This window comes from Lathyrus oleraceus, chromosome 5, assembly GCF_024323335.1.
Source record: "Lathyrus oleraceus cultivar Zhongwan6 chromosome 5, CAAS_Psat_ZW6_1.0, whole genome shotgun sequence".
Taxonomy (NCBI): domain Eukaryota; kingdom Viridiplantae; phylum Streptophyta; class Magnoliopsida; order Fabales; family Fabaceae; genus Lathyrus; species Lathyrus oleraceus.
In genome coordinates this window covers 13,034,896-13,179,074 of record NC_066583.1, presented here as the reverse complement: position 1 = coordinate 13,179,074, position 144,179 = coordinate 13,034,896, and the positions used below count along the sequence as shown (strand labels likewise).

Genomic DNA, 144,179 nt, shown 5'->3' with positions numbered 1-144,179 from the left:
GTCGTCAGCAGTGTTTCCCTAATGGAATTGTCTGATCAGAACCCGTTTGTGGTTTCCTCCCGAGCAGAGTGGTTGATGAAGATGTTTATCCTTCCTTCCTCAGCGGAGTAGTGTCCCTTCCTCCTCGGCAGATGTGATTTCTTCAGTAGTGCAAGGAATGCGGGGACTTTGGAACCTTCTGATTTGTGGTTGTTCCCCACAGAGTTCCATCTCCCCCTTCGATAATTTCCCCAATAGAGTTACTTCTACAGCGGATTTTATCCGTGTGTGGCTCCTGTCCCTAGTTGGAGTGATTGATTTCCCTGCAGAGATATTTGCTTTCTGGTATTGGTTGCCCCTATCAGATTGGATGTTCTCCAGTGGGCCTGGCTTTCTCTCTTGAGATGTAGTAACGGATGTTTGTTCGTCGATTCTTAGACCTGGTTGTGTTAGATATGTCTGTTTTGTCAACATCCATCATACATTAACCATGCATATATATGCATAATTTTGACATCTAGATATTCATGTTGCATTTTTGCCATATATATCCTTGTTTGTTGTCTCCTGCTATTTGGTGATACATATTTCCCCAAGCAGATGTTGGTGTCTGATCTCCCCATATAGAGTCAGCCCCATAGGCAGAAAGTGTCTATCCTTTCTTTCATATTCCCCACTGAGTTATGTCCTCATGGATGATTGTTGTTTCTGTTTCCTCCCAACACATATATCGGGATGGAATCACTCCCCTGAGTTATATCCTCATTGGGTTGAGTCTTGTTTCTTGGTGTCTCTCTACCTTGTTTCTAGATTGACTACTCTTGTTTTATTCCCTCGCAGAGTTAACCTTATTTTGTTCATCCTAACCGATGACGGTTACTCTTCCGTGGTTTTCTACTTAGTTTTGGTAGATGTAATCCCCTCTTGGACGGTTATCTTTATCCAATATTCGGTATTGATATTCCTTCACCCTTTTGAGTATATCTCCCAGTAACCGGTGATATATCTCCCGGATTATTGCCTTTGTCAATGTATCCCCATCGAGTCATCTTTCATTTACCCTTGGTGGGTAATGATTGTGTCTCCCTTTGATTGGTCATCATTATATATCTAGAATTCAGTATCCCGATGTCCTTTCTTTTTGGTCGATTTATCCTTTATTAACCCAGTAACCGGTTGTGGATAATCTTCCATGCGAGTATGTTATCTGCGTTCTGACGGTAATAGATAATATATCTCATGCGCTCTTTGGTCGAAGTCTTTTGTTCTTCCCCAGTCGAGTAAGATTTGTATCCTCTTTGTGGAATCGAATGCCCATCCTGTAATCGAGTTTGCTTTTTCAGCCCTCCTTTCGGATGATGAGTGTCTTGGAAATATTCCCCAATTCACGCTTGGTTGGTCACCTATTATATGCCCAGTAACCGGTATCCCTGGTGTTCCTTCCCTTCTGCTCCCTATTATGACTTTTTTGTCCCTGACGGAGTCAGATTTCATGAGTTGAAGTATACCTTTTTAGGTTTTCCTCAGATGTTTTTGGGATGTTTGATATCTCTCACCCTTATACCGGACTTAGATATTCATTCTCCCCGAGCATGTTGTTCTCTCACCCTTATACCGGTGTTCTGATCACATGTCTCCTTGAGCTTATTACCCAGTAGCCGGTAATACCTCATCCTGTTGTTTCCTCATATGAGTCCTGTTTGGACATTCCCCAGTGAATTCCCTTAGTGGATGTTCCCCATCTGAGTCCGGATTTTCATCCGAAGTATCCTTTGTGGATAGCTTTGCTGTATTGGCATATTCCCTAATACATGCATCTTTGAGTCAGCTTGAGTCCTTCCATTGTGTCATACCCCAAAATTTGCCCGTTAATCTTGCAAGACATTTTTCAAGGCACTCCAAGACATTGTTCAAGACATTAATCTTAAAGGAACAAAGACCCGACACACAGGTGGCCAAATCCAGAAAATGACTTAAACTGGCTTGCTCGCTAGGCGAGCCAAATCCTTCGCCGAGCGAACTCTTCGCTGCACCACTCGCCTAGCGAAGCTTGCGAATACCAGAAATTTTGGGCTTCATTCTGAGCCCATCAGGTCACAAAAAAAAACTATTATAAATACCAAGACCTCATTCAGAAACGGGAACAGAGGAGGGGACGGACAGAAACCCTAGCAAGGAAACACAAACATAGACAGCAAACCCTGGAGGCTAACCAAGAGAATTCAGAGCAACCCTAAAGGAAACCCTGAAGGAAATTCATCTGCACAGAGGTTACCTCCGCCCAACTCAACCCGACACCAACCCTAAGAGTGATCTGCCAATTCAACGTTGTTATTCAATTGCAAACAGGTTTGCACTACCACTACCGTTTCATGCTCCCAATTTACATATGATATTATGGTTGAATTTATAAATATATCTTAGGTTTTGCATGTCGATTTAAGTATGCATGGATGTCTTGAATGTTTAACCATGTAATTTCTGTAAGGGATGCCATAGGGTTTGGAGCTTGCTGAAGTCGTACTGTTATTAGACTCAAAACCCGCAGCCATTCGCTAGCACATCGCTAAGCGAACATGTAGCGAGCGTTCGCCAAGCCTTCGCTAGGCGAGGCAGTAGCGAACATGACAGTCGCTGTTTTTTTTTTGTTCTGTTCTATTATGTGCTTATCTGACATGTTCTATCATAGCTGTGTATTATTTGCCTGACATTATTGCTGCTGCGATTCCTTTGTTCGGTGCAACTATTGACCGCACCCCATTTGGTATTCTGACCTGTTTGCTGAATTTTGTGAGGGCTCACATACTCCCGGAGAAGGTAGCTTGCTAGGTATTCCACTTTATTTGTGGGATACCCTTGTGGAGATTCATCCTAATTACCTAACTGATTATAAATTGTTGCCTTTGAATATATGATCTTGGCCCTCTCTTTGTCGCCTTACGGTATTACGGTCAGGTCCCGCGAATATGGGGATACACTTAGCAAAGACCCTTCGATTAAATCATCATGTCCCTATAAGATAAATCATAATCCCTCGAATGTTACCTGTGAATATATGGTTTTGTCCCTCGATTGCCCGTTGTTGTAGCCTACGGTTAAATGATGATCGTCCCTTCGAATGCAAAGGTATCCTTACAAATGTTGCCTTCAATGACCAATCGATGACCCTACGATGTCCCTTTACATCCAAAGGACAAGACTACTTACTTCTCAATAGTAAGGACAGTTTTACCTTCATAAGGATAGGAAATACCCATAAAGACCTTGGGTAGATACAACTCTTAAATGCTGACTCACAACTTAAAATACTTTTCACACCTCACACTTTGCAAAACATCTACTAGAAAATCACCACTTGGTATACATTCGTACTAGAATCATTGCCAAGTTATATTTTTCTAAACAGCTTTCAAAATTAAACGAGATAAATACTTTGTATACATTTGTACAAGAATCATTACAAAGTTAAACTCTCTTTTCAAAACATTTCCGAAACAGTTCTCAAACACTTTTTCAGACAAGAAAAACATAAGTGATCAAGCAATTAAGAGCCCATGGATAACCATGGATACAAAGGGTGCTAACACCTTCCCATTGTATAATGTACATCCCGAACCCAAAATCTAATAAAGGTCTTTCCTGTTCTTTTCCGCCTTTCCTTATTGGATAAAAGAAAAGTCGGTGGCGACTCTTGCTATCCGCGACATTTGCTTTCCAAAGCATAACACAAAAGTCAGTTCACCGTATGACAGAACTGGAGACTTTGCTGGGGACTTTAAAAAAGAGAGGTTACCTTAAAAAAAAAAAAAAAAAAAAAAAAAAAAGAAAACCAAGATCACTTATTTGAATTGTCTGATTTACTTTTAAGGGATTGCTTGGGTATTTTATGCTTGAGTGAAAGATCCTACACCCGGATCTAGTGTACCTTAGGTAAGTTGCACGAGATCATCGCGACTATCCGACGTATACTGGAATGGTTAAAATGATGGCTACGGTTAATGTGAGACTTTGGATGTCCTGATGTTCCTCATGTTTACTTGAGGAAAAATTCGGCGTCTGCGTGGTGTCACCAAAGCATTAACCAGACCTTTAGAACCCTAATTGACTCATCCTAGCCATTAGAAAGTAGTGAGATAACTGACTTCGGTTCCGACTGGGGTTGGTTGAGACTCGATACTACACTCTTTGAGATTGGACTTTAGGGAAGCTTTGGTCAACCGCTTGGTGTTGCACTGAAGTGGACTTAAAGAAAAGTCGATGATTTGAGATCCTTCTAGAACCCGGTTACTATTCTAGGACAGGTGGAACCAACCAAACTTCAGTGGGGAGGGTACTTACCTATGGAACTCATGCAAGCCTTAAAACTTAGGAATGATTGTTGTGTGACTTGCTTGTGCTTGTTATTTTCTTAACATCATAACATCATGACATTGTACTAACCATTTCAAGGACTTAGGGATTTAACTTTGCTCTGTTAAACAGGCTATGGCTTCCAGGAAGACCATCCGGATCAATCTTGTGGCGATCTCTCCTCAACTCAAGGATTTAGTGTTAGAACTTCCCGATCATGCTCAGTTCATCAAGAAACATGGTTCTCTCCTCAATTTAGTTACCACCGGTTTCAAAGAAGATATGATGAGAGTTCTATTCCAGTTTTTCGATCCTAAACATCATTGCTTCACCTTCCCAGATTATCAGTTGGTACCCACATTAGAAGAATTCTACAGAATGCTTGGGATACCTATCCTTGATCAAACACCTTTCAGTGGTTTAGAAAAGATTCTGAAGTCTGAAGAAGTTGCCGCGGCTTTACACATGACAAAGTCCGACATTGAAACTAATTGGGTAACAAGAAGTGGAGTTAAGGGTTTACTTGCCAAATTTCTGATAAATAAGGCCCGAGAATTCCTAAAAGTTATGAATGTCCATGCTTTCGAAGATGTTCTAGCCCTACTAATCTATGGTTTGGTGCTATTTCCTAATCCGGATCAATTCATAGACATGAATGCTATAAAGATATTTCTCACTCATAACCCTGTGCCCACCTTGTTTGGAGACATTTTGCATTCCCTTCACACTCGTACTATCAAAAGGCAAGGGACTCTCATGTGCTGCGTACCTTTATTATCTAGGTGGTTTATTTCGCACCTTCCTCAATCAGTCTTGAAGAAGGAGCAAAATTTGAAATGGTCTCAAAGGATAATTTCGCTCTCCCATTCAGACATCCATTGGTGTCCTCAACCCAAAGAAAATGTTATCATCATTGACCGTTGTGGAGAATTCTCTAACGTACCACTCCTGGGGATAAGAGGAGGTATTACTTATAACCCAGCTTTAGCCCTACGCCAGTTTGGTTATGCTCGAAGAAATGGTCCACATGAAATAATTATTCAAGGCACGGTGTTTGACTATGACAACGACTCTCAAGGTCTCCGTCAAAGGTTTGTACGAGCTTGGGGCATGGTGAAAAGAAGTACTTTAGGACAGAAAAACTCTATGCCTATGGAACCTTATCTCAGATGGGTGCGCGCCAGAGCTCGCGAGCTTACCATGTCATATCTTGCAATCGGACCTCTGACTGTCGAGCCAAAAGTTGAAGGAGGTACCCCTCAGATCATTCCTTATCCAGATATGCCTACCAATGTTGAAGAATTGAAGAAATCCTGGATCTAGTTGAGAGAGGAAAGGGATACTTTTGAAACTCAGTTCGGTGCAGAAAGGAAGAAAGTATTAGAGCTCACCAGCCAGCTTAATGAGGAACGAAGACTCAACGTATATCTCCGCCCAAAAAGAAGTCGTCCCTGGGAGACTTGATCTTTCATTGTATTTTTATTATTTATTTTTTGTAATAAACATTGATTAAAGAAATTATTAATAAAAGTTTCCCTCTTTTGGTGGTTTACGCAAAGTTAAATTCCCAAAAGTCCTTGAAAACATTTCATACATTGCATAACATAACATAACATCGCATAACAGGTATTCTAAAGGATCAATGTTCTCACGGTCTTCCTTCTAAATAGAACAGATGGCTCTCGAACAAACTGTCAAAGATCTCCAGGCTCAGAATGCTCAATTCCAGGAGATGATCTTGAACTTATTCAAGGGGCAGGATGAGCTGAAGGCTCTCTTGCTCGAGAAGAAGAAAGACAAGAAAGCTGTGAGTTACATCAACCCGAGAAGAAGGCTTAAAGGATAGGCCACAGGAGTCAAGATTAGAATTCCGAAAGATCAAGAAGAGGAGACAGAAAATGATTCGGAAGAGGAGAATGGTGACCCCTTCAACCCTGAGGACGACGACGAAGATTATGAAAATGAACAGTACTCCCCAAAAGATGATAAGTATAAGTTGCTGGAAGAACGCATGCTAGCTATGGAGGGTTAGAAGGCGCCCGATCTGGATTTCGAAGGCTTAGGTCTGGTCTCTGATGTGGTCATTCCCCGCAAATTCAAGGTCCCCGCTTTCAATAAGTATGATGGTGCGTCTTGTCCTCAAATGCATCTGAGAGCTTATGTGAGAAAGATTCAGCCGTATACCACTGATAGGAAGCTATGGATCCATTTCTTCCAAGAAAGTATCTCTGGCACACAGTTAGAGTGGTATTATCAGCTCGAGAGCTCTAACATCCGCACCTGGACTGATTTAGCGATAGCTTTCTACAAGCACTACCAGTATAATTCTGAATTGGCGCCTACTCGGCTACAATTGCAGAATATGACTATGGGCTCTAAAGAAAGCTTCAAAGAATATGCTCAAAAATGGAGAGACTTGGCTGGCAGAGTCAAACCCCCTATGACTGATCGAGAATTAGTGGACATGTTCATGGGTACACTGACTGGCCCATTCTACAGCCATCTATTGGGAAGTTCCTCATCGGGTTTCACTGAACTTATATTAACAGGTGAACGTGTTGAAAGTGGCATTCGAAGTGGAAAGATACAGGTGGCTACCTCTGCAATCACCAAAAAGTCCTATCAGGGGAGGAACGAATCAAATGTTGTGTACGGTCAAAGGGGTCATAACAAGAAAAATCGTGACCATACTGTTGGAGCAGTTACGATTGCAGCACCGCCATCTCAAAACTTCCAACACAGACAAGACAGGCCCAGAAGACAGCTTACGAAGATCAATATGACTTTAGCACAGGCACTGCAAGGTATGCTAAAGGCAAGTTTAATCACCCTTAGAGATCCTCCTGCAAATCCCAACACTACTTCTCCTCGTTATAATCCCAATGCCAGGTGTGCATATCACTCCGATAGCCCCGGGAATGATACAAACGATTGTTGGTTGTTGAAGAATAAGATTCAGGATATGATCGACGCTGGGGAAATTGAATTGGATCCTCCGGAGACTCCTAATGTCATCACGGCTCCTATGCCTAACCATGACAAGACTGTTAACGCTGTGGATGACAATTCTCACATTTCTAATGTAACTGACTTAGCATCTCCTCTCCTGATCATCAAGAAGGATTTATTACAAGCTGGTTTGTTTCCAGGTTGTGCTGAAAATTGCGATCTCTGTATACTCCGACCCAATGATTGCTTGAAGTTGAGGAAGGGTATTCAACGACTGATGGATGATCGTACAATTCTCTTAGAAAAGATTCCTAAGGTGGAGAACCCCATTGAAGAAATATTTGTGATCGCTAGGTCCAGAGTGCCTGTGAAGATTACCGTTACTAGAGTGCCTGTGAAGATTACTGCTGAGCCCAAGGTAGCTCCCCTAATTATTACTGCACCTGGCCCAGTACCATATTCCTCAAGCAAAGCCATTCCGTGGAATTATGGAGGGGATGTTTACATCCACGACATAAAGCAAGATGATAATTCTGTTAATCCTAATGACGTTGACATTGTTGGGACTAGCAAAATTACTCGAAGCGGAAGGATCTTTTGTCCAGAAATCTCACCTCCCGTCCCTGAAACTCGAGGAAAGGAACCAGTAATCAATCCTTCTCAGTTAAGGACACCAGTCGAAGTTAATACCGAAGATGTTGCCAAACAGGAAATGGAAGAAATGCTGAAAATCATCCGCAAGAGTGATTTTGATGTGGTAGAACAGTTGGGGCATACTCCGTCTAAAATTTCGATGTTATCCTTGTTGTTATCTTCTGAATCTCAGGCCAATGCATTGATAAAATTCTTGAAGACCGCTCATGTACCTTAGGAGACATCTGTCGATCAGTTCGAAAATTATGTTGCTAACTTGGCTGTTGACAATGGCCTAGGCTTTTCCGATGCTGACCTGACACCGGCAGGAAAGAATCACAATAAAGCTCTACACATCTCCATTGAGTGTAAGGGGATCACCTTGTCTCATGTGTTGATAGATAATGGCTCTTCTTTGAATGTGCTACCAAAAGTTGTGCTCGATAAACTTGACTGTAAAAGCATTGAACTGAAATCTAGTAACATTGTGGTGCGTGCTTACGATGGTGCAAAGAGCGTTGTCCATAGTGAGGTGGTTCTCCCTATCAAGATAGGACCTCAAGTCTTCAACACTACCTTTCACGTAATGAATATTCGTCCTGCCTATTCCTGCTTGCTGGGACGCCCTTGGATTCATGGGGCAAGTGTTGTAGCTTCGTCTCTCCATCAAAAGCTGAGGTATCCAATAGAGGGTAAGATTGTCACTGTGTGTGGAGAAGAAGAGTATATTGTCAGTAGTGTGCATACCTTCAGATACGTCGAGATGGATGGCGAATTCTTTGAGACTCCTTCTCAGTCATTCGAAGTAGTTCCTCCGACCAGTCCTGTCCTTAAGCCAACTTCCCGTGTGCCCAAGGTTATTCGTGCTCCTCCTGCTATGACTTCTCTGAAAGATGCTCAAGCCGTGGTCGAAGATGGTGGTTGTACTGGCTGGGGTCAACTGATCGATGTATCGTACAAGTCTGATAGATTTGGCCTGGGATTTCGCTCTGAAAAGATGGTCAACGATCGGATTAATGTTGTAGAAAATGCTGATAGCGATTGCGACTTGGATAACTGGATCTTCCCAACAATTGGTGACGGACTCAAAAATTGGAAGGCTGAAGACACTATCTCGATTTCCTTTAGTCAGGAGTAATTGTTATTGCCTATTTTAGTGTTGCAAATTTTTAATTTTTACGATTGAACTTCTTAAAGCATTGTGTCTATGCCCGGGGCACAATAGCTAATTTGTTAAGGGTTTTGTCATTTTCATAAGCATATCCACATTCAATAAATCAATGGACTTTTTGCATTCAAATATTGCGCTCTTTATCTTTCTTGTCATCTTTTAAACAAGCTATGCTTTCTTACACACACTCACGTAACAAATTGCAGATCCATATCCACTCTGGATCCTGTTGATAATAATTCTGCTACTATTCATTATGACTTTGAAAATCCGATCTGCCAAGCCGAGGATGGAAGTGAGGAAGATTGTGAAGTACCTGGAGAGCTTGCCAGACTGTTACTGCAAGAGGAAAAGACTATACAGCCGCATGAGGAATCAATTGAAACTGTAAATCTGGGTACTGAAGTAGACAAGAAAGAAGTCAAAATAGGAGCAGGCTTGGAAAACAGTGTCAAAGAAAGATTGATTCAGATGTTACATGACTATATAGAGATTTTTGCTTGGTCTTATGAAGACATGCCAGGACTGGATATTGATATAGTAGTGCATCGTTTGCCAATGAAGGAAGATTATCATCCTGTTAAGCAAAAGGTTCGTCGCATGCGTCCTGAAATGTCTGAGAAAATCAAAGTCGAGGTTATGAAACAATTTTAAGCGGGTTTTCTGGCTGTTACTTCTTATCCTCAATGGGTTGCTAATGTGGTACCAGTGCCATAGAAGGATGGTAAGGTGCGAATGTGTGTAGATTACAGGGATTTGAATAAAGCGAGTCCCAAAGATGACTTTCCACTTTCGCACATTGATGTTCTGGTAGATAACACCGCTCAACACAAGGTATTCTCATTCATGGATGGATTCTCAGGTTATAACCAGATTAAGATGGCACCTGAAGACATGGAGAAAACTACGTTTGTGACGCAATGGGGCACTTTCTGTTACAAAGTAATGCCATTCGGTTTAAAGAATGCAAGGGCAACATACCAGCGTGCTATGGTGGTTTTGTTCCATGATATGATCCATCATGAAATAGAGGTATATGTGGATGACATGATAGCCAGATCTCATGCTGAAGAAGAACATCTCGATCATTTATACAAACTGTTTGAGAGGTTGAAGAAATACAAGTTGAGATTGAACCCGAACAAATGCACCTTTGGAGTAAGATCCGGTAAACTCTTGGGCTTTATTATCAGTGGCAAAGGAATTAAGGTTGACCCGGCTAAGGTGAGAGCTATTCAAGAAATGTCAGTTCCCCATACAGATAAAGAAGTCAGAGGTTTCTTGGGACGCTTGAATTACATTGCCCGATTTATCTCCCATTTGACTGCTACCTGCAAACCCATCTTCAAATTACTGAGAAAAAATCAAGAGATGGTATGGAATGATGAATGTCAAGAAGCTTTTGACAGAATCAATAAGTATCTCCAAGAACCTCCAATTCTGATGCCACCAGTTGGAGGAAGACCTCTAATCATGTATTTGACCGTGTTAGAAAATTCAATGGGGTGTGTGTTGGGGCAACATGACGAGTATGGTCGAAAAGAGCATGCCATATACTACCTTAGCAAAAAGTTTACCGACTGTGAAACAAGATACTCATTGCTCGAGAAAACTTGTTGTGCTTTGGCTTGGGCTGCTCGCCGACTAAGACAGTATATGTTGAATCATACCACTTTATTGATTTCTAAGATGGATCCTATCAAATATATATTTGAGAAACCTGCCCTCTCCGGAAGAATAGCAAGATGGCAGATGATTTTAACAGAGTATGATATCCAATATACTACTCATAAAGCAATCAAAGGAAGCGTGTTAGCTGATCATTTGGCTCATCAAGCAGTGGATGATTACCAATCTATGAATTTTGAGTTCCCAGATGAGGATGTCATGCTTGTTACTGATTATGAAGAACCTGGACCGGATGAAGGACCCGAACTGGGATCCCGATGGACTATGGTTTTTGATGGATCTTCTAATGCATTGGGCAATGGTGTTGGTGTTGTAATCATTTCCCCCAAGGGTTGCCTTACGCCTTTCACTGCTAGACTATGTTTTGACTGTACCAACAATATGGCTGAGTATCAAGCATGTATTTTGGGACTCAGAGCCGCTATAGACCTGCGAATCAAGTTTTTGAGTGTGTACGGAGACTCAGCCTTAGTAATCAGTCAGATCAAAGGAGAATGGGACACTAAACATCTGAATCTCATCCCTTATCGAGAGCGGGTGTTAACGTTAATCCCATACTTTTAAGAGATTACATTCGAACATATCCCACGAGAAAAGAATCAGTTGGCAGGCGCATTAGCTACCATGTCATCTATGTTCAGAGTCAGATGGGATAATGAAGCTCCCATGATCACCATTGAACGATTAGATGAACCAGCATATTATTATGAACTGAATACTGATGAAGTAGAAGAGAAACCTTGGTTCCACGAAGTAAAAAGATATTTAGAAACTCAGGAATACCCTGAAGGGGCATCCATCAATGACAGAAAATTTCTGAGGAAGTTCTCCGCTAAATTCTTTTTGAGTAATAGAGTATTATACAAACGGAATCATGATTCGACTTTGCTTCGCTGTGTGGATAAAAAGAAAGCAGAAAAGATTATGGAAGACATACATGACGGTATTTTTGGGACTCATTCTAGTGGACATATGATGGCCAAGAAGATTCCGAGATCAGGGTATTATTGGTCTACCATGGAAGCTGATTGCCACCATCACTCCAGAACTTGTCACAAGTGCCAGATCTATGCGGACAAAGTACACGTACCTCCCGCTCCATTGAACGTATTGACAGCACCTTGGCCCTTTGCAATGTGGGGCATCGATATGATTGGAGAGATTAAACCTACTGCTTCTAATGGACATCGTTTCATTCTTGTTGCTATTGATTATTTTACAAAGTGGATAGAGGCAGCCTCATTTGCTTCTGTCACCAAAAATGTGGTGGCACGGTTCATCAAGAATAATCTCATTTGTCGATATGGCATCCCTGAAAGAGTGATCACTGATAATGGTACTAATTTGAACAACAAGATGATTACTGAACTTTGCACGCAGTTAAAAATAAAACACCATAACTCTTTTCCGTACCGGCCAAAGATGAATGGCGCCGTAGAAGCTTCTAATAAGAATATTAAGAAGATCATACAAAAGATGATAGTAACATATAAAGACTGGCATGAGATGTTACCCTTTGCTCTTCATGGTTATCGCACTTCAGTGCGCACTTCGACAGGGGCAACTCCTTTCTCTTTAGTCTACGGAATGGAAGCCATTTTACCAGTGGAAGTTCAGATTCCCTCTTTAAGAATTATGAAAGATGCAGGCTTAGATGAAGATGAATGGATTCAGACTCGACTCGATCATATAAATTTGATTGATGAAAAGAGACTCGCGGCTGTTTGTCATGGACAGATATATCAGAAGCGCATGACCCAGGCATTTAATAAAAAAGTCAAGAGACAGGTATATCAAATTGGCGACTTGGTGATAAAGCGTATCATTCTACCACAAGGGGATTCTAGAGGCAAATGGACTCCTACATACGAAGGGCCATTTGTGGTTAAGAAGGTATTCTCTGGTGGAGCCATGATGCTTGCTACAATGGATGGCGAAGACTTCCCACATCCCGTGAACGCGGACATAGTTAAAAAATATTACGCATAAAAGAGACCCGCTAGGTCGACGTATCTAGGCAAAAGTAAGGGCATCCCGGCGAACCAAAAGGAGTCGGGCAAAAATTAGGGATAAATATATGAAAATGTACACCCGACAAGTCGAAAACCTGAAAAGGCGGCTTGGGCAAAAAAGGGTATCCTGGTGGACTGAAAACCTGAAAAGGCGGTCCAGGCAAAAATTAGGGATTAAAGCGTATGACTATGTCCCGTTCTCAGTCAGCTTCACCCAAGTCAAAGGGACTGAACAAGCCAATCACTTCTATCCGACAGCAGGAGATGAGAGGCTTAAAGACATAATGACAGTAGTGGAATTAAAATCAATAGGACTTTTTCTGCATAGCTTTCTCTTTGTTTTCTGGACGGTTTCCTCTTACTAGGATTTCTGTCTCCTTGTACTCAAAATTGCCTATTTATAGGCCCTCTTTCAAAATCGATACAAATTTATTTCCAAAAAGATGCTTTTGTTTTACTTTCTCTATTTTGTTTGCATAAACGTCCATTGATTTAATTCGAATTAAGATATGCATTTGAACATGATTGATGTTTACCGAAAATACATGCATAAAATAGGAATAGCAATAACTAAAAGACTTTAGGGTCGAGGAAAAAGTCTAACCATGCTTTCCGATGAATCCGGTTGCTAATCCTATTCCCCAGCAAAACCAGTTATTCCCTAGAGGAAATTGGCATTACTAGACAGACTGGTCATCTCTTTTATCCCCCAGCCAGGTCCTGTTGAATATCTCTACCATCAGACAAGAAATCAAATACCCCAGCTAAGAAAGGGTCATCAATACAAATATCTCCAACCAGAATATGGGGATTTATTTTCCCCTGGAAAAGTTTTTCTGACACATAATTCATTCATGCATCATTTCGAATCATATACATGCATGCAATGTTCACATTTATTTTCACAAGCATAAAACATCTCATGCATCATGACATGGCATGAGGCTAACCTTTTTTCAGGTTAATTATCCTCCCGATACAGTCAAAATAAACGTTCATCCAGACGGACACTCTCATCAGTCACATTCAAGATTCAGATACATTTTCAGATATAATCCATATGAATATTCATTCTGACAAGCATTCTGATATCCTCCTAATGATGGCATCTTTAAGCCCATCCCAGACATTTATTGTAAATACAAATATTATCAGATATAGCCTAACGCACGGTTCATTCTGATTCAGCCTAACGTATGGTTTCTTCAACTGTTCCAATACGGTCTAGCGTACGACCCATTTGGATGTTCATCCCCTCAGATACTACCTAGCATACGGTACATTCTGAAGTGTAGTCTAGTGTATGACTACCCCTTTTATCATCAGATACAGCCTAACGGACGGCTCATTCTGCTGCTTAGATACGATCTAGCATACGATCCATTCTGATCCTTATTCCTCAGATACTGCCTAGCGTACGGTATATTCTGAAGTGTAGTCTAACGTACGACTACCTTTTATCATCAGATACAGCCCAACGGACGGCTCATTCTGCTATTCAGATACGATCTAGCGTACAATCCATTCTGATCTTTATTTCTCCAGATACAGCCTAACAGACGGCTCATTCTGCTACTCAGATACTACCTAACGTACGGTACATTCTGAAATGTGGTCTAGCATACGACTACCCTTTCATCCTCAGATACAGCCTAATGGGCGGCTTATTCTGCAACTCAGATACGATCTAGCGTATGATCCACTCTGATCTTTCATCCCCAGTGAAGTCGTCAGCCTAATGGACGACTCATTCTGCTACTCATATACGATCTAGCGTACGATCCATTCTGATCTTTACCTCTCCAAATGCAGCCTAACGGACGGTTCATTCTGCAATTCAGATACGATCTAGCGTATGATCCTTTATCCCTAGCAGCACATGAGCCATTCTGATCCTTATCTCATCAGGTTCAGCTCGCCCTAACAACACCTAATGGATGACTCATTATACGGTCTAGTGTATGACCCGGTGTGACACCCATGTCTTCAAATTGGTCTGATGTACGACGCACTCTGAAGCTCTCATCATCAAACTTCCTGGATGGCATCTTTAAGCCCATCTCCATCAAGACTAACTTTTAATTAACAAGTGCAAATTTTTGGGGCATTCTAATGTTCAATAATCTTCCACCTCCAGACCACGAATGGCGTACATACCATTCTAACTCTCTCGGTTTAAGAATATTAAATAGGGGCAGCTGTCATACCCCAAAATTTGCCCGTTAATCTTGCAAGACACTTTTCAAGGCACTCCAAGACATTGTTCAAGACATTGATCTTAAAGGAACAAAGACCCGGCACACAGGTGGCCAAATCCAGAAAATGACTTAAACTGGCTTGCTCGCTAGGCGAACCAAATCTTTCGCCGAGCGAACTCTTCGCTGCACCACTCGCCTAGCGAAGCTTGCGAATACCAGAAATTTTGGGCTTCATTTTGAGCCCATCAGGTCACAAAAAAAATTATTATAAATACCAAGACCTCATTAAGAAACGGGAACAGAGGAGGAGACGGACAGAAACCCTAGCAAGGAAACACAAACATAGACAGCAAACCCTGGAGGCTAACTAAGAGAATTCAGAGCAACCCTAAAGGAAACCCTGAAGGAAATTCATCTGCACAGAGGTTACCTCCGCCCAACTCAACCCGACACCAACCCTAAGAGTGATCTGCCAATTCAACGTTGCAATTCAAATGCAAACAGGTTTGCACTACCACTACCGCTTCATGCTCCCAATTTACATGTGATATTATGGTTGAATTTATAAATATATCTTAGGTTTTGCATGTGGATTTAAGTATGCATGGATGTCTTGAATGTTTAACCATGTAATTTCTGTAAGGGATGCCATAGGGTTTGGAGCTTGCTGAAGTCATACTGTTATTAGACTCAAAACCCGCAGCCGTTCGCTAGCACATCGCTAAGCGAACATGTAGCGAGCGTTCGCCAAGCCTTCGCTAGGCGAGGCAGTAGCGAACATGACAGTCGCTGTTTTTTTTTTGTTCTGTTCTATTCTGTGCTTATCTGACATGTTCTATCATAGCTGTGTATTATTTGCCTGACATTATTGTTGTTGCGATTCCTTTGTTCGGTGCAACTATTGACCGCACCCCATTTGGTATTCTGACCTGTTTGCTGAATTTTGTGAGGGCTCACATACTCCCGGAGAAGGTAGCTTGCTAGGTATTCCACTTTATTTGTGGGATACCCTTGTGGAGATTCATCCTAATTACCTAACTGATTATAAATTGTTGCCTTTGAATATATGATCTTGGCCCTCTCTTTGTCGCCTTACGGTATTACGGTCAGGTCCCGCGAATATGGGGATACACTTAGAAAAGACCCTTCGATTAAATCATCATGTCCCTATAAGATAAATCATAGTCCCTCGGATGTTGCCTGTGAATATATGGTTTTGTCCCTTGATTGCCCGTCGTTGTAGCCTACGGTTAAATGATGATCGTCCCTTCGAATGCAAAGGTATCCTTACAAATGTTGCCTTCAATGACCAATCGATGACCCTACGATGTCCCTTTACATCCAAAGGACAAGACTACTTACTTCTCAATAGTAAGGACAGTTTTACCTTCATAAGGATAAGAAATACCCATAAAGACCTTGGGTAGGTACAACTCTTAAATGCTGACTCACAACTTAAAATACTTTTCACACCTCACACTCTGCAAAACATCTACTAGAAAATCACCACTTGGTATACATTCGTACTAGAATCATTGCCAAGTTATATTTTTCTAAACAGCTTTCAAAATTAAACGAGATAAATACTTTGTATACATTTGTACAAGAATCATTACAAAGTTAAACTCTCTTTTCAAAACATTTCCGAAACAGTTCTCAAACACTTTTTCAGACAAGAAAAACATAAGTGATCAAGCAATTAAGAGCCCATGGATAACCATGGATACAAAGGGTGCTAACACCTTCCCTTTGTATAATGTACCTCCCGAACCCAAAATCTAATCAAGGTCTTTCCTGTTCTTTTCCGCCTTTCCTTATTGGATAAAAGAAAAGTCGGTGGCGACTCTTGCTATCCGCGACATTTGCTTTCCAAAGCATAACACAAAAGTCAGTTCACCGTATGACACATTGATTTATTTTCATGGAATCCCTCTCGTGTCTCTCATCAAGTCTCAAGTCGTGACCTGCTCACGCATTTTATTCACTCTCCTATCCCCATAAGAGTCCCCAGATTCTTTGTCCCATTGAGTGTATTACTCATATGGATTGTCAGTTTCTCCTGATTTCTTTTCTCTTTGTGGACATATATCTCCACAGTGTACTACCTTTTGCATACATACATTTGCATCATGAGGTCTCTTAGGGACCAAAATTCGTCTCTTTATTATTATTTAAGCCCATTCTACCTCGTCGAGACGAAGATTTTAACCTTCACTTCTCCGGCTAGAATGGCCTTAAATAGGGGCATCTGTAAGACCCCAATTTTGACCCTAAGATCGCTCATGGCATCATAACATTGCATTTGCATTGCCTCAAGGATCATAAGCATTTTGGCTCCTTACCTTTGGATGGGATATTTTGAGATTTGGTTTGAGATCACCAAGCATGCTTGAATTGTATATTATTGCTTTTCTCATTTGATTTACTAACCAAAAGCACAAAAATATGTCACTAACATCTCTTGTTTGTAGCTTGAGCAGTCACAAGGTCTAAAGCTTCTAGGAGATCATATGTGCATTGATATGGTCAAGAGAAGATGAAATCAAGCATGGAAATGGTTCCCAAAAGTTCTCATCCATCAAATATGCCTCCCAAGTATCTCAATTCATCATTTTGATCAAAGAAAATCAAAGGGCTTGAGGCTTGTTTCCCAAGGAAACCCTAATTCATCTATTCATCAACTATGCCTTGCCCATGAAGCAACCTCAACCTTTGGTCAAATGCAATCAAGGGAAGTTATTTAATTCATCATTTCATGTATATTTGAACTTATTTGAGTGTCCTCAATCATCAATTCATCAAGATATGAGGTGTAGACTTGAGAAGTTGATCAGTCAATTCATCTGACTATTTTGAAATACACCGAGACCTAACTTTTAATGTGTATGGAGATGACCCAAAAAGCAAAAATGTTCTTAAGAACCATATGAACAACTTTCATGTTCATCAAAAATTGATTTGAAGCTTGGAAGGTCATCATCCATTCCAAGACATTATAGGTCATTTTGACTGAAACCCTAATTTTAGGTCAACTTACCAAGGACATAACTCATTCATTTTTCATGATTTTAGGGTGGGATCAAATGCATTGGAAAGATTAAGATGTCTACTTCTAATGTTATGTTGAGAAAAAGTTCAAAATCTTAAAAGAAATACATGTGATAATGCAAAACATTATAGGCCACTTTGGACCAAATGCATTGAAATGTGAAAAAGTCCAACTCCAAGTGCCCATAACTTCTTCATCAAAAATCCAAATGATTCAAAATTTAAGTCCAACATGATTTCCTTGAAAAGATATACAACTTTGATGTTGAAGATTTTGTCATTTGGATCTTACATCATTGAAACAGAAGGGCTTGAACTTTGGCAAATTTTGAAAATCTCACATGTACATGTTTTGCACCCCACACTTCATGACCACTTTTCATCAATTTCCAAGGCCCAAATGGAGTTTTGATCAACATAACAAATGATCCTTATGCAAAAATATTTCCAACCATTACTCATGAGGTGGTGTTTCTATTTTAGACATAGCATTTTCGAAGACTTGAACATAATGGTGCATTTTGGAAAATCATTAAAATTTGCATTGCATGAACCTTTGTTACATAAGCTGCACGTCCAATTTGCTTCCATCATGCATCAGTTGCCAAATCCAAGTGGAATTGGGCCCTCCATGCGCCTGCACAGGCCCATGCATGGAGGCCATTTCCATTCATGCAAGTTTATGATCATGCATTTTCAGCTTACCTTGCCTATAAATACAATGCATATGAGCTTCATTCAACGAACCTGAAGGCGCCCCAAATACTGCTGAACTGAAATCACAACCCACACCAAAGGAACTATCTCACTTTTCTCTCAATTTCCAGATCTGAATTTTGATTTCCTCGATTGAAATTCCAGATCTAAAAGTTCCTAAACCTCTTCACCTTGATCCATAGAGTGAACTGTAAGCATTAGCATCAAGGAATTGTGAATCCAAGCTCTGCAAATCAGAGGTTTACCTCAACTGTTATTTTCTTTAAATCAGCTTGTATAGTGCTTATTTCTTGTTGTTGTTGTGTGATCTGAAGTCCTCTGCATAGAGGCAACACAATTGAGCTTTCAATTTTCAAAAATCATGAAGTTCATTTGAACACCACAGATCTTCCATCTCTGATTTCTCTCAATGTAGAAATCTAGAGTGGATTTGGTTGGTACAGGGGTGATGTACATCACCCCAGCTCTCGATTGATGTCTGGATCGTGTCTTTTGGTCAACATTTAATTCTCTGCAAATTTGGACTTGGCCGGAAGTTGGCCGGAGAAGACGATGGCGCTGGCCACCGTCTGGTCTCTAAATTGGATCTGAGTCGTCCATCTCAGTTTCCAGATCTAATCCCATGCGTCCATTGTTATGACTTTATTATTGGCTTGGTGCGCTTCAGTTGACTCATGCACATGGTAAGCGCGCGCTTCCTGACCTCATGATTTGCCAGCTCAATTAATGAGCTCAGATCAAACGGTCCACGCATTTTCCTTTTTCTAATTTCTGATTTTAATTTCTTTTATTTCTTGTAATTCCATTTCTTTTTAAAAATTCATATCTCTCTCATTATTGGTCCAAAAAATATGAGACCAATTTCATTTTTCTCCTTTTAATTTCTAGTTTCTAAAAATGATTTTTAATATTTTTTATTTTATCATTTGATATATTTTAGTAATTTTCTCTTTTCTGCTTATTTTTAATTCATTTAAAATAGTTTTTGATATCCAAAAAATACAAAAATATTTTTTCAACCTCTTTGAATGATGATAGATCTATGAAAAATATTCTCATCAATTTATTAATTGATTTTAGATTTATTTGAGATTTTAATTCAATTAGGTTATTTTTATGCATTTTTAATTGATTTAAAATAGTTTCTGACTTCTAAAAATGCTGAAATTTTTTGTCAAACTTTGTTTGACCTTGTTGAACTTGGGATAATTCACTTGGACTTTTCAAAGTTGATTTGAAGTGAGTTTTAAGTTTGACCTTTCTTTATTATTTTAATTCAAGTTTTATTTTAATATTGAAAAATACCAAAAATATTTTATTTGTTTCTTGACTTCTAATCTTCATTTTGCTTCTGTTTTCTATTGTTTGACCTTGATCTTCTCTATCTTTGGTAAATGCTTGTTGGTTATATTATTCCATTTCTATTAATGTACTTTAATTCTTCATCTTCTTCTTCTTCTTCTTTTTCTTTTTTGATCAATGAGTTAAAGATTGGTGGTTAGCATTGATACATGGAGGTTTAATCTTCATTTATTTAAATCTAATTCATCTTGATCATGGATCAAGTGAATGGCTTTGCATTAAGGATAGGTTGCTTCCTAATCATGCAAAGAACCTAAATCAATACAAGATCATTTCTCATCTTCTTTTTGGCATGGCAAGTTGTAGCAGTTTGATTCACTAATCAAGATCTCTAACTTGTGTTATTGCCTACATTATTATTGACCGACCTCAAATAGTTGTGACTTCTACATAAGTCCAATTACGATTTCTTAACATAGCGCTAAATTGCCTTATGGCACACTAACTCTAACACTAACCATTAACCATTAACATTTAATTCTTGCTCTTTACATTTATCCAATTTACTATTCTTGTACATATTATTCATTTGCTTTTTCCTTTTGCTCATTTGAGCACATGTTTATGTTAATGCAATTTGCCTTTTGCTCACTTGAGCATATAATTGTGTATATAATATTGTGCTTGTGTTTTGTTTTGATTGTTGCGGACCAAAATGCAAAAAAAATGGACAAATGGACTTAGTTTCTAGGACATTCCCTATGCAAATTGGAGTGAAAATGCCTAATATTGAAGATGGATTAGAAGGACCAAATCTCTAAACTCACTTTTGTCCATTCTTGATTTGCTTCATAGAACTTTTTGATGTTGTGTGCTTTTGTGCTAGGGAATCCTATTTGAGCCAAATGGAAGAACCATTGCCATGTTCATCCAAAGTGAAAGATACAAGAGCCATTGGGGATCTTCTAAGAGCTTGCTTGATTAATTTGATTGCTTGAGCTTACACTTATTTTGCTTGCATATTCCAAAGGATGGGAGCTACTTGGATCATCAATATGATCTCAAGAGAGGAACTCCATTTGTGGTCTTGTTTCTTATCCTTCATCTCTTGTATGATTAGGACTTTATCCATTCTTCTTCTTCCCTCCACTCTAACCCAAGCCAAAACTTTTTGTGCAAACATTTAACACTTCTTTTCAAACATTAGAAACCTAAGCATTATGATTTTGATTTTCAAACTTTCTTTTCATAACACTTATTTTGAATTGAATCTTTAAGTCAACTTTCACCATATTTTGTAAATACTTTTCATTGGTAAATATAACTCATTCAAATACTTATGTGGTTTCAATGGCCACTTTCTTCAATCATGTTTGCACAAATAAATTTTCACAAAATACCAACCTTACAACAAGTGTGAAAAGGGCTCCCTAGGAGTACCTAGGATGTTTTGGATGCTTAAAACCTTCCCATTGCATAACCAACTCCCTTACCCCGATCTCTGACATTTTTACTAGTTTTTGATTCGATAAAACTTTTAGGTTTTTGTTCGCTTTCTAACCATTCCTTTGGATAAATAGAAGTGCGGTGGCGACTCGACTTGTATGGTTTACCTTGGATTTAGCCAATATCTCTAAGGGTAACGAATACCCCGCTACAGGTGTGATGGAAAGTGATATCGTCAAAGTATTCTATCATCTTTACAACATGAGCACGATACGGGATCATCTTCACATCTCGAGTTTCCCATTCTCCTTTGACCTGATAGATTACCAAGGTTGAGTCTCCATACACCTCAAGGATCTTGATTCGAAGATCAATTCCGGCTTCAATACCAAGGATACAAGCTTCATACTCTGCGACATTATTCGTACAATCAAAGCACAACCTTGCTGTGAAAGGGGTAAAGCCACCATTTGAATTCATCAAAACATCTCCCACACCATGACCAGTGTAATTGGAGGCACCATCGAACGCGAGCTTCCATCGAGATCCTGGTTCTGGTCCTTCATCTTGGCCTGGAGTCTCACAATACTTTATCACCATTATATCCTCATCGGGGAAATCAAACTTCAACGGATGATAGTCTTCAATTGGTTGATAAGCAAGATACTCTGCTAAAATACTTCCCTTGATTGCTTTCTAGGTTACGTACTGGATGTCGTACTCTGACAAGAGCATCTACAAATGGGCAAGTCTTCCAGTCAAGGCAGGTTTCTCAAAGATGTACTTTATTGGATCCATCTTCGAGATCAACAAAGTAGTATGGCAAATCATGTATTGCCTCAAACGACGGGCAACCCATGCTAGCGCGCAACAAGTTTTCTCCAAAAGCGAATATCGACTTTCACAAGCGGTAAACCTTTTGCTCAGATAGTAAATAGCATGTTCTTTCCAACTAGTTTCGTCATGTTGCCCCAGCACGCATCCCATTGACTCTTCAAGCACAGTTAGATACATGATTAATGGCTTTCCAGGGACAGGTGGAATCAGAATAGGAGGCTCTTACAAGTATTGATGGATTTTCTCAAAAGCACTTTGACAATCAGAATTCCATTTGATAGCTTGATCATTTCGTAGCAATTTGAAGATAGGCTCACACGTGGCCGTCATGTGTGAGATAAACCTTGAGATGTAATTCAAACATCCAAGGAAGCTTCTAACCTCTCACTCGGTGCGTGGAGCATGCATTTCTTGTATAGTTCGGACCTTATCAGGGTCTACCTCAATACCTCGTTGACTAACGATGAAACCGAGCAACTTCCCCAAACGGACCCCAAATGTGCATTTTGCAGGGTTTAATCGTAGTCTAAACTTCCTGAGGCGTTCAAACAGCTTCTACAGATGGTTCATATGATCTTCTTCATTCTGAGATTTAGCGATCATGTCATCGACATAGACCTCTATCTCCTTGTGCATCATATCATGGAAAAGAGTGACCATAGCTATTTGGTAAGTTGCCCCGGCATTTTTGAGACCGAAAGGCATCACCTTGTAGCAAAACGTGCCCCAAGGGGTAATAAAAATGGTCTTCTCCATGTCATCTAGAGCCATCTTGATTTGATTGTATCCAGAAAATCCATCCATAAATGAGAATACAACAAAACTCGCAGTGTTGTCTACCAGAGTGTCAATGTGTGGTAGAGGGAAATCGTCCTTTGGACTAGCTTTGTTTAGATCCCTATAGTCAACACACATTCTCACCTTGTCGTCCTTTTTAGGCACAAGTACAATGTTAGTTACCCATTGCGGGTACTTTGCCACTGCAAGGAAACCAGCGTCAAATTGTCGTTTGACTTCTTCACGAATCTTCAGAGCCATATCTGGTCTTGTTCTTCGGAGTTTCTGTTTCACTGGCGGGCAGTCTGGCTGAAGCGGCAGCTTGTGTTCAACGATGTCGGTGTCCCAGCCCGACATATCCTGGTATGACCATGCGAATACATCCACATATTCTTGTAGTAGCTCGAACAATCTCTCTTTGACGCTTGCTTCAAGTGTGGTCCCAACTTTGACTTCTTTCTTCTCTTCCTCTGTGCCAAGGTTGATTGTTTCCACCGGTTCTTCATGTGGCTGAAGCGCTTTGGACTCGTGCTCGAGCAGCCTTGCCAATTTGTCGGGGATGTAACAATCTTCCTCACCCTCTTCTTCCGCTTGGTAAATAGGGGAGTCAAAGTTAATAGAGAGAGTAGAGTCATTGGATTCAACGAGGTTATCATTTATTCTGCATGTTTGAATGATTGATTTCTTTTAGAAAAGTAAAAACAAAAGATGCATAAATGAAAAGTTTTTTTTGTTTGAAAAGATTGCCATTTTCTTAAGAGAAAGCAAAATAAATAAATAATAAGAATTTAACAAAATGCCTTTCATTCACTAATAATGATTATTTGAAAATGAAAAGGGGCCCTACAACATGATCCATTAGCCTTGGGCAGAGCTAAGGATTTGAAAAGAAAAACAAACATTATTACTTTGACAAAGGAAAAATTTCAGGGATCTCAACCGCCTTCCAATTGTTCAAAGTTGTCTCACACCGGTAAACCAAACATGCCTCATTTTCATCTTTGGTGTTATCTCCTATTGTGTTGACCTGATCTCCATGGATGAATCTTGTGCTGAGGAATACTTCCTGGATGCTTCGGGTGTTGTCCTTTAAAGGGACTCGGGCTCTTTTCGCAGCGGAAGGCACATATCCCAGACCAAAGCGATCATGCTTCTCACGAACATCAATAAGCTGACCCCAACCTTCAGGGTTTCCTCCTTCAGTACTACACTTGGCGCTTTTCAAAGAAGCGAAAGATGAACAAACTTTCCCAACAGGGTCCTTCATCTACACAAAAGTGGCATTGGCTATTTCAAGATATTGGAAAGAAGTTTCCAAAGCGTCCTCATCAACCTCGATATACCTGAAGGATGAAAGGTGACTGACCATAAAGTCCTCCTTTCCAGAAATGATGATCAATTGATTGTGCACCACAAACTTCATTTTCTGATTTAAAATGGAGGTAACTGCCCCTACAGCATGAATCCAAGGACGCGCTAATAAGCAGCTATACGCCGGATTAATATCCATGACTTGGAAATTAATCGGGAATATATGAGGGTCAATCAATATGGGCAGTTTTACCTCTCCAATCACGGTTCTCCGGGAACCATCAAAAGCTTTCACTATCAAGTCACTGGGCTTCATAGCTGGTCCTTGATAAGATAACTTGGCAAGTGTTCTCTTTGGCATCACATTTAAAGAAGATCTGGTATCAACCAAGGCTCTTGTAAAAGCATCATCTTTTCACTTCACTAAGATATGGAGAGCGTGATTGTGATTTTGTCCATCTTCAGGTAATTCTTCTCCACTAAAGCTTAAAGTATTGCAAGTTGTGATGTTTGCAACCACCCCATCAAATTGGTCTTCTGTTATGCTTTGTGTTACATGAGCTTGGGCAAGCACCTTCAACAAAGCCTCCATATGGGCTTGGGAGTTCAATAGCAGAGACAAAATAGAAATCTTAGATGGTGTCTAATGCAGCTGATCTACAACCTTGTAATCGCTTCTCTTGATCAACTTCAAGAATTCAACAACATCTTGAGATTGGACCGCTTCAGGTTCTTTAGCAGGAGCTACAATTGTAGATTCCTTGGTTGGCGCTTGAGGAGTCACATTGAATTCGGGCGTATAAATTCGACCACTACAAGTTATTATGCTCATTCCTGCAATATTGGTGACGTCCTCATTCCCAATTTCTGTCACTTCGCCGTCTTCACTTCCTTCAACAACCTTGTCCACAACGATAATCTCATATTTCGAAGGCACGACCTTGGTGCTCTCATATGGAAACGGCGTAGGCATACAGATCTCAACAGGTGACTGATGAATATTTTCAGGAACCACTCTACTACTGTAGTATGGGATTTCAACTGGTTCAGGTAAATTTAAACAAGGTTCGATTACCAACACATCTTCATTCCTTGTAACGCTAGAGATTTGAAGCACTCCTTTGTTCATCAAGTCTTGAATGTTATCTTACACTGTCTGACACCCCCTTGGGTGTGTGGCACACTCTTCACAGTTGTCATGACGTACATCAATTAGGCCAGCTTCCACCAATCGGGCATGGAATGCTGCCAAAGGAGTCTGAACATCATCCATCTTCTCAACCATAACACCGGCATAGGCATCTTAAATGGAATTTACTGCAGGGTCTCCATGGGGAGGAAAAGGATTATTCTTCACATTCGGTCCCATATCCCTAAAAGATAGGATCTTGTTGTCGATCAGCTCATGAACCCTATGCTTTAGAGCATAGCAACCCTTTAGGTCATGTCAGGGGGCACACTCATGAAAATGACAAAGTGCATTAGGGTTGTACCATGGAGGCAGACGATCGGGTGGAGGTACCATAGGTCTAGGAACCACCAAACCCTTTTGTAACAGAGAGGGAAAAAGCTCAGTGTACGACATTGGAATTGGATTGAAGGTCGCCCTATCCCCTTGCCTCCTATTCTGATTCAGAGCATTTTGCCTCGGAGCTTGAGCTCTCGGTTGTTGATAGACAGGAGTGATACGTCTCATGACTGTATATAGAATATAGTCTATCGGGTACTTGACTGCAAGTGCACAGTCCAGTCGTTTTAGTTTTAAAAGATATCGAACCCACAAGGATCGGTGGTCAAACTAATGCTACCGACGTTACTATGTTTAGCTAAGGGAATGATTTTTAGAAGTTTGGTTGAAGAAACTTAAATCTAAGGGAAGTTAAGTTTTAAGAAAATATTAATAGAACGATATCAGTATGCAACGCATTAATCTTTAGGGATTCGATAAGTCACTGGTGTATAATTTAAGCACCAAATATCTTTAAGTAGAAAATACTTATTTAAAAGGCTTTTATCTCACACTCTCGTGATTTTTGATTTGGACTATACCTTTAAGTCAGAATGTATGCTCTCGATGTCCCATTTGAAGTTAAAAATACTTTTTAAAAATAAATAAGTTCTAATTGCTTTTAAAGTACTCTCGCTGTTTTTAAAATCAATGCCTAGTTTTTACTATCCAATTCGACCCTCGCGCTCTCGTAATTGTCGGTTCTCACCTTAGTTAATTTCCCACTCTCGTGGCAAAATCGTATTAAATAGCTTCTCACTCTTGTGACAAAGTTAATTAAATTTAAATTAAAAACCACAGCCAAAAAGATTGTTTGAGAAAAGAAGTTTTACACCGATTATTATTAAATCCTATCTAATTAAATTGTTACATACCGATACCGGTAGTTTAGTCGGACATGTTAAATAATGCAAACAAAGACGAACATAAACAGATCAACAATAAAACAGACATGATTACAATAATAATAAAGCAATAACAATTGAATAAAAACCTAGAAATTGGATTAACAGAATATGCCGAATCTTGAAGTACTTCAGCAGTCTTCCACAGGTCGGTAGGATTCTGCTCCTTCGAAGTAATCGCTTAGACTAAATTAAATAAATTGTAGTAGGTCCCTAGTGTAGGAAACTACTATTTTGGCTAAATGCAAAGCGGAAAGGAAAAAGGGAAAATCAAAGCTCTGAACGGTAAAAGAAAATTAATGTTGCGGAAGAAAAGTAAAAGACAAAATAGAATTGCCGTGAAAAAATGCAGAGAGAAAAAGGTCTTCAAAGTTGGCTTCCAAAAGAAAAATTAAGCGTCCCCGTAGGTTTCCATCTTTTTATATCCCTCATTAGGTCTTGGCAGTTGAGAGAAACGAGGATGACTCGGTTGTGTGAGGAAATCATGGGCAAGTGGTTGAACCCCGAGAATTTAAGCCTGTTGGCTCACTTCTGTTTGATTGTTTCAAGGCGCTGATCGTGGCCGCGTGACATTCTTGATGGGCCTGTGACGGTCATCACAGGATGGGTGTGTCGGTCGTTACATGCTTTGTGACGATCGTCACATCCACAAAGTTTGTATTCTCTGTTTTTTTCTATTTTTCTGCTGCTTTCTCTTCTGTTTCTTCTTATTTTCCTTCCTTTTCTATACTTTGGTCATTTAAGCATGGGGGTTGAAATACCTGCAAAAATAACTCGAACACTTGCGGAATAATCGGAATATAAATGAAAGTGTAACGATTATTGAGTGTAAATCAAGGCAAATATACGATGTATTTTCGCGTTATCAAACTCCCCTAGACTTGAATCCTTGCTTGTCCTCGAGCAAATAAAAATTGAAGACAGTAGTTAAACGCGAATATATTTCCAATTCGTACGTGGTTGCTAGGTACTTTTTTAAGATGAAAGATACTCCAGTAAAACACTAAAGACACAGTGACGACACAAGCAATAAGCATTAACGTAGATCTCTCCTTTGTACAAGCCAGTTTGAATCATGCTATTATAGCTCAACCTAGTGTTTCTCGTTCCTATTTCACCCGGTTTCATTCTAGCGCAATCACATTAAGCCATTTGCCTTCACACACACTTAGTGAAACAGCCGGTTAGTGACTTTGATCCTTTTCTTAGCACGGGGTCTGGTACACTAGTGTGGTACCCCTTTATATATCCCATTTGAAGGTTGTGGGGGATCAAACCGTAGTTCTCCCTACCGAGTCCAGTACCAGGTACTTCTGAACCAACCAACCGGGTTTTTCTGTTCCTTCCTTTTGTATCTTGCAACCGTTTGTATGGTTCATTTTTCAATTTCTCGATAGCAAAAGTATGAAGGATCTTCTTAATTCGTAGGCATTAATAACTTATATTCATCGGCTCTTCACATGGTTTGTGCTTAAGATGGTGTTAACTGCTAGTATAAACTACTAGGGGTTAATCTAGAACGGAGACTTAAGGTATCGGTATAATGGGTATTCAAACTGATCTCACAAAAGTGAGAGATATAAGGTGTCAGGACGGTATCAATCTTGTTAGATTTTTATCAGTTTCCTAACAGAACCTATGTAAGACAACCTATATACTCGTAGGGTATGCATTTAATCTTAAAAACAAAAATTTTGTTATGTCAAATTAGATATAAATGAATGAACGATGGTAACGACTAGATAGAGACAAAAAAAATTGTTATGCCTAAAAATAGAAACAAGTAAAGGAAAGATAAGGATTTCCTCCCACATTTAAACAAAGCATTGTCCTCAATGCGACAATATAGAGAAAAAGGGAAAAAAACACGAAGATCACTACTCGTCGTCACGATGTTGGCCTCTGCGCACTCTGGCTCTTTCTCGTGCATGCTCACTTCTTCCTTGTTGGGTAGGATCCAACCCCACATGCTGAGTGTACTTCTGGATGGCATCAACGCGATGTGTTAGGGCACTCATCTCTTCAAAAAGCTCCTCCATCCCCTGGTCGTGCCAGTTTGCATAGTCGTGTTGATCCCTCTGTATCTGCTGGATTGTTTGCATCATTTCTATCTAACGCTCCTCCATCCTCTGGTTGTGTTGCAACATCTCAACGTAGAAGTCTTCCATGGTGGCGGGTCGTCGCTCATTTCTTCGTTGGGCTCGGGAAGATGTCTCTACAGCGTACTCAGGAGGTGGTTGTGGCATTTCTCGGTCAAGTTCCTCTTCGACTTCATCTACTCCATTATTAGGATCTCTTTCATTTTCCTCAGGGGAGTTCAGATCAAAAATCCAATTTGCCATATTCTACGGATCTGTACGGTTCCTGTTGGGCATGATGAGGCTTCGAACTATCTTGTTTCTAACCACAGGATGATACTTCCCATCGTCTATGGCCTTGATGAGGTGTGAAGAATGGCAATAGTCAATGTCGAGGAACTCGGCTGGCAAGGCGGGTAAGTCAGCGAGCATATCCCCTAGATTAATGCCTAGTGCTATGGAGGTGATGATTCCTCCAAAATAGAACGCGTGGCTGCCTCTCATGCATGCAGCCTGTATGTTGGCTAATAGGAATGGGGTGGCATTGAACGCGATTGGGGTGAACACACAGTGAAGAAAGAAGAGTTCCTTAGAGTTTACCTTGTGATTGTTGACTCTTCCGAAAACTGTGTGCCCTGGGACTCGGTAGAAATATCTTATAATTGGGTTGTGGATGTAAGTTACGTTGAGTGTATCCCAGCTTGTGACGTTCATGCTGGTAAGGCTATGCCACACTCTAAATGTTATTTTTGACCATCCGTCAGGGATACAGTAGTGAACTCCCTCTCCATGTCGGAAGCTAAGCATTCGTGCTATATGGGTTTGGTTCAGGGAATACTTGGTACCGAACATTCTGAATGTGGCGACTCTGGTGGTGAACTGAGTTGCACCAGGAGGGGTAATGTAGGAGAAAGAACTTGGAATTCCAAGGTCAGCGCCTCGTAAGTTGGTTGCGGGTTGGTGCAAAGTTGCGTCAAGCCGGAGTTGGTCAACATCCATTCCACGCTGTAAGACCCCAATTTTGTCCCTAAGATCCCTCATGGCATCATATCATAGCATTGCATAGCCTCAAGGATCTTTGAGCATCTTGCCTTCCTTTCCTTTGGGTTGGGATCTCTAGAGAGTGGTTTGAGATCACCAGGCATTGTTTGCATTGTATATCATTTCTTTTCTTGTTTAATCACTAACCAAAAGCACCAAAAATATGTCATCTAACATTTGTTTTGCAGTCTAAGCAGTCATCAAGTTAGGCAATTCAAGGTTTTCCTTTGTACAAGAGAGGATGGTATGTTCTTGGTATGAGGACCACATAGTATTATCTTGAGCCTATATAAGCTAGAGGTTCATTTTGGAGCAAAATTCCCAAGTGGTTGAGGCTCAAGTTCATCAGGCATTGCCAAGGTCATCTGAGGACCATACAGTCAAATGTACAGTTAATTGGAGGCTTTGAGGTGTGGGAAATGATCTGAGACATCCCATTCATGTTCAAACAAGGTTTATTCATCATGTCAAACATCTATCTTGAAGATTTTGAAGTCAAATCAAAAGTTTCCCCAAATGGAAAGTGACCTGTAATTTCAAGTTTCCAAAAATGGCAAGTTTTTGGTCCACATTCAATTTCACTTTCCAACATCGAAGAAGCTTCAAATGAATTTTTGTCCAACATAAAAGTTGAAGATCTTTCTCTCCCATTCCCAAAAAGTCCAAGATCATGAGCATCTGATGAATGGTTGAGAAGTTATGGTCCAATGATTGCCAAGTATGATTGAAACTTCAAAGTGCCATAACTTTTGATCCAAAGCTCCAAATTGAGTCCCTCTTTTTGCATTATGCTTCTTATGATCAATATTTTCCAAATCCATCATTGCATTGCATGAAATTAAATCACATGATCATTTGTACATCCAAGTGCATTTTGGAGGGAAAATGCATAATTCAAAATTGGTGCATCATACATACAAAATACCAATCCAATCTTGCTCATGAGATGATTTTGAGTGAGTTTGAGCCATGCATGTGCACTGTTCACGTGTAAAATTTTCATGCACCATACACTTGCCAAAATTGGTCATTCACCTTACATTTCATTAATCCCAATTAACCAATACAAATTTTGATTAGCAAGGTGATTAAGACATGGTATAAAAGCTTAAGCATAACAGAATTTTCAGAAGAATCACATTCTAGATCTAGATTTGAGATTTCCCTCCAAATTTTCTCTCAATTGAAACTTCAAAATTCTTCACATAACATAGCAATTTTCTTGCATATTCTGGTTTATTGAGCATTGTTGATGAAGAATCAAGGTTCGATTTGAAGATTTTGGCCAAGATTCATGCACATCAAGCATATGAACATGAACATGGAGGTTCCAAATTAAGCTAGATCCAAGCCTTCTCAAGCATCAATTCGTGTACCAGACTTCATATCAAGGTTGGAGGAGAAGATTTGGAGCTGGAGAGCACTTGGATCCACTGTTTCAGTTCACTGTTCTTCAAGAAGGTCAGAAATCGAATCTCACCATTTGCTGTTTTATTGCCATGATTGTGTAGAGTTTTTCTCACTGATAATCCTTATATAAATATAATTTGATTTGGTGAAGAATTGCTTGAGATACATGAACTTGAAGTTTGGTTGATCATTATGTTTATCTTCGATCTGCTCTTGTTAGGAGGTATTAGCGTGAATTAGACTTAGATTTAGAATGCTGGTAACGAGACCTTTCGATTGGTACCATTTTTGCAAAATTCTGGAAAAAATTTGAGGAAGGTCACTGTAGCGCCGGCGTCTCATTGAGGAAGACGGTGGAAACCACCGTCCTCCACCGTGCATGAACAATAACTTAGGGTTTCTGGTTCAGCGCTTGCGTTTCACTGTTTGGACGCTATTAACCATGGCCTCACCAGTTCGATTCCTCATGCGTGCTGTTTTATTTTTCCAATTTCATTTCCTCTTCCAACTGAAACGGCAGCGCTTTGTACAAAACGCGCCTGTAACCTCTTGGTACTTGGTTCGATTCTGGCTTCAGTCATTTCTGAATTAATTTTTGCCTAGCGCGCCTTGTACATCATAAACCTTGGTTCGATTCTGGCATGTGTACTTGGAATTTAATTGTTATTTAGCGCTTCTTATGACTGGCGTCGCCCTAGTTCGATCCTTCATGATGCATTGTTCCAATTTTCATTTCACATTTCATTTTTCCATTTGATTTTCACCTTAATTCATTTTATTTTCATCCATTGCAAAAATCATAAAAAATAGAAAATGAATCCAAATAAATCCAATTTTTTTTCTACATGATCATTTGAATGTCTATTATTTTGTGATGCTGATTTCTTGATTTTATCATTTCTGGATTTTTAATTGAGATTGTGTGTTTGAACATGTATGCAAATCTACCATGCTTCAATCAATTGATTGTGAAAATCTCATACTTAATCCAATTGCCTTGAAATTTAACATGCTCATTCATGACATGATACATGATTTTTGAGCTTTTGTCTGGCATTTTTAGCATATTCCATCTCTATTTTGGATACATGAATGTATGGTGTGACAATGTGTGTCACACATTTGGATGTTGCTCTTGTTCATTTGCATTTCTATGTCAATTGAGCTTTTCTGATTCCAATTTTTTGCATGATGCTTGTGTTTAACATGTTGCGTGCACATAAAAAATTTCATGATCATTGGACTCATTTCTGTTTTAATATGGAATTTCTATTCTTGATGTCCAATTGTGATGCATTGTAATTGCCTTTGCCTTATCTTGTCCATTAGATGGCTTTGCTTATTGATTTGGATTTGATCCTTTTTAGGACATGTTCTTGATTAAATGTGCTTCATGTTGAACATCAACTTCTGTTTTGACTGTTTGCTTTGCCTTTGACCCTAGTATTTGCACTAGTGGTTTGTACTCACCATTTGAGCTTTGTATTTCAGGTTCAAGCAATTAGCTCAATGGATGATGTGATTTCATTACTTGAGATGCAAGTTGAATTGATTAACTAACTTTGATTGTGTTGTAGGTCCTTTGGTGTTGAACTCACTTGAATTGTGACTTACTTTGTGTACATATTGGAAACCACTGTTGTTGTCTGTTGGTTGTTTGTCTGAATGTGAATATTGACTGTTTGGCTTTTGTACAGGTACATTAGTCGCTTTTAGCTCTTACTTGAGCTTTGCTTTGCTTGTGGTTGGTTTACCACTTAGGTAATCTCTCTAACTCCATGTAGTCTGGAAGCCCTGTCGTTTCTTTTGGCAGGCATTTGGCTGAAGTCCTCCTTATGAGGTAATGACTGTGATTGTTTACATTTGTGCTAAAGACCTCATTGTCGAGGCATCTTACTTAAGTCCTCCTAAGTGAAGAGGCAATTGACAGATAGAAGGGATTTGCAATCAATCCCATGTTAATCGTTGAGTCGTTCATTATGCTCGCACTACGTGCTGATGCTCTTGAACCTAACCCAAAATCTTATATAGAGTCAGTCATGTGGAATAGGGTCCCTCATTCTGGATCCCCACACCTTCTTTGATTCAAGCTCACCCAGGTCAGGGTTAAGAGCATGAGGTTTAATCCTCATTTCCCTAACTCTCAATGTTAGTGGTTAAGAGCTCAAAAACACCCCTACAGTTTTGGCTTGTTTGTCGAGGTTGATATGACCCCTTGACTAAAGCCCAACTCTTGTCTGAGCCTCTTGTTTGTGTATAGAGTGTGATACTTGATTTCTTGTTTGCTTATTTATGCATCATTCATATGTTTGCTTTTCATACATGTTTGTTTCTGTTATGGAGTCAGATGTAAGACCATTGATTGGCTACCTGTTTCCTGTTTCCTTTGTGGAGTTAGATGTAAGACCATTGATTGGCTATCTTTTTCCTATTTTGTTTTATTTTGGAGTTGGATGTAAGACCATTGATTGGCTATCTGTTTCCAGCTTGTTTTGAAGTTGGATGTAAGACCATTGATTGGCACTCCGTTTCCAGTTTTTTGTTGTTCTCTTATGAGACCTTGTTTTATTGCTTTTGCCTTGTGCTTGTTGCCTATTCCAAAGGATGGTACTTACTTGGATCATCTACATATGATCTCAAGAGAGGAACTCCTAATGAAGTTTTGCTCCTCATCACACCTTTTTGTTTCCTTACAACCTCCACTTTCATGTTAACCCAAAACTAGAAAAACTTTTGTGCAAACATTTTCGCTTGTTTTCAAAACTAGAAACCTATGCCTTATGCCTTTGATTTTCAAACTTCATTTTCACTAATACTCATTGTAACTGAGCTCTAATTCATACTTTGACTATCTTTGTGAATACTTCTAATTGGTTAACTCAACCCACTCAATTGTTTTTGTGGCCCTTGTCCACTCCTTAATCAAGTTTTCATGCATTAGCCATAGATCTGAATTATCTTAGTGGTTGATGTAAATCTCACCTTTGTCCTTAGTGATTGAACTGTAAGACTTCCATGCTTATCATAGGGCATAATCCCTCACTAGCATGTCGAAGCTTTTCTCACATGGTGGACTTGTGGTTGTTCAGGTCGAGTTTTCTCCCTTTGATAATGAAAGACTTTAAGGCTTTTGTTTAAAATCAATCCACACATTTTTTTGGAAATCTTTTAGCCGAACTACGAGGTTTTGATCCTTATCTTTCATGAAAGGTACGTAGGCAATGGGTTCATCCATTCAAACACAAAAATAACTAACTTGTACATTCTTTTCTCATCTCTTCAATCAATGTTTGCACAATAAATATTTCATAAACAATAACCTGATACAACAAGTTGTGAAAAGGGCTCCCTAGGAGTACCTAGGATGTTGTGGGTGATACAGTACCATAAGAGTGAGAAAGAAGAAGAAAGATGTAATTCTCATGTATTGATTATTAATAGAAAGGGTACAGAGGCACTTATATATAGAAACCTCAAGACTAACAAACTGTACAGCTGGCATACAGCTGTAACAGCACTACACAATAACAAACTAATAGTAAACTAATCTACTCTCTATTAGTCCCCCTTAGAAACTGAGGGTGTGTCAACTAAACTAAGTTTATTGAACACTTTCAGTTTGTCACACAGTGGTAGGAACTTGATGGCTGAGAGAGGTTTGGTCAACAAGTCTGCCCACTGATCTTGAGCAGGAACATGCTGAAGGTGAGAAAAACAAGAAAGGGGGGGTTTGAATTGTTTGGAAAATAAGCGCTTTTTCAAAAAGAAAATCACACAAGGATTTTTATACTGGTTCGCTTATAACACAAAGCTACTCCAGTCCACCCGGCCAAGGTGATTTCGCCTTCAACAAGGACTTAATCCACTAATCTTGAAAGATTGTTTACAAACAACGTCTAAGAGAAAGATCTCTTAGTCCTCTCAAGTCTACAGACTACACAGAGTCACTTGAGGAAAATAAAACAATAGATGAAAGCTTATGTAATCTAGAGTGCTTCTAAGATAAGCAAATATTACAACAATAAGAACAAAGTATTTCACGTACTAAGCAAAAGCTTCGTGAAGATTGAGAGAATAAACAGTATTTTTGTGTGTTGAAGTTTCAGTAAAAATCTTGTTGTATATGTTGTGCGCTGAATGTTGATTTGCAGTCCTTTATATAGAAGAGAAGGATCCGTTGAAAAATCATGGCAGATAATAACTCTTGAATAATAATTTATGCCATATCTTATGTTGCTTGTTGTCAAAGCAACTTTCACTTCTTGAATGACTACTTACCACAAATAGTTCCTTATCATTTGTATTTTTGGAGTTAACGTCTCTTCCTGTATTAGGAAATCCATTTCCATAACTTTATTTGAAGTTAACGTTACTCTTCCTTATTTAGCAATTCCATAATCTTAGTCTTCATGTTTCTAGAGATCTTGGAATCTGCTATCTAGCTTCTGATGTTGATCTCTTGAGTTCTGATGATTTCTTCAGATAGCGCCAAGAGCTTCTGAAGTTTGACATACCGTTGTTCAGAATCAGAACTTCTAGAGCGTACTTCTTGTTCAGATGCTTATGATATTTTGCTGTTTTGCTCAGAGTTAGACTTTCTTGAACGTGTTTCTACTTCAGATGCTTCTGGTCTTCTGATAATGTGTATCTGATATGATTATGTATCTGATCAATTCTTCCTTCTTTCCTTAGAACCCTGCACACTTAGAAACTTTTCGTTAGGGTGCCATTTTTGGTTTCATCCTTTGTTATCATCAAAATCATGGAATCTGATGTAGAACAATTTTTGTTCTTACAATCTCCCCCTTTTTGATGATGACAAAACAAACTTAATTAGCAGATGAAACATAAACAATATCAGATCAGATAGACAAGAGCTCCCCCTGAGATAGGCTAGGGAGTTCAGAAGTTCTTACCAGAGCTTCCAAGCAATGAGGTTTCTTGATACCTTCTGCAATTTCTTAAGTCTAGAGTCTAGAGTTAGATAAATTTATTTTTAAGAAAAAATATGTTGCAGAGTGCTTAAGGTATTTAGACAGTATTTTCATCAGAGCTATTAATGACTTCTCCCCCTTTTTGTCAGAATCAAAAAGACATAGCAAAAAATAAATAATTGAAGAGAAAAACATTGTATTCAGATAAAAAGCAACAGAGGCAAAAAGAACAAGTAAACATCAGAAACAGAGAAATCAGAGCAACAAGCAATAAGTCCTAAGTGCCTAGGGGTTCGGAGGCGGAGGCATTCTCTGAAGCAACATAGCCAGCATGTTCTGAATGTTGTCGTTGATAGTGTCTTGCTTATCCATTCTGGCCCGGAGTTCCTTTTGATCTATCTTCAGTTCTTCCAGAGTCTGGAGAACCATGGGAACAACAGAGGAGGACTCCCCCTGAGTCAGAGCCTGCTGTGCTTCAGCAGCGGCCATTGCTTCAGCTTCAGCAGCAGCTTGTGCTTCAGCTTCGGCAGCAGCAACAGCAGCAGCATCAGCCAGAGCTTTAGCTTCAGCTTCCTTTACCCTTAGAATTTTAGCTTCTCTTGCTCTTTCTTCCTCCAGCCTTCTAGCTTCTTCTTCAGCTTCCTTTTCCAATCTCTCTTCCTCTAGCCTTCTAGCTTCAGCTTCTCTTGCAAGTCGTTCCTGGAGTCTTGCCTCAGCATCTCTGATGTAGCCATTTCTGACTTGTTCAGAGATGTGCTTCAGTCTAAAAGCCTCAGAGGTCATCCAGCCAATGACTCTGTTCCAGTGTGTCCTTACAGAGTCAGGATCATCACTGACTTCAGAGTTAGTGGTCAGAGACTTGACCTTTTGTACTGAAGCCCCTGCGACCAGCATTATGGCTTCCTCAAGGGTAGGTACAGAAAGGTTTGGTTCAGAGGTTTGAGGTGAAGATGTTGGAGGGCTGAGATTTAATGTGAGAGGTTCAGATTCTGCTTCAGGTTGAGGTTCAAATCTTTGGGGTGAAGCATAAAGAGGGTTTAAGTCTAATGGTAAAGGTTCAGTTTCAGCTTCAGGTTCAGGTTCAGCGGAGGTGTTTGGAGGGGTGATATCAGAGGTGTGGAGGTCAGAGGGTTGAGTTTCAGAAGGTTGGTCTTCAGAAGTAATGTTGGTTGTTTGTTCTGGTGGAGGTGAGTTGCTTCAGATTGTGTTTGTGTTGGTTGTTATGAAGCAAGGTTTTGAGCCTGAATTTGGGCTAAGGTTGGGGAGTCAGGGTCAGAGTATTCTTGGTCAGAGGAGATTTCAAGGTATGGGGGTGATTCTGGGGCTGAAGATGAAGAGGAACTGGTTCGGTTCAGTTCTTCAACTTCAGATAAAGGTAGTGTTGTATGGGCAAGATTAAATTTTGGTCGAGGTTCTGAGGTTCTGGTTGTAGAAGGTGGGGTTTCAGAGGTTGTGTATATGGGTTGTGTTGGGAGAGGATTAGAAGAAGCCATAATTTGTTCAGAGGGAATAGAGGAAGCAGACATACCAGTAGTTTCTTGCAGAGGCGCTGGAGATCTGGTCCCAGAAGTTTCTCCTATCCTTGCTCTCTTTGCCTTAGAAGATTTATGCTTAGAGGGACCTCTTTTGAATCTGACAAAGTCTTCTTCTGATTCCAGACAGTCGTCCAATCTGAAGTCAGAGATATCAACTCCTTCATCCTTCAGACGCTGCATGTAGAGGAGGATTGCATCTACAGGTTCATTCTTGAAGAACCTTGCAAGACCATGGGGCAGCTTCCTCTGATCTTTCAAGGCATCCCAGGAGGTATCCATAGTGGGTCTGACTTGAATCTTCTTCAGAATTCCCATACTCTTGAGATTTCTGGCATTCAGAGGCTTTCCAGTATCTATAGCTAGATCATCCATCAGCCTGTTCTTCTCCAGATGATCTACCAATCCATTCTCAATGAAAACATCAGATATAAGACTTCCAGGAGGGATGTAGGATCTGGGCTTCATGTTGTTTCTGGTTTCCCTCACAGAGTCTCTGAGGTATCTGAAGAGAAGTGCAGGAAGGCAGAGCTTCACACCCTTGTGAATGCAATAAAGTATGCACTTCTGATCTGCATTGATGTAGTCAGAGGAGTTTGATGCTGGGCGATGATGAATGGTTCCCAGAATGATCTTGAGCCATACTCTGAGGTTCTGATGAAGCTCTTTGTTCTTTGAAGGATTTCCTTCAGTGTTATGTTTGAAGATGGTTGGATTGATCACTTCAGCAATGCGCTTTGACCTAGGGTTGATGTTGTAAATCCTTTTTCCTCCAGTTTTCTCCATGTTTAGTAAAGAAGCAATTGACTTTTCAGTAATTACTATCTTTACCCCCAATACGAAGGAGACGATGAAGTGGTCATCAGCATCAGCAAATCTCCAGAATTCTTTGATGCGATTTGGGTAAATGGGACCATAAAGCCTTTGGAAGTAGTTTTCCCACCCTTGTATACGGAGTTCTTCAGTAAGATCTACTCCATTTCTTCTCATGTTGTCGAAGTCCACCAGTGTTTCACATAACACATCCAAGCCCTCAAAGGGAGTTGCTAGGTTAATGTGAGGTAGACGATCAAGGATATGGGGTTCCTTGTACACTGGAGTAATGGAAACTCCTGTAACGGTTGGAGTTGGAATGCTTGAGCTTTGAGCAGTGGTGTTGGATTCCATTTGCTGAGAAAAGTTGAAAACTTGTTGTTGTTGAGCATCCATAGTTGATGAAGAAGAAGGTGAAGAAGAAGTGTTTGCAAAAATGCTTCAGAGAGGGTTTGAGAGTGAGTGAGAGTGATAGTGTGTGAAATGTGAGAAAAGTGTTTAAATACCCTAAATGAAAACACATGCAAAACGACACACATTTTAGCGTTAGCACAAGAATCAAGTTAGCACGCTTGGGGGGAGACATGATTAAGGCTCATTAATGAGGGTCTAATCCCAACAGTATGCACACTGCTCGAGGAGATCTCAAACATTTCCCTTTGATTTTCTTCTGGACAGCTGTCTAGAAGTTCTAGGGTTGGACGCTAAGTGCTCCACGTGTTGATGTATCTGATCTTTCAGGAATACCAAAGGATTGGTTCCTGGAGATTTCTAACTCAGATATCTTCTTAATTGGTAGAAGTATCAGAGTCAGAGGCAGAAACACATTTGTTTATGTCAGAGTCTCATTTTACATCTTCAGAGCCATACTTCATTCAGGGCAATTTTGAATGTTCAGATTTTCTATGATAAAAAGAAATCTATCTTCAGCTAGAGGCTTAGTAAAGATATCTGCCCATTGATGATCTGTATCAATGAACTTCAATGTTACTATCCCTTTCTGAACATAGTCTCTGATAAAATGATGTTTTATTTCAATGTGTTTAGCTCTGGAATGTAGAATGGGATTCTTACTTAGACAAATGGCAGCAGTATTATCACAGAAGATAGGAATGTTACTCTCAAAAATTTGCAGATCTTCTAACTGATGCTTCATCCAGAGCATCTGAGTTGTGCACAGTGATGCTGAGATATATTCTGCTTCTGCAGTTGATAGAGCGATAGTTGACTGTCTTTTGCTAGCCCAGGATATTAGATTATTTCCAAAAACCTGGCAATTTCCAGATGTGCTTTTTTGTTCTAGTCTATCTCCTGCATAATCTGCATCATAGTAACCAGAAAGTCTATACTTTGATGTTTTCTTATACATCAGGCCCAGGTTAGGAGTTCCTTTCAGATACTTAAGAATTCTCTTAACTGCTGTTAAATGAGATTCTCTAGGATCTGATTGGAATCTGGCACAGAGACAGACACTAAAGAGAATATCAGGACGAGTAGCAGTCAGATAGAGAAGAGAGCCTATCATACCTCGATAGAGCTTCTGACAAACCTTTGCGCTTACTTCTTCTTTTTCAAGAATGCATGTTGGATGCATTGGAGTTTTTGCAGAGTTGTAGTCAGCCATGTCAAATTTCTTCAGAACATCTTTAATATATTTGCTTTGATGAACATATGTAACTTCTGAAGTTTGGTTAATTTGAATTCCCAAAAAGAACTTTAGTTCTTGCATTAAGCTCATTTCAAATTCTGCCTGCATTAACTTAGAGAATTCTTGACAAACAGAGGTGTTAACTGAACCAAAAATAATGTCATCAACGTATATCTGGCATATCATGAGATCATTGTTAAGGTTCTTACAGAAAAGTGTGGAGTCAACTTTCCCTCTGATAAAATTGTGTTCCAGAAGAAAATTGCTTAAACGTTCATACCAAGCTCTGGGAGCTTGTTTAAGTCCATATAAAGATTTTTTAAGTTTAAAAACATGTTCTGGAAAGTTTGGATTTTCAAGACCTGGAGGTTGGTTGACATACACTTCTTCTGATATATAACCATTAAGGAATGCACTCTTGACATCCATTTGATATAATTTAATAGAATGGTTAATATCAAAAGATACAAGAAGACGAATAGATTCTAACCTTGCGACTGGAGCAAAAGTTTCATTATAATCAATACCTTCTTGTTGACTATAACCTTGAGCTACCAGTCGAGCTTTGTTTCTGACGACTTCTCCTTTCTCATTCAGCTCGTTTCTGAATACCCATCTGGTTCCAATAACGTGAGTGCCTCTGGGCTTTGGAACAAGATCCCAGACATCATTCTTTGTGAATTGATCTAATTCTTCTTGCATGGCTGAAACCCAGTCGTTATCTTGAAGTGCTTCATCACAGGACATAGGCTCAATCAGAGACACTAGTCCCAGAGGAGTATCTTCAGAGGTCCTGAAGGTAGATCTGGTTCTGACAGGTTCGTCCTTGTTTCCCAGAATCAAATCTTCAGATATGTTGATACGACTTTTGACTTTCTTTGGGATTTCTGGGGATTTAATTTCTTCAGAGTTCTGAGTGACAGTTGCTTCTAGAGCTTTATCAGAACCTGCAAGAGTGATTTCTAAATCTGCAAAATTTTCAACTAGCTTTGACTTTTCAGGGTCAAGCTTATCATCAAATCTGACATGAATTGATTCTTCCACAATTTTGGTTTCTGTGTTATATACTCTGTAGCCTTTAGAGCGTTCTGAGTATCCTAACATAATACCTTTCTGTGCTTTGGAATCAAACTTGTTCAGATGTTCTTTAGTGTTTAAGATAAAGCAAGAACATCCAAAAGGATGAAAATATGAAATGTTTGGTTTTCTTCCTTTACACAGTTCATAGGGAGTCTTTTCCAGAATAGGTCTTATAGAGATTCTATTCTGAATGTAACACGCTGTATTTACAGCTTCTACCCAAAAATGCTTTGCCACATTAGTTTCATTGATCATGGTTCTGGCCATCTCTTGGAGTGTCCTATTCTTCCTCTCTACAACTCCATTTTGTTGTGGAGTTCTAGGGCAGGAGAAATCATGGGATATTCCATTAGAGTCAAATAATTCTTCAAAATCTTTGTTTTCAAATTCTCCACCATGATCACTTCTGACTCTAATAATTTTAGCATCAAATTCTTTTTGCACTTTGGAGCAGAAACTAGTGAATACAGAGTGAGACTCACTCTTGTGCTTTAGGAATTTCACCCATGTCCAGCGACTGTAATGATCAACAATGACTAGTCCATACTTCTTTCCATTGACTGATGCTGTTTTCACAGGACCAAATAAGTCAATGTGGAGAAGTTCCAGAGGCTTAGAGGTAGAAACAACATTTTTCTTTTTAAAGGATGTTTTTGAAAATTTTCCTTTCTGACATGCTTCACACAGAGCATTTGAAGAAAACTTCAGTTTAGGTAGGCCTCTGACTAACTCGAGTTTATTTAGCTGAGAAAGTTTCCTCATGCTAATGTGGCCCAAGCGTCTATGCCATATCCATTGCTCTTTGTGAACAGACATCAGACATTTAACATTTTGTTCTTTTAAATCAGAAAGATTAATTTTATAAATGTTGTTTTTCCTTTTGCCTGTGAAAAGGACAGAGCCATCGTTCTGATTAATGGCTTTACATGTTTTTTGATTAAAGATTACATCATAACCGTTATCACTTAATTGACTTATGGATAACAAGTTATGCATCAATCCTTCTATGTAAAGGACATCAGATATAGAGGGAAGAGTACCATTACCAATAGTTCCGGAGCCTCTGATCTTTCCTTTCTGATCTCCTCCGAAACCTACAAATCCAGCGTCTTTAAGTTCCAGACTTTGGAACATAGACTTTCTTCCCGTCATGTGTCGCGAGCATCCAGAGTCCAGGTACCATGACTGGTGTCTGAACTTTGCTGCATAGGATATCTGCAACATACACAATATTATCTTTCGGTACCCAGAATCTCTTGGGTCCTTTCTGATTAGTTTTCCCAGAGTTTCTTATGACTTTGGGTTTTCTAGCATTTTCAAATTTTTGTTCTTGTGTGTGTGTATAGTGATATGAAAATGGAGATTTAAGTTGGTCACTAGAAGAAGTTTTAACTTCCTTAGGATCATACCCAATTCCCTTTTTATTGTTCTGACTAACTCCATAAATCATGGATGCCATAATACTCCTACCTATTCCATTTTTCAGAAATTCTTGAAAGGCTTCTTCGTATTCAAAAATAATTTTATTTGAAGTTTGTGGTGCTTGAGACAACGCTTCTTCTAATTTTAAGCTTTTTCTTTTTGCTCCATCTCTTTCTTGTGTTAAAGATTTGATTGTGTCTTCTCGCGCTAGAATTGTCATCTCAAGCTTGCCACATTCTTCAAATTTTGCTTTAAGACAGCCTTTTATGTTTTTAAGCTTTTGTTTTAATTTCTGATATGAGCTAAGAGTTTCTGACAAGCATGATTCTAGATCAGATCGAGAGAGTTCAGAGAATACCTCTTCAGATTCTTCATCTGAGCTGCTTCTGGATGTGGTAGCCATAAGTGCCACGTTGGCCTTTTCATCAAAGTCAGATTCTGATGACCCAGATTCACTATCATCCCAGGTAGCCATTAATCCTTTCTTTGTCCTGAAGGTATTTTTCTTGAAACTTTCTTTTCTAGGATTGTCTTTCTTTAGCTTGGGGCATTCATTCCTGTAGTGACCTGTTTCTTTACATTCATAACAAGTAATATCTTTGTTAGTTTTACCTTTTGAGGTTGATTCTGATCGATCCCCTCTGGGTCTTGGTCTTCTGAAGTTGTTGTTCCTCTTTTTCCAGAGTTGTTTAACTCTTCTGGTTAGGAGGGACAATTCTTCTTCATCATCAGAATCTTCTAGTTCAGAGTCATCAGTATCTTCAGTTTCTGCCTGGAGAGCTTTGGTTCTGTCAGGTTTGCGTCTTTCATATCTGGATTTTAATGTTATGGACTTGTTCCTTTTCTGAGGCTTATCTTCCTCTAGTTCTATCTCATGACTTCTGAGGGAGCTAACAAGTTCTTCAAGACTGATATTGTTCAGATCCTTTGACAGCTTCAGAGCAGTAACCATGGGTCTCCATTTCTTTGGCAGACTTCTGACTATCTTTTTGACGTGGTCTGCAGTTGTGTATCCTTTGTCTAGAACTTTGAGGCCTGCAATCAGAGTTTGGAATCTAGAGAACATTGCCTCTATGGCTTCATCATCTTCCATTTTGAAGGCTTCATATTTCTGGATAAGCGCCAGAGCCTTTGTCTCTTTGACCTGAGAGTTTCCTTCATGAGTCATCCTTAGAGAGTCAAGTATGTCTTTGGTTGTTTCTCTGTTGGTGATCTTTTCATACTCGTTATAAGATATAGCGTTGAGGAGTATGGTTCTGGCCTTGTGATGATTCTTGAAAACTCGCTTCTGATCATCTGACATCTTACTTCTGGGAACTTCAGCTCCATCCTCTGTGACAGGAGGTTTGTATCCATCTGTGACAATGTCCCAGAGATCAGCATCATAGCCTAGAAAGAAACTTTCGATTCTATCTTTCCAGTAATCGAATTTCTCTCCATCAAAGACAGGAGGCTTAGCATTGTAACTATCCTTTTCATTTGTGTGGGCCATAGTTTTTCTCGTTCTGGATCTCTCTACACTGTTAAGTGTTTGATTAGAAAATCAATAACAGAGCCGGAGCTCTGATACCAATTGAAGGTGAGAAAACCAAGAAAGGGGGGGGTTTGAATTGTTTGGAAAATAAGCGCTTTTTCAAAAAGAAAATCACACAAGGATTTTTATACTGGTTCGCTTATAACACAAAGCTACTCCAGTCCACCCGGCCAAGGTGATTTCGCCTTCAACAAGGACTTAATCCACTAATCTTGAAAGATTGTTTACAAACAACGTCTAAGAGAAAGATCTCTTAGTCCTCTCAAGTCTACAGACTACACAGAGTCACTTGAGGAAAATAAAACAATAGATGAAAGCTTATGTAATCTAGAGTGCTTCTAAGATAAGCAAATATTACAACAATAAGAACAAAGTATTTCACGTACTAAGCAAAAGCTTCGTGAAGATTGAGAGAATAAACAGTATTTTTGTGTGTTGAAGTTTCAGTAAAAATCTTGTTGTATATGTTGTGCGCTGAATGTTGATTTGCAGTCCTTTATATAGAAGAGAAGGATCCGTTGAAAAATCATGGCAGATAATAACTCTTGAATAATAATTAGTGCCATATCTTATGTTGCTTGTTGTCAAAGCAACTTTCACTTCTTGAATGACTACTTACCACAAATAGTTCCTTATCATTTGTATTTTTGGAGTTAACGTCTCTTCCTGTATTAGGAAATCCATTTCCATAACTATATTTGAAGTTAACGTTACTCTTCCTTATTTAGCAATTCCATAATCTTAGTCTTCATGTTTCTAGAGATCTTGGAATCTACTATCTAGCTTCTGATGTTGATCTCTTGAGTTCTGATGATTTCTTCAGATAGCGCCAAGAGCTTCTGAAGTTTGACATACCGTTGTTCAGAATCAGAACTTCTAGAGCGTACTTCTTGTTCAGATGCTTCTGATATTTTGCTGTTTTGCTCAGAGTTAGACTTTCTTGAACGTGTTTCTACTTCAGATGCTTCTGGTCTTCTGAGAATGTGTATCTGATATGATTATGTATCTGATCAATTCTTCCTTCTTTCCTTAGAACCCTACACACTTAGAAACTTTTCGTTAGGGTGCCATTTTTGGTTTCATCCTTTGTTATCATCAAAATCATGGAATCTGATGTAGAACAATTTTTGTTCTTACACATGCTCCACAATTAGGTTCTTAGAGATCACTTTCTCCCTTACAGAAAATATGTCCAATTCCATATGTTTTGTCCTATTGTGCAAAACAGGGTTATGTGCAAGAGTTACAGTGCTTAGGTTATCACAAAGCAGTTTAGGAGTGTGAAATCTGCAGTGAAGTTCCTGCAATAGAGACTGCACCCAGATGATTTCAGATGCTAGATGAGCCATGCTCCTGTACTCAGCTTCAGCACTTGACCTTGCCACCAACTGCTGTTTCTTGGACCACCAAGAAATAAGATTAGGACCTAGAAATAAGCAAGCTCCTGAGGTTGACCTCCTGTCATCAGGATCTGATGCCCAGTCAGCATCACAGAAACCAAGTAAAGACAGAGGTTAATGAGGCACAGCAGGCTGAATCAATAAACCATAGTGCAGAGTCCCACTAAGATATCTCAGTATCCTTTTAACTGCTTTCCAATGCTCTTCCAAAGGGTTTGACAGAAATTGGCACACTTTATTAACAGAGAACGAGATCTCAGGTCTGGTGAGTGTAGCATATTGAAGAGCACCCACCACAGACCTGAACTGTGTGGGATCAGAGACTGGTTCAGACCCAAACCTAGAAAGTTTACTAGTAGACACCATGGGAGTGGGCATGCCATTGGCATTGAGCATGTTTACTTTGGCTAGCAGATCAGTCAAGTATTTGGCTTGGGAAAGAAGCAAGGAACCATTGGGCAGATGAGTCACTTCTATGCCAAGGAAATAGTCCAAATTCCCAAGCTGTTTGAGGGAGAAATCGGAATTTAACTTAGTAATTAAGCCACTGATAAAAGCAGAAGAATTGTCAGTGATGATTATATCATCAACATACACCAAAACCATAATGCTTAGGCTGCCAGTATGAAGGAGAAAGAGGCTAGGATCACACTTGCTAGCATGTGTCGCAACCTGGAAAATACAGTGCGCAAAAAAAACAACCGGCGAAAGAAAAAGACAGAAGAGTCGCCACCGTGCGTTATTCATCCCAAAGGAGGGAAAGGAAACGCTCGAAATAAACCTGGAAAAGGAAAGGACAAGACGGGGTCTCGCAACCAAATCTTGGGTTCGGGAGTCGGTTATGCGAAGGGAAGGTATTAGCACCCCTACGCATCCATAGTACTCTACGGGATCCACTTTTGTGGTTTTCGTCTAAAGGGTGTGGGTTTACCTAATGTGTTTATTTACTAAAAAGGTTAAGAGAAATGACTCGCGCGGATGTCGCATCCACTGCATACGTATCTCATCTGAATATGAGAATCAGAGTCTTCGTAGCTCGGCTGACCTATGGGTTGGGGGATGTGTGCTCGCTAAGACATCGCGTCTTATGCCTACGTATCTCATCTGGAATGAGAATCAGAGCAAGCCGTAGTTCGGCTAACTACGGGGTTATGGATTGGGTTTTGGACGAACGACTTACTCGCCTGTAGTAGAAGGAGTAAACGTATGTTATGGAGAAGAAAAATCAATGAAGGGTTTGTTTGCATTGTAGGAACGCGCATGCAAAAGGGTAATGAGGATAAGACCTCATAACTCTTAACCCTGGACAAAGGAACCTGCATAAAGTAAACACAAAAACATTGCCTCCTATCGAGGTCTTCCAGTTAGGAAAGTAGTAAAATGCGGGAAAAATGTAAAAGTACCACGCGGATAAAGATCCGAAGTAACAGCAATTAGAGGAATGGGAAACCCTGAGATCCTTCCAAGCTAACATCATCAAAGAAAGTGGGTCAGTACAGGTAATCGGAATGAACATTCAGGGGTTATCCCACAAATAAAGTGGGAAACCACGCAAGTTAATCCTGCAAAAGTCATGCGCCTTCACAAAAACTCAACAAAAGGGTTAGTGAAACAAGATAGGGTAACGAAGAGTTACCCCCAAATCAAAATGTAACCACATGAATAATTCCATCAAAATTCACAAAAAGCTCACAAAAGGCAACCAAGGGTAGGAGGCCTAAACCTCTTGTCAAACACATGCATCAAAAGGGTATCAAATTCACCCATAATACCTCATACATTTAGAGCATTCAAATTAAAGGCATAAAGATGATGGATATAGGGCAAACCTGATTGGAGAGCTTGATTGAAATTGAGTTGCACCCGTGAGGTTTACAAAACAATCTTTAGGGTTTATGTGAGGCAGAGGTGATTCTGTGAAGTTGAGTTCCCTTCAGGGTTTGGAGGCTGCTCTAAACTCTGTTAGTTCTTCTCTCACTATCTTTTTCCTCAGAGTTTTGTTCCAAGGAAACCTCGGAGTATTTTGCTTCCCCCTTTTTCTCAAGTGAAGCCTTGGTATTTATAGACTGAATTTCATGGCTTTGTGGGCTCAAATGAGGGAGACCCAAGTCCAAAAAAATTTGTTATATTTTATTTATTTATTTAATTAATTTTATTTATTTATTTATTTTTAACTCTTTTTTTTTCTTTTTTTTTTTCGTTTTTTTTTTTTTCGTTTTTTTTTTCATTTTCATTTTTTTTTTTTTTTTTTTTTTTTTTTTTTTTTTAAGTTTCTTGGATCTAATTCTGATTGACATGATGAAATGCAATGTATCTAATGTTAAATGACCTAAAAATGAATGTATGCATGAGGTGTAAAGCGTATGCTTCCCGGAAAAATGAAGGGTAAATTTTGGGGTATTACAGCTGCCCCTATTCAATCAACTGGAGACCCGGAAAGAAGATGACAGCTGCTTTCGTACTTTCGAGGTATCAAGGGATTGAATACAATAAAAGCCCAAAAATTTGCACTGAAGTGAAGTGAAGTGACAATGCCTATCAGAATCGGCAAAGAGGTGGCCTTGAAAGAAGAATCGGTTTGGTACGGTGAGAGTCAGTCTGATTACCGAAAAAGAATGTTAACTTGGATACCAAAATAAATGGTAACACAGAAATAACCATGGCCTGAATGCCACAAGTTGCATCGACCTGAACGTCGGAAACTTCTTCGATCTGAACATCAGAAAACTGGCCTGAATGCCACAAGTTGCATCGACCTGAACGTCGGAAACTTCTTCGATCTGAACATCGGAAAATTGGCCTGAATGCCACAAGTTGCATCGACCTGAACGTCGGAAACTTCTTCGATCTGAACATCGGAATATTGGCCTGAATGCCACAAGTTGAATTGACCTGAACGTCGGAAACTTCTTCGATCTGAACATCGGAAAACTGGCCTGAATGCCACAAGTTGCATCGACCTGAACGTCGGAAACTTCTTCGATCTGAACATCGGAAAATTGACCTGAATGCCACAAGTTGCATCGACCTGAACGTCGGAAACTTCTTCGATCTGAACATCGGAACACTGGCCTGAATGCCACTTCGGTCTGGATACCGGAAAACTGGCCTGAATGCCACTTCGGTCTGGATATCGGAAAACTTCATGCCTGTCAGCATCGGCAGAAATAGGGAAAGATAATAGAGGCGGCGCATGGGCCAATGAAACTTGCTGGGGATAACAAAGGTAAGTCATGAACAATCTTCAGTCTGAGTACTGGAAACAACTTCTAGCTTATCACTTGGGATACCGAGAATGTTTTATGCTCACGTGCGTATGTTTGAATCTTTCAATGGCGTAATGCTCCATGAAAATGGAAATGCTACGCGATTTGGGAGGATGCAATGCAATATGATTCTACATGCAGGGATGCGAAATGCTGGGTAGAATGCCAAGCTGAGGCAAGGGGATCTGCTAGGGAAATGATCACCATCTTCTGGACCTTGGCAAGGCTGCTGTAGATGCAGAGCGCAAAGAATTATGTGGGGAAATGACCCGCCACACGGTGTTCTAGCAATGACGAAATACCGAGGTTCTGACTGCGGAGAGAACGACACTGAACACCTGCTGTTGGGGAAAGCGATAGTGGTTCTGGCAACCACGATCTGTGAAAGATGACTCAACAGGGGAAGCAAACACTGATACGGTACCGAGGTTCTGCTTCAAGGAAAGAAACCATGGATCTGGCATTGGGATTATCGATCTGGCCTCGAACTCTAAGGAGCAGCCACTTCTGCTGGGAAGATACAGTCTGGCAATGTCAACTCCGCTGGGGATATATAGTCTGGCACTGTCAACTCTACTGGGGAGTGTATGTCCTGAAACAAACGCTTGGGGAAGTACAGTGGTGAGAACCTGCTGGGGATTGAAGAATCCAACACTCTGATCAGCTCTGCAGGGATAAGACACCAGATTCGTCTGTTGGCGACTTCACTGGGGAAGATATTCACGATCATCTGCAGGGGATTTTAAGGAAATGCCCCGAGGGTATCTGTTCTGAATAGACGATCCAAAGCACTTAAAATTTACAGCAATTTTAAATGTTTATTGAGCATGTACCTGTAAAGCCCTTATGTGTCATGATGCAATGTTTATCAAAAATTCGGACGTCATTTTTGCAAACAAAACAGTAAAATGAAAACAGAGATATACTGAATAACATGATTTTATTGATTGAATGGCCTCTGAATAGGCATTTACATCAGGAAGCAATCCCTGGAAAGAGGTAATCGCACAAAAGATAAAAACAGAAATTAATCTAATGGCAATGTGAAATGGATTTCTATTGGGTTCCAATTCTGCTATGACTTGCCCGTCTTCAAGATCCTCCAGATGATCAGCCTTCTGAAAAGGTGATTGGACTGTTTCCTACCTTTCGAAAATTTCCAGTCATCGACATGAGATGAGATTCAGAACTAACTTTGAACGCAGTCATTCGCTTAATCCCTAACTTTTGCCTGGATCGCCCTTTTCGGGTTTTCAATCCACCGGGATACCCATTTTTGCCTAAGTTGCCTTTTCAAGTTTTCAACTTACCGGGTGTACGATCTTTTCATTTTTAATCCCTAATTTTTGCCCGAACCTTTTCATTTTCTTGGTTCGTCGGGATGCCCATTTTTGCCTGGACTATTCTTTTTACTGTCCAGCGGGTCTATTTTATGCGAAGTATTTTTTAACTGCGTCTGAGTTCACAGGGGAAGTGAAGTTTTCACCATCCATAGTTGCAAGCATTAAGGCCCCACCATCAAAAACCTTGGTGACAATATACGGTCCATCATAGTTATGAGTCCACTTGCCCCTGTGATCTGTCTGAGGAGGAAGGATCCTTTTCAACACTAAATCTCCGACTTGGAAACAACGAGGACGCACTTTCTGATCAAAGGCTCTCTTCATCCGACTCTGATACAACTGCCCATGACAAATGGCTGCCATTCGCTTCTCTTCGATAAGACTCAACTCATTGAACCTTGTCCGAATCCATTCGGCTTCGTCTAACTTGACATCCAACAAGACTCTTAGAGAAGGAATCTCCACTTCAACAGGTAGGACTGCTTCCATACCATACACCAGGGAGTAAGGGGTTGCCCCAATCGACGTACGTACTGAAGTACGGTACCCATGCAAGGCGAAAGGTAGCATCTCATGCCAATCTCTGTACGTGACGACCATCTTCTGCACAATCTTCTTTATGTTCTTATTTGCCGCCTCAACAGCGTCGTTCATCTTAGGGCGGTAAGGGGAAGAATTGTGATGCTGAATGTTGAAGTTCTGACACAACTCCTTCATCATTTTGTTGTTGAGATTAGAACCATTATCAGTAATGATTCTTTCGGAAATCCCATAGCGACAAATGATTTCTTTCTTGATGAAACGGGCAACCACATGTCTGGTGACATTCGCGAACGACGCTGCTTCGACCCACTTGGTGAAATAGTCGATGGCAACAAGGATGAAGTGATGCCCATTAGAAGCAGTCGGCTCAATCTTTTCAATCATGTCAATGCCCCACATAGCAAACGGCTACGGCGAAGTCATCACATTCAGAGGATTTGGCGGCACATGCACCTTATCAGCATAAATCTGGCATTTATGACACTTCCGAGCATATTTGAAGCAATCTGACTCCATGGTCATCCAATAATAACCCGCTCTCAACAATTTCTTAGCCATTGCATGTCTGCCGGCATGAGTACCGAAGGAACCTTCATGAACTTCCTGCATTAACATGTCCGCCTTGTGTCTGTCCATGCATCTGAGCAAAACCATGTCGAAGTTCCTCTTATACAGCACATCGTCTTTGTTCAAGAAGAAACTGCCTGCCAATCTTCTCAAAGTCTTTCTGTCATTGTTGGATGCCCCTGCAGGGTACTCTTGATTCTTCAAGAAACACTTGATATCATGATACCAGGGCTTGTCATCGACTACCAGTTCAGCAACAAACACATACGCGGCCCTGTCGAGGCGCATCACATCGATCCTGGGAGCGTGGTTCCAACGAATCACGTTGATCATGGAGGATAGAGTAGCAAGAGCATCTTCCATCTGGTTCTCATCACGAGGTATATGGTACAACTTTACTGTCGTGAAGAAAGTCAACAGTCTTCTCGTGTAATCTCTGTAAGGGACCAGAGTAGGCTGGAGAGTGTTCCAATCACCATTCACTTTATTGATTACCAGAGCTGAATCTCCGAAGATGTCCAAAGTCTTGATTCTCAAATCAATGGCTTGCTCAATACCTAAGATACAAGCTTCGTACTCAGCTTCATTATTTGTGCACTCAAAAGTCAAACGAGCGGTGAAAGGTATGTGCGCACCTTTCGGAGTTGTAATGACAGCGCCAATTCCACTTCCTCTAGCATTGACAGCCCCATCAAACAACAAAGTCCACTTTTCGTTTGGATCAGGTCCCTCCTCAACAACTGGCTCTTCACAGTCTTTCATCTTGAGGAACATGATGTCTTCGTCTGGAAAATCAAACTTCATCGGCTCATAATCATCAATCGGCTGCTGAGTAAGATAGTCTGACAGAATACTCCCTTTGATTGGCTTTCTGGGAAGTATACTGGATGTCGTACTCTGTCAGTACCATTTGCCAACGAGCAACTCTTCCGATGACAGCTGGCTTCTCAAATATATACTTGAATGGATCCATTTTAGAAATCAACAAGGTAGTATGGTTCAACATATACTACCTCAGTCGGCGAGCAGCCCAGGCCAAAGCACAGCAAGTTTTCTCAAGCTGCGAATATTTGATTTCACAGTCGGTAAACTTTTTGCTAAGGTAGTATATGGCATGCTCTTTTCGACCAGACTCGTCATGATGTCCCAATACACACCCCATCGAGTTCTCAGTCACTGACAGGTACAATATCAGAGGTCTCCCAGGAACTGGAGGTATAAGGATTGGAGGTTTCTGTAGATACTCTTTTATCTTCTCGAAAGCCCTTTGACAATCTTCATTCCACCTGATAGCCTGATCTTTTCTCAACAATTTGAATATTGGCTCACACGTGGCTGTTAGGTGAGAGATGAACCTTGCAATGTAGTTCAACCTCCCTAAGAAACCACAGACTTGTTTCTCTGTTCTTGGCTCAGGCATTTCCTGTATCGCTTTCACTTTGGCCGGATCCACCTCAATCCCTTTTCCGCTAACAATAAAACCCAGTAGTTTTCCCGATCTCACCCCGAAAGTGCACTTGTTCGAGTTAAGTCTCAGTTTGAATTTCCTCAAACGCTCAAACAGTTTCTGCAAATTCACCAAATGTTCTTCTTCTGTCTGAGATTTGGCAATCATATCATCCACATAAACCTCGATTTCATGATGAATCATATCATGGAACAGAGTCACCATAGCTCGTTGATATGTTGCTCCAGCATTTTTCAGACCAAACGGCATCACCTTGTAGCAGAAGGTGCCCCATGGGGTAATGAAAGTTGTCTTTTCCATGTCCTCTGGTGCCATCTTGATTTGGTTATAGCCAGAAAAACCATCCATGAAGGAGAATACCGAGAACTGAACTGTATTATCCATCAAGACGTCAATGTGAGGTAAGGGGAAATCATCTTTAGGACTAGCCCTGTTCAGATCCCGGTAGTCAACACACATCCGTACCTTTCCATCCTTCTTAGGTACCGGAAGGATATTTGCAACCCATGGCGGATAATTTGTGACTGCTAGAAACCCTACATCCAACTATTTTTGCACTTCTTCCTTTATCTTGACAGCCATCTCCGGTCTTGTTCTTCTGAGCTTCTGCTTGACCGGAGGACAACCTTCTTTGAGAGGCAAGCGGTGTACCACGATGTCTGTGTCCAGCCCAGGCATGTCCTGATAAGATCAGGCGAAGATGTCAACGTATTCTTGCAGCAATTCAATCAACCCTTTCTTCACATTGTCTTCCAAAGCAGCCCCTATCTTGATTTCTCTCTTGGCGTCCTCGGTGCCGAGATTAATCACTTCAACAGACTCTTGATGCGGTTGAATGACCCTTTCCTCCTGTTTTAATAACCTGGTAAGTTCTTCAGGGAGTTCACAGTCTTCATCACCCTCTTCTTCAACTTGAAAGATTGGATTTTCAAAGTCGAAGCGAGCCATAGCAGAACCGTTATCAATAGGATCCGGTGATGTGCATCTGCATGAGTGATGGTATGTGCTTATGAGTGTGAAAAAAAAGTGGAAACTAAACAAAACATTGCCATTTTTTTTGAAAAACTGCAAAAATAGAAAGACAGGGAACGAAATATTTGAATGCAAAAATACGTCCTTTATTTATGATAAAAATGCAAGTGTCACATAGACGGGCCCTACAATGAGTCATTACGCCCTGGGCGGAACGTAAGACTTGGATATGCATGAATAAACAAAGAAAATTACTCTTCAAGAAGAGTGACTTGGATAATCTCTTCAGAAGACCAATTGTTGATGACTTCACCCGGGATCCTCGGACGCACCCAGTTGTCGATGTCACAATCACTATCCTCATCTTCTTCGTTGACTGCAGAGACTTGACCATACTGAATGATGCCAGCACTGGAGAAAGTGATCGGCCCCTGAAGTGTCTGAGGCGTTGAAGTACACACGTCCAAAACATCGGAATCAAGTTCAATTACATCATGGATTACAGAATTAGTAGGAACAACATCTGCGAATTCATCAGTAGCATCTTCAAACCCTTCTTCCTCAACCCCTTCCACAGACTCTTGGACAGACAAATCTTCAACCTGGAGGATACCTTTGTCGAGCAAGGCCTGGATACCCTGTTGTAGCTTCAAACAACCTCCACTCTGAGTGGCACAATCCAAATAATCCTTCCCACAACCGGGGAAAACATCGGCCTTCAGCAAGCATCCTTTGATATCCAACAATGGAGTCTTCAACTTCAACACATCCTTAATGGACTTGGCTTTTCCCTCTATCATGTTAACGTTCGCACCACCATGCTGGGGCATGGGATTGTTAACGACATTCGGAGCCGGTGCAAGGTCGATGGCCTTTGAATCTATGAGGTCTTGAACTACGTGCTTAAAAGCTTTGCAGTTCTCAATATTGTGGCCAGGTGCCCCAGAGTGGAAGCTACACCTAGCGTTGGCGTCATAACCCACCGGAAGCCTACCAACGGGAGGAGCCAGAGTGCGTAGTTGCACAAGTTGTAGTTGTTGAAGACTAGAAAGCAACTGAGCGTATGACATTGGAAGGGTGTCGAAACGCCGGTCCATCATCCTTTGCCTCTGTTGATAAGCGGGTCTGTTACCCGGTTGTTGCTGCTGTTGATACTGAGCTGGTTGACGTTGTGATTGTTGTTGTTGTAGTGGCGCTGCAACTGGAATGGTCACAGCCGCAGCATACGGTTGCTGATGATAATTATGAAAATTATTCCTCCGGTTATCCCTGTTCTGATAAGAAGATATGGCATTTGCATCCCCTTCTCTCCTCTTCTGTCCCTGAATGAACGAATTCTTCACCCCTGATGAGGATCCACCTCCACACTGGCTCTTATAGGTCTTTAGGTAATTCTCCACCCTTTCTCCAGTAGAGACCACATCAGCAAAGTTGGAAGCATTGCACCCCACCAGACGCTCCAGATAAGGTCCAGGCAGCGTATTCATGAACATGTTGGCCATTTCCTTTTCCAACATAGAAGGCTGAACACGAGAAGCTGTATCCCTCCAGCATTGAGCGTATTCCCTGAAGCACTCATTGCTTTTAAGAGACAGATTCTGAAGTTGAGTTCTGTCCGGAGCCATGTCTGCATTATACTGATACTGCTTCACGAAAGCCTCTGCCAAATCCCTCGAGCAACGGATGTGGGCTCTGTCCAGCCTCATATACCATTCCAAGGATGCCCCAGCTAGGCTGTCCTGGAAAAAGTACATAAGTAGCTTCTCGTCATCAGAGTATGCAACCATTTTACGGAAATAGGCTTGCACGTGAGTTTTGGGGCAAGAGTTGCCATGGTATTTGTCAAATATCGGGACCTTGAATTTCGGTGGCACTCTCACACCTGGGACCAGCCCCAAGTCAGCAACATCTACTCCCAGAAGATTTTGTCCTTCCACTTCTTTCAACCTCTCTTCCAATCTTCTAAACATGGGGTCCATGCCAAAGTCTTCCTGAAGCAAGGGGAACTGATCATCCTGACCATCCTGAATAGGTTATTGATCTAGGTTGACATGCGGGATCGAGATAGGCCCCGGTCCATTGGGACCATTAGCCTCTCCAGTTGGAGGATCAGCCAACGTCTCCGGTTGAGTAATAGGGGGATCCCTCTGTACCAACAATCTAAGCTCCTGATGTCCTTGAGCCACCCCTTGAACCAAATCCATGAATTGATTCATGTGAATCTTCATCTCGGCGAGCTCTGCTTGTAGGCTCTCCATCGCTCTCTGTTGATTCCTTCGGGTACCGTATCGGTGAATGCCTGAGTCAGCTATCCTGCTAGTGGGACACCAAACAATATGAGAACACTGCAGCGGTACCTGTTATGCAAGATATGACAATGAATATGTAAATGCAATGCCATGTTTATCAAATCCAAAAGGTATTCTACCCCCTTGATTCCAATCTCACATCAGGCGAATAGTGCAAGAAGACTGAGTCATGGATAAACTTCTGAGATCAAGATGCAACAAAGGGAAACCAACATACAAATGAGTTCCAGGAAATGGGCCTTAGACAAAAGTACATCAAAAGAGGATCCCCACAACAAGCCTGTGGATTATCACTACACAGCAACAAAACAAAAAGTAAAGGGAGGAACATAAACCAGGGATCAGCCTCCTGTATACAACCCATAAGGACTGCTCCTCACTTCATCCAGTAATGCCACCGTGTCGGGATGATCTGGAGATTCTGTCAAATGCCGGATAAGCAGATTCCTCTTGTGAATGATCCCATCCAGTTCGTTGATGTGCTCTTTGTAGTAATTCCCATCATCTTCTCCGAATACCTCTTCAAGTCTGGATTTCTTCAAACCTGCCAACACCTTGAGTTCTTCAATCTGTCCTCGAGCCTCATGGAGTTGATCTGTGATGTAGCCATTAGTAGAACGGGCGCACAGAAGCTCATTGTTCTTCCCCTTCAGCAAAGTCGTCAATTTCTCTATCTGACCAGTCAGTTCGGCTACTGTTTCCTCCTCCTTTGCCTTCCGAGAAGTTGAAAATGCATCCCATTGCTCCTGCCACCCAGCTAAATTACCATGAGCATCTACTAACTGCTGCTTGACTCGCCTCAACTCAGAACTGGATGATCTCAAGGCTTGGTCTATCTTCCTGAAGAAGTCCACCTCCACAGCAAATTTCCTCTCTGCTTCCTTTTGCATTCTGACGGCTTCCCCCTTCTGATATTCTGCCTCCTGGAATTGATGCATACAGTCTTGCAACTTCTCACTTAACTCTGAGTTCTTGGTTTGAAGTCCCTCCATGGCACTCTTCAACTTGTCGTACTCCTCTCGGCTCACCATTGTTGACTGCTCAGGAGTAGGTGGATACAAAGGTTCTTCAATAGGGAACGGCAGACCAAACTCTTCGACTCTTCCTTGAAGCCACTCTTCATACCGAGGGTAAGTTCTACAATCTCCTTTTCCAAGGACGGTTCTTCCTATCTTGATCACCTTGAGCCAGGCCTCAGCTGCCTTACGGGATACCGTCAAATCAGGCGAAGAATGGAAAAACAGAGATTCTTCCACATCCTTTTCCAAAGGTGGAGTTCTTAAAGCATATCCAAACTGTCTAACTGCTAGAGAAGGATTATAGTTGATTCCTCCTCTTCTTCCTACCAACGGAACATTTGGGAAGTTCCCACAACTATGAATAATATCTACCCGAAGCAAGCTCCGGTCGGACCACCAAGGAATATCTTCAGCTCTCAACCCCATCAATCTCTTCGACCAACTCAACGAGTCCTTGACATTAACGAACACTCCTGATTTGGGTAGGTGAGAACTGAACCACCTATAAAACAAAGGCACACAACAATTCAACAATCCCCTTTTTCTATTCTTATTTCTGTGGTGCACTGAATGAAAGAAATCTCCTAGCAAGGTCGGTACTGGATTTCTCAACACGAAGAGGCGTATTGCGTCCATGTCCACAAATTTGGCGACATTAGGGAACAAGACAATCCCATACACGCAAAGAGCCAACACAACATTGAAACCCCTCTGGTTACCGTCTTCCAGCTTCTTCTTTGCTTCTCCCAGTAAGAAACTCAGATGAAAACCACTAACTTCTCCCTTCTGACACATATTAGCCTTCCAGACTGATTCCTCCAAATATGTGGCTGAAGCAACCATGCTGAGATCGGGCAGAAACTCAGAACTGTAGAACAATAACTGTGACCTGATAGGAACTCTGAGAAAACTGGCAATCTCCTCCAGAGTAGGGACCAAGATATAATCCGGGAATGTGAAACACCTCAATGGAGGGTCATAGAACTGTAGCAGTGTGAATAGGGCGTCATGTTGATCTTTGGAAAGAACCGTGACGAAACTTAGAATCAGACCGTAATCCTCTCGGAATCCTTCTAGAGAACCAGGATCCATTAACTGCATCAACTGTTGGATAGGCTCCAGACAGACCACCGGAAACTTGTAGGCGACAAGTCTCTTTCTGCCAATATCCATCTTAAGAGAACCAGAAAAACTCCGACTGGAATCAAGAAGAAGATGTAAACCCCCTTGAAATGGATAAACATGTGTTAAATGATATGAATGCAAATGATGTGATGATGTGAATGCAATGCAGTGGCATGTCAATCAGGATTGCTGTATCTGCTTGAACATCTGTCGGGTTACACTGTCTGAAGAGAAAACCACTAAGGAATATAATACAAGATCAAAGCTCTGCTCCAGAAAACCGGGTTGGTTGGAGGTTAAGGTTTCCTGAATTTAGCCCGCCCCTCACTAGTAGGTTCTAAGAACAGAAGTTCGTCAACTTCAGCCATTCAGTCGCGAATAATACGTTTACCACTGAAGGTTTGGCATTATTACGGGATAAAAGACCTCCACTGACTCCCCTTAACAGGACATCCTAAAGCAAGTTCCCAGTCTCGGGGTCCTCAGATTGATCAGCGAGAATGCGCCCACCAGAGCTAACATAATCACGTCTCGGAGGAGAGGCCTCGACTGAGTTCTCGGGAAATGGTCACCAGAGTCGACGATTTCTAAAGGAACATCATGTCGTTACGGAACATCCGTAGGACATAATATATCCAAGAGAAACCTCGTCTGGGTGTGGTTCTTCACGAACGACTTAACGTAGCAACATGCCATGCAAGCCTCATGATCATCCACTCTAAAACCTGTGTGTACACTCAAGCCTGGGTAATGGGCTTATCTCTCGTAGAACATCCCATCCCAACAAACAAACAACAGCTCCAACAGATACAGCAGATGAATGCAAGCAAGTAAGTAAATAAATGTACAAAAGCATGAACACCCAATGAACCAGAAATCACAAAGGCTAGGAGGGACTCGCTTAGGGAAGATGGACCAGCAAGAGGTCAACTTCTTGGTCCCCAGCAGAGTCGCCAGCTGTCGCAACCTGAAAAATACAGTGCGCAAAAAAAACAACCGGCGAAAGAAAAAGACAGAAGAGTCGCCACCGTGCGTTATTCATCCCAAAGGAGGGAAAGGAAACGCTCGAAGTAAACCTGAAAAAGGAAAGGACAAGATGGGGTCTCGCAACCAAATCTTGGGTTCGGGAGTCGGTTATGCGAAGGGAAGGTATTAGCACCCCTACGCATCCATAGTACTCTACGGGATCCATTTTTGTGGTTTTCGTCTAAAGGGTGTGGGTTTACCTAATGTGTTTATTTACTAAAAAGCTTAAGAGAAATGACTCGCGCGGATGTCGCATCCACTGCATACATATCTCATCTGAATATGAGAATCAGAGTCTTCGTAGCTCGGCTGACCTATGGGTTGGGGGATGTGTGCTCGCTAAGACATCGCGTCTTATGCCTACGTATCTCATCTGGAATGAGAATCAGAGCAAGCCGTAGTTCGGCTAACTACGGGGTTATGGATTGGGTTTTGGACGAACGACGTCACTACGCAATCTACCGGATGCTCGACCTTTGGAGACTTACTCGCCTGTAGTAGAAGGAGTAAACGTGTGTTATGGAGAAGAAAAATCAATGAAGGGTTTGTTTGCATTGTAGGAACGCGCATGCAAACGGGTAATGAGGATAAGACCTCATAACTCTTAACCCTGGACAAAGGAACCTGCATAAAGTAAACACAAAAACATTGCCTCCTATCGAGGTCTTCCAGCTAGGAAAGCAGTAAAATGCGAGAAAAATGTAAAAGTACCACGCGGATAAAGATCCGAAGTAACAGCAATTAGAGGAATGGGAAACCCTGAGATCCTTCCAAGCTAACATCATCAAAGAAAGTGGGTCAGTACGGGTAATCGGAATGAACCTCCAGGGGTTATCTCACAAATAAAGTGGGAAACCACGCAAGTTATCCCTGCAAAAGTCATGTGCCTTCACAAAAACTCAACAAAAGGGTTAGTGAAACAAGATAGGGTAACCAAGAGTTGCCCCCAAATCAAAATGTAACCACATGAATAATTCCATCAAAATTCACAAAAAGCTCACAAAAAGCAACCAAGGGTAGGAGGCCTAAACCTCTTGTCAAACACATGCATCAAAAGGGTATTAAATTCACCCATAATACCTCATACATTTAGAGCATTCAAATTAAAGGCATAAAGATGATGGATATAGGGCAAACCTGATTGGAGAGCTTGATTGAAATTGAGTTGCACCCGTGAGGTTTACAAAACAATCTTTAGGGTTTATGTGAGGCAGAGGTGATTCTGTGCAGTTGAGTTCCCTTCAGGGTTTGGAGGCTGCTCTGAACTCTGTTAGTTCTTCTCTCACTATCTTTTTCCTCAGGGTTTTGTTCCAAGGAAACCTCAGAGTATTTTGCTTCCCCCCTTTTTCTCAAGTGAAGCCTTGGTATTTATAGACTGAATTTCATGGCTTTGTGGGCTCAAATGAGGGAGACCCAAGTCCAAAAAAATTTGTTATATTTTATTTATTTATTTAATTAATTTTATTTATTTATTTATTTTTAACTTTCTTTTTTTTTCGTTTTTTTTTTTTTTTTTTTTTAAGTTTCTTGGATCTAATTCTGGTTGACATGATGAAATGCAATGTATCTAATGTTAAATGACCTAAAAATGAATGTATACATGAGGTGTAAAGCATATGCTTCCAGGAAAAATGAAGGGTAAATTTTGGGGTATTACAGCATGAAACCCATGACTTAGGAGAGAACCCTTGAGTTTATCAAACCAGGCTCTTGGAGCCTGCTTGAGGCCATAAATGGCTTTGTTTAATTTGCAAACCAGAGTCTTGTCTGCAGCTTCAAAACTAGGAGGCTGCTGCATGTAAACTTCCTCTTCAAGTGTGCCATTTAAGAAGGCATTATTCACATCAATTTGTTGTATAGACCACCTGTGAGTCACAGCAAGAGTGAGAACAGTTCTGACAGTTACAGGCTTGACCACAGGAGAGAAAGTTTTTGTAAACTCACTGCCAGTCTGTTGATGGAAACCTTTGGCCACTAATCTAGCCTTGTATTTGTGGATGGTTTCATCAGGGTTCTCCTTGACCCTAAAAACCCACTTGCAGCCAATTGGCTTCCTAGAACCAGTTGGAGACACCAAGGTCCAGGTCTGATTCTTCAACAGTGCATTATACTCATCTTTCATGGCCTGAAGCCAATGAGGAGAAGACAAGGCTTGTCCAACAGATCTAGGTTCCATGTGAGTAAGTAAGAGAGTAGGATGAAGTTTAGGCTTAGTGATGCCACTCTTAGCTCTTGTTTGCATGGAGTGAACATTGTTAGGATGAATATAAGGGTTAGGAAGTGTGGGAATATAATTGTTGGATGACTCAGAGAGAGGGGTAGAAGAAGAGGAAATAGTGGCAGCCTCAGCAATGTCAGAATGTAGAGGAATAACAGACAGAGAATTGGCTGGTGTAGCAGATATAGAAGAATTAACAGAGTCTGCAGGCATAGAAGGTAGGGCAGAAACAGGGGAAGCAGCAGAGTTAGCATAAGTAGGACTGAAACTGCTAAGAGCTGCAGAGTGAGCATGAGAATGAGTGGTGGGAACAGAGGGAATCTGAGTAATAGGCACAACAGAAACGACCCTAGTAGCAGAAGCAGGGATGGTAGAAGCAAGAGGAAAAGACCAGTCAGAAGAGGTAGAAGAGGATGATGAGGGTTGCATAGTGACAGAAGATGGGAAAATAGTAGAGTAAGGAAACTTAGACTCATTGAAAATAACATCCCTAGAGACATAAATTTTTCCAGAAGCAGATAGACACTTGTAGCCCTTATGACTGGTGGAGTAACCAAGGAAAACACACTCTTGAGATCTAAAATCCAATTTGTGAGCGTTATAAGGGCGTAGGAAGGGAAAACAAGCACAGCCAAAAACTCTTAAGTGAGCATAATCAGGAAACTTGTGAAACAGCTTGAAATATGGAGTTTTATTCTCAAGAGACACACTAGGAAGTCTGTTAATGAGATAAGTGGTTGTAATAAAGGCATGATCCCACATTTGAAAAGGCAAGTGAGAGTGAGCTAACAGGGCCAAGCCTGTTTCAACAATGTGTCTGTGCTTGCGCTCAACAATACCATCCTGATGGTGGGTATGAGGACATGTAAATCTATGAACAATTCCAAGATCATTGAGGTATTTGGTGAAAGGCCTAAACTCACCACCTCCATCAGTTTGAACTACTTTGATCTTATGGTTAAATTGAAGTTCTACCATAGTTTTGAATTGAACAAATTGGGAAAAGGTTTCAGACTTTAGCCTAAGAGGGAAGATCCAGGTAAACCTAGAGAAAGCATCTACACAAGTCAGAAAATAGGTGTAATCACCTGAAGATTTGATAGGTGTAGGGCCCCATAATCACCTGAAGAGTGAGAAACAGTGTTACATGAAACCCTATGATTACAATTATTCAAGTCTAAAGTTGTGCTAGAGTTGAGACTAGACAAAGACTTGGACACTTGAGAAGAGGGAAGCTGAAACTTGTAAAGACCATCATCTCCAACAATACCATGAAGAAGCACCTCAGAAGAACCCTGAGATTTGGCAAGACAAAAATAGGGGTGAAATTCAAAGAAAACCTGGTTATCTTGTGCAAATTTACTCACACTAATGAGGTTTTTAATGATGTGAGGAACAAGAAGTAAGTTGTGAAGTGTGGGTGGTTTGTGAGACAGATGAGAAGAGGGAAATTTCATGGAACCTATGGAGTTGATGGACAAACCTTGGCTATTTCCCATGAAGACTTGTTCAGAACCAGTCACAGATTGAGCATCAGGCACGTTAGAAGAATCAGGTGTAACATGATGTGACGCACCTGAGTCTGGATACCACCATTGGTTGCTGAAGTTGGAATCAGAACTAGCCACAAAGGCTTGAGGTAGAGAAGGTCGTGGTGCAGCTGATCTAGGCGAAGGATAACCAAACGCAGGAGCATAAACAGGACGAGCATTCGCCAAAAATGGATTGAAGGGAGCACGTTGCGGTGGAAACGGCATTGAAGAAGACTGGGAGTACCTGTAGTAACAGACAGATGCATCGTGTCCACCTTTGTGATAGATTTGACACTGAGTCTTGCCAAAACGACCACCGTTACGACCAAAACGACCGCCACCACGCCCTGAACGGCCTCCTCTTGAGTTGTAACCATTGTTTTCAGCATGAGCAGTGACGTGACTAGTACCAGTGGGAAACGAGTCAGAAGTCTGAGAAACAGAATCAACCGGAGAAGATGATTCAGACAACGGAACCTGCGTTAAATTAACAGATGCAGGTTCAGTAAGAATCGCTTTCCTGTGTTTCTCCAATCGCGACTCATGAGCAAGAAGACTTGACTCAAGATCCTCTAACATACTGAGATCTTCCTTGCTATTGACAGCAGCAACAATAGAATCATACTCCTCAGGAAGCGCATCCAGCACAATCTCAATTAGGTTACGAAGCGGAACAGGATCGCCAACTGAAATCAACGATTCATTGATTTCGCGAACACGTGCCATGAACGCATCAATCGTGAGATTGCCTTTGGACAATGCCTAACACCTTCCCATGACATAACCAACCCCCTTACCCAGCTCTCTGACCCCCTTTTGCTAGTTTTATTTGTAAAACTTTATAGGTTTTTGTTCGCTTTCTAACCATTCCTTTGGATAAATAGAAGTGCGGTGGCGACTCGACTTTGTATGATTTACCTTGGATCTAGTTAATATTTCCAATGGTGACGAATACACCGCTACACACGCCATCTGAAAGTCTGAGCTCCATTAGACATTTGTTATCAACATACCTAGTAACTTGGACTGAACATTGATAGAATTTGAGGTAGTTGTCTCTCTGTCACTCGCCGACTTCTCCATTTCTGAATACGATGTTTGAGAGGTCGGGAGCAGCTCTCTCTTGACGGGTCATTAGTGTGGTTTATGAAAATGTAGGTTTTGGTGGGAGTGATGGATTTCGTGAGTTACAAGGTACTCACACGTTTCTCTCTTAAAAGGTTGTGAAAAAAAATTAATGGAGAAAAGAGTGGGGTGAGTGGGAAGTTTAAGGAGAGTAGGATGATTTGATGAGGAAGAAGAGAGGAAGTGCGCCTGTTTTTATAGGCGCGCGCTCTGGATCCGTGACGGTCGTCACAGGGGGGTTACGGTCGTCACACATAACGGTTGTGTAACGGTCATCTGTGTGTAACGGTCATCTGCATGATGTGTGATGGGCGTGGTGCATCCGTGACGGGCGTCACGCCTTTGTGACGGGCGTCACACCTTTGTGACGGGTGTCACGCATTTATGACGGACGTTACACTACATGTGACGATCGTCACATGCCACGTTCACAAAGTTTTTAGCTTTTTGGAAAACAGCAGAAACTCAGTAGTAATGATAGCATTAACACAGTATGGCAGCAGTATAAAAGCAGTATGAAATTAACAGCAATAAAATGACTGGAAATTAGAATTTATTATAGAAGCAAAAAGAAATAACAATGTTGTTTAAATTAAATTAAATTGAAAGTTAAATGTAACATAAAAAAAATAACGATAAAAGTGTTAAATAATAGAAATAAAAGTGCTCCCTCCCCACACTAAAACATAGCAATGTCCTCATTACTTTAATGTGAGTATGAGAGGTCAGCGGTCGATGAAATCAGCCACGGTTTTGTCCCAATGCAGCTACAGCCTAGTTCAAGTGATCAAATTGTCCGACGATGACATCCATTAGGCCTAAGACATCAAGGCGCATGCTCTTTATTTCTTCTTTCACATTGGTAATGTAAGTGTGGAAACCATCCAGACGGGTAAGGAGTATGGCAAGATTTTCTGCATAGGATGGAAGTTCCGGTTCATCTATGTTATAGTAGTTTGGAGGGGTTTCAGGGTCAGATTCATCAATAGGGATAGGGTCATCTAAATACTCATATATAGGTGGTGTCTCAGGAGGTGAAGGTGGATCAGTTGGGTGTTCATCTAAATTATAAAGCCAGTTATTTCGGTTATGAGCACTTGTTCTCTCATGGTTAGGTAGGGTAAACAGCTGGACAACTTCGTTATTAATTAGGTAATCAAAAGTATCCGGCCCATGGTTTCCTATGATTCTACGGTCAAAGAAAAATTCAATGTCCATGGGTCGGATGTGTCCAAACGGTACATGCTCGTAAAGTGGGCGTCTAAGTCCAATGGCATCAGCTATCATAGTTACTAGGCCGCCTATTATGATTGGGGTGCGATTATTCTTTGCAAGGTGAATGAATCTCTCCATCATAAATGTCACAACATTGACATGTCGACCTTGGTCGACACAGAGTAAGATGGAAAGTTCATCTCGTGACACTATGATGTTGTTCGCTTCCTTTCCAAACAGTGTGTGGGCTAGTATTTTATGGAAGTAGCGGATAGCAGGGTTGTGTATCATTTGGGAGTGCATCTCGTTTGGGTTAGGGTGGTAGTCTCCAGTTAAACTACCCCAAAAGTAATCTAGGTCGATGTCATCGATTAATTCCTCCTGGCGGGTAGTGAGAACAAATGTGCCACTAGGAAATCCTAGGAGGTCAGCAAGGTCTCTACGGTTATAAGTGAAGTCCATACTAAACAGCCTAAAGGAAATCAACCATTTGTTGAATCCGTAACCATGCTCGGGGTTGTAAACTAGGGAGCTAAGGAATTCTAGGATGAGTTCACGGTAAGTGACAAACCTTCTCTTAATAGCAGCATTCTCCCATCCTAGCTGATTAAACATAAACAAGATGCTATCTCGGATACCTAACCTATCTATGGTAGGTCTATCATAATATATGGATAAAGCCATATCCTTCTGAGCTAAATAATCATAGCGCCTTCTCTGAACTCTGCCTCTGAAAACTGTATCTACTGGTTGCATGATGAAAGTTAGTGACTAACTAGTTATAAATTCGCCTATTAATCAGTATCCAATGTTTCTAAGTTAGTAACTAGAAGCAACAAGTATTACTGCATAGAATCAAGGAAAGGGAGCAAAAATACAGATGAAAGTCAAAGAAGGAAAATACTTAATAACAAAGATAACAAATTAAAGAAAAGGCGGGTTGTCTCTCACTAAGCACTTTGTTTAACGTCGTAAGTTCGACAGTAACGTTGCGATGTACTAGTTTTGGGGTTGAGCAGGCAACTCTATAAGTCTTAGACTATTTGAATAGTCTTTGTTGCCAATATTATGGTAATGTTTCAATCGCTGCCCGTTTACCATAAATGGTTCACTATTCCGACCTTTGATTTCTATCGCACCGCTTTTAAGGACTTTTGTGATTTCAAAAGGGCCTGACCACGTAGATTTAAGTTTTCCCGGAAAAAGCTTAAGTCTCGAATTAAATAGTAGTACTATGTCGTCGACATTAAACTCTTTCCTAGATATACGTTTGTCGTGCCATTTTTTGGTTCGTTCTTTATATATCCTGGCATTCTCATAGGCATCTAGTCGAAGTTCTTCCAATTCTTGAATGTCCAAAATTCGTTTCTCACCTGCGGAAGTATAATTTATATTTAGGGTCTTAATTGCCCAGTAAGCTTTGTGTTCTAATTCCACAGGGAGATGACATGATTTACCGTAGACTAATTTAAAGGGTGTGGTCCCTATTGGGGTTTTGTAAGTTGTCCTGTAGGCCCACAGAGCTTCGTTTAGTTTAGATGACCAGTCTTTTCTTGATATTCCGACAGTCTTTTCTAGAATCTGCTTGATCTCTCGATTCGAAACTTCGACTTGCCCACTAGTTTGTGGGTGATAAGGTGTTGTTACACGGTGTCGGACTCCATACTTCCGAAGAAGTTTTCCAAAGATGTTAGATATGAAATGGGAGCCACCGTCACTAACGACTAGTTTTGGCACACCGAATCTTGGAAAGGTTATGTTCTTGAACAACTTAATCACTACTCGTGTGTCATTTGTCGGAAAAGCTACAACCTTGATCCATTTTGAAACGTAATCGTCAGCTACGAGTATGTACTTATTACCAAAAGAAGACGGGAATGGTCCCATGAAGTCAATCCCCCACATATCAAAGACTTCCACTTCTAAGATTCATGTTTGTGGCATTTCATCGTGTCTTGAAACGTTACCAGTGCGTTGGCACCGGTCGCAATTTATAACCGTATTATGGACATCTTTCCATAGAGTAGGACAAAAGAGGCCTGATTGTAAGATCTTAGCACAAGTTTTTCAAGTGCTTGGTTGCCCACCATAGGGAGCGGAATGGCAATGAGAGATTATGTCGTCTATTTCATCCTCAGGAACACATCGACAGGAAATACCGTCGGTACCTCTTTTGAAAAGCAGAGGTTCATCCCAGTAATATTGTTTTATATCATGAAATAATTTCTTCTTTTGTTGGTAGGATAGGTCCAATGGAAGTACTCCAACAGCTAGGTAGTTGACAAAATCATCATACCATGGCAGAGTTGCATTCGCATGAATTTCTTCCATGGATTCTTCTATTTCGGTATCATTTATTGTTAGTTCAGACATGTCACTTATCATTTGGGATATAAGTCGTTCGTAAGGGAAATCATCATTGATTGGAATTTGTTTAGGTTTATTCCCTTTGATTCGTGATAAGTGGCTTGCTACTACGTTTTCAGTACCCTTCTTATCTTTTATCTCTAAGTCAAATTCTTGTAAGAGTAGGATCCATCTTAAGAGTCTTGGTTTGGCAACCTTCTTACTTAGCAGATATCTAATAGCAACGTGGTCAATATAGATAATGATTTTCGCCCCTAGTAAGTAGGAACGGAATTTGTCTAAGGCGAACACAACGGCTAAAAGTTCCTTTTCAGTGATGGCGTAGTTCATTTGGACTGGATCTAATGTTCTACTTGCGTAGTAGATAGCATGAAATTTCTTATCCTTTCTTTGTCCTAGTATTGCGCCTACGACGTAATCACTCGCATCACACATGATTTCAAAAGGTAATCTCCAGTCAGGTGGTTGCATGATAGGTGCGGTGATTAAAGATGTTTTTAATTGCTCAAATGTTGTTAAACATTTTTCATCAAAGATAAAATCAGCGTCTTTCATTAATAAACCCATAAGTGGCTTGGTAATTTTCGAGAAATCTTTGATGAAACATCGGTAGAAATCGGCGTGTCCTAAAAAGCTTCGTATTTCTCGTACGGTTTTCGAAGGTTGAAGATTCTCTATGATTTCGATCTTAGCTTTGTCTACTTCAATTCCTTTATCAGATACTACGTGACCTAACACGATTCCTTGTTGGACCATGAAATGGCATTTCTCCTAGTTCAAAAATAGATTCACCTTTACGCATCTTTCAAGTAGCATTTCAAGGTTTGATATACATCCTTCGAAGCTCTGCCCACAAACAAAGCGTTGCATCTTTGGAATTTCGCGAGAGCGTTGCATAATCCAAATGGCATTCGTCGGTAAGCGAATGTACCATAAGGGCACGTGAAGGTTGTCATCTCTTGGTCGTCAGGATGGATTGGAATTTGAAAGAATTCTGAATAACCGTCTAGATAGCAGAAGTGGGAATGCTTAGCCAATCGTTCAAGCATTTGGTCAATGAAAGGCAGAGGAAAATAATCCTTTCGAGTGGCTTTGTTTAGTTTTATATAATCGATGCATATTCTACTTCCGGTCGCAACTCTTTGTGTTATAGATTCGCCCTTCTCATTCTTAACAACTGTAACACCCCTTTTCTTGGGTACTACATGAACGGGGCTAACCCATTGACTATCGGAGATCGGGTATACGATTCCAGCATCTAGTGACTTCTTTACTTCATCCTTGACTACAGTACTTAAAATTGGGTTGATCCTTCTCTGGTGTTCTCTAGAGGTTTTACAATCTTCCTCCAACATAATGCGATGCATACAGATAGAAGGACTTATTCCTTTTAGGTCGGCGATGTTGTATCCTAACGCAGTTGGATATTTTCTTAAGACATTTAGTAACTTTTCAGTTTCCATTTGTCCCAAGTCAGCGTTGACTATTACTGGTCTTTTGAGTTCAGGGTCTAGAAATTCGTATCTCAGGTTCTTTGGCAGTGTTTTTAATTCCAAGTCTGGTTTCTTCGGGCATGGCATGTGGTTGGGTGTAAGTGCTAAGCATTTGCTTAGACTGTCATTTTGGTATGGTTCACGCCAATTATCATCTTCAAAGATTAGAGGGATTTGGATTTTCATTATATCAGAGTATGTGGTTTCTTGCATCTCCATCTCTCTTACGCACTCGTCTATGACATCAAGTAGATAACAGGTATCGTCTATAGCTGGCGCTTGTAAGAATTGTGTCAAGATGAATTCAACCTTTTGCTCTCCAACTTCGAATGTTAGCTTACCTCTCTTTCCGTCTATTATGGCTCCGGCGGTAGCTAAGAATGGCCTTCCTAATATAATAGGTGTACTGGCATCTTCTTTGATGTCCATGATTATGAAGTCTGTAGGAATGTAGAATTTTCCTACACGTACTTGGACATTCTCTAGTATACCGACAGAATATTTGATTAAGCAGTCACCTAATTGAACATACATCTTGGTTAGTCTTAGTTCTCCCATGTTGAGCCTTTTACAGATGGTTAAGGGAATTACACTAATGATGGCTCCTAGATCGCATAGAGCTTTGTCTATGACGAATTTTCCAATGACACAGGGTATGGAGAAACTTCCTGGGTCTTTTAGTTTGGGAGGCATGTTATTTTGGATTATTGCGCTACACTCACTAGTAAGTGTAACTGTTTCATTATCCTTGATCTTTTTCTTATTGGATAGGATCTCCTTAAGAAATTTAGCATATGAGGGCATTTGTGTGATGGCTTCTGTAAAGGGAATTGTAATGTTTAGTTGCTTCAGAAGTTCAACAAATTTCCTAAATTGCCTTGCCGTTTTAGAATTTGCGAGTCTTTGAGGATACGAAATGGGTGGTTTATAAGGTGTGTTAGTACCTTAGGATTGGCATTAATTTTGTAAAACAAATAATGTAATCACCTCTGTTGTTTTAATATGTTGGGTTGAAGAAGTTCAACATCTGGACCAACATGTCATGTAGGATGTCATAATATCGTGACTGTGACATCGCGCCTGTGTATAAAACTGAATTAGTTAATTCTGCTATGTGTTAACTAATTCAATATTCTGGGATTAGGTAGAATCCTATGTGGCATTCTTTGTGGAGGTCTTAAAGACTCAATCAGAATATACAGTTTCTAAATATGGAGATATATATATGGAGATATTTTAGGAACTAAAAGATTGAAGACCTTGATTGTAGCAGAAGTTTTCTGCTGACTTTGTAACAGCAAAGAAGAAGTTTGCTGTGATTTCTGAAGGCCCAAATCCAGTTGGGTGCTTAGGTTATAAATAGCATATTGTAACCTAGATTTTGTAAGCCTCAGAGAATGTAAAATTAGGGGTGTGTGTGAGGTAAACCTCCCAACCTGTGGGAAGGTTACCATGTGTTTCTCAGTGCTCAAAAGCATGAGATTATTTGTAACTTAAAGCCTGTAGGAAAGAGTTGTTATGATCTTGAACGAAGCTGTGAAGCAAGTTCAAGGTGTTTAGCATTACATTGTAATTGTAGTGATAGGAATGGAAATTGGAGGTTTCTATCTAGGAGTTCCTAGGTATAGATTGCATTGGATAGGGATTAAGTGAAGAGTTGTAAATGGGGGAGTTTAACTCTGAATTAATACTGCTGATAGTGGATCTTCTTCCTGGCTTGGTATGCCCCTATAGTAGGTGATGTTGCACCGAACTGGGTTAACAATTTCCTGTGTTTTTCCCTTCTGCACGTTATAATCCTGTCTGTTATAACTCAACATGTATATCAGTATGTTTATCAAAAGAATAACAAACCTGGTACATAGCATACTGTTTGAATATCAATCAGAATGTTTTGACATTCATCATTGATAGCATATACTGAATAATAGGCAGGTTGGTTTTTCTGCTTCAGCTCAGTATTTATTTCAGTCTGTTTGTCAAAGGAATAACAGACCTGGCATAAAGCCATTGTGTAAATGTCAAACTGGATGTTTTGACATTTAGTACTGTAAGCTGATATTGAAGTATAGACTTGTTGGTCTGCTACAGTACAGCATTTAGCACAGTCTGTTTTCAAGAAAATAACAGACTTAGCATATGGTTTATGTTCTGGACGTTAAACTGAATGTTGTGACTGTCGCATCGCGCGAAAAACCGGCGGGAAAAGAAAGAAACAACAGAGCCGCCACCGTGCGTTATTTATCCCAAAAGAGGGAAAGGAAACGCTCGAAGTAAACCTAGGAAAGAACATGGTCTCGCGACCAAAGAGGATGGGTTCGGGAGTCGGTTATGCGAAGGGAAGGTGTTAGGCACCCTACGCATCCGTAGTACTCTACGGGATCCACGCACAAAAGGAAGGAATATTGGTTGCTAAACACTGCTCAAACTCACACACACTGGCTGAAAGAGACGAAAGAGACTGACTGAGACTGAACTCGGCAGGATATCGCATCCTGGGCCTACTTAGTCTATCAGGCATAGACATCAGAGTCGAAGTAGTTCGGACTGGGGAAACGACACATGCTCGCTAGGATATCGCATCCTATGCATACGTATCTTCTCGGACGAGAGAAGAATCAGAGCATTCGTAGCTCGGCTGACACGCACGCAAACAAAACAAAACGCAGGCAAACGTGGAGCCCGACTGCCAATCACTGGACTTATGTCAGCATCCGAACCTAAACACACGCAAAGAGGCAAACGTGGAGCCCGACTGCCAATCACTGGACTTACATCAGCATCCGAACCTAAACAACACAACAGATAGATAGGGAGTCGGGGACTCAGCCTATAACTGTCAAACAAAAACAAACAGACAGACAGCAAATGCTAAGGAGTCAGGGACTCGAGCCTAGCAAAGGTTAGACAACACACACAAAAAGAAAGAAAGGGCGCCCGGAGAGATCAGCTCAATCTCCTGCCTACATACTTCATCTGGTGTGAAGATCAGGGCGATGTAGTTCCCCTACGCAGGGACAAAGGTTCTAGCCTAACCAGATAACAGAGGGAGACACAACTCTAGGGAGACTACGACTCGAGCCTAGATGTTGTCATGCAAAGTCAACCCTAAGTTAAGGTTTCTAGCTAAACGGCACAAGGGCCAACCTATCTTAAACAGACACAGGAAAAAGCAAAGTCTCGATTGCAACTAGGGCAAGAGAAGAGGGATATCTCAATCACAACAGGGGTGAGAGAAAAGAAATCAGTGTTAGTGGTTAGTCAAACTCGGCAAGACATCGCGTCTCGTGCCTACGTATCTCATCTGAACATGAGAATCAGAGTTGCCGTAGTTCGGCCGGCAGGGAAGAAAGACTCAATCGCAACGAGGGCGAGAGAAAGGGAAAGGCTCGATCGCAACGAGGGCGAGAGAAAGGATCGCAACGAGGGCGAAAACAAGCACGGATTAGTTGTTAGTTGTTAGTCAAACTCGGCGAGACATCGCGTCTCGTGCCTACGTATCTCATCTGAACATGAGAATCAGAGTTGCCGTAGTTCGGCCGGCAGGGAAAAAAGACTCGATCGCAACGAGGGCGAGAGAAAGGGAAAGTCTCGATCGCAACGAGGGCGAGAGAAAGGAAAAGGCTCGATCGCAACGAGGGCGAGAGAAAGGAAAAGGCTCGATCGCAACGAGGGCGAGAGAAAGGAAAAGGCTCGATCGCAACGAGGGCGAGAGAAAGGATCGCAACGAGGGCGAAAACAAGCACGGATTAGCTGTTAGTCGTTAGTCAAACTCGGCGAGACATCGCGTCTCGTGCCTACGTATCTCATCTGAACATGAGAATCAGAGTTGCCGTAGTTCGGCCGAACAACTCTAAGTATGGCTCACACAAGGGTTAAGCCACACAACCTACCTTGCACAAGGGCAAGCACAAACTAAAGCCTAAAGAGGCAAACAAAACAATCACAAACACATACAGCATAAGATAAACACACCAACAAGGGGGGCTCAAACATCAAAGGTTAGGCACTAGGGCCAACTGGAATGGGGTAAGTGTTGCTCTTAACCTTGCCATTGAGAGGCTAAGGTGAAGCAGATGAAAGGAGATGATGGGTGTGCCTCATTGCTTCTATCCCTGGCCAGGGAGAGCACTTGACAAGAATGTGTGGGTTCAGAAAGTGGGAACCCTTCTACACATTTAAAACTGACTCAGCTGTGCAATTGCACAAGATCTTGGGTTTTTATCTGAATTGCATCAACACAGTAGTGTGAGCAAAATAGAAGACACACTGAATAGTGGGGGATAGACTGCATATCCCTACCTTCCACCAATTGCCTCTTCACTTAGGAGGTCTTTGACTCTGTACAGGGACAAAGTAAACATACACAGGCATTGCCTCTTAAGGAGGACTTCAGACAGTTTGCCCGGTCAAATAACAGACCGGGTCTCCAGACTACATGAAGAAGAAGTATTTATACCTCAAAAGCAAATGCTAAAAATAGCAAAGCAAGCAAGTTCAGAGAACTTAAGCAACTAAAGTACCTGAAAAAGTCAAAACAATCAGCAAACAATTCAAAAGTTTAAATCAAAAAGAAAAGGATAGACAGTCAACCACAGAAGGTCAACTGTGCAAAGCAAGACTCAAGTTACATGAGTCACCTACAAAACAAAAGGTTAGCATGGGATAAACAAATCAAATTCAAACAAGTTTGAATGATCTTGGAAGCATTGTGCTCAACCTGAAACAGATGAACTCAACATAAGTCCAAAGGACCACTAGGACTAGCCTAGGGTCAAACATGAAAGAAAAAATCAAGGCAGCAAGGAAAAGTCAACTCAAAGTCAAAGTCAAACATTTGGGAAGCTAACACACTTGGGCCCACATTCAAATCATGCATCATTGTCATTTCATGAATATTTGAAATCAAAACAAGGCAAAGGAAAGCATACAAGAGTCAACAGAATGACTTGCATCACAAGTCAACCTAAGCAATCTCAAAAATCATGAAATAAATCACACTCAATCCTAACATCTAACATGGTATACATGTAAAATTTCATGGCATTTGGATGAGAGGAAGGCAGGCAAGTAAAATCATGAAGTCATACCAAATTCAAGTAAGCATGGTGAAAGTCAACAAGCATAGGTCAACTTCAAAAAATCATATCAATTTGCAAACAGAAGAGAAATGAATGAGATTAACACCAATGCAAAGCTCAAAGGGTCTAGTTATCACATATGAAATTTCATGGATATACAATATGATTTGAGAATTTCACAAAGGATTTGGCAAGGCATAGCACAAAAAGTCAACAAATGACCAAGCATGGAAGAAAATTCACAATCAAATGGAAAACAGCAAGATTAATTCCAAGAAAAATCATACATCAACTAGACATACAAAGAGTGGTTCATGCAAAATTTGGGGCCATTTGGATGCAAGGAAGCATGTGAACAAAATTTGTGAAAATACATGATCATGGTATGACACCCAATGCAATACACAATTTCAAAAATTCATAACTCTCAATCCACCAATGATAAATGCACAAAGTCTATATGGAAATGAAGGTCAAGGAGTCCATTTTCACCACAAAAAATCTCAAAGGCATTGGATATAACATGGATATTTCACAATTGAAATGGTGAGATGTATCATCTATGCACATATGTTGAGAAAATAATTACCAATTAAAAACCAACCAATGGAAAAATAATTAAAATTCACATTTAAATACTAGACACATTCATGATCATGATGGAAAAAGAATCAGAATTTTTGGATTAAAATTGAAGGAGAAATTAATTATTGAAGTTGAGTGAAATAATTGGTGAAACATGAACAAAAAGCAAGGCAACAAGGTCAAACATGGTCAATCAGCGTGGCAGTTTTGTAATTTTGCCCTTCACTAAACAAAACTGCAGCGTTTTGGAGAGCCAAACGAAATAAGCTGATTGGCTCTCCCTCAATGAAACAGTGAATTGGGCAACAACAACCAATGGCAATCGAGTTTTCTGGGTTTTTCAAAAGGAACCTAGGGTTTAAGCTTGGCAACAGGGACACCATCATCATGCAGTCAATCATCAACAAATTTCAAGAAGAATCCTTCACACAGCATGGCAATGGAAATGGTGACATCATGCAACAACAATAAACAACACATACGCACACATGCAGCTGGGATTCTAATACAGCATGGCATAGCAACATGTTAACCTAATAATCAATGCAACAAACAAGTGGCCATAACCAAACACGACAAACACAAATCATTGATTTTCTGGATATATTCAAAACAGCAGCAAGGTTTTCAACAACATCATGCATCAACATCCAAACATGAATCAATGAACAAACCTCCATAATCAAGCTTGGCCATTAAGCATCAGTTTTAAACAACAGTAGCTAACAAACAAACAAAACACATCACATGGAATTTCTGGGCAGAGCTCATGCATTTAGGGTTTTAGGTGGCCACAGCAATCATCATCATTCATCACTTAAATCATCAATCATAAACAAAATTCCAATAGACCTATTCACGCAGCATGGCAACCAAACAAAAATGTTCATACAGCATCCTAGCAATAACCAAACCAACAATCATTCGAGCAAGTTCTGGGCAGGTAAAAGGCATGTGCAACAGGGTATGACTTCCATCAATTTCAAAAATCACAACAGAAAAATATCCCCAGAAATCAACAATAAGCAGGCTAATCGATTCATCAAATTGAACACAAACATGATATGGCATCCATGACCACTAATTTGAGCACACAAAAGCAGAATCAACAAAAAACAATTTTGGATATTGAACTTCAGAAACAAATTTCTCTTAACCTAGTTGATCATTTGCAATGGTTTAAAGTGTTTTGGGATCAGCAAATCACAAACTAGCTAAAGCATGGCATGATTTAGAGAATAGTGTAAATCGAAAACTTACTCAACCTGCAAGACAGTGATGCTACCAGTGTTGTTTGGTCTCGAAAGGCTGCAACAGATGTCCAAGGGAGTTTGCTTTGATGAATGATCACTGAGTTTTAACTTAACAGTCTCTAGGAGGGCTCCACTCGAGATATGCCATGGAAGGAGCTTTGGGAAAACAGAACCAGATGGGCCATTACAGTTGGTATTTCATGCTGGGATTGAGCTCACAATGTTGACTGTATGATGAAAACGAGAAAGGGTACTCGAGTTTTTAGAGCTTGTGGGCAAGAAAGGTAATATGGCCAAAACGCAAGAGAGGAGACAAAGAGATTTTCTGAGGTCTGCAGCTGCTACTAGGGTTTTGAAAGTGTCAGAAAAAAGGTTTATATGTGCTGTTTAAACTTGCTTAATCAAAAGCTAAGCTGATTTTGTCTTTTGAGCACAAAATGCAAATTTGCTAATCTTTGCATAAGTGTAAGTGGAGGTGCAATTGGCCACGAATTGGGCTTTGGTTATGCTGTAAAGGACATAGCAATTTGCTGTTTTATGATATGCACATAAATTGCTAGCTTTGCCTTGCATTTGTATAGCTATTTGCACCATTGGCCTACTTTGCATTTTGATTCAAAAATGGAGTGTAATGGTGTTATGAACATGCTTTTAAGCTTGAGACAAGTCACAAATATGGTTTAGAACATTTCTCAATTGGTCAAGTCAAGAAAAAGTCAAAGAAGCAAAAAGTCAAAGTTTGGTCAAACTTTGAATTTAAATGAAAAAGGTCCAAAAATGCCATTTTGATTGGCAAGGTTCTAGGTCATGAAATTTATATTTTTGGAAAGAGGATGAAAAATGTGGTTTGTAGGAAAAAACCCCACCAAATTTGGCCTTATGGTTTGAGAGATATGGCTTGTTGAAGTTCAAAAATTGGTGAAAATGATTTGATCATATCTTGACAACCACACATGGGATTTGAGAGTTCTTGGACTTTTTGGAAATGGGAAGACAAGATCTTCAACTTTCATGTTGGGCAAAAATTCATTTGAAGCTTGTATCAAAATGTAAGTTGAGGATCAAGAAGTTTCTATTTTTGGCAGTTGAAATTACAGGTCCACTTTCTATTTCTGGAAATTTTCTGATTTGCTTCAAATTCTTCCATGATGTTGATTGCCATGACATATAAGACCTATTAGGACATGAATAAGCTTTCCCAAACCATTTCCATCCATCAAATCCAAAGAATCAACCACAGTTGACCAACTTTGACTTTCTAGGGTTTTGGACTGTCTATGCACTTCTGATGAATTCCAAACCCTAGTTCCTTGAGACTTTGACTTCAAATGATGTCCCAAGACATATGAACTCTTGATTATTGACCATGGTGCCCAAATTCCATAAGAATGGCCACCATCCACTGCTTTGACTTGACTGTTGATTATCTAGGGTTTTCTGCTTGTCTATGCATTGACTGCTGACCTCTGAGCCTTCAACCCTTGACTTGAACACTTCAAAAAGACCTCAAAGTTAGGTGTACTTGTGGGACAAACCCTAGGACCTTGATTCCTTGAGAAAACACCCTTGCTTGATTGGTTGACTGATCTCCTGATCAGTTTGACCTAATTCTTGCTTGCTTGCTCTTGAGGCAACTGGGGAACAATGCAAATGCTATGCAATGTATCATGATATGCTATGACCTAATATGAGATGTATGTACAATGATAGGTGCAAATTTGAGGTGCTACAGCTGCCCCTATTCAATCAGCTGGGAACCCGAACGGATGATAGCAATGGCTGTCAGACTTTCAGGGTAAACAGGGATTGAATACAAAAGAACCGTAGAAATTTGCACCGACTGGATATAATACAAGAATGCATGTCAGGATTGGCAAGGAAACAGTCTTGAGAGAAAAATCCGTGTGGGACGGAAAAAGAAATCGGCCTGAATACCGAAACAGAAACGTTGACCTGGATACCAAAATAAATGGCAGCACAGGGATAACCATGGCTTGAGCGCCGAAGCGTGAATTGGTTTGTGTTCCAAAACACTCAACATCCTGAAGAGGGCTAGAAAAGCAGTCTTGTTAAAGGATGGACATTCGACTTCACCAGAAATACGAATCTTACTCGACTGGGGAGGACGACTTCGACCCAAGAGCGCATGAGACATATTATCTATAGCCGTCAGAACGTAGATAATAACCTCGCATGGAAGATTATCCATAACCGGGTTGTAGGTTGTTAGATGGATAAACGACCGAAAACATCCTGAAGAGAGCAAAGGCAAACTTGTTAAAGGATGAACATCCGATTCCGTGGGGAATACGAACCTTACTCTGCTGGTGATAACAATCGAAGGATTGACCAAAGAGCGCATGAGATATATTATCTATAGCCGTCAAAACGTAGATAATAACCTCGCATGGAAGATTATCCATAACCGGGTTGTAGGTTGTTAGATGAATAATCGACCGAAAACATCCTGAAGAGAGCAAAGGCAAACTTGTTAAAGGATGAACATTCGATTCCACAAGGAATACGAATCTTACTCTGCTGGTGATAACAATCAAAGGATTGACCAAAGAGTGCATGAGATATATTATCTATAGCCGTCAAAACGTAGATAATAACCTCGCATGGAAGATTATCCATAACCGGTTTGTAGGTTGTTAGATGAATAATCGACCGAAAACATCCTGAAGAGAGCAAAGGCAAACTTGTTAAAGGATGAACATCCGATTCCGTGGGGAATACGAATCTTACTCTGCCGGTGATAACAATCGAAAGATTGACCAAAGAGTGCATGAGATATATTATCTATAGCCGTCAAAACGTAGATAATAACCTCGCATGGAAAGATTATCCATAACCGGGTTGCAGGTTGTTAGATGGATAAACGACCGAAAAGAAAGGCATCAGGGTACCAGGCTAGGTATGCAAAAGATGACCAATCAAAAGAGGATAAAGTTGCTAACTCGGAGCAAGTATCCAAAAAGAAAGTGAAGACCCAATGGGGACAATACTGCTTGATCAAGGCAAGTATCCAAAGGGGACGAGACCATTAATACCACAAAGAGGGGATTACATCTACCGGTTTGTAGGCAGAAAACCACGGAAAAGTAACCAGTCATCATCGGGATGAGCACAAAGGGTTAACTCCACCAAGGGGATAAAAGTGGGATTTTATAACTACCAGCTAGTGGGTAGAAAACCACAAAGATAGGACTTACAGCTACCGGTTTGTAGGTAGAGGCCACGGAAAAGTAACCAGTCATCATCGGGATGAGCACAAAGGGTTAACCCTAACAAAGGGAGAAAGTGGGATTTTACAACTACCAGCTAGTGGGTAGAAAACCACAAAGATAGGACTTACAGCTACCGGTTCGTAGGTAGAGGCCACAAGATTCTGCTGAGACAGAGTGAGAAAAGGGATTTACAACTACCAGCTAGTGGGTAGAAGACCGCAAATTCTGCTGAGGATAAGATGAATGAGTGCCGGTTAGTGAGCAACTATTCATTTATGCCCCAGGGAAGCACAAGAGACAGTCGACGGGGAGCCAGTTTAGGGTCGATCCAAAAAGGCAGACTGAAACAAGACTCATCCTAATGAGGAAAGAACTCAATAGGGAAAACCCATCCCATTAGGGAGGGAACGGAAGCAACCGTCATCCACGAGGATGTATCTCTGTGGGGAAATGGCAGGAAAAGATTGACACTTTCTGCTTAAGGGGTAGACTCTTCGTGGAGAGATCGGACACACCCATATTTGCTTGAGGAAAATCTACTGGAGATATTTGTATTACCAAATAGCAGGAGGTAACAAACAACAGATACCCGGCAACAGCTGCAACATGAGTACCTGAATGTTATGATTATGCATGTATGCATTCTACCTAAAATGTATGATGAATGCTGACAAACAGACATGTTCAGCGCCAAAGGTCCGGGAATCAACCATCCGGAGAGAAAACCAAAGTCATCATCCTGCAGGGGAGGAAGAGCCACAAGAGGCTTCCGGAGGGATCGTCGGTCGCAACCGGAGAACAGAGTTAAACATACAGGCGGATGCGCCACAACAACTTGTGCTGAAGATCAGAAATACCAAAAAGCAGCCAGATCTCTGATGAGAGTAGATAGGCATTGATAAAGCTTCTTGTGCAAACAACTCCACTGAGGGATCTATCTGAGAGAATGTCGGATTACTGGGATGTCAATCCACCAAATACTGAATCTTCAAAGAAAAACACCCATGCTGGTGGAGAGGAAGACTGGCCTGCTGGAGAGGCGAAAGTTGAAGTCTTCAGTGAACACTCTGCTTGGGGAGCTGCCCCACAATAATGTCCGAAACAGCAAACTTGCTGGGAATGCCCCACGATAAGGCTCAAACAGCACTCTACTGGGGATGCCCCACAATAGAGCTAACATGGATTTGGAAAAAGAATCTGTACTGCCGGGAACATGAAGATGAACAACTTCAAACAACACTGCATCGGGCAACTTCACTGAGGAGAGACCATACGAGGTTCTGCAGGACAAAGATACAGTCATGCTCGAGATACGAACACTTATCTTACCTGTTGGTAATCATACCACCCCCGGGAGAGCACTGTGGGTCTCCTAAGTATCCTTTCCATCATTGTGAAGGTTCACTTTGTTTAAGAACAATTTTGAAAAATTTGTTTATTCTGAAAACAATGATACTTTATCAGTTAAAACATGCAAAACATTTGTTGAGTTGAAACAAATAAGAGTGCAAATAATTGGATAAAAGCTCAAATTGATGTGATGGAATGGTAGTCTGCAAAGGGCGAGACTCCATAGATCTGTACAAGTTTGAAATCGGTGATGTATATTGGAGAGGGCTACATTGAACATAATGACCTTTCCTCTACCATTCTGAATTTTCGATGTATTCAAAGCTTCAGTCGACGACGGATCGAGAATCCCTGACGGATGACAGATGTACAGCACAGTCTTGTCAAGATGCAGTTACTTGCCAAATCCCTAATTTTTGCCTAGATTGCCCCAGTGTGAGGTGTTCAATCTAGCGGGATGCGAATTCTTTTTTTTTTTCAATGTCTCTAACTTTTGCCTGGATCGCCCTTTCGGGTTTTCAATCCACCGAGACGCTCCTTTTTGCCTAAGTCGCCCTTTGGGGTGTTCGACTTATCGAGCTTTTTGCTTCTTTTTTTTTTTTTTTTTTTTTTTTTTTTTTTGTTTTAGGCGAAGTATTTCTTGACTGCATCAGAATTCACAGGACGAGTGAACTTTTCCATCCATTGTTGTAAGTGTCGAAACATTGCCTGAAAAGGCTCTCTTGACAACATATGGACATTCCTAGCTTGGGGTTCACTTGCCCCTGGAATTGGGCACGAAAGACAAGACTTTCTTGAGCACAGGGTCATTTTCTCAGAACTCGAGACTTGACCTTCTTGTCGAATGCTTTCTGACCATAAAACATGGCAGTTGATCTTTTGTTTTTGCTTGAATTCAGCATCAGTCAACTTGGGACTTTGAGGGTGCTATTTTTGTTTCTTTCTTTGTTTCTTTTTCTTTTGATTTGGATTTCTTTTGATTTCTTTTTGATTTTGCACCCTCCTCTTTCTTTTCTTTTTTTCTCTTTTTTTCTTCTTTTTTTTTTTTGATAAATGCCCCAGTTGGCTGTTCTGCTGATTCTCGAGATGCAGCTGAGTGTGATCTTCTTTTCTTGCTCAAGAAGTCGGGAAATCTCGTCAGGAATCCCTTCAACATCATCTTCGTCCGCTTCGAATACAGGGAATTCAAAATTGGGAGATGACGTCCGATCACTATGTTCAATGGGTTTGAGAAATAACCTGCATAATGATTTTGATATGAAAAGCTTTTTGAAAAACAAACAAGACAATCGTTATGCAGATGAAAAGATTGCTTTTATTCTTGTTTTTTAAGGTTTTTTGTGATCACCAATTTCATGCAAAAAGCGAAAAGGGAAAACAATTGGAAAAACAAATGTTTTAACATGAATTTATTTGAATGAAAATATCATTGCACAAAATGTTGCCAACAATGCCATCATTTCTCCTTTTGGCATGGGAGAAGGGTTTTTAAACAAAGTGATTATTACAAAGACTTATGAACAACTGTAGGAACGCCCACAGTGACCCAATTGTGATAGATCCCATCGGGGACGACAACTGTCAGTATTTCTTGCATTAGCAGCTTCTGCTTTCTGAACAACTCTTCTGAAGCAAAAAGTCGGCGCCAGCCCGGGACTTGTTATCTTCAGGCTTAATTAGCATTGGGGCCTAAGTCTTCCAAAATCAGAATACCCGACCTCACAAGGTCTTGAACCTTCATCTTCAGCTGGAAACAACTGTCCACATCATGACCAGGAGCACCCGAGTGATACACACAATGCTGTTCAGGCCTATACCACCACCGAGGGTTGACGGGTATGGGCGGCGGGTCTCTAGGAGTGATCAAGTTCCGCTCTATCAGAGTGGGGTACAGCTCGGCGTAGGACATGGGGATTGGATCAAAAATGATCTTCTTCCTCTCATTACTTGTACCAGCTTGTTGGGAAGCCTGCTGCTGAGGATGACGTTGTGGAGTCTGATACTGCTGAGTTGGTCTTCTCTGTTGTTGCGGAGTTTGATTTGCTGGGATAGTCACAGCAGCAACTTGCCGATACTGTCCTCTGTTTGCACTCCTCCGACGGTGCACAGCATTTGTTTCATTCTCTCCCCTTTTGGGTGCCCCAGAGTATAGCTTCTTAGAATTGGAAGAGTTTGAAGAGCCAGGATCTTGTATCCTCCCTGCTTTGATAAGGCTCTCAGTTCTTTCTCCACAGACGACAACATCTGAAAAGCTACTGAACGGGCAACTTCCCAAACGATCCATGAACACACCTTGCAGGGTTCCAATGAACATGTCAGTCAGCTCTCTCTCCAGCATAGGAGGTTGCACTCTGGCGGCTAGCTCACGCCATCTCTGAGCATACTCTTTGAAACTCTCCTTGTCTTTCTGATACAAGCTCTGTAACTGAGTTCGGCTCGGCGCCATGTCCATATTATGCTTGTATTGCCTTAGAAAGGCCTCACCCAAATCTTTCCAGTTTCTGACTGATTCTCGCTTCAGATCCATGTACCAATCCAAAGATGCCCCAGATAGGCTATCTTGGAAAAAGTACATCCACATCTTTTCATCGTCAGTGTAAGCAGAGATCTTCCTGAAGTACGCCTGCACATGGGTGCGAGGACAGGAAGTGCCATTGTACTTGTCGAATGAGGGTGCCTTGAATTTGTAGGGGATCTTCAACCCTTCCACCAGACCCATGTCGGTCACATCAAACCCAAGGGAGTTCTGACATTCCATGACTCGGACTTTCTCAGCAAGAGCATCCACTTTTCTGTCCCTCTCTTCGGTTTTCACAACATCATAGTCCTCACTGAGGAGAGTAAACGTGTCCTCTTGTTGGTTGACAAACGGAGCTGGATGACGAATCGGAGCGCGGGTAGCTCTGACATTGACCTCTGCAGCAAGAGGCTGTCCATTGATTCTTATACCCTCAAGTTCATCCCCGACGGCGTAGTCGTTAGTGGGAGCAGCAACATGGATAGTCTCATGAGCGGGTGCAGCAACAGGCGAAGCACGGTTGGATGTTGGAATCACAACTTCCTGTCTCTGGGCTAAGGCACGCAGCTCCTCTTGCCCCTGAACGACCCCTTGCATCATTGTCATGAACTGGGCCATGTTTGCCCTCATCCCGGCCAGCTCTGTCTGAACCTGATCCATACCTCTCTATTGATTGAGCCTGGTTGAAAACCGGTGTGGTCTCTGATCAGCTATCCTGTCTGACACAGGAACCAGAGTGAGAAGACGGCACAAGAACACCTGTTATGCAAATGATATGAGTATGATGTTAAATGATGTGTATGATGCACATGATATGCTCATTTCTCAGGCATTCAAAGAGCCTGACCCATCCTTAAAAGATGGCAACTTGCAGCAACAAGATAAGTAGATAGATACAGGGAAAAAGAGCAACAGAGAAAATCTGACATCCTTATACATACATAGGGGTAAAAGAGTCATACAACCAAGATCAGCAGAATATTCGGATAATCGGAGTACAAAGAAAAAGAATCCCATCCAACAAGCCTGGAGGTGATTCTCAACAAAATGATCTAAAGACGGAGTACAAGCAAATGAATCCCATCCAACAAGCCTGGAGGTGATTCAACAAAAATACCAACAAAGATACAGTCTAAGGCAGACGGTCTTTTGGAATGAGGGTCTTCAGGTAATGACACTGGTCTATCAACAGTGAGCATTCTGAGCAATCTGGTAGAGGAGTGATCTTCTCCTTCAATTGTCTTCTAAGTTCTAAGACTTCTCCTCCAAGATACTCCTCTGACTTCTGTCTCAACTCCATCTCTTTCTTCAACTGAGCGTCTTTGTCTTTGAGTTGCTTCTCCAAGTCTCTGATCTTCTTTTGGTAGTTGACTTCTGCTCTCTGCAATCTCAGACATTCCCTATGCTCTGTATCCAACATGGACTCTATCTCATCATATGATCTCTTTTTACTCCTTGCTCTGCTAGCATCCTCTCCTTGCACTTCCCTGAGTTGATGGGCCAAGTGCAGATTATCGGCTTTAGCTTTGTATAGCTCCATCTGAGTGTCTTGCTCCTTCTCCCTCAGACGACGACTCTCCATTAGGGCTTGCTTATAGTGCTCAGCAGGCACACTATCAGCAAGTACCAAGGGTGGTTGCTCTTGCAACGGCTCCATCCTATCGTAGGGAAGCAACAAAGTTTCCACTCTCTTCTTTACCCAATCAGTGTAATCGGGCATTGCAATGGCAAACTTCTTTCCTAAGACGGATCCATCCTTCACTCCAACATCTCTCCAGGCTTTCCCTATCTGCTCCAACTTAGCAGGGTCATCCTTCTTCTCAAAACAAAAACTCTCAGCTATCTCTGCTTCGAGCGGCCTTCTATACATGACAAACCCTAGCTGGCGAAGGGAGAGAACTGGGTTATAGTTGATGCAACCCTTGGTCCCTACGAGTGGCACGCCCCGGAATTCACCACAACTTATGATGACATCCTTCACGTCCATCCGGTATGACTGCCACCTGATGTCGTAGGAGGTGAGTGACATGACCCTCTGAGTCCACTTCAGAGTGCTCTGGGTATCTACAAATGGTCCACTGGCTGGCAGAAGCGACATGAACCACTTGTACAGAAGAGGTAAGCAGCATCTAATGGCTCCACCCTTACCATGCCTACTGTGGATGGCATAGTAAGTATCTGCTAAGAGAGTAGGGACTGGATTCCCTCTGATGAAGATACTGATGGCAGCAAGGTCAATGAAGTTTGGCATACTGGGAAACAGGATGATCCCATAGATCATGGCAGCTAGCTGTGCGTGAAAAACTTCCCAATTCCCCTTCTCTGCTTCATCTCTGGCTACCCTCAACAGAAATTTCAACGGCAGACCAACAACTTCCCCACAGGGCTTCCAATTCTTACCAACCTCCTCAACACTCAACCGGAGAGCTCTGGCAATCAATCTGAAGTCAACCTCCTTTGGGACGTCCAAGAAGGGAGTCTGATGCTGAATAGGGATACTCAACAGGATGGAATACTCTTCGAGAGTAGGTGCAAGCTGGTAATCCTGGAATGTGAAGCATCTGAGCTCTGGATCATAGAACTGAAGAAGCGTCTGCAGAGGCACTGGATCCACTACCGTCTTCAATACTGCCAGGATGTCTCCATACTGTCCAACAAAACTCTTCAATCGGTCGTCTGTCACGAGGCTACCCAACTCAACTAGCGGAGTCAACGGCTCACGATGGAAACTGTAGGAACAGGTCTTCCGCTTCAGCTCAGGAACTGTTGCCATCTCTATCAGTAGACAAACTCTGGAATGTACCTGAGAAATGATATGCATGCAGAGATTAGTTTTTTTTCTTTTTCTTTTTCTTTTCTTCTTCTTTTTTTTTCAATCAATTTTTTTTATTGCGTTTCTTTTGAAAAATAAATATGCTATGATGCACATGATGCGGACTAGACTGGCTGGTCGTGCAATTCTGATCACTAGGTCGAAGCTTCAGTCAAAACTCGGAACTTAAATCCAACTTAAGGTCAAACTGATCACACTGTATGAACACAAAGTCACCATCAGAACCAAAGTCACCAACGGTACCTGTAATGAATAACCCTTCCCCACTCACGGGTGTAGTCTAGGCCAGGGTAAAGCTGAAAGAAACGTAGCATAAATAACCTTTCGCAGAAATACTATCATATACACACCGGAAGTATGTAACGACAGTACCCCACCAGGGTCTGAACTGCTCGTGATATCAATGTTCCGCTAAGTGGCGCCATACCACCCGCTTCCCATGAATCACTCTATTCCTAAGTAACCTAGATTTTCACTCATGGTCTGGGTATTGGACCTTTTACCTCAACTGACTCCCCCCCCACACAGAGAAAACAGACAGCCAGCCAGCAATGAATAATGAATATGAAATGCAAACATCAATGCACACAATCAATGCAAACCATAAATGTACATATATACAATGAATGCAATAAAATACGGCAAGCAGAAAGCAACCAAAACCCTAATCCTAGAGAGCGCTAGGAGAGACTCGCTCAGGGAAGATGGACCAGCATAGGTCAACTTCTCACTCCCCAGCAGAGTCGCCAGCTGTCGCATCGCGCGAAAAACCGGCGGGAAAAGAAAGAAACAACAGAGCCGCCACCGTGCGTTATTTATCCCAAAAGAGGGAAAGGAAACGCTCGAAGTAAACCTAGGAAAGAACATGGTCTCGCGACCAAAGAGGATGGGTTCGGGAGTCGGTTATGCGAAGGGAAGGTGTTAGGCACCCTACGCATCTGTAGTACTCTACGGGATCCACGCACAAAAGGAAGGAATATTGGTTGCTAAACACTGCTCAAACTCACACACACTGGCTGAAAGAGACGAAAGAGACTGACTGAGACTGAACTCGGCAGGATATCGCATCCTGGGCCTACTTAGTCTATCAGGCATAGACATCAGAGTCGAAGTAGTTCGGACTGGGGAAACGACACATGCTCGCTAGGATATCGCATCCTATGCATACGTATCTTCTCGGACGAGAGAAGAATCAGAGCATTCGTAGCTCGGCTGACACGCACGCAAACAAAACAAAACGCAGGCAAACGTGGAGCCCGACTGCCAATCACTGGACTTATGTCAGCATCCGAACCTAAACACACGCAAAGAGGCAAACGTGGAGCCCGACTGCCAATCACTGGACTTACATCAGCATCCGAACCTAAACAACACAACAGATAGATAGGGAGTCGGGGACTCAGCCTATAACTGTCAAACAAAAACAAACAGACAGACAGCAAATGCTAAGGAGTCAGGGACTCGAGCCTAGCAAAGGTTAGACAACACACACAAAAAGAAAGAAAGGGCGCCCGGAGAGATCAGCTCAATCTCCTGCCTACATACTTCATCTGGTGTGAAGATCAGGGCGATGTAGTTCCCCTACGCAGGGACAAAGGTTCTAGCCTAACCAGATAACAGAGGGAGACACAACTCTAGGGAGACTACGACTCGAGCCTAGATGTTGTCATGCAAAGTCAACCCTAAGTTAAGGTTTCTAGCTAAACGGCACAAGGGCCAACCTATCTTAAACAGACACAGGAAAAAGCAAAGTCTCGATTGCAACTAGGGCAAGAGAAGAGGGATATCTCAATCACAACAGGGGTGAGAGAAAAGAAATCAGTGTTAGTGGTTAGTCAAACTCGGCAAGACATCGCGTCTCGTGCCTACGTATCTCATCTGAACATGAGAATCAGAGTTGCCGTAGTTCGGCCGGCAGGGAAGAAAGACTCAATCGCAACGAGGGCGAGAGAAAGGGAAAGGCTCGATCGCAACGAGGGCGAGAGAAAGGATCGCAACGAGGGCGAAAACAAGCACGGATTAGTTGTTAGTTGTTAGTCAAACTCGGCGAGACATCGCGTCTCGTGCCTACGTATCTCATCTGAACATGAGAATCAGAGTTGCCGTAGTTCGGCCGGCAGGGAAAAAAGACTCGATCGCAACGAGGGCGAGAGAAAGGGAAAGTCTCGATCGCAACGAGGGCGAGAGAAAGGAAAAGGCTCGATCGCAACGAGGGCGAGAGAAAGGAAAAGGCTCGATCGCAACGAGGGCGAGAGAAAGGAAAAGGCTCGATCGCAACGAGGGCGAGAGAAAGGATCGCAACGAGGGCGAAAACAAGCACGGATTAGCTGTTAGTCGTTAGTCAAACTCGGCGAGACATCGCGTCTCGTGCCTACGTATCTCATCTGAACATGAGAATCAGAGTTGCCGTAGTTCGGCCGAACAACTCTAAGTATGGCTCACACAAGGGTTAAGCCACACAACCTACCTTGCACAAGGGCAAGCACAAACTAAAGCCTAAAGAGGCAAACAAAACAATCACAAACACATACAGCATAAGATAAACACACCAACAAGGGGGGCTCAAACATCAAAGGTTAGGCACTAGGGCCAACTGGAATGGGGTAAGTGTTGCTCTTAACCTTGCCATTGAGAGGCTAAGGTGAAGCAGATGAAAGGAGATGATGGGTGTGCCTCATTGCTTCTATCCCTGGCCAGGGAGAGCACTTGACAAGAATGTGTGGGTTCAGAAAGTGGGAACCCTTCTACACATTTAAAACTGACTCAGCTGTGCAATTGCACAAGATCTTGGGTTTTTATCTGAATTGCATCAACACAGTAGTGTGAGCAAAATAGAAGACACACTGAATAGTGGGGGATAGACTGCATATCCCTACCTTCCACCAATTGCCTCTTCACTTAGGAGGTCTTTGACTCTGTACAGGGACAAAGTAAACATACACAGGCATTGCCTCTTAAGGAGGACTTCAGACAGTTTGCCCGGTCAAATAACAGACCGGGTCTCCAGACTACATGAAGAAGAAGTATTTATACCTCAAAAGCAAATGCTAAAAATAGCAAAGCAAGCAAGTTCAGAGAACTTAAGCAACTAAAGTACCTGAAAAAGTCAAAACAATCAGCAAACAATTCAAAAGTTTAAATCAAAAAGAAAAGGATAGACAGTCAACCACAGAAGGTCAACTGTGCAAAGCAAGACTCAAGTTACATGAGTCACCTACAAAACAAAAGGTTAGCATGGGATAAACAAATCAAATTCAAACAAGTTTGAATGATCTTGGAAGCATTGTGCTCAACCTGAAACAGATGAACTCAACATAAGTCCAAAGGACCACTAGGACTAGCCTAGGGTCAAACATGAAAGAAAAAATCAAGGCAGCAAGGAAAAGTCAACTCAAAGTCAAAGTCAAACATTTGGGAAGCTAACACACTTGGGCCCACATTCAAATCATGCATCATTGTCATTTCATGAATATTTGAAATCAAAACAAGGCAAAGGAAAGCATACAAGAGTCAACAGAATGACTTGCATCACAAGTCAACCTAAGCAATCTCAAAAATCATGAAATAAATCACACTCAATCCTAACATCTAACATGGTATACATGTAAAATTTCATGGCATTTGGATGAGAGGAAGGCAGGCAAGTAAAATCATGAAGTCATACCAAATTCAAGTAAGCATGGTGAAAGTCAACAAGCATAGGTCAACTTCAAAAAATCATATCAATTTGCAAACAGAAGAGAAATGAATGAGATTAACACCAATGCAAAGCTCAAAGGGTCTAGTTATCACATATGAAATTTCATGGATATACAATATGATTTGAGAATTTCACAAAGGATTTGGCAAGGCATAGCACAAAAAGTCAACAAATGACCAAGCATGGAAGAAAATTCACAATCAAATGGAAAACAGCAAGATTAATTCCAAGAAAAATCATACATCAACTAGACATACAAAGAGTGGTTCATGCAAAATTTGGGGCCATTTGGATGCAAGGAAGCATGTGAACAAAATTTGTGAAAATACATGATCATGGTATGACACCCAATGCAATACACAATTTCAAAAATTCATAACTCTCAATCCACCAATGATAAATGCACAAAGTCTATATGGAAATGAAGGTCAAGGAGTCCATTTTCACCACAAACAATCTCAAAGGCATTGGATATAACATGGATATTTCACAATTGAAATGGTGAGATGTATCATCTATGCACATATGTTGAGAAAATAATTACCAATTAAAAAACCAACCAATGGAAAAATAATTAAAATTCACATTTAAATACTAGACACATTCATGATCATGATGGAAAAAGAATCAGAATTTTTGGATTAAAATTGAAGGAGAAATTAATTATTGAAGTTGAGTGAAATAATTGGTGAAACATGAACAAAAAGCAAGGCAACAAGGTCAAACATGGTCAATCAGCGTGGCAGTTTTGTAATTTTGCCCTTCACTAAACAAAACTGCAGCGTTTTGGAGAGCCAAACGAAATAAGCTGATTGGCTCTCCCTCAATGAAACAGTGAATTGGGCAACAACAACCAATGGCAATCGAGTTTTCTGGGTTTTTCAAAAGGAACCTAGGGTTTAAGCTTGGCAACAGGGACACCATCATCATGCAGTCAATCATCAACAAATTTCAAGAAGAATCCTTCACACAGCATGGCAATGGAAATGGTGACATCATGCAACAACAATAAACAACACATACGCACACATGCAGCTGGGATTCTAATACAGCATGGCATAGCAACATGTTAACCTAATAATCAATGCAACAAACAAGTGGCCATAACCAAACACGACAAACACAAATCATTGATTTTCTGGATATATTCAAAACAGCAGCAAGGTTTTCAACAACATCATGCATCAACATCCAAACATGAATCAATGAACAAACCTCCATAATCAAGCTTGGCCATTAAGCATCAGTTTTAAACAACAGTAGCTAACAAACAAACAAAACACATCACATGGAATTTCTGGGCAGAGCTCATGCATTTAGGGTTTTAGGTGGCCACAGCAATCATCATCATTCATCACTTAAATCATCAATCATAAACAAAATTCCAATAGACCTATTCACGCAGCATGGCAACCAAACAAAAATGTTCATACAGCATCCTAGCAATAACCAAACCAACAATCATTCGAGCAAGTTCTGGGCAGGTAAAAGGCATGTGCAACAGGGTATGACTTCCATCAATTTCAAAAATCACAACAGAAAAATATCCCCAGAAATCAACAATAAGCAGGCTAATCGATTCATCAAATTGAACACAAACATGATATGGCATCCATGACCACTAATTTGAGCACACAAAAGCAGAATCAACAAAAAACAATTTTGGATATTGAACTTCAGAAACAAATTTCTCTTAACCTAGTTGATCATTTGCAATGGTTTAAAGTGTTTTGGGATCAGCAAATCACAAACTAGCTAAAGCATGGCATGATTTAGAGAATAGTGTAAATCGAAAACTTACTCAACCTGCAAGACAGTGATGCTACCAGTGTTGTTTGGTCTCGAAAGGCTGCAACAGATGTCCAAGGGAGTTTGCTTTGATGAATGATCACTGAGTTTTAACTTAACAGTCTCTAGGAGGGCTCCACTCGAGATATGCCATGGAAGGAGCTTTGGGAAAACAGAACCAGATGGGCCATTACAGTTGGTATTTCATGCTGGGATTGAGCTCACAATGTTGACTGTATGATGAAAACGAGAAAGGGTACTCGAGTTTTTAGAGCTTGTGGGCAAGAAAGGTAATATGGCCAAAACGCAAGAGAGGAGACAAAGAGATTTTCTGAGGTCTGCAGCTGCTACTAGGGTTTTGAAAGTGTCAGAAAAAAGGTTTATATGTGCTGTTTAAACTTGCTTAATCAAAAGCTAAGCTGATTTTGTCTTTTGAGCACAAAATGCAAATTTGCTAATCTTTGCATAAGTGTAAGTGGAGGTGCAATTGGCCACGAATTGGGCTTTGGTTATGCTGTAAAGGACATAGCAATTTGCTGTTTTATGATATGCACATAAATTGCTAGCTTTGCCTTGCATTTGTATAGCTATTTGCACCATTGGCCTACTTTGCATTTTGATTCAAAAATGGAGTGTAATGGTGTTATGAACATGCTTTTAAGCTTGAGACAAGTCACAAATATGGTTTAGAACATTTCTCAATTGGTCAAGTCAAGAAAAAGTCAAAGAAGCAAAAAGTCAAAGTTTGGTCAAACTTTGAATTTAAATGAAAAAGGTCCAAAAATGCCATTTTGATTGGCAAGGTTCTAGGTCATGAAATTTATATTTTTGGAAAGAGGATGAAAAATGTGGTTTGTAGGAAAAAACCCCACCAAATTTGGCCTTATGGTTTGAGAGATATGGCTTGTTGAAGTTCAAAAATTGGTGAAAATGATTTGATCATATCTTGACAACCACACATGGGATTTGAGAGTTCTTGGACTTTTTGGAAATGGGAAGACAAGATCTTCAACTTTCATGTTGGGCAAAAATTCATTTGAAGCTTGTATCAAAATGTAAGTTGAGGATCAAGAAGTTTCTATTTTTGGCAGTTGAAATTACAGGTCCACTTTCTATTTCTGGAAATTTTCTGATTTGCTTCAAATTCTTCCATGATGTTGATTGCCATGACATATAAGACCTATTAGGACATGAATAAGCTTTCCCAAACCATTTCCATCCATCAAATCCAAAGAATCAACCACAGTTGACCAACTTTGACTTTCTAGGGTTTTGGACTGTCTATGCACTTCTGATGAATTCCAAACCCTAGTTCCTTGAGACTTTGACTTCAAATGATGTCCCAAGACATATGAACTCTTGATTATTGACCATGGTGCCCAAATTCCATAAGAATGGCCACCATCCACTGCTTTGACTTGACTGTTGATTATCTAGGGTTTTCTGCTTGTCTATGCATTGACTGCTGACCTCTGAGCCTTCAACCCTTGACTTGAACACTTCAAAAAGACCTCAAAGTTAGGTGTACTTGTGGGACAAACCCTAGGACCTTGATTCCTTGAGAAAACACCCTTGCTTGATTGGTTGACTGATCTCCTGATCAGTTTGACCTAATTCTTGCTTGCTTGCTCTTGAGGCAACTGGGGAACAATGCAAATGCTATGCAATGTATCATGATATGCTATGACCTAATATGAGATGTATGTACAATGATAGGTGCAAATTTGAGGTGCTACAGTGACATTCATTCCTAACAGCATATGCTAAATTGTAGGATGGTTAATTTTTCTGTTTCAGCATTTTCTCAGGCTATTCTTCAGGAATCAAACAGCTGAGCCAAAATCCAGGAAACTAACAACTGAGCTACAATTAATGAACCTAACAAATAGCCTATTTATTAGCACCCTAAAATGTGGAAATTAGGTTAACTTGTTTAGCCTTTATTTTAGGAAATACAAGTACAAGGCCAGCAAACTGTAATACTGTAACAGGTGAGGGTCAAATCACTATTGAGACATCATACTGATAATTATGCATGCTCAACAGAAGTAAGGGCTATGTTGATCTCTGCTGTGTCTTTGTACCAGATGGACAGAACTGGGTGTTCTTCCATTCTATGGTGATATAGTAGCAGATGTCGTGACATCTGTGGATGTGTGCGCATTAGTACTGGGTTTTAATTGTATAACTATCTTGCTGTATGAGTAACAATGTTGGATCAAATGTCATAACTTGGAGTAGAACATCTGAACTCTAACTACACCAGAATTTCAATTGGTATCAGAGCAGGCATCCTGTTCTGTTTCTGGATGAGATCCATGGGTGATACTTTCTGGTATCTTGCAAGGAGTTATGTTAGCACTGATGTTGGAACCTGTGGAAGGTTCTGTGATTTCCCTGAATGGTCCCTTGAAGTAGGTGGATGGACTATTAATGGCAGGAACTGTGTGTACATGTCTCTAGAGGTTGGCAATCGGCCTTTGTGTGGGACAGTTGTGCTAGTATTGAATCATATTCAAACTAGGTATGTTCGTGGAGGCTGATCTGATGAAGTGGGTGTTCTTAGGTTGAGTTGTATTATGAATTCCGCTGCATAATACCTGGCAAAACTCAAACTCTGATGTGGTTTCCCCTCATGTGGATGAAAGGCTGCTGTATTCAAGATTTTATCATAACCTACTGAAGATGTCAAAGATACCTGAGTCTCCTCAAGTCCACTCATCATGGTAAGAATCACTTGATCACTGATTCTTTTACTCTCTTGGGTAGTGCATATGAAGACCTTGAAGACTTTCAAGGAGGGTTTATTCCAAGGAGGTGGAACAAACGTTCTATGTGATGTTAGAACATGTTGTTCAACAAGTATGCACCTACTGGTTGAAGAGTGTAAGACCCCAATTTTGGCCCTAAGATCCCTCATGGCCCATATCATATCATATCATATCATGGCCTCAAGGATCATTGCATGCCCTAGCTTCCCTCCTAGTGGGTAGTTTGTCTTGTGAGTGTGTTTCTTGATCACCAAGCATGCTTTGCATTTGTATATCTTTGCTTTTCATATGTTTACTAACCAAAAAGTACAAAAATATTGTCATTTGACCATGTTACTTGCAGATGAAGCAATCATCAGTCAAACAGTCAAATCAGCCATTAAACAGTGGATGGTGGCCATTCTTGAAGAATTTGGGCACCATGATCAATAATCAAGAGTTCATATATGTTGTGACATCATTTTGAATCAAGATCTCAAGTGATTAGGGTTTGGAATTCATCAGAACATGGTTCAGTCAAGCAAATCCCTAGTAAAGTCAACTGAAGTCAAACTTGGTCAACTGTGCATTTAATCAGTGATTTGATGATGGGAATTGGTCTGAGGGAGCTCATTCATGTCCATATAGGCCTCATATATCATGTCAAACATCATCATGGAAGAATTTGAAGTCAAACAAGAAATTTCCAAAAATAGAAAGTTGACCTGTAATTGGAATTTGCCAAAAATGGAAACTTCTTGATCCTCAACTTACATCATGATACAAGCTTCAAATGAATTTTTGCCCAACATGAAAGTTGAAGATCTTGTTCTCCCATTTCCAAAAAGTCCAAGAACACTCAATTCCCATGTATGGTTGGCAAGTTATGATCAAATCATTCTCACAAATTTTTGAACTTCAAAAGGCCATATCTTCCAAACCATTTGGCCAAATTGGGTGGGGTTTTTTGCTACAAGTCACATTTGATCCCCTCTTTCCAAATATGTCATCATCATTCACCAAAACTTCACCAATCAAAATGGCCTTTTTGGAATGGCATGAATTAATTTCAAGTGAGGTTGAAAAATGAGTTTCAAAATTAACCACTTCCAACACATTTTGCCAATTGGATAAGTTCTGAAATGATGTTTTGAACATGTCCAAAGCCCAATTTCGCAGCCATGGCTCTTGCACCTCACCATGTGTGTGAAAATCATTAATTAGCAAAAACATGTCAAATTAGCAAATTGGATTACCACTCACTAACCAAACATTAACCAATATTAAACAGCATATATATTCTTCATTCTCTTTCTGAAACAACCCTAGCAGCCTCAGATACCAAACAGAAAATCATTTTTCTCTCCATTCTTCATTTTGCATTTTGAACTTTTTCTTGAAGAAATCTCAAAGAGCACGATTCTTCTTTGTCTGCTTCATCATTTATCATCCTTTGTGAGCTCATTGCAAGCAGCATTCCACGACTGTAAGCCATTTTCCAGTTCTGTTTCTCCAAGCTCCATTAATGGCAATTTTCGATTTGAGCTAAAGGCAAGGTTGCTGAGCCAAAACATCTTAACCATTCATCATCTGGAGCTTGAACCTTCATCTGTTTCGGACCAAAACCATCAAACAACAACTATATCACAGCTGCTCTTCACTTTTGGTAAGATTTCGAGTCTCTCTATTTCCTAAATCATGCCATGCTTTAGTTAGATTATGCTATGCTGGTCACAATGAACTTTAAATCACTAAAAATGGTTGAGCTATGTGTGAGAAATCTGGTTTTTAATTTTTACATCCAAACATGTTTTTGCTTGTTGCTCCTTTGTTAGCTCGATTTAGGATATATGGATGTTGGATTATGAATGTGTGTGGTCTGCTGGTTCGAATGCTATGGCTGTTGTTTAATTTTGAGACAAATTTTTTCCACGATTTTTGGAGAAGATGAAGGAAGTACTGTAGCTCACAAACCCTAATTTTCCATGTTTGCCCAGAATTCCTGTTCACGTGTGTGCATGAGACTTTACTGTTCCATTAGCCAACAGCCAATCAAAACATTTCCAGCCATGAGCCAATACGCCGCGTTTCATTAAGTTGGCCCAATATTTACAAATTTGCCATCCCCGTGCCATTGGTCTCATTAAGTCATGTGTGTTTTCAATATTCATTTCATTTTGTTACATCATCTTGCAAAAATCATATCACATTCATTTTAAATGCAAATTTCATGGGAATTTTTGCATTGTGTCCATCTGGATCTCTATTATTTAGTCATGATTTTTCCTGATTTTTTTAATGAATGGTTTTTAATTGGTATTAGGGTTTGTAACATGTGCTCATATTTTGTACCTTTTGCCAAAACATTTGTGAAATGGTGATGCTTTATCCAATGGCCTTCAAATTTTTTGTGCTTAAACTAGACACATTCATGGTGATTTTGGTATAGAGTTTATGAATTTATCATCTCTGGTCATTGAGTTATGATTTTTTGAATTAGGGTGTGACAATTTGTGTCACACCATTGATGTGCAACTTGATGATTTTCATTACCATGCCTCTTGACCTCAAATTGGCTTAAATTTTTGCATGAACATACTCTTGGATGTCTAGTTTACATGTGAATTTTCTTGGAATTATTTGTGGCATTTCCTAATTGTTTGAGATTTTCTCCCCTGTTTAGTCATATGTTGACTTTTTGTGACACATGTTCCCATTTCATTTGTGAAATTCTCATACTTTATTGGATGAACTTGAAATTTTATATGTGATTAGTAGACATCTTAAGCTTTGTCATGGTGTTGATCCCATTCATTTCTCATATGTTATCACTGATTTATGATTTTTTGAAGTGGATACATGTTTGGTTGACTTCTTTGAGCATGCTTAAACTTGCCCTGCCTTTCTGATTTTCATTGACCATCTTGCCTTGATCCAATTGAGCTGAAATTTGGTGTGATTACCATGATATGGATTATGTTTGATCATGATTTATTTGATGATTTTTGGAATTGTTTATGATTGGTTTTGAGTTAAGTCTTGCTGTTGACTTCTATGAGCTTCTATATGCCATGCCTTGACCTAATTTGTTTATGAAATGATGATGATGCACGATATGAACATGAAACCAATTGAGTTTGCTTCTTGATTGTTTAAACTTGATTTTGATTGGATATCACTTGCTGTTTTAACTTTCTCATCCCCTTTTGACCCTAGGCTTGTCCTAGTGGTCCTGTTGCTTATGTTTGAGTTCATGTTTTCAGGTTAAGCAACAAATGCTTCAAAGAGATCATTACAAATTGATTAAGCTTGATTGTTTATCATGACTAATTTGTTGTTTTTGTAGGTTGCTTGGTTTACAAGCTTTGAGTCTTGTGCATTGCACCTTTTAATCAATTGTGTTGACTGTTGATCTTATCTCCTTTTGATTTAACTTTGAGTTGTGTACTGATTCTGTTTGACTATTTCAGGTACCTTTAGTTGCTTAGTTCTTAAGAACTTGCTTTGCTTTGCTTTATAGCAATTTGCATTGAGGTATAATCCCTTTTCTTCATGTAGTCTGGAAGACCTGGCCTGTTACTTGGCCAGGCAACTGTCTGAAGTCCTCCTTAAGAGGCAATGCTTGTGTGTGTTTACATTTGTCCCAAGCAGGAAAAGTCCTTCAAATAAGGCAATTGGTGGATATAAGAGATATGTAGTCTATCTCCCACTATTCTGTGAGTCTTCTCCTTGCTCCCATTACATGGTTGTAGCATTGATATCCAAACCCAAGATCTATCGAGTCAATAATCTGTGGAGAGAGTTCCTACTTTCTGAACTCTCACACCTTCTGATATTCAAATGCTCTCCCTGACCAGGGATAAGAGCAATGAGGCACACCCCTCATATCCTTTCATCTGCTTCACCTTAGCCCCTCAATGGCAAGGTTAAGAGCACCATTAACCCTATTCCAGTTGGCTTCAATGCCTAACCCTTTTGTATGAGCCTCATTGTTTGGTTATAGTGTGTGTTGAATGCTTTCATTGATTGATTGTTGTTTCATATGCACATGTTTGCTTGTATGCTTTATGCATTTATCTTCATTAATTGCTCATTAATGTATGATCATCTCATTTGTCTTTGTGACATTATCTTTGTTGTTTGCCCATTGAGGACAATAGTAAGACCATCCTTTGGCCATTGTTTCTATGATATGGAAGTGAGTTGTAAGACCATTTCATTGGCCACTCATCTTATCTTTGCTTGATGCATTTACTTGGTTGTATGTGAGGATGCAATTATAAGTCCCTGTAAGTTGGCATTTGCTTTCCTGTGATCATAAGTTGCTTTGTTTGATTGTATGTGAGGATACAATTGTAAGTCCGTGTAATTTGGCATTTGTTTTCCTATGATCATATGTTAGAGATTAGAGTAAGCCCAGATAGATTGGCATCTGACATCCCAATGTTTCCTTTGTTGGAGATTGGTATAAGTCCAGATAGATTGGCATCCGGTATCCACTTTCTTTCATTTTCTTTGTTGAGGAGATTAGTATAAGTCCATTGAGTGGCCTCTGATATCCATTCCTTTTTTAGGAGATTGGTGTAAATCCATCTATTGGTATCCGGTATCCGCTTTTTGTTTGTGAGATTGGAGTAAGACCATTGAGTGGCATCCGGTATCATTTGTTTGCTTACTTTGTTATTGCTTATTGCCCATTCCAAAGGACACACTTGAATCATCTTCTATATGATCTCAAGAGGTGAACTTTCTAAGAAGTTTTACAATCCATCTTCATCCATTCATCCCCATTATGTCCTAAACCTTTTCACACATTGCTTTCAAACTTGAGATAGATATTGTGCAAACATCTTCATTGTTTTCAAATTAAAAACCTGGACTCAAGTCCTTGACTTTTTTCAAACTCCATTTCATAATACTTCTTTGAATTAATCTTAATCACACTTTGACTCCACTTTCATAATCATAATCAATTAACTTCACCCATTCAATTGTTTTGGCTTTGTCCATTGTTAATCTTTTCATACATGAGTTATAGGTTTGATTTATCTTAGTTGGTTGATGTCAATCTCACCTATTTGTCCTTAGTTGATTGAATTGTAAGTCTTCCTTGCTTATTATAGGGTTAACCCCTCACTAGCAAGTTGAAGCCGTTCTCACATGGTGGACTTGTTGTTTGTATAAGGTTGAGTTTTCTCTCGTGGATAACGTAAGACCTTAGGGCTTGTGTTTAAAATTGAATCCACTAACTTTTGGAAGTTTTTAGCCGAACTACGGCGTTTTGATCCTTACCTTTGATGGAAGGTACGTAGGCAACGGGTTCATCCGTTCAAACCCAATAAAAATTGTATATTCTTTTCTCATCTTCCCAATCATGTTTGCACAATACTTATGTCATAACAAATAACAATTTTATACAACAAGTGTGAAAAGGGCTCCCTAGGAGTACCTAGGACGTGATGGGTGCCTAACACCCTCCCATTGCGTAATTTACCCCTTACCCAGACTCTCTGATCTTTTTATTAGTTTTCTACGTGTAAAACTTCTTAGGCTTTTGTTCGCTTTTTAGCCAGTTCTTTGGATAAATAAAAATGCGGTGGCGACTCGAAATTCATTGTATGCTTTGCTTATGGTTTAAATCAATAAATCATATAGCGATGAATACACCGCTACAGAAAAGTGGCGACTCTGCTGGGGAAAGAACATCCCTGGTGGTATTGCCTACTTTTCACCCTTGTTGTGCTATATTGTTATTTGTTATATGACATATTTTTGTACCATTTGGGATGACTGTATTGATTGTAATGTTTGAATTGCTTGATATACAATTGCTGTTTGCTTTGGTGATCTGTGAGATGAGTTCTATACCCAAACTCGAGTGCACTCTAGGATAGGAGAATGGCATAGTCTTGTTGACTGGTGTGGAGTATTCCTTAGCCAGTTGACTTGCGAGTCCATTCACTTGGTGGAGGTCATGTTGAATTAATAATGTCACACAAGTTATTTGTGGTTAGGCATTATTCTTTCAATCATGTGCCGCAGAAGCCAAGGACCATAGTTTACCAAACCCCTCTTGGCCTATTTTTAGGAACGTAGTGCGGAGGTCGTTCAGATGTAAGTTCTGATGCGATTGTTACGCGATACTACACTCATAAGAGTTTCTCTTGAGAATATTTTTGGAATACGAGTATTCGTTCCTCCGATAATATTCGAAAGATGGAACGATGATTATGGGAACCTCTGGTAGAACATGTCTGGCAGGTTTATACCCTAGTACACTCCCTTTGGGTGGTTCTTAACCGAGACTCCATGCTCGTGACTCTCAACAAACCCGTGATTCGTGGTTGAGTCGTTCAAACATTGTTAATATCAATGGAACCCAGATCAGGTGTAAAACCTAAAATCCACCAAAGCGGCTGGTTGATATTAAGGATGTTCGAGCCGGTTCATGTACCGTTAATATCAATGGAACTTGGGTGTCGATAAGGTGAAAACCAAAATCCACCAAAATGGATGATTGATATTAGGGATACAATGAGCTTTCCCATGACCTTTGTTTGGTGCGCCTTGCTTGATCCTTGAGTGTGATTGTTGCATTCATGCATTCATGCATTCATCTGCATCCATATCATCAGATAAAAAGAAAATTTTCAAGGAACTCAAAGGAGTTTATTTGCAAAAATTTGCAAACATGAAAAACCAGGAAAAATTTTTCACCTGATATATCTGATGAGATATTCTCATGTATGATCAAAATGTTAATATTTCAAAGTTTGCAAATAAAACCTTCTAGTTCCTTTGAAATAAAAAAAACCAAGCATATGCATAAACACTTCATGCATCATTTGCATAAGCAGGTGTTTTGTTCCGGTCTCCCGTCCTGTGGTCTGACCCTGCGATCTTCATTTATTTTGAAGACGCACTTCGCCGGTACTATACCAGAGCCAACTCTGCCAGATTGATGGATTATGTTGAGCAAGAGAGTTGTGAACTCGAGGAGAGATATTTGCCAGACTAAGTACTGTTGATGGATTTATTCCTGGTTAACCAATCCCGGGCTGGCATTGGCTACTGTTCTGGGGCATTTAATGAGCAAGGTTTGTTCACAAGTGGAGGATTCATCCATGCTGATCAACCTGAAGAGGAAGCTGCCGCTATCTTGGAAGGGGATGCAGAGGACCTGAACAATTTCATCATTCCTGGTGGTGTCTGCCACAATTGGGTCGCTGCAGATGTTCCTACAGTCATCCATAGATCAAAGTAACTGTTCACTTTGTTTAAAACCCTTCTCCCATGCCAAAAGGAGAAGTGATGACATTGTTGGCAGCATTTAATACAATGATGTTTTCATTCAATTAATGCATTGTTAAACATTTGTTTTTCCATTTGTTTTCACTTTTTGCTTTTTGCATGAAATCAGTGATCACAAAAAACCCTAAAAACAAAAACAGCTTTTTCATCTACATAAATGATTTGCTTGTTCAAATATAAAAGCTTTTCATTATCCAAAATCATTATGCAGGGATTTCTAAACCCATTGAACATAATGATCCAACGCCATCTCCCAATCTTGAATTCCTTGTATTTGAGGCAGAGGAAGATGATGTTGAAGGGGATTCTTGACGAGATTACCCGTCTGCTTGAGCACGAAAGAAGCTCATTCAGCTGTATCATGAGAATCAGCAAAATAGTCAAACTGGGGCATTACAAATGTAATGTAAAAAAAAATAAAAAATAAAGGAAAAAAAGAAAAAGAAAAAGAGGGTGAAAAAAAAAAGATGAAAAATCAAAAATCAGCAAAAAAAATTTCAAGATTTCTTCAAAAGAAAAAGAAAAATTATACCCTCAAGTCCCTAGTTGACTGATGCTGAATGGATTCAGAGTCGTTATGACCAACTGAATTTGATTGAAGAGAAGCGTTTAACTGCCATGTGTCATGGTCAGTTATATCAGCAGAGAATGAAGAAAGCATTCGATAAGAAGGTCAAGCCTCGTGTGTTCCGAGAAGGTGACCTCGTGCTCAAGAAAGTCTTGTCTTTCGCGCCCGATTCCAGGGGCAAGTGGACTCCAAACTACGAGGGTCCATATGTTGTTAAGAGAGCCTTTTCAGGCGGTGCTTTGATGCTTACAACAATGGATGGGGAGGATTTCACTCGTCCTGTGAATTCAGATGCAGTCAAGAGATACTTTGCCTAGAAAAAAAAGTATATGCAAATAAAAAAAAACAGAACAGCTCGCTAAGTTGAAAACCCGAAAGGGCGGCTTAGGCAAAAATGAGCGTCTCGGTGGAGAACCCGCAAGGGTAATCCAGGCAAAAATTAGAGACTTGAAAAAAAAAAAAAGAATATTTGCATCCCGCTAGATTGAGTACCTCACCCTGGGGCAATCTAGGCAAAAATTAGGGATTTGGCAAATGACTGCATCCTGACAAGACTTTCTGTTCACCAGTCGTCATTTCGTCAGAAGATTCTCGATTCGTCGTCAACTGAAGCTTCGGATACATCGAGATTCAAATTGGTAGAGAAAGGATCATTATGTTCAATGTAGCCCTCTTCCAATATATATCACTGATTTCAAATTTGTACAGATCTATGGAGTCTTGCCATTTGCAGGCTACCATTCCATCAAATCAATTTGAGCTTTTTATCCAATTATTTGCACTCTTATTTGTTTCAATTCAACAAATGTTTTGCATGTTTTAAATTGATAAAATATCATTGTTTTAAACAAATCAAAATTTTCAAAACATTATTTTAAACAAAGTGAACATTCACAATATTGAAAGGATACTCAAGAATATCTCAGTGCTCTCCCGAGGGTGGCATGATTTCCAACAGGTAAGACATTCGTTCATATTCCTGATTTGGTTGTATCTTCTTTCTTCAGATCTTTGTTGGGGTTATTCCTCAAACAAAGTTGTTGGGGTTGTTCCCCAGTATAGTCACAAGCAGAGTGTTGATTGAAGACTTCGTTTTCTCCAGCAGCAATCTTCCCTAGCATGGATGTTTCCTTATGGAAGTTTCGGCGGTTGACAGTTTGTCATCTTGGTGCCCCGTCACTTTCTCCAGTGGGTCAACATTCCCAGACTTTATTTGTCTCCTCAACACAGTCACGAGTAGAGTTGTTGTTGATATCCCCATCGGAGTCGCGAGCAGAGTTATTGTCACTCTTCCCAGTGCAGTTGCCAGCGGAGTTGCCTGTTTCCTCAGCACGATCGCTTTCCTTTTGAAAGGCTTGGTAAGTCAGTGGTTTGATACCCGGTACTTTACCTTTTCCCCGGCGAAGTCGTCTGCGGAATTGTTGCTATCTCTCCATCAGAGTTTTTCTCTTCAGCAGAGCAGGGTTTATTTTCCTATTCGGTGGTTGATTTGGGTTGACATCCCAGTATATTGCATCCATCTTTTCCTCAGCGTAGTCTGCAGAACGTTTGTTGTGGCAGTTTCGCCTGTTGAATACTCCTTCAATTCCCAGTATGGTCGGATGATGGCTCTAGCATCCAGAGAATGGATTGATTTCCTGACTGTTTGTGATCCCCAGTAGAGTGGCTTATATTACAGAATCTACTTGTTGTGATCAGTTTGCTATGTGTATTCTCCCCAAGTAGAGTGGTTTGTTGCAGAATCTACTTGTGTGATACATTCTCCCCCAGCGGAGTTATGTGGATTTGCTTCTACAGCAGTTCGTGCTTGTGCAATGCACCTTTTGTGTCTCAATTGGCACTGGGATCCCCTGCAGATACTTTGGGACTTCTCTTATTCCCCGACAGATTTGTCTTGGTGGCTACTTTTGCCCGTTGTGACTTTCTGTACCCTGATTGGGTTGTTTCCTGATATCTCCGACCCTCTGCTTCTCCAGCAGTATTCGCAGATCTTTGCTTTACAACATGTAGATCTCCGCAGATTGGCTCTCCAGTTGGTTTTTTTTCCCCTGGGAGTATAATACCGGGCGTTCGATTCCTGGACCTGTTTGTGTTAGAACTGTCTGTTTTGTCAGCATTCATTAAACATAAATCATGCATATTCATGCATATTCATAAAACATTCAGATATTCATGTTGCATTTCTTGCCATATATCCTTTGTTTGTTGTGTCCTGCTTTTGGGTGATATAGATCTCTTTATAGATCTTCCCAAAGCAGATGTCGGGTGTTAAAATCTCTCCATATAGAGTCAGCCCCATAAGCAGAAAGTGTTGGTCTTTCCTTCTGCAGTTCCCCACCGAGATATATCCTCGTGGATGACGGTTTCTTCCGCTTCCTCCCAACACATATATTGGGATGGATTTTCCTATTTGAGTTACATCCTCATTAGGACATGTCTTGATTCAGTCCGTCTTTTCGGATTATTCCCGAATTGGCTATTTGTCAAATGTCTTGTGCTTCCCAGTGGGTTGTTCCCCAGCGGAGTAGTTTTGGGCCTCTACCCTCATACCGGTAGTTATAAGTCCTATTTTTCCTGGCTTCTTGGCAGAATTTGTGGTTATACACCTTTTATTCCCCAGCCAGATTTGTTGGTCTTCTACCTCAGTCGGTAGTTGTAAATCCTACTTTCCTGCTCTCCAGTAGTTTGAGGTTTGTTATAAACCCTATTTTGGTTTCCCGTGCGGATTTGTGATTTGTTTTATCCCCACGCGGAGTTGTTGGTTTTCTACCCCGTATTCGGTAGATGTAAACCCTAAATTTGTGGTTACCTCCATCTAGTTCCTGATGTTGAGTTTCCTTTGCTCGGATAAGTTGCTCAGATAAGCACTTATATCCCCAGCAAATCTTTTGTGGATAATTGCCGTATGCTAGCAATTTTATCCCCAGTGGGTCCTTTCACCTTTTGTCAGTGATTGCGTTCCCTGGATAGTTGATTGTCATCATTATATCCCCAGCCTGTTGTTGTGGATAATTGCTGTTTATGCAATTCATCCCTGGATCATTGATTTTCACCAATGAATCCTCAGCAGATTGCCTTTCATTTACCCTCTTGTTGGTAATGTCTGTTGCTCCTCTTGATTGGTCATCATTATATACCTAGTTTGGTATCCCGATGCCTTTCTTTTCGGTTGATTTATCCTTTATTAACCCAGTAACCGGTTGTGGATAATCTTCCATGCGAGTATGTTATTCACGGTCTGCCGGTAATGAATAATATATCTCATGCGCTCTTCAGTTGAAGCCCTTTGTGTTTCCCTGGTTGAGTAAGATTCGTTATTTCCCTTTGTGGAATCGAATATTTCTTTGTTGTTAGATAATTGCCGGATGCTTGCAATTTATCCCTTTGAGTTGTCTTTCGTTTACCCGGATGCTTGGTATCGATTGTCTCTCTTTTCGGTTAGTCACCTATTATATACTTCGGTATCTCTGGTGTCTTTTCCTTTCGAGTATATTATTCACGGTCTGCCGGTAATGAATAATATATCTCATGCACTCTTCAGTCGAAGCCTTTTGTGTTTTCTTTGTTGAGTAAGATTCGTTATTTCCCTTTGTGGAATCGAATATTTCTTTGTTGTTGGATAATTGCCGGATGCTTGCAATTTATCCCTTTGAGTTGTCTTTCGTTTACCCGGATGCTTGGTATCGATTGTCTCTCTTTTTGGTTAGTCACCTATTATATACTTCGGTATCTCTGGTGTCTTTTCCTTTCGAGTATATTATTCACGGTCTGCCGGTAATGAATAATATGTCTCATGCGCTCTTCAGTTGGAATCCTTTGTTGATTTTCCCCAGCCGAGCAAGATTCGTATTCTTTGTAGAATCGAATACCCATCCTTTAACCAGTTTGTGTTTTGGATGATGAGTGTTTTGGCATATATACCAATCCACGTTTTCGGTAGATCACCTATTATATGCTTCGGTATCTCTGGTGTTTCTTACCATGCGAGTTTATTATCTACGTTCTGACGGTAATAGATAATATATCTCATGCGAGTTTTCTTATCCACGGTCTGCCGGTAATGGATATTGCATCTCATGCACTCTTTGGGTTTGTGTCCCCATTTTGAGTAAGATTTGTTTTCCCGTTGCGGACTCGAATGTCCATCCTGTAAGTCGATTTGCTTTTTCAAGCCCTCCTTTCGGATGATGAGTGTTTTGGCATATATACCAATTCACGTTTCGGTCGGTCACCTATTATATACCTCGGTATCCCTGGTGTTCCTTCCTTTCTGCTCCCTATTATGACCTCGGTCCCTTGTGGAGTCAGATTTTCCTGAGTTCATGTACCTTTTCCAGGTCTTTCTCAGATGTTGGTTGATTGATATCTCTCACCCTTATACCGGTCTTAGATATTCATTCTTCCTGAGCTTGTTACCCTTATACCGGTAACATCTCATTTCTTTGGTACTTCCTCAATGAAGTTTCCTGTTGCTTCTCCCCAGGAGTCAGCTTGTGTCTCTCCAATGGATTTATTTTCCTTTGGAATTCTTTTCCCCAGTAAGGTCTCCAGTCTGTTTTCTGTTCCCTAACCAGAGTCGTGTCCTGTTCACGCATTTCTTTCTATTACTATCCCCAACAAGAGTCTTGTTAGAGTCTCTGTGCCTGGTGAGTGTATTACTCCGATGGACCGTCTTTTCTTCTGTGTGAACCATATTCCCCATAGAGTTTGTGTCTTTTGCATGCATACATTTGCATCATGAGGTCTCTTAGGGACCAAAATTTGTCTCATTACTGTTATTTAAGCCCATTCTACCGCGTCGAGATGAAGATTTCTAAACTTCACTTCTCCGGCTAGAATGACCTTAAATAGGGGCATCTGTAAGACCCCAATTTTGGCCCTAAGATCCCTCATGGCCCATATCATATCATATCATATCATGGCCTCAAGGATCATTGCATGCCCTAGCTTCCCTCCTATTGGGTAGTTTGTCTTGTGAGTGTGTTTCTTGATCACCAAGCATGCTTTGCATTTGTATATCTTTGCTTTTCATATGTTTACTAACCAAAAAGTACAAAAATATTGTCATTTGACCATGTTACTTGCAGATGAAGCAATCATCAGTCAAACAGTCAAATCAGCCATTAAACAGTGGATGGTGGCCATTCTTGAAGAATTTGGGCACCATGATCAATAATCAAGAGTTCATATATGTTGTGACATCATTTTGAATCAAGATCTCAAGTGATTAGGGTTTGGAATTCATCAGAACATGGTTCAGTCAAGCAAATCCCTAGTAAAGTCAACTGAAGTCAAACTTGGTCAACTGTGCATTTAATCAGTGATTTGATGATGGGAATTGGTCTGAGGGAGCTCATTCATGTCCATATAGGCCTCATATATCATGTCAAACATCATCATGGAAGAATTTGAAGTCAAACAAGAAATTTCCAAAAATAGAAAGTTGACCTGTAATTGGAATTTGCCAAAAATGGAAACTTCTTGATCCTCAACTTACATCATGATACAAGCTTCAAATGAATTTTTGCCCAACATGAAAGTTGAAGATCTTGTTCTCCCATTTCCAAAAAGTCCAAGAACACTCAATTCCCATGTATGGTTGGCAAGTTATGATCAAATCATTCTCACAAATTTTTGAACTTCAAAAGGCCATATCTTCCAAACCATTTGGCCAAATTGGGTGGGGTTTTTTGCTACAAGTCACATTTGATCCCCTCTTTCCAAATATGTCATCATCATTCACCAAAACTTCACCAATCAAAATGGCCTTTTTGGAATGGCATGAATTAATTTCAAGTGAGGTTGAAAAATGAGTTTCAAAATTAACCACTTCCAACACATTTTGCCAATTGGATAAGTTCTGAAATGATGTTTTGAACATGTCCAAAGCCCAATTTCGCAGCCATGGCTCTTGCACCTCACCATGTGTGTGAAAATCATTAATTAGCAAAAACATGTCAAATTAGCAAATTGGATTACCACTCACTAACCAAACATTAACCAATATTAAACAGCATATATATTCTTCATTCTCTTTCTGAAACAACCCTAGCAGCCTCAGATACCAAACAGAAAATCATTTTTCTCTCCATTCTTCATTTTGCATTTTGAACTTTTTCTTGAAGAAATCTCAAAGAGCACGATTCTTCTTTGTCTGCTTCATCATTTATCATCCTTTGTGAGCTCATTGCAAGCAGCATTCCACGACTGTAAGCCATTTTCCAGTTCTGTTTCTCCAAGCTCCATTAATGGCAATTTTCGATTTGAGCTAAAGGCAAGGTTGCTGAGCCAAAACATCTTAACCATTCATCATCTGGAGCTTGAACCTTCATCTGTTTCGGACCAAAACCATCAAACAACAACTATATCACAGCTGCTCTTCACTTTTGGTAAGATTTCGAGTCTCTCTATTTCCTAAATCATGCCATGCTTTAGTTAGATTATGCTATGCTGGTCACAATGAACTTTAAATCACTAAAAATGGTTGAGCTATGTGTGAGAAATCTGGTTTTTAATTTTTACATCCAAACATGTTTTTGCTTGTTGCTCCTTTGTTAGCTCGATTTAGGATATATGGATGTTGGATTATGAATGTGTGTGGTCTGCTGGTTCGAATGCCATGGCTGTTGTTTAATTTTGAGACAAATTTTTTCCACGATTTTTGGAGAAGATGAAGGAAGTACTGTAGCTCACAAACCCTAATTTTCCATGTTTGCCCAGAATTCCTGTTCACGTGTGTGCATGAGACTTTACTGTTCCATTAGCCAACAGCCAATCAAAACATTTCCAGCCATGAGCCAATACGCCACGTTTCATTAAGTTGGCCCAATATTTACAAATTTGCCATCCCCGTGCCATTGGTCTCATTAAGTCATGTGTGTTTTCAATATTCATTTCATTTTGTTACATCATCTTGCAAAAATCATATCACATTCATTTTAAATCCAAATTTCATGGGAATTTTTGCATTGTGTCCATCTGGAACTCTATTATTTAATCATGATTTTTACTGATTTTTTTGATGAATGGTTTTTAATTGGTATTAGGGTTTGTAACATGTGCTTATATTTTGTACCTTTTGCCAAAATATTTGTGAAATGGTGATGCTTTATCCAATGGCCTTCAAATTTTTTGTGCTTAAACTAGACACATTCATGGTGATTTTGGTATAGAGTTTATGAATTTATCATCTCTGGTCATTGAGTTATGATTTTTTGAATTAGGGTGTGACAATTTGTGTCACACCATTGATGTGCAACTTGATGATTTTCATTACCATGCCTCTTGACCTCAAATTGGCTTGAATTTTTGCATGAACATACTCTTGGATGTCTAGTTTACATGTGAATTTTCTTGGAATTATTTGTGGCATTTCCTAATTGTTTGAGATTTTCTCACCTGTTTAGTCATATGTTGACTTTTTGTGACACATGTTCCCATTTCATTTGTGAAATTCTCATACTTTATTGGATGAACTTGAAATTTTATATGTGATTAGTAGACATCTTAAGCTTTGTCATGGTGTTGATCCCATTCATTTCTCATATGTTATCACTGATTTATGATTTTTTGAAGTGGATACATGTTTGGTTGACTTCTTTGAGCATGCTTAAACTTGCCCTGCCTTTCTGATTTTCATTGACCATCTTGCCTTGATCCAATTGAGCTGAAATTTGGTGTGATTACCATGATATAGATTATGTTTGATCATGATTTATTTGATGATTTTTGGAATTGTTTATGATTGGTTTTGAGTTAAGTCTTGCTGTTGACTTCTATGAGCTTCTATATGCCATGCCTTGACCTAATTTGTTTATGAAATGATGATGATGCACGATATGAACATGAAACCAATTGAGTTTGCTTCTTGATTGTTTAAACTTGATTTTGATTGGATATCACTTGCTGTTTTAACTTTCTCATCCCCTTTTGACCCTAGGCTTGTCCTAGTGGTCCTGTTGCTTATGTTTGAGTTCATGTTTTCAGGTTAAGCAACAAATGCTTCAAAGAGATCACTACAAATTGATTAAGCTTGATTGTTTATCATGACTAATTTGTTGTTTTTGTAGGTTGCTTGGTTTACAAGCTTTGAGTCTTGTGCATTGCACCTTTTAATCAATTGTGTTGACTGTTGATCTTAACTCCTTTTGATTTAACTTTGAGTTGTGTACTGATTCTGTTTGACTATTTCAGGTACCTTTAGTTGCTTAGTTCTTAAGAACTTGCTTTGCTTTGCTTTATAGCAATTTCCATTGAGGTATAATCCCTTTTCTTCATGTAGTCTGGAAGACCTGGCCTGTTACTTGGCCAGGCAACTGTCTGAAGTCCTCCTTAAGAGGCAATGCTTGTGTGTGTTTACATTTGTCCCAAGCAGGAAAAGTCCTTCAAATAAGGCAATTGGTGGATATAAGAGATATGTAGTCTATCTCCCACTATTCTGTGAGTCTTCTCCTTGCTCCCATTACATGGTTGTAGCATTGAGATCCAAACCCAAGATCTATCGAGTCAATAATCTGTGGAGAGAGTTCCTACTTTCTGAACTCTCACACCTTCTGATATTCAAATGCTCTCCCTAACCAGGGATAAGAGCAATGAGGCACACCCCTCATATCCTTTCATCTGCTTCACCTTAGCCCCTCAATGGCAAGGTTAAGAGCACCATTAACCCTATTCCAGTTGGCTTCAATGCCTAACCCTTTTGTATGAGCCTCATTGTTTGGTTATAGTGTGTGTTGAATGCTTTCATTGATTGATTGTTGTTTCATATGCACATGTTTGCTTGTATGCTTTATGCATTTATCATCATTAATTGCTCATTAATGTATGATCATCTCATTTGTCTTTGTGACATTATCTTTGTTGTTTGCCCATTGAGGACAATAGTAAGACCATCCTTTGGCCATTGTTTCTATGATATGGAAGTGAGTTGTAAGACCATTTCATTGGCCACTCATCTTATCTTTGCTTGATGCATTTACTTGGTTGTATGTGAGGATGCAATTATAAGTCCCTGTAAGTTGGCATTTGCTTTCCTGTGATCATAAGTTGCTTTGTTTGATTGTATGTGAGGATACAATTGTAAGTCCGTGTAATTTGGCATTTGTTTTCCTATGATCATATGTTAGAGATTAGAGTAAGCCCAGATAGATTGGCATCTGACATCCCAATGTTTCCTTTGTTGGAGATTGGTATAAGTCCAGATAGATTGGCATCCGGTATCCACTTTCTTTCATTTTCTTTGTTGAGGAGATTAGTATAAGTCCATTGAGTGGCCTCTGATATCCATTCCTTTTTTAGGAGATTGGTGTAAATCCATCTATTGGTATCCGGTATCCGCTTTTTGTTTGTGAGATTGGAGTAAGACCATTGAGTGGCATCCGGTATCAGTTGTTTGCTTACTTTGTTATTGCTTATTGCCCATTCCAAAGGACACACTTGAATCATCTTCTATATGATCTCAAGAGGTGAACTTTCTAAGAAGTTTTACAATCCATCTTCATCCATTCATCCCCATTATGTCCTAAACCTTTTCACACATTGCTTTCAAACTTGAGATAGATATTGTGCAAACATCTTCATTGTTTTCAAATTAAAAACCTGGACTCAAGTCCTTGACTTTTTTCAAACTCCATTTCATAATACTTCTTTGAATTAATCTTAATCACACTTTGACTCCACTTTCATAATCATAATCAATTAACTTCACCCATTCAATTGTTTTGGCTTTGTCCATTGTTAATCTTTTCATACATGAGCTATAGGTTTGATTTATCTTAGTTGGTTGATATCAATCTCACCTATTTGTCCTTAGTTGATTGAATTGTAAGTCTTCCTTGCTTATTATAGGGTTAACCCCTCACTAGCAAGTTGAAGTCGTTCTCACATGGTGGACTTGTTGTTTGTATAAGGTTGAGTTTTCTCCCGTGGATAACGTAAGACCTTAGGGCTTGTGTTTAAAATTGAATCCACTAACTTTTGGAAGTTTTTAGCCGAACTACGGCGTTTTGATCCTTACCTTTGATGGAAGGTACGTAGGCAACGGGTTCATCCGTTCAAACCCAATAAAAATTGTATATTCTTTTCTCATCTTCCCAATCATGTTTGCACAATACTTATGTCATAACAAATAACAATTTTATACAACAAGTGTGAAAAGGGCTCCCTAGGAGTACCTAGGACGTGATGGGTGCCTAACACCTTCCCATTGCGTAATTTACCCCTTACCTAGACTCTCTGATCTTTTTATTAGTTTTCTACGTGTAAAACTTCTTAGGCTTTTGTTCGCTTTTTAGCCAGTCCTTTGGATAAATAAAAGTGCGGTGGCGACTCGAAATTCATTGTATGCTTTGCTTATGGTTTAAATCAATAAATCATATAGCGACGAATACACCGCTACAAAGAGCAGATGTTTTTAGGTGTCAAACAAAGGGATACTTTTGTTTGGAACCTACTCCTGACCTGGAAGAGGAGACATCTGTGTGTGCTAAGTTGACAAGGGTAGGGTCAACTGTGTGTGTGCTCAAGAAGGTCACTTTTAGAAGTCTGATCTCTAGAAGTGGAGCTGGTTGAGATGTGACATTGTGCAATTTCCTGCTGTTTGTCTTATTCCTGTAGATTGATCAGGGTTGGATAGTTGTTCTCTGAAGTACTATGTTGTGTTGGAAGACAAGTCCCCTGGATGTTAGAAGTCAATAATGGGGTAACCTGATTGCTATGTCATTTAAGAGGATTGGGACCATGAATCTTGTTATTCAAACACCACGCTCAGAAGTGACAGTTCTCTCAAGGAATGAGAATATGAAGATTCAGAGGTTGGTTGAGGTAGTATGCTCTGGCAATGTATATCTACTATTGACTGGTGTTGTTTTTTTTCACTAGTACTTATGGTCAGCTGGAGTCTGATTGGTGTGATTGGAGTATGTATAGGTATAACTCATAGAGTTAGTTGCCACTGGTAGGGATGGTGTATGTCATGTTGAGACATTTGTGTACAATGCATGGATATTGGTGTGGAGTTTCCATGATTGTTAATTTGAGGGGGAGTTTTGGTTAACCTCCTCACGTTTGGTCAGCCTAGGGTCTGGTTGGTTGTTGACCTGTGTCACATGGGTTCTGGTTGTTGTGTGACACATTTGCAAGGAAGGATTCATCTCTCTCATTCCTAAGGGTGAATCTAATCTGGAAAGATTCTCAAAACTGTTGAGGTGCTCACAAGCAGAAGATGTTGACACAAGAAGAGTATTTTCAAGGTATTCTTATGGTGGAAGTATCTGAAAGGATAATTGGGAAAGAATTTAAGATCAATGTCTACTTGTGCCAAGTACAAGTATTTAATTGATTATCCTTGGAGCTCAAGATAACTGATGTTCTTAAAGATGTTGGAACAACTCTTCTTCAAGACCCTGTGCAGAATCACAGGAAGGATAGTACATTGGTTTATGATCTATCTCTTTGGTGGCAGCAAAAGCATATGATCTCTGAAAAGGTTTCCTGGCAAGAAACATGTTCAGCCTTGGTGTGTACAAGAAGAAGAAGACATCATAGTCTTGATGGTGGTTACTTGGATCAGTTTATCTCTGATCTAAGTAAGGAAGTGCATTGGCTAATGCACGCTGTGGAGTTAAGAACAAGTGGCATCATTCTTGACATCATGGAAACAGCCTTGCTTTAGGAAGTGGAATCCTTGGTATAGTTGAAGGGTTAGTCTCTAACTGGTCCTTCTGAAGACTCATACATCAGAGTGTCTGATGTCTTTGGAGAAGAAGCAGGGATTCATCAAGGTGTGAGCTTGGATGACTTAACTGAAAACCTGCAGGATGGAGGTTGTTTACTCAAACTTTGTTCCACAATCAAGTCTATGAGAGCGTTGAACTCTTGTTCTGTGTAGGAAGGAAGTTCTTTCAAGTGGCAGAAGAAGGAGCTGAATTCAACAGGTAGATGTTAAAACACAATGGTGTGACATTTGGTTCAACGTCAGAATCTTAGTTGGTGAAGTGGCACATCAACTTAAGATAGAAGGGTCTACAGAGTTGTAGATTGGGTACTTCAAAAAGATCGTTCTCATTGTAGTTCGTTGGAGTTGCTGGATGGAGAAGATGTTACATGTTCATGTCTTAGAGAATCTAAGTTTTGTTTAACATGTAGCTTGAAGTTCAAGTCTCACTTGGAAGGTCAGAATATCTCTGGGAGAAGTTTGATAAACTTGGAGAGGTCAAAAAGTGGCATTTGACTTTCCCATATGAGGATTCATGAAGGAGGTAATCAACCAGTGGCATTTGGTCTATCTCAGAAGTGAGTTCGAAGAATCAAGATAATCAACAAATGGCAGCTGATTATTCTTGAGGAAAGTCTGAGACAAATTACTTTTGAGCAGAAAAGTAGTAAGTTGAAGACAAAAGGAGGTGTTTTCTATTCATCTCTTGGAGCTTGTGGTAGGAGTTCTGAGCTATCTATGGAAGATTATCTCTTGTAATGGGATGAGAATGCATATGTCCCAATTTGTGTCTGGTTTCTTTTGGATCAAGCGGGTGACTCAGTGATATCTGAAGATTATCAGATGGTGTTCTTTGTTATGTTGTGAAGGATGTCCTAACTAATGTTAGAACATTTTGTGAAGTGACTTTCTGTTCTGGTTAGAAGAGAGATTGGCACAGAGTGTGGATGTGTTCAGCCAAGAGGGTTGAACAGAGGGAGTGCTCTTGAAGACATGAAGATGCATCTTATGTTTTCCATTCATCAAGTGGTCTGGGTTCTCTTTGAATCAGGAAGTATGTGAAGGTCCAACTTTGAGGTGTTGGATATGTTCATGTGTGATTTCCAAGTTTCAAGAGGAGAGTTGGTTGTTCATGACAGGGGGAGTTCTGTCTTTGCACTGCAAGTAATCATCAAGCTTGTGGTCTATGTGTTCTCAGATAACAAGGTATGGACCCTTGTTGGTTATTGGGATGATGTGGTGTGTGTCAAGGATGAGTGAGCATAAGAATGTTTGACCGGATGTCATGACATTGCCTTGGACAATATTGTTAGTTCCTTCTGAAACTTATAGTCATTAGGAAATATGGGTGTGGTGTAGTAGAATAAGCCCGAGTGTTACAGTTGTGTGGTACAGGGGAGTAACCACCTACTGGTGTTTGTGATTTTGGCTGTAGTGGTGCCAGATGTCAAGCTACCACTGGAGGTACGAAAGTGGTCTTAGGAAATGATGATAGGAAGAATGCAGGCAAAGGCCACGTTGAATGTTAAGACATCGCGTGCAACGTGTCTGACTGCATATGTAGAATAGTCTACATGCATTGGAACTGTTGTTTCTGAAAAGAAACAGTCAAGAGCTATAAAAGGTATTCAAAGATAGTCTGAGATATTGTTGGTGATTCTCTGACTGATTCTCCGCAAATATTTATGGGTCTTGACCAAGCATTTACTCCTACCGTTAATTCCTAAGCACGGTCTGGCCTATTTAAAGGATGTATCAGCACTCCTCTTCTCACAAGAGCGGCATTCCATTCCCTCTAAACCATGGGGTTTGTTAAGATTTGGGCATATTGCGCCTGGATCTGGTTTTGTGAAGGTTTCAGTTATAAATGTTTAGCTAAAAAGGGGGAGAGAAACATTGTCTTGAGAATGTACCAGAAGCAAGCAAAATGTGGTAGCAAGCAGAAGTTGGCTTCAGGCACAACAGTCACTAACTGGGTATATCACTTGTGTCTTGTGATCTGAGTTAAGATGATAGTTATGTCTTGTGATATGAGTTACATGATCTATGTACTCAGCACTACATATTCTTCAGGAAGCTCTAGGGTTGAGGGGAATGGTTGTGATGCAGCTGATTCTTGTACAGCTTCTTCTTCATGTACACCAAAATTGGTGTTCGTGATGGTGCTGACAATGACAAAGAGGAAGTGCAGACCCATATTGGAATGTGGTGTCTAGTGTAATGTTTATTTGTTTTAGCTAAAATTTGCCAAAGGGGGAGATTGTTAGTACCTTAGGATTGGCATTAATTTTGTAAAACAAATAATGTAATCACCTCTGTTGTTTTAATATGTTGGGTTGAAGAAGTTCAACATCTGGACCAACATGTCATGTAGGATGTCATAACATCGTGAGTGTGACATCGCGCCTGTGTATAAAACTGAATTAGTTAATTCTGCTATGTGTTAACTGATTCAATATTTTGGGATTAGGTAGAATCCTATGTGGCATTCTTTGTGGAGGTCTTAAAGACTCAATCAGAATATACAGTTTCTAAATATGGAGATATTTTAGGAACTAAAAGATTAAAGACCTTGATTGTAGCAGAAGTTTTCTGCTGACTTTGTAAAGAAGTTTGCTGCGATTTCTGAAGGCCCAAATCCAGTTGGGTGCTTAGGTTATAAATAGCATATTGTAACCTAGGTTTTGTAAGCCTCAAAGAATGTAAAATTAGGGGTGTGTGTGAGGTAAACCTCCCAACCTGTGGGAAGGTTACCATGTGTTTCTCAATGCTCAAAAGCATGAGATTATTTGTAACTCAAAGCCTGTAGGCAAGAGTTGTTATGATCTTGAACGAAGCTGTGAAGCAAGTTCAAGGTGTTTAGCATTACATTGTAATTGTAGTGATAGGAATGGAAACTGGAGGTTTCTATCTAGGAGTTTCTAGGTATAGATTGCATTGGGTAGGGATTAAGTGAAGAGTTATAAACGGGGGAGTTTAACTCTGAATTAATACTGCTGATAGTGGATCTTCTTCCTGGCTTGGTATGCCCCCAGAGTAGGTGATGTTGCACCGAACTGGGTTAACAATTTCCTGTGTTTTTCCCTTCTGCATGTTATAATCCTGTCTGTTATAACTCAGCATGTATATCAGTATGTTTATCAAAAGAATAACAGACCTGGTACATAGCATACTGTTTGAATGTCAATCAGAATGTTTTGACATTCATCATTGATAACATATACTGAATAATAGGCAGGTTGGTTTTTCTGCTTCAACTCAGTATTTATTTCAGTCTGTTTATCAAAGGAATAACAGACCTGGCCCATTGTGTAAATGTCAAACTGGATGTTTTGACATTTAGTACTGTAAGCTGATATTGAAGTATAGACTTGTTGGTCTGCTACAGTACAGCATTTAGCACAGTCTGTTTTCAGGAAAATAACAGACTTAGCATATGGTTTATGTTCTGGACGTTAAACTGAATGTTGTGACATTCATTCCTGACAGCATATGCTAAATTGTAGGATGGTTAGTTTTTCTGTTTCAGCATTTTCTCAGGCTATTCTTCAGGAATCAAACAGCTGAGCCAAAATCCAGGAAACTAACAACTGAGCTACAATTAATGAACCTAACAAATAGCCTATTTGTTAGCACCCTAAAATGTGGAAATTAGGTTAACTTATTTAGCCTTTATTTTAGGAAATACAAGCACAAGGCCAACAAACTGTAATACTGTAACAGGTGAGGATCAAATCACTATTGAGGCATCATGCTGATAAGTATGCATGCTCAACAGAAGTAAGGGCTATGTTGATCTCTGCTGTGTCTTTGTACCAGATGGACAAAACTGGGTGTTCTTCTATTCTATGGTGATATAGTAGCAGATGTCGTGACATCTGTGAATGTGTGCGCATTAGTACTAGGTTTTAATTGTATAACTATATTGTTGTATGAGTAACAATGTTGGATCAGATGTCATGACTTGGAGTAGAACATCTGAACTCTGACTACACCAAAATTTCAAGGTGGTGGAGGCACATAAGGTTTTTCTTTCTCTTCGGCCTCTCGGGTATTATCTTCCTTCTCTTTCGGTTCACTTACCTCCTCAGTTGTGGTTTTGTCTGGTTTTTGGTACATGGCAGGATTTTGGAGTCTTAGATCTACGTGTCTGTCTATTTTTTTCCACTCCTCAGTATAACAGCATTTGCATGTCCTTTTGGATTAGGTTGCGGCTGTCCAGGAAATGTGCCAGCGGGAGAGGCAGTAGATGCTTACTATTGAGCCACTTGTGAAATATGTGTTTCAAGCATTTTGTTGTGGGTGGCTTAGGCGTCTACTTTGCTCACTAGTTGTTTAAGTTGCTCGCTAGTATGTATGTTTTGGTTCAAGAAGTCTATGTTTGTCTGAGCTTGGGTAGCTATGAAGCTTTCCATCATTAGTTTAAGGTTGGACTTCCTAGGCATGTTAGGAGCATTATTAACTGGCTTTTGATATCCAGGCGGAACAGCAGGTGCTTGGCCAGGTGCATACAGGGTGTTGTTATTCTTATACGAAAAGTTAGGATGATTTTTCCAACCTGGGTTGTAGGTATTCGAATAAGGATTTCCTTGTGCATAATTCACTTGATCGGTTGGGACTCCTGCTAATATCTGACATTCTGGTGCAGTGTGTCTAGGGGTTCCACATAACTCACAGTTTGGAGTCATGGCAGCCACGGTGGTTGCGGGTGGTATGGTCAAGTTGTCTAACTTTTGAACAAGGGCATCTACTTTTGCATGAACGTGGTCAAGGCTACTGATTTCGTACATTCCACTTTTTATTTGGGACTTTTCTACTGGAGTTCTTTCACCTCCCCATTGGCAATGGTTTTGGGCCATGTTTTTAATGAGTTGATAAGCTTCGTTGTATGGCTTGTCCATAAGTGCACCTCCTACGGCAGCGTCTACTGTCAGTCTTGTGTTATACAGAAGCCCATTGTAAAATGTGTGAATGATCACCCAGTCTTCGAGGCCGTGATGTGGACATATCCTCATCATGTCTTTGTATCTCTCCCACGCGTCGTAGAGAGATTCTACATCTTTTTGTCGAAACCCGTTGATTTGAGCTCTCAGCATAGCAGTTTTGCTTGGCGGAAAATACCGGAATAAGAAAACGTTCTTCAGTTTTTCCCATGTTGTAACTGAGTTGGATGGCAAGGATTGCAACCAAGCCCAAGCTTTGTCTCTTAGTGAGAAATGAAAGAGGCGTAGTCTTATCACATCTTGAGATACACCATTCGCCTTCATAGTGTCTGCGTACTGCACAAACTTGGTCAAATGTTCATTAGGGTCGTCCATAGGATTTCCAGCAAATTGATGTTGTTAGACGGCTGATAATAATGAGGGTTTCAGCTCAAAATCGTTTCGATTGATAGCAGGGGCAACAATATTGCTGCGAGGTTCTTGTTGGGAAGGAGTAGCGTAGAACTTAAGAGGACGATTTTGTGGATCTACTGCAGCCATGATTGGTTTTACAACTGGTTCAACAGTAGGAAAGAAGATATCGGGAATATTGTACCTTTGTTGGTACTCTAGAATTCGGCGTCTTAAATATAAGAAACGCTCTAATTCAGCGATTGGTGGTGCTAAGTTATCGCCTTGTGAGCAAGTACTTGGCATACAATTGGGGGAAATAAGGGAAGGGAGATTAGTTTTTACCTTAGTCTATACCGTGCAACGAAAGAATCGCACTATTTGACTAAATCAGGTCCCCGACAACGGCGCCAAAAACTTGATACGTCTCGTGACTGTATATAGGATATAGTCTATCGGGTACTTGACTGCAAGTGCACAGTCCAGTCATTTTAGTTTTAAAAGATATCGAACCCACAAGGACCGATGGTCAAACTAATGATACCGACGTTATTATGTTTAGCTAAGGGAATGATTTTTAGAAGTTTGGTTGAAGAAAATTAAATCTAAGGGAAGTTAAGTTTTAAGAAAATATTAATAGAAGGATATCAGTATGCAACGCATTAATCGTCGGGGATTCGATAAGTCACCGATGTATAATTTAAGCACCAAATATCTTTAAGTAGAAAATACTTATTTTAAAGGCTTTATCTCACACTCTCGTGATTTTTGATTTTGATTATACCTTTAATTCAGAATGTACGCTCTCGCTGTCCCATTTGAAGTTAAAAATACTTTTTGAAAATAAATAAGTTCTAATTGCTTTTAAAGTGCTCTCGCTGTTTTTAAAATCAATGCCTAGTTTTTACTATCCAGTTTGACCCTCACGCTCTCGCGATTGTCAGTTCTCACCTTAGTTAATTTCCCACTCTCGTGGCAAAATCGTATTAATAGCTTCTCACTCTTGTGACAAAGTTAATTAAATTTAAATTAAAAATCACAACCAAAAAGATTGTTTGAGAAAAGAAGTTTTACACCAATTATTATTAAATCCTATCTAATTAAATTGTTACATACCGATACTGGTAGTTTAGCCGGACATGTTAAACAATGCAAACACATACGAACATAAACAGATCAACAATAAAACAGACATGATTACAATAATAATAAAGCAATAACAATTGAATAAAAACCTGGAAATTGGATTAATAGAATATGCTTAATCTTGAAGTACTTGAGCAGTCCTCCACAGGTTGGTAGGATTCTGCTCCTTCAAAGTAATCGCTTAGACTAAATTAAATAAATTGTAGTAGGTCCTCAGTGTAGGAAACTACTACTTTGGCTAAATGAAAAGTGGAAAGGAAAAAGGGAAAATCAAAGCTCTGAACGGTAAAAGAAAATTAATGTTGCGGAAGAAAAGTAAAAGACAAAATAGAATTTTTGTGAAAAAATATAGAGAGAAAAAGGTCTTCAAAGCTGGCTTCCAAAAGAAAAATTAAGCGTCCCCGTGGGTTTCCAACTTCCGTCATTTTATATCCCTTATTAGGTCTTGGCAGTTGAGAGAAACAAGGATGACTCGGTTGAGTGAGGAAATCATGGGCAAGTGGTTGAACCCCAAGAATTTAGGCCTATTGGCTCACTACTGTTTAGCTGTTTCAAGGCGCTGATCGTGGCCGCGTGACGTTCATGATGGGCCTGTGACGGTCGTCACAGGCTGGGCGTGCCGGTCGTTACATGCTTTGTGACGGTCGTCACATCCACAAAGTTTGTATTCTCTATTTTTTTTCTGCTGCTTTCTCTTCTGTTTCTTTTTCTTTTCCTTCCTTTTCTATACTTGGGTCATTTAAGCATGGGGGTTGAAATACTTGTAAAAATAACTCGAACACTTACGGAATAATTGGAATATAAATGAAAGTGTAACGATTATTGAGTGTAAATCAAGGCAAATATACGATGTAATTTCGCGTTATCAAGGAGCTGCTGGTGCTTGTTGATAAATTGGAGGAACAGGAGCACATTGTTGAACTGGAGTTGGTCGATAAACTAGAGGTGGTTGATAAGCCTGAGCAGGTTGTTGATTGAAGGCGGGTGCCACAACGTCTATGTACGGTTGTAGGGCATACTGAACGGGATTCATAGGCTGCTGATATGGAAAGGGTTGTTGAACATACTACTGTGGTGAATATTGTTGTTGTCTCCTTCTTGGAGGGGCTCTTCCTTGGCTAATAGACACAACATTAGTTTCACCTTCCTTCTTTCTGGGAAACCCTCCAAAGAACTTCTTTGGATTAACACTTGAAGTTCCAGCCACAACCGCAAGTTTACCATTTCTTAAGCCATATTCGACACAAGATCCTATGCAACAATGTCAAAGAATCCCAAGGAAGCACTTCCAACCATCTTCTCATAGAATTGGGGTTGGACAGTGTTGATGAACAGTTCGGCCAGTTCCTTTTCGGCTAGAGGTGGTTCAACTTGAGAAGCCAGTTCCCTCCATCTCTGAGCATATTCCTTGAAGGACTCCTTGTCATGCTGGAACATGCTTTGCAAATGTCTTATGTCAGGCGCCATGTCCATGTTGTATTTGTAGTGTTTTATGAACGCGTCTGACAGGTCCTGGAAACATCTGATCCTACTTTGATCCAGACTTAAATACCACTTGGAAGGAGCCCCACTCAAGCTATCTTAGAAACAATGGATCATCAGCTTGTCGTCTTCCACGTGAGCAGCCATTTTATGGTAATACATGATGAGATGGCTCTTTGGGCAAGTATGCCCCTTATACTTGTCGAAATCTGGAGTTTTGAACTTGGCCGAAAACACCAACCCAGATACAAGGCACATTTCTTTGGCAGCAGAACCAAAGACGTGGTCTCCTTCTAATGCTCGGAACTTCATCTCAAGGAGTTGCATGTTCTTCTTCACTTCTCTGAAATCTTCAAATCTTACTTCATCACCACAAACGGTTGAGTCGACAGTCTGATACATGTGATTTTGATCTTCAAAATGCGGAACATGCCTAGCATAGGCAGCCGGGGGAGCAATGGTGTGGACGACTGGGCGTGCATTGGTGTAAACCGGCAATGGCACAGCTTGTTGGACAGATTTCCCCATGTCATGCACTACTTTCGCTCGAGGGATGAAGTCATAAGGTAACCCATATGGAGGCATGGTTAAAGGTAAAGACCTCTGAAGTTGGACTTCGACTGCTGGGCTCGTGATCTCCGAAATCATGGTCACTTGTGGAGCTTCAAATTTGAAAGTCAAAGCTTGCAGCATCTCTCTCATGTGGGACATGACTACCTTGATTTCATCTAATTAAGCTCTAACTCTGGCGCTCTCTTGCTCTTGTTCGGCCATCCTTTGTCTTACTCGGGCGCGAGTATTGTACTGGTGTTGAAGATTCAACGTGAAACTGAAGGAAGAAAGGATGGAGTGAGACTCTATTTTGAAAATATATGAATGCATGTATGGATGCATCTTGTTTGCAAAACTCTTGGTTAGTTTCAGTCATTCATTTCAGAAATGCAATAACATTTGTTCGCAAGTATTTAAAGCAATAAAGCAATAAAACACAATAAAATGAATCCCAAAAAGCAATTTCTTCATTAATTTAGAACAGAGTTCAAACACAGACAAAATTCCTATGGCTTATGGGATTTCCACACCGTAGTCAGGTCGATAGTTAGCCCCTCCAACATCACCTTACAAAATTTAATGAAATTAAAAACTTGATGTGGGGTGTTCTCTGGACACATGCACCAATCAGCTTCTTGCAATTTCTCAGGTAGCTCTTGCATGACGGAACTTGCAAATTTAGACAACCTCAGAAATTTGCCTTTCCACTCAGTGTAAAGTCCTTGGAGGCCTTGGTCACCTCGATGTCCCTATAGAGGTTTCTCCAATATCTGCACTCACTCAACAATATCAGATAGGCATCATCCTGATCCACGCACTCAACTATAGAGTTTTTGGATCCGGAGTACAACTTTATCCAACTCCTCCTCCTTCGTCTTGAACACAGACTTAGTGTTATAGAGCGCTTGTCTGAACTTTTCTCTCCTTGCCTCAGACTCCCTGGCCCTTTTGTTGGAAATTTCAAGTTCTTCATCCTTCTTTTGTTGACCATCTTTCAAATTCCCATTCTCTACCGAGACTCGGCCGAGCTTAATCCTCAAGTCAGCATTCTCCAACTCCAGCTCCTTAATACGGGCATTAAGCTTCTCCACATCTTCAGGTAATATGGGTTCTGGCTCAGGAACCAACGGATAGATAGAAGGATCAAATGGGAAATGGAGTTTAACCATTTGAACCCTCTCTCTCACCCAACAAGTATAAGGATCTCGAGCAATGACATTTCTCTTACCCAACTCCTTACCCTTTCTGATAATTGCTTGCCATGACCTCTTGATCTTCTTCACCGTGGGGTGATCTGCTTCCGCGCTGTGCAAGATGAAAGGCTCTAAATCTTCAACTCTTGGAGGGCCATTCATAGGGTAACCATGTTGCCTCAAAGATAACACGGGGTTGTAGTTGATGCAACCCTTGGTCCCTATCAAAGGTACATTGGGGAAGTCTCCAATGCAGACAATAACATCCTGAGTTTCCCAATTCCTGATGTACCACTTAACATGATTGGAAGTGAGAGAAGCTAATTTCTGAGAAGGTTCGAGTTCCTTTGAGACAAAAGGGCCTTCTTCGGGCATATGAGATCTAAACCATGCATGCAACAGTTGTGCACAACATAAAATGGTTCCTCCCTTCTTCTCGTGACGCTCATGGAGAGAATAGTAGAGGTCCTCTAGGAGGAACGGTACAGGGTTACCAGAGAGAAAGATCCTCACAGCCAGATGGTCCACAAAATGGTCAATATTTGGTAAGAGAACTATCCCATATACCAACGCAGCTAACACAGCATAGAAAGCTTTCCAATTCCCCTCTTTTTCCATCTTCTTAGCTTGATCTTCCAAGATCTTTCTAGAAAAACCATTGAAAGCTTCCTTCACATCCCAATTGTCCACAACTTCAGAAACCTTCAAACCTAAAGCTAAAGCTATCCTCTTGGGAGGAATACATTCATCAAACTTAGGAAATGGATTATGATCCTTCAAATTCCGGCCTACAATCCTCTCAAACTCTTCCAAGGTTGGAGCCAACTAGAAATCAAAGAATGTGAAACAACGTAGAGGTGGATCATAGAACTAAGCAATAGTTCCCGCAATCATCATGTCCATCTTCTCATTTAAGATGTCCAAAATTCTTCCATAGTCTTGCACAAAGTTGTTGAGTTTGATTGGTGTTACTTTGGCACTCAACTTCTGCAGGCTGGTAAGGTTCACGTTCTTGTATTTGAACTGAAAAGTGCTTCTTCTCTCAGGATTCATTTTTCTAACAAGTATTGGATTCCTGAAACAATGCAAAACAAACTAAGAGTTTTGCTTTTTATGCGTATGCAATGAATGGATGGATGCAATATTTTTTTTGGTACAAGTTCAAAGGTCTGAGGTATGGATAAATCTAATTGCTTTCCAAAATGGGGTTCTCACCGGGTATGATCTAGGGCTTTGTTACAAAGGATCCCCAGAGTCACCGATTCACAAGAATGTTTGACCCTTACGGAAAATGCTTTCCGGTCATCAACTTCATCAAGGGAATCTATTCTGGGTGAGGTTCTCGTACTGACTCTTACTAAGTATTCACCTCGGGAGTCCGTTCTACGTAACCATCGACTTTGGTTCTAGACAGGGTACTCAGAGTCACAGATTCAAAAGAATGTTTGATGCTTCGGAAAATGCTTTCCAATCTTCAACTCAATCTAGAGAATCTATTCTGAGCGAGGTTCTCGTACCGATTCTTACGAAGCATTCACCTTGGGAATCCATACTACGCAACCATCATTCCTAGTTGGCCAAAGGTTCAATGTTCTAAAAGGTCCTTAGAGTCATAGACCCCTATGAAATATTGAAGCTTACGAAGTATTCACCTCGGGCGACAATATTTGCAAAAGGATCTACTCTAAGTGAGGTTCTCATACCGACTCTTACGAAGTATTCACCTCGAGAGTCTGTACTACTCAATCATCGTCATATCTTATGGTTTTCCACTCTAGACTCGGGTATAGAGTCTTTCCCACATGGTTTGCAATCAGAATATCCAAATACCAACATCACAATGGAACCAATATACAATAGATATATCAATATAACAATAAAGATAACATGAGCAATACAAAAAAAGCCACACAAGTAAACAAACAAGGCACACAAACGTCCTAACTAGGCTTGACTCACTTAGGGAAACAGTCCCCAGCAGAGTCGCCATTTGTCGTATCTCGGAAAAAAAATGAGAGAACGACCTAGCGAAGCACAATCGCACGCTCGCAACGATGGACTGAACAGATTTGCCACCGAACTTTATTTATTCCTAAAAGAAAAGGGGAAATATCGATAACACCCAAGAAAGAACGACAATGATTATGGTCGTCGCAACCAAATCAGGGTTCGATAGTCAATTACGCAAGGGGAAGGTATTAGCACCCCTCACGTCCGTTGTACTCAACGGAAACCATTAGGTTAGTTGTGTGCGTTAGTGTTAGTTTGGAATGTTAGACTTTCAAGTTTTTAGGTGGGAAAGAAAATATAGAAGAGAGAGGAATGTTTTTGGATTTTTAACGAAGGGGACTAAACCTATGTTTTTTATTAATGGGCCTGACAAGATTTACAAATCCTGCTCCTACGTATCTCAACAGAGAACTCAAGGCTCACGTAGTTCTAGGTAGAAAAATGTTTGTTTGTTGGTCGATTTTAGCGAAAGCTACTTTGTGTCAATCGACGAAAATATTGTGGGACTACCCAAAACAAGTGGAGAAGGGGACATTCGCATCACGGCCAAATCGATTTACAAATCAACATTCGCGGGAAACGTCGCAAGCTTACTCACACGTTCAAGTGGACGAAACATTGTTTTGCATCGTCTTGAAACAAAATACTTTTTGTTTGAGAAAGGGTTTAATGGTCAATCGCACGGCGGCGAGAAAAATGTTTGATTGGTTTGAATGTGTTTTGAGTACACTTATATTTTGTTTCACAAATAAAATGGAGTACACTTATATTTTGAAACCAAGCACGAATTATAATACATAATATGGAAAACTCTAATGGGGCTAGGCATATACGTTTTAGCTGTATCCCAAATATGACACTAAATATGACATTGTTCCTTAATAAAGACAAATCTAATATTTAGCATATCCTATATTTAGCATATACGTTTTAGCTGTATCCCAAATATGACACTAAATATGACATTGTTCCTTAATAAAGACAAATCTAATATTTAGCATATCCTATATTAGTCAAAACAAAAATAAAAAATACCATCAGTAGCCAGTAGATAATCATCACGGTGGCACAAACAATAGTATAGCAACATGATGACATCCATTAGTACATAAATAGTGCAAACAACATAGGCATATGTATAAATAACGTTAGTGCATAATCAGTGCCAAACATTAGTGCTTACTATAAAATCAATATTAATGTGAGAACATTGCAAATGTGGGTGTAACAAAAGGATCAAAAATCAATGCCGCAACAATGCAAGACCTAGCATAACAACAAAATTAAGACCAATGCCACAATAATGCAAGATCACCGTGTCATTGAATTGGGATCACTACCACAACAGTGCAAGATCAGTGTAATGATGGAAATATCAACGAGCAAATCAAGACAAGTATGCATGAAAATAATCAGCGCAACAACAATGATTAGGGCAAGGATGAATTCAACAACCAATAGAGATATGGAGTCACATAGACGATCATGTATACAAGCATGTATAGAATGGCAACATGACAGATAATAGGATATACATCATCTCCAATATTGTGTCATGTCGGAATCACTTAATAAACAACAATTAGCAACGAGGCAAACATGGATAAATGCATGGTGATGCAGGGACCGCAAACAACAACGATAGACCGTTCAATCGACAGTGTGTGATGTAGTATCGGTAACAACAGGAAAAGACAAACATCAATATGAGTAGAATAACAATGCAGATTCCAAATCGAACACACGACAAACAGGTAGAATCCAGACCATGCATCATCAATATGCATAGTCACAGAACAGAAGTTGTAGAGGGGATATGCATCAAGAATGATACAAACAAATAGTATCAACAATACAGTGAAGCACATGGTGGCAGGGATAGGTAAAAATCAAAGTTAGACTAATGCATAGGAGAACAATTAACAACAGCAATCATGGCAGTGGCAGAAGTGTTTATCATGACAGTACAACAGAAACAATAACAAATTATATCATGGAAAAAAAGTAACACTTATTAGCACAAGGCATGGCCTAGCAGCACGACAACGTCGCGTCAAATGCCGCTTATTCATGGCATTTTCACACAAGCAAAACAAAAGTCGGTAACCACCCAGATTTACCATTGTACTATACCTAAAATGAAACAGAAATAACAACATAAACTTGGAAATAAGACTTGTAAAATTTATCAAACGGAACGACATACCGACATTCTCAAAACCAAACCGTAACATTGATGCAACAAACAAAGACAACAACGAAACCGAAATCAAAACAAATAAACGGAAAAAAAGAAAAAAACGATGGAAAGGGTACTTCTAAAAGAGAATCAAAGTTGTTACCTCCATGTGAGTTCCTGCCGCTAGCTCTGTTGTTTGATTATATTACTTCTACCGCTTGATCTTTTACTGGAAACACGCAACGTTGAGTCGAGCGGCTGGGATATCTAGCTGGACTTTGGAAGGCCTTTCTGAACTAAGTCTTTGTGATTGTTGCGAAGTATTGGTTCTTTGAAGTGTTTAAGAAATCGTGATCTGAAGGTTTAGTGGCTAACTTTTTTACCGAAAGAGAAGGCCGGGGGTAGAGAAGATATACATGAAACGGTGGGTCGAAGAAATATGGTGCTGGGAATGTGTCTTGGGTCCAAGTTTCAGTGTGTCTTTCGTGCAGAAAAAGAAAGGTTGGGAAAACTGAGCAAAAAAAACAAACAAAGGTAATCATTCTTTTTTCTCTGCGCCTCCTTTCCTTCTTCTTTTGTATCCACCTATTCAAATATTTGTACCTTCACCCTCTACCAGAAAGACACGTCCGGAGTCTCTTGTCCTCTTCTAGGATGCCCTTATCCGCAGGCCATGAAAATGGTTACCTCTTAATTCTCCATCCCACTTCCCACTCCTGCCAGCTGTCGCGTGACAGGTGGATCATAGAAAAGGATCCGATGCAGCAATTGTTTTGTTATTCTAATCTTCCAAATTTCTCAATATGTACCCTTTTTTTTTAATTATCAAAGTAAAATTTGTTTTGAATAAAAAAATAAAACAGACTAAGCGGAGATAAATTTAAACTACATAAACTAAAACTTAAATAAATTGGCTGACATTTTAACTAAAAATAAATAAATAAAAGGGTGGAAAGAGAATAAAAGTCGGGCGTCAAAGTGCCCAGAAATTTAAACTGAATGCCTTAAAATGATTAGTATGAAATATATTTATTGAAAAATACAGCGTTTCTTTTAATTCTGAAATAAATTTTGACCGGTTAAAAAGCTCAGGCGGGTCGAAAGGTGGCCGAAACATTAGCCGAAAAATAAGTCGAGCATACCAGATTAAACTACGCGGAACATAGATTAATAAAACTGGTGTTTGCAAGCTTGATTTTAAAATTTTTCGTCTACTGATTTGATGCACATCTGGCGATTAATTCAACCGGTTCTCCTGTAATTCCAAAAAAATTATTTCGACTGATATTCTAGGCACTATGCGGTACAGAAATCATGTTATGATATGTATAGATGCAATAACTATGATGGATGTGTTGAATCGGTGATTCAGGATCAAAATCAGGATGTGACACCAATTAACACGTGTATGATATTATTCTAAATTTATATTATATGGGGTGTTAGAGATTGGTCTAGTGGAAAAGAGACTACCATTTAACTTGAAGGGACTTGGGTTCTATGAATAATTTTTGGCTTTTTTTTTATATTTTCAAATATGAATTGTTTTAAAATAAAATTGAAATTAAAAATAAAAATCAATTTTGTATTTAAAAAATAAAAAATAAAATCCAACGTAGTTATCCACATAATTATTAAAAAATGCATGTCATAAATAACACACATGGCAGTCCAGTCACGGTGTAAAAGTAGGAAAAAAAACGATTTAAGAAAAATGTTAACAGGGGGACTAATATGACCCGATTAAATTTTCTAAGAGATTAAATATGATTCATTTTTTTCTCAAGGATAAATTTGGGTTCTGCAATTTTTGTGAGGGACCAAAATCGGAATTTACTCTTATATTAAACAATATTTTTAATTTTTTTTTTTAAAAGCATAAGGTGATCGAAAATGTGTCTCGTGGTGCCACATAGACAATCACATGTGAGGGTCACGTCATAAATTTGACGCCACATAGACAAACCTAAAAGGGGAAAATCAAAAATAAAATGATAAATACATTGATCAAAAGGCTGATTTTTTTTTAAATGAGGACAAAATTAAAAAAAATAAATCAAAATAAGTGGATTAAAAGTGCATTTAAATCTATATTTTTATTATCATTTGGTTTTTAGTGTATTTTTATTTCTATTTCCAATACTAACACAATTTACAAGAAACTTCTCTTTTTTCGATGCATAATTCAATTTTAAAAGAAAGGTATTTTTTTTACTTAGCTATTTTGTATTTACTAAAAATAAAATAAAATTTGACTTAAATTGACATCAAATTTCATGTTAATCTATCTATTAGAGTTTCTAGATTAAAAAAAAAAGTAATATATCTATTAGAGCTTCTAGATAAAACAATTGTATTAACATAAGTAACTCATATTTTCAGTGTATATATATAGTTATGTCTCTATTGAGAACAATGCAATATAAATAACAAAATATAGTGCAAAAGAAAAAAAAGAAAAAGAAAATGGGTAATGAGAATGAGATCCCAATTTTGAATTTTAATATTAGCGGTGGAGTGAAGTTAGAAGAAGGGGGCGAAGAGTGGAAAGAAATGAGCAAGAAAGTGAGAGAAGCATTTGAGAGTCATGGTTGTTTTCTCATAAGGTGTGATGATATCTCAAATGATTTACATGATAGATTTTTCACAGGCATGAAATCATTGTTTGATTTACCTGAAGAAACTAAGAAGAAGTCTGTTAGCTCAAGGGCTTATAGGGGATACACTTCAAAAAGTCGTATCCTACCCTATGCTGAATCCTTTGGAATTGATAATGATGTTAATCCAGATACGGCTCTTCAAGACTTTATTGATCTCATGTGGCCTCAAGGGAATCCATCTTTTAGGTAATTAATATTTTATTTTACTAAAATACATCACAAACTCACCCGTACACACATATAGACTTATTACACATGTATGACTTTCGATCATATAATTTCAATTATATTATTAAAAATTATATTCTTAATTTACATTATATATATATATATATATATATATATATATATATATATATATATATATATATATATATATATATATATATATATATATATACATATATATTATCTTTTAAACTATTTTCAATAAAGTTACTTTAGCATATTTAGTTTCAAATTAATTTATTATTTCAGAATAGTATGTGAAAAAATTTGTAATATATATGCAGTGCGGCGCTAGGTATTTATACTTCGAAAACTCGTGAGCTAAGTACAATTATTATGAAGATGGTTGTGGAAGCCTTTGAGCTTCCAGAGCATTATAACTTGGATGCTGAAGAGTTGAATTACTACAATGATGCAAGAATGACTAGGTACTCAACTTCTGAAGAGACCAAGGGTTCTAATATTGGTTTGGTACCTCACACTGACAAAGGAACTATTTCCTTCCTATGTGACAATGGAGTTCAAGGTCTGCAGTTGCTACCCAAAACAGGAAATTGGGTTGACATAAATATTCCCACCAATGGCTTTGTGGTAGTTGTTGGTGATATATTGCAGGTAATAAATATCAACTTAGAGTTTGAGATCATTCTTCTTATAATTTTCTCATACATTAAAATTTAGAATGAGTTTAATTTAGAATTTCAATGCTTAATACAGGCGTGGAGTAATAGGAGACTTGAGGCGGCCACACACAGAGTGGTGGCAAGGGATGAAGAGAGATTTGCATTTGTACTTTTTGCAGTGCCAAGGGAAGGTATGATCATTAAGGGGCCATCTGAGTTTGTGGATGATGAAAACCCTCTCCACTACCGTCCGTTTGTGTATGATGAATATGTCAATTATCAACATTCAACTGGAACACAAGAGGCTCCAATGGACAAATTTGCTGGACTTTGATCCTTTATTATTATATGCAAGTTAATTTCTCTCATTGTAATAAATCCAAGTAATTGGACTCGCCTTTAAAATAAAATAGTATCCAGCAAATAACATGGAGTGCCTTTATATATTGAAAAATAAGGTAATCTTATTGTGAATTGCACTCTTTCCTATATCTTATACTAGCATATAGATAAATACTATAATATGTATGATATTTTTCAGACGCCGAATTTTTTTTCTATTCTATAAGAAAAACAAATTTATAAATAAAAGGTTTATTACTGATAAAAAAAAGAAAGAAAGGTGGAATTGGAAAAAGAAATGGTTATCCGATTCATTATTATTTCCCTTATATATTTCTAAATAATTAAATTATTTGATTTGAATAAATAATAATAATGAAAATAATAGTTGAATTGAATGATATATACTTTCCACTTAATATTAGATAAATTTTATTTTATAATGAAATACTTTTTAACAACACCTCTCTCTCATTATTTTTCATTTTCGATATTACTTTTACAATTTTGCTAATTTGATAACTATAAATTTATGTTATTTTAATTATTATAATTTATATTATGAATCAAAATGATTTCTATTTAGTCATAAAAAAACTTAATATTAAAATAGTATATTTCTATAAAAGATAATAATATTAAACAATCCTTTTCAAATATTCTATGAATCAATATTAATCAATTCTATGAAAGGTAATAATATTTATAATTCTTTTCAAATAATATTAAAACATGTATATTATTTTCAAATATTAAAATTCTATGATCAATTATCCCCACAATAATAATTAACCCCACAATAATAATAATATATTATCTTAAAACTATAATACTTATTATTGTGGGGATGATAGTTATTCACAATAATAATAATAAGTATTATTGTTATTCATTATAGACTATTTTCTAATAATAATAATAATTATTATTATTATTATTATTATTATTATTATTATTATAATAATAAATGGTTTTGAAAATATTTTAAAAATTAATTTAAAATTAAAATTTAAGGAATAGGATCAACGTAATTTATATATTGTTTTTAAAGATATTTATACATTTTTTGGAATAATTATACCAAGAGATTGAGAAACACTTCTCTTGAAGAACTAATTAGTTCTTTAAGAAATCATGAGATTGAGCTTGAGGGAGATGAGCCCAAGAGAAAGAGAAAATTTGTTGCTCTGAAGTCTTCAAAAAGATTTTTGAGAAGATAAAAGCTTTTCAAGTAGAAACAGATGAAGAGTCTGAAGAGGAACTAGAAGGAGAATATTAATTGCCTCTTCTATCCAGGTGTGTAAATTAACTCTGGAAGAAAAAGTAAGGGAAATTCAGAGGACAAAGAAGGACATGTGGTCATTCAGAGTCCACTTCTGGATCCAAAAAAGCTGGAGCTGGCAAAGAACTCACGTGATTTTAGTGCAAGGAGTTTGGCCACATCAAGAATGAATGTCTCGAGTTAAAGGAAGACATGCCTAAGAAGAATTTCAGAAGAAAGAATAAGGTTCTGGTGGAAACATGGGATGATTAAGTGTCTTCATAAGACGAGTCTGAGGAAAAGCAAGCTAACATGGCACTAATGGCTTGCATAGAAGCTCTTACATAAAGGATTTAATTAGAATCAGAATTTGAGCCAGATTCTGAAGAGGTATTTTTTGAGCTCTCTCGTTATGAACTTGAATCTAATTTATCCGAAGTTCTAGACAAGTATCAGAATTTTCTAGACAATTACAAGGATCTGAAGAAGATTCATGTATCTGAATCATAACCATATCATAAGCTTCAGAAAGGATTCTCAAGTTTGAGTGAAGAAAATCTTATTTTGAAAAACAATACCTTTGTGCCTTAAAGCAAGAGTCTCTACAGGTTCTGGTGATATCATAAAGAAATATGATAAATATTTCTAGAGATTTCTTGCTAGAAGCCTAAATAAAAGTTTAATGGCTTCCATGATTTATGGCGTTAGCAAAAATGAAATAATAGGTATTGGTTATGATTCTGATGAATAATTTGATTCTGAAAAAGATGAGAAGGCAAATATTCTTCGGTCCCATGATGAGAAGGAAAATATTCTTCAGTCCCATTTTGTCCCTTCTAGGAAACAAAATGGAGTTATGTCTAAAGCTAATATTGTTTTAAAACCTAATGCTAAAGTAAAACCTCATTCTCGTTTCAACTATGCATTCATGTATAGATATCCTGCACAAAAACCTAAGTTTGTTAAAAACTTTAGGAAAACTAACCCCAAAGGACCCAAAAAGGTGTATGTACCTAAGGACAAGATAGTCTATGTTGCAGATATCTTTAGCAACGAAGTTAAGACACCAGTCATGGTACCTGGACTCTGGATGCTCGTTGCCGCGGTTGGAAAATTACATAGTATCCATCATATTTTATTCGTTCCTAAATGAACAGGGAAATAATGGTAAAACCTAAAGTTAAGGATGAGACCTAGGATTCAGGAGTCAGTTAAGTGAGAAGAAGGTGTTAGACAACCCTCACTTCCGTTATACTCAATGGGAGCCTTATCTAGTTCTAAGGTTATTATGGGATGTCTGCTTAATTATTTATTTATTTACAAAGAAATTACTTTATTATTTTTTAAGAAAAGATTATTTAATTACAAAAAGGACTAAAAAAAGTTTTTTTTTATAATTGTACACGCAAGAGTGTTCCAACTATATGCATATGTTCCCTTAAGCAATATGAAGGATCAAAGTATCATAGTTCGACTAGAAAATTTTATGTGTTTGTTGTTTTTAAATTGTGAAGAGATCTCAATGCATGAGGGGCATAGAAATGTTTGACAAAAGTGTCTCAATGCACGAGGGCATAGTACATAAGGTTGAAATATGTTAAAAGTTTATTTTAGATTCATTTTGTTAATTGGTAAGGTGTAATACTGATCAATCAACTTGATATTGTAAAAATCGTATCATTAGTTTGATTTTGAAAATTAGGATAAATGATATATATATATATATATATATATATATATATATATATATATATATATATATATATATATATATATATATATATATATATATATATATATACATATATTTAAAAAATAGAATTGAACAAATTATCATGAAATATATAAAAAAAATGGCATTAGTTAATGTTATGATTTATTTTTCTTTAATGATTTAATCCTAATTAGCACAAAGTATAAAAAACAAAAGTTATTACTTAATATTCTTATCCTCTAAAATATAATTTATAGTCTAATAAAATAACCTATATTTTTTTATTATATTTTTTTGGATTATTTTTCTTTATACTATCAATTAAATGATTTAATAAGTTAATTAAATTAAAAGACATGTTTTTTGTGTTTTTGTTGATTTTAAAGTTTTTTTGAGTTAACTTATTGATCAATAAGTCGTGACGTCAGCCAACCAATTTAATTTACAAGAATATGATTTTTATTTAATTAGAAAATAGAGTATATACATGATTATTATTTTTATTATTTTTATGAACATTAAATTATAAAAATACAAATCTATTTTTCATGATTTTAGAAATAGGATTATATTTAGAGAAAAACAATTCCTAAATGTTTGACCTAAAAAAAGATATTTTGATTTTTTTATAAGTAAATAACTTAAATTAAATTTAATACTTAAACCTAATAAATTAAATTGTCACACTAAAACTAATTAAACATGATGAAGTTTATATATTTTATTGTATCTTTTTTATGGTGATTAAAATGAATTGAAAATAATAAATGAAATAATGGAAATTAATAAATAAAAAAAGTTGCTAAGAGATAGGTGGAGTGTGAATATTTAGATTAAATCAAGAATTCTAAAATTATGTACAAAGTAATAACTAAATTTAATTGAATTTAATAAATAAATTAAAAGACATGTTTTTGTACTTTTTTTATATGTTGATTAATGACTAAGAAAACATATAATCTAAGATTTAAACTAACCTAAATAAAATAAATAAAAAAATTATTGTTATTATTTTTTTGGTTGTAATTAGCTTTAAAATAGATTGTTATCAGGAATAATTTTAAAAAGAAAAGTTGAAACTTTTGTTAAAAAAACTTCAACTCATATTATTTGATTTTTAAAAAAAATATTAACTTATGATACTAGTTAAAAAAATAGATTTATGATTTTGTTTATATTAATAATTATTAAATTTATTTATAGAACTTTTATTTTTTTGAAAAGAAAACTCATTATTAAAAACTTCGCGTTTAATGACTGAATTAGAGACTGAAAAAGCTTAAAAGTCGTTCACTAGAACGTTTAGCGACCTATGAAAAGTGTTAGGCACTGACCTTTAACGACGTATTTAGTGACCGAATTCAGTGGCCGATTTTATGACGGAACTAATGACCGATTTTAATGACCGTTTCTAGTTTATTAAAGAACTCAAAATAAAATCAAAAGATTTGCTACATTCAAAAATTGAACCAACGCCTTTATCTTTCAGAAGATCCAGCGTGACCATTAGGCTACTTAATTTTAGTAAAGATATTTTCTTTCAAAATTGTTTATATTATAAGAAAAATTAAAATTTTAAATATTATTTAAAAAATTTATTAAACTAATTATACTTAAAATTACATTTTTTTAATTAATAAATTTATATGGACAAATTATTTATATAAATATATATTTTATTTGTTAAAAAAATTAAAATGTGAAACTTTCACTAAAAAATAAAAATTGAAAAGGAATTAAAATATTTTAAGAAAAAGGAAAAAATTGGGGAATGTAGTTTAATAAAAAAAAGAAATTATTAGTGACCAAATTTTTTGTCACTAAAGGTTTTTATAAACTAATTTTTTATACAAATGCTTAGTTGAGACTGAATATTACGTTCACAAAATATGAGTCACTAATTTGGTGGCTAATACTATTTAGTGACCTTTAAAATTTTATTAACATCATGTCTAATTTCGGTGGCTACAGTGACCATATAAATTCAGTCACTAAAAGAGAATTTTCTAGTAGTGACTTAATTAAAAATATCTATATACAAAAAAAACCTCATAATTGAAACTAATACTTCAAAAACTTAATTTAAAAATTCATTATGTACAAACACTCAATTGATGAGTATATACAAAACTGAAATCACGACCTTCCAATGTGCATACTTATTTTAAATAGTCAGATCTAAGGATTGTGGTTGGTCCATTCATTTATTTTCATTTGGTGTATCTTATATATATATATATATATATATATATATATATATATATATATATATATATATATATATATATATATATATATATATATATATATATATATATATCCATGCGCATGTTTAATTAGCAACTAAGCACATTTGGCTCAGTGGTATGGTATTTGGTCTATAACCCCAAGGTTGAGGGTTCAAGGTGTCTTTTTTGTTTCTTTTTTCTTTTAATTTTTTATTTTATGAACATCCTTTACCATTTTTAATTTCCTTTTGTTTTCTTATTTATTTCTTTTAATCAAATATTTTGTTAAATACATTCCATCAAATATTTTTATTATTACCATTAATTGTTTCCATCTTTTTAATTGGACCTTTTTGCCCTTGTGTTTAGTCATGGTTGATGACAATTTCTTGATCATTGGTAATTGACCTCAGGGTTGATTAAATCTTTAACACTTCAAATATGTTGATGAATGATCAATAAATCATTCTTGACACTTTGAGGCGATGATAGATTGCCCTTAGTTGATCATGTTTGAACCTCTTGATGTGTAGATGAGACCTTTAGTTACTTGCATTTTGCTTTCTGATTCTATTTGTGTTACATTGTTTCCATTGATCATTAACCATTAACACTTGGATTTGGATGTTTAACTTGTACCTTAATTGACTTTTAACTTGTGATTATTTGGGTGATACAATCTTCCACTCTTCAAATCATTGATAGATGATCATGAATCACTTCAATACTTTGCATCAATGATAGTTTATCCCTCGATGCGCCATATTTTGATTCTTTGACACTTGGATAGATAATCCCTAGGTGGTTACCTTGTGCAAATTAATTTCTAACCACTAACTTTTATCACTAACCATTGATCTTATTGACCTAATTTATCTTATTGTCATTTATCTCTCTTGTCAATTTACTTTATTGTCACTTATCTTCAAACACTTTATTCTCATATTCATCATTATACATATACCTCATGTATATTTATTTAATTTTCCATTTACTCATTTGTCATTGCGTAATTAAAAAGAACAAAAAACATGACAAAATCAAAGGACAAAAAAATTCCATTAATTTGTTACCCACTGTGGACTTAGAGGATTCATTAGGACCCTTGCACTTAGATTTTTCCCTAATTCTTGACGAAATGCTCTGACTTGGATTTTTATCTATAACTTGGAATATTTTATTATGAGAATATCATTCATGGCATTACCCTAGGGATACATTCTTTTAAGCCCATTATCCAATTGTTAGCATATGTCACTTTGCACACACAAATCTTTCTCTTGGGCTATCTTACAATGAGATCCTTTATTTCTCGTACCATCTCTCTATAAATATCCACGTATGTCACCATTTCAAAATCAAGCAATAAACCCTTGATCCAACGGTAAGAGGCATTTTCTTAATCAAATTCAAAACACAATAGAAATGCAATTAGAATTATGCGTCACGAGACTTAAGTGATAGGGAATGAGTAAGAATGGATTTTTCGTACCCTTACACTTAGTAATTTGGTAAGACGCTTGGCTTGTTTGTTTGAAATATTCACCTTCGCCCATAGTCTTTAGTGCAATTCTAATAAAAACATTTCTTTTATTTCAAAAAACCTATAACAAACATCAACTCATCCAACCTTATTTTTGCGCTTTATGGCATCACTCAGAAAATCCTTTTTCAAGGTAAAATCAACCAACACATAAACATTTTCTACTCCGAACTACAAAGCTTTGATTCCTCATCCCCCAGTGATGATACGTAGGCACAAGGGCCTCAAATCCTTGGCGATTACCATGGATGTGAGGGGTGCTAATACCTTCCCCTTGAATAACCAACTTCCGAATCCATATTTGGTTGCAAGACCAGTCATTTTCCATATTCTTTTTCTTTAGAGTGTTTTATCGACTATTTTCCCTTTTCTCTAAAGGGTTTTAACCGACTTCCGAACTATTAGCTGATTTTTTTTGTGCTTTCGAGTTTCAGTGAGGCGGGAATTTCTTGGCTCTTGAAGCTTGGAAAATGAGGCAAAACCTTATTCTATTTATAGGGAAGTGAGTGATGTCAAGGTTCATATGAGATTGGATCCCAAACGTGTGAATCAAATCAGAAATTCTGTGATCCAAACAGTGTGAAAAAATGGCATCAAGCTCGTGATTTTGGCGCTCTTCAAGTCGTTTTATGTTATGGTGAGATGAGTTTGGTCATTATAAATGAGTTTAGGTGTGTGAGAAGTGGTCCCAAGTTGAATTTGGCATGATTCCACATTATAGGTCACGGTACAAAACAGAGTTTAGGTCACCATGTTCATGCTTAGGCCAATTCCAATCCACTAGTGTGTTTTCCAATTTTCTTTGAGCCAAATGATCCTTTCATGGAGTAGAACACAATGAAAAAAGAACCAAGTCCAAAGGATGTTTGAGGTGAAAGGTACATGCTTGGGAAATTGAGGTTTTGACCTAAAATTTAGGCTGGGCAATTGGTTAAGTAGCTTGAGGCATGTTTGGTCATTTTGAGGTCCCAAGTTGATAGCACCATAACTTTTGATTCCCTCGTGCATTTTGAGCCAAACTTCGGCAAAATGACGTTTTCCATAAGCTTAACAGGATGCAAAAGGAATGGGATCAAAATAATGCTTGAGCTGAAACTGGCAAGGGTGGAAAGCAGTGGTCATGACAAGGTTTTGGCCCATTTTGGCAACTTTGTCCTTTGCAAAAATGAGGTCCTTAATGATTAAATTGATGTTTAACCCTTGAAACAAATATGTAGAGGATCCCAAAAGGCATATTTGGCTCAAAGAAGCTTGGAATTTGGATAAAAAATTAAAAAGTTATGGAGTTTGGACCAAAGGCATGGCATACTTGCAAATTAGGTTAAACCAACTTGTGCTTCTTTGTTCCAATTTGATGTTTTCTTGTATTTCAAACCAAAAATATGATAGAGTAAGCATCCCTTGATGAAAACTTGATTAAGGCTTGAGTGATCATGAGAATAGCTTGAAGATTGCGTGATGTGACATGGAAATAAACACATGAACCACCTTGAATCACAATGAAGCAAACTTGCATTTCCCTTGATCAAAAGGCCTTTGTCTTGCCTTGATTTGGAACATGATCACCTACATGAGTAACAAGAACAACCAAGTACCATCTCTTATTAAAATTAGGTTTAGTTGACAAGTAAAATCAAGATGAAATCCTAACGTTAAGATACAAACTACAAAGTGGACATGCTTGTGATCCCATGACCAAATGCAATGGTCATGCATGATATGATTTAATGTATGCAAAAGGAAAAAGGGAGGGTAAATTTTAGGGTATGACACTACCTGAGCAAGAAATTCACTGATTGTGAATCCCAATATTCTCTCTTGGAGAAAACTTGTTACGCTCTAGTTTGGGCTGCTCGACGTCTAAGGCAATATGTAGAGGGAAATTCATGATCATCAAGCTATTGATAAGTTATAGATCAAATAACAAGAGTCGCCACCGCACTTTTATTGTTTCCAAGGGAAAAGGGAAAAAGTACGAACAAAACCCAAAAAGTAAGAAGTTTTCAAATCAAAACTAATAAAAAGTCAAAGATCACAAGTAAGGGGGTTGGTTACACAGAGGGAAGGTGTTAGCACCCAAAGTGTCCTAGGTACTCTTAGGGAGCCCTTTTTGTGTGCATATGTATTTTGTACAAAGTGATGTTTACAAACAAATAGAATGAGGGGATGAGAAAAGAATTCATTAATTATATTTTTTGTGTTTGACAAGACCTTGGGTCTTGTGCCTACGTACCAACATAAAAATGAGGGATCAAAACCTCGTAGTTCCTGATACAAAATTCAAAATGGATGCATTGATTTTAACAAAATTTAAGTTTGAAAGGCACAAAGACCTAAAATGGTTTGAATGAGTTAGTACTTTTTGTTTTTTTTAAAGTTTAAGTCAAGTATAGTTAAGTTTATTTACAAGTTTGATTTAAGAAAAGAAGTTTGAAAATGGAATGGCATAAGGCCAAAGTTTCTATCTTTTTGCAAAAATGGTCAAAGTTTAGAACAAAAGTAGTTCACACAAAGAAGATTTTTAAAAAGGGAGGGAGAGATTTTGAAATTAAAGAAATGGGGAGAAGATGAAGAGACTATCCTATGCACAAAATTAAAAGTTTAGAGTTGAAAAGATCTGACCAAGTGGGTAGCAATCTAATAGACAAGAATGTCAATAGAAACCCAGAATTCCCTTGGACATTTAGATTCAAGCAACACACAAATGCAAAATTAAATTATCTTGAAGAGCAAGGCATCAAATAAAGATAGCCACATCCAAGCTTTATCCATTCCCTAATCTTCTCCAAAAAATAACCCATGCAACAAATGAATTCCACAAGTCACAAGTTCAAAATAACAGCTACACAATGTTCATGTTGCAGATGAAATTAGAGAGGTCTTCAAAGATGCATCAGATGAATTTCAAATTGCAAGCCCTTGGTTCTTCAACAAGTTGGCATTGGCCAAGTTCATTAGCATAACAAGGTTGCCTAGATTCTAAGTCCATTTGTCCAAGATCAAGCCAACAGTCCACTCAAAAGTTTTTTAGGGTTTTTTGTTATTATTATGTACATTAATGGTCAAAGACCACACAAACAAGCAAAATATACACAAACAAAATAGATTAGACAATATGGTTCAAATGGACAAAGTGAAAATTGCATTAACATAAACAATTAGAATGATATGAACAATGGAAAATGAAATAGAGTGCTAAAAGTAAATTGCATTAAAGTAAAGGCTTGAAATTAAAAGTTAGTAGTTAGTAGGTTAGGAGTTAGTATTGTTTTGTTTTTTTGCTTTTCATTTCAAGACATTATTTGGAGAACACTCAACCCACTTATCACAAGCATGAATCCTTGAGCCAAAACATCTTCCAAAGGAAGGAAAGAAGGCCAAGTTTCCACACAATATCATGAAAGAGGGGAGACTTACAATCTCACTAACTAGAATGCTTATGCCTTATATCATAAATTTATCGCTATGTTAAGCAATCGTAATTGGACTTATATAGAAGTCACAACTATTTAAGGTCAGCCAATATAATTTTGGTGTTGATGAATGTTAGAGACATAGTATAATGGACTATGCTCATGAAACATACCACACAGAAAAAGAATATGCAAAAGGTGTGGCCTAATCTCATCCATACTCATGTCAATTTTTCAATCAACTAGCATTAGGACTTTAAGATGTCGTAGGCCAAATGGAATGAATGAATGAAGAAAGGGAATAAGAGGAAGTGGGAGGGGAAAAGATCAAATCACAAATTTATCAAATGAGGACTTTTACAAAATTAATATCATCCATTCATTTTGGTAGATGGAATATATATTCCATCAATCCCCTAAATCCAATGATATTAATTTGACAAAGTCAAATCAACCTTGACCAAGGCCCAACAACAAGAGTTAAACATAAACAAGTCATCACAATTGGTCAACAAATTTATTAGGCATTTATTCAAATTAAAAATACTAAAATAATGCATTTAAATTAAATATGGTTTGTCCAATTCCTAAAATCTCATCAAAACACCAAAGAAATGGCCATGAGATTTATCATAGGTCAAACAAGGTCAAAGGACCTTGGAGAAAAAATTTCATAACTTTTGGACATTTAAAAATATTTTTAAACCATTAAAAACAAATGCAAAATCAATTAATTCATTAAAAATATTAATAATGATCCAAAAAATAATTTTAATTCAGAATATGAAAGAGAAAAAGATTTGAATTTTTTTTGGTGAAAGTCCCATATTTTTTGGATCAATATTGAATTTAATATGAATGATTGAAAATAAAGCAAATAAAATGAAAATTAAAATATCAGAAAAAGCGTGGACCACTTGATCTCCCTCATTAATTGAGGTGGCAGATCAAGTGGCCAGGAACGCGCTATCCACGTTGGTCACTAGTCAGCGCGTGGAAACATTGGTAATCAAAAGGGACGCACGAGATTAAAACAAAACAAGTGGATCTTGTGGCTGTGAGACATGCCAGCGCATGGGCGGAGCTGTAGCTCCGGTCTTCTTCTCCGGTGGACCTCACCGGACTGGTCCACCATTAACCATCACCAAAATTAAAAACAAGGACATGATTTCAAAGTAAAAATGGCACTGAGCTCGAATCTGGCCTCAATTCACTCTAACTCCAAGTATATTGAAAGATACATGGAGTTGAAATTTGAGGTACATGAACTGAGTTGCTTCGATTTGGCCTCAAAGCAACTCAATCTTCTTGCCTACATTGGTAGGACTTCAGACAACCAAAGAATCAATAGAATTGAGCAAGACTTTGAGAGAATCGAAGAGTTCAAAATTTCTGGAAAATACCTTCAATGGAGGTCTGGATTCATCTGATCTTGATCTTGCTTGTGCTTGATCTCACTCCACTTGCTTGCAGAAGAAGGATTGGATGCTTACAAGGCTATGGATTCCTAGAGATTTGAATTTCAAAACAGTGGAAATTCAACCTCAAATTCAAAAGAATTTCTCAGATTTATCCTTTACAAAGTGAGGGTTTGAGATGGGGGATCAAAGTTGGCGTGAATGTGTCTGAAATTCTGAGCAATTGGAGCTCTATTTATAGCTGAAATCATTGATATTTGCACACTTGAAATCACTTTCTGTAAGACCCCAATTTTGTCCCTAAGATCCCTCATGGCATCATAGCATTACATTGCATAGCCTCAAGGATCTTTGAGCATCTTGGCTTCCTTTCCCTTAGGGTAGGGATCTCTTGTGAGTGGTTTGAGATCACCAGGCATGCTTGAATTATATATCATTTCTTTTCTCATTTTTGTTTACTAACCAAAAGCACAAAAATATGTCATTAACATTTGTTTTGTAGCTCAAGCAATCACCAGGTCAAAAGCTTCAAGAAGATCCTTTGTGCATGAGATGAGGTATTTTCTTGAGATGAGGACCACTTGATCATTATATGGAGCTTACATGAGCTAGGGTTTCATTTTGAAGCTATTTCCCCAAGTGGTAGAGGCTCAAGATAATCAAAGCATGCCAAGGTCATCTGAAGACCAAAAGTCAACTGTGCAGTCAACTGAGGGCTATGAGATGGGGAAATGAGTTGAGACACCTCAATCATGTTCAAATAAGGTCTATTTGTCATTCTAAACATCTATCTTGAAGATTCAAAGGTCATGACAAAAGTTACTAAAAATGGAAAGTGACCTGTAATTCAAAGTTTCCAAATT

General features: G+C 39.3%; 2 protein-coding genes and 1 non-coding gene across 6 annotated transcripts; 2 read left to right on the top strand and 1 right to left on the bottom strand.

Annotated features, from left to right (window-relative positions):
* Window positions 1-78,987: 78,987 nt before the first annotated feature.
* On the bottom strand, window positions 78,988-128,655 carry LOC127085048 (uncharacterized). 4 transcript variants are annotated; one of them, XM_051025614.1, is made up of 3 exons: window positions 128,050-128,655; window positions 89,195-89,258; window positions 78,988-86,131 (listed from the first exon to the last, which is right to left on the bottom strand). In XM_051025614.1, the coding sequence occupies exon 3, from the start codon at window positions 86,099-86,101 to the stop codon at window positions 84,461-84,463; it is 1,641 nt and encodes a 546-aa protein (XP_050881571.1). In that variant the 5' UTR covers window positions 86,102-86,131; window positions 89,195-89,258; window positions 128,050-128,655; the 3' UTR covers window positions 78,988-84,460. The 4 variants fall into 3 exon arrangements, with proteins under 4 accessions (XP_050881571.1, XP_050881572.1, XP_050881573.1 ...); XM_051025616.1 differs by having other exon boundaries at window positions 78,988-84,047; XM_051025613.1 differs by lacking the exon at window positions 89,195-89,258.
* On the top strand, window positions 118,981-119,087 carry LOC127090230 (small nucleolar RNA R71). The gene has a single exon (XR_007791756.1). It is a non-coding gene; the product is annotated as a small nucleolar RNA R71 (small nucleolar RNA).
* A 1,642-nt stretch (window positions 128,656-130,297) lies between the features above and the next one.
* LOC127086692 (probable 2-oxoglutarate-dependent dioxygenase AOP1) lies at window positions 130,298-131,871 on the top strand. Its single transcript, XM_051027488.1, has 3 exons — window positions 130,298-130,732; window positions 131,059-131,389; window positions 131,492-131,871. Exons 1-3 carry the CDS (start codon window positions 130,353-130,355, stop codon window positions 131,729-131,731), a joined length of 951 nt encoding a protein of 316 aa, XP_050883445.1. The 5' UTR covers window positions 130,298-130,352; the 3' UTR covers window positions 131,732-131,871.
* The last annotated feature ends 12,308 nt before the right edge of the window (window positions 131,872-144,179 follow it).

What these genes read in the sequence shown, in the direction of transcription:
- LOC127086692 (XM_051027488.1), top strand. Translation starts at nt 130,353, where the DNA reads ATGGGTAATGAGAATGAGATCCCAATTTTGAATTTTAATATTAGCGGT. An exon ending in CAAGGGAATCCATCTTTTAG is followed by an intron (nt 130,733 to 131,058) that starts GTAATTAATATT and finishes ATATATATGCAG; the next exon opens with TGCGGCGCTAGGTATTTATA. An exon ending in TTGTTGGTGATATATTGCAG is followed by an intron (nt 131,390 to 131,491) that starts GTAATAAATATC and finishes TGCTTAATACAG; the next exon opens with GCGTGGAGTAATAGGAGACT.